The 144,179-nt window shown below is 34.0% G+C and overlaps 1 protein-coding gene and 1 pseudogene across 1 annotated transcript; both read right to left on the reverse strand.

Annotated features, from left to right (window-relative positions):
• Positions 1–5,339: 5,339 nt before the first annotated feature.
• LOC141562161 (zinc finger protein 800-like) lies at positions 5,340–6,681 on the reverse strand (annotated as a pseudogene).
• Positions 6,682–38,439: 31,758 nt separating this feature from the next.
• On the reverse strand, positions 38,440–118,289 carry DARS1 (aspartyl-tRNA synthetase 1). Its single transcript, XM_074301929.1, has 16 exons — positions 118,064–118,289; positions 116,000–116,057; positions 111,831–111,923; positions 90,369–90,471; positions 74,843–74,945; positions 69,701–69,781; positions 68,825–68,884; positions 56,664–56,775; positions 55,723–55,857; positions 52,253–52,400; positions 50,266–50,412; positions 43,977–44,019; positions 42,958–43,038; positions 41,623–41,734; positions 41,379–41,450; positions 38,440–39,094 (listed from the first exon to the last, which is right to left on the reverse strand). Exons 1-16 carry the CDS (start codon positions 118,121–118,123, stop codon positions 39,003–39,005), a joined length of 1,500 nt encoding a protein of 499 aa, XP_074158030.1. The 5' UTR covers positions 118,124–118,289; the 3' UTR covers positions 38,440–39,002.
• Positions 118,290–144,179: the final 25,890 nt, after the last annotated feature.

The following is a 144,179-nucleotide window of genomic DNA, read 5'->3' on the forward strand; positions in this document are numbered from 1 at the left end:
ACAAGTGGGTTTTGAACCTACATCTTACTCCAAATCCAGATTCTAGACACTATACTGAATTTTAGAATTTTTTATTTTCAGTTAGCTAGTATAGGACAGGATGATTCTAGGCAGTGCAGTTGTCCTTGGGGCTTCTGATATTATCAGGTGGGTGGTTACCTACTCAACCTAGTGTCCTTAGTCTTTTGTGGAGAACAAAGGTTTGAGTTTTACATAATTCATTCCCTCTTAATAGTAAATATCTACCAGGTAAACTGTTTCCACAGTGGTTTAGAGTCCAGTAATTACCCAATGTTTCACGGAGAGATAAAACCCATCTCCTTGACTTGAGATTGAAAAAGAATATTTCACACTCCATTTTCCAAGACATAAAAGAGATACTTATTCTTCATGTACAGTTGCATCAGGCTGTGCAGAAATCATAGGTTGACCATTGCATCTTTTATCCATCCTAGGGGACTCATTACAGGCTCAGCAGATTGGCATGTTGACAGTCATCTCAGAAAGAGATGCATTTATAAGCAATTCAGGTGGAACCAAGTGATGCATTTATTTCTGATTTGGATGCAAGACCACTAAGTTATCCTGAGGCAATTGGAGGAAAAAAAAGGAGAGAGAAAGAAAAGAAAGCCTTGCTGTTCTCAGCAGTTAGAAAGAGGATTGTCTGGATGACATTGAGCTGCCTTTAGAAAATAATTCTTTGTACAATATACATGGCAAAGGAGCCAAGGATAGGATGTTTCCAGCTTTTAGCCTGACATTTAGTCAAAGGAAGTGAAAAAAAAATTTAACAGAATAAAAGACTATAGTGTTCCACTCTGATTTTCGCTCATGACCTAATAAGTCTTAATATATAGATTAATTCTATCGTCAACAACACTTTTTTTTTTGTGGGTCCTAGGTACAGAGTCTAGGTATTTTCTAGTTCAAGGTATTTTGTGAATCCTTTCCAAACAAGAATTTATAAAACCCTTTCCCCTGCCTCCCCATTGATAAGTTTACTACTCAGTTTTAGTTAAAAGGAAAGGCACTTAATAAAATAATACAATTATAAAAATAGCAACCTCCTGCAAATTTGGAGCAGACTAGCAAACACATTCAGTGTGGTATGTACTTATTTAGGGATCACATGTGATGTATAGATATGTAGTCAAGTCACATGTTAAACACCTCAAAATTTATCCCAGAAATGCTGGGAGTGGTAGCACCCTCCTATGTCCTGTATACCACCCACCTTGCTTCAAACTTAATTTGAAGCAGTCCTCAATCCTCACAACTGTTATCCATGGAAGCAGACTAGTTGAATTATCACCAGCACCATTTGGATCATCATCTCTCCTAAGATCCTAATGGAGACAGCCTAGAATCCTGAATCCAAGAGCCTTGGGAATAGTGCCATTATTCCCCTCCCTTGTTATGTGCAAAAATGTTTACGGCAGCCCTTTTCGTAGTGGCAAGAAACTGGATGCCCATCAATTGGAGAATAGCTTAATAAATTGCGGTATTTGAATGTTATGGAATATTATTGTTTTATAAGAATTGCCTGCAAGATGATTTCAGAAAGGCCTGGAGAGACGTACATGAACTGATGCTGAGTGAAATGAGCAGAACCAGGAGATCATTGAACACAACAACAGCAAGACTGTACAGTGATCAATTCTGATGAACATGGCTTTCATCAATAGTGAGATAATTCAGGCCAGTTCCAATGATATTGTGATGAAGTGAGCCATCTACACTCAGAGAGAGGAGTGTGGAAACTGAGTGTGGATCACAACATAGTATTTTCACTTTTTTTGTTCTCTTGCATTTTGTTTTCTTTCTCATTTTTTTTCCTTTTTGATCTGATTTTTCTTGTGCAACATAATAATTGTGGAATATGTATAGAAGAATTGCACATATTTAACATAAATTGGATTACTTGCTATCCAAGAGTGGGGGGAAGGGAGGGAAAAAAATTTGGAACACAAGGTTTTGCAAGGGTGAATGTTAAAAATGTTGAAAATTATCCATGCATATGTTTTGAAAATAAAAAATTTTAATTAAAAAAAAACAGAAATAGAAAAAGTTAAACAGTTTAGGTACATAAGTTCTAGAAGCAAATGAAGATAGTAGCAGAATATTCAATAAACTGAAACACTCCAAAAAAATTAATTAATTCTTTTGGTTTTACTTACTTCACTAAGCATCATTTCATGTTTTCCCATATTTCTTTAAAATCACCAATTTTTTCATTTCTTAAGTCATAGTGGCATTTTGTCATATTTATATGCCACAACTTATTCAACTGTTTTTCAACTGGCATTTTCTTCAGTTTCTAGTTTTTTGCCACCACAAAATAAATAAATAAATATATAAATATATTTTATTTATTTATATATAAATATATATATATTTATAGTTAAGTCACTTCAATCATGTCCAACTCTGCTCTTTGTGACACCATTTGGAGTTTTCTTGGCAAAGATAATAAAGCGTTTGTTATTAAGATAAAACTGGATTAAATGACTTGCTCAGAATGTGTGTGCAGGTCTCCGTGTCCCCCAAAACAGAATCCTCCACATATCCTATGCCACAAGTAGGGGAGGGACCATGAGTAGTGAGGACTCCATGTAAAAGTGGGCTCAAAGTGACTATTAACTCCTAAGGATATATTTGCCTTTCTTTACTGTATTACATGCTATGGGTATCTTCTACTGATCTATCTTCACTCCTATGTTTCCATCTGTTGGTTTTTTAGTGAATTGCAATTTCATTCTTCACAGAGGAGGAAGCCCTGGTTTTTTTTTTTTTTTTTTTATCCTTTATCCTCAATAGCAATTTCAGCTCTGTTGTGAGTCAGACCCATATCCACATCCACCCATCTATCTAGTGAAAGCCCTAGGCTTAGTTTGTTTGCCTTTTGAATTTGTTTCTGCTTTAAGAGCCACTTCATGAATGGAATCTGCTATTTGATTTTGAGTCTGGGTTATTTTCATCATATAGATACCCTTTGTCCAAACAAAAGAATGTACATTTCTAACAATAATTAGACTTTCTATTTTCTTTTCACAGTATATATTAGTACAAAGCATTAGAAATATTAAATGCTTTTCTATCCAGATCTTGTGATCTTTAACATTTTTAGATTTTATACAAAAAGGAAATAGAAGCAAGGTCCCTCCTAAACAGATATGAACCTATTATAAAAACATGGTATGTTTTTTCTTGAACCTTTTTAAATTAGGATATTTTGACATAAATTTATTTTAAAAAATTGTTTTTCCTAAAAAGTACAAAATATTGGTACATGGAAACCTACCAAAAATTTTGTCAATAGGTTTATTGAACAATAATATTCCTTTACATTAATATACCATAACTTATTCAGCCATTACCCAACTGATGGGCATCCATTTAACTTCTAGTTCCTTACCACTAAAAAAAAAAAATGGCTGCTTAAGTAGCAATATTCAAAGAAATAAAAGTAATATAAGAAGTGATATGCATGTATTGTATGGTAAATATAAAATAACAGTAAGATATTTGTTACCTTTATATTAATATCAGTAAATGTGTTGCTCATTTAAAAAAAAATAGAAGCTGAAAAAAATCAAGTTGTATGTATTGATGGGGTACATGGAGTGCAGCTTCTAGGGGAAATAATAGGCATAAAACTGAGGTCCCCTGACTTTAGAATGCTATTGTTCTAACAATCTATCAATGATCCTAAGGTCTTCTGGCCTCAAGAATATAATAATATAGTTACATATTACTTCTCCTAGACTTTAGGAAAGATATAGCAGTAATCCTAAGGTTCTTTGACTTTAATATGCTATTGTTCCAACAATCTGTCAATGATTCTAAAATCTTCTGGCTTTAGGATAGTCCTACAAACATTGCTATTAATTAAATAATCTGCTGGTCAGTGATAACCAAGTTCCTGAGATAATAGTGAATAGAACACCCTTCAAATCTACCTGTAAGCCATAAAATTAGCAAATAAGTAACATGAAAAGTCTACTCTAACTTTATCCTATAAATTTATCTTCTTTTTCCTGGTTCTTTGCTAAATTCTTTTGGAATTTAGCCCACTTTAATTGACATTACAATTACAATAAACTTTGCCCCTTGACTTGGAGATAGGTTCAAGACTGTAACTTCAACCTTTTGGGGTCCCCTTTGAACTTCAACATTTATCTTTAAAGTTAAAATGGGAGGATGTTTGCTTTTCATAAAAATCATAGATATTTATAAATTAAAGATGTTATTATGAATCATGAATAAAAATGAACTGGAACCTTTTCTAATTATTTTTAGTACAATGAAACTCTAATTTCACTAGAAAATCAACTTGAGATGAGTTGATGTAAGGACAAGTTCAGCAGACTTAAGTTTTTCTGTTTTAATAGACCATTCTTAGCATATTGGAGTAAATTTTGTAACCATGCACACAATCTGGATGAAAATCTTGCTAAATAAAGTGGTAGAACTTTTGTCAAATAACTTTACCAGAAGAAATATTCCCTCAGGTTGTTAACTACCTAAAGCTTCTAGTCTTTAAAGGTTCTTCTAGAATAAATGCACAAGTAAAGACAAACTATGATGTAGGTAGAATAAGGTTAACATCATAGATGCTTGAAAGTGTTGGAAGTGGCAGTGGCCTTAGAAATGTGTAATGAAATGGTTATTAATTTAGAAAACAGCAGTAACAGTTGAGTATTTGTGAAAATATTTTTTCTTTGTAATACCATTTGGAGTTGTTAGTGGTTCTAACATGAATTTAAAAATTTTCCACACAGATTAACTCCAAACCTTCCTGCATATCACTTGAAGTTATCAGATAAGAGCCTTAAATTTTATATTTCAGTCTTTTATTTTATTTCCTTCTTTGAGTGAATTAGAAGTATTTGCCTTATAAGTTTTCTTCTGATGTTTGTTTGGGACAAGAAGACCTACCCAAATTGACTACTCAGAGATCACTCATATAAAGCAGAATTATTTATTAGAATCTCAAGAAGTGGACCCAATCCTGGTCTGTGAGCCAAATTCACAGCAGGATAAGGCCAGAGCCTTGAAAATGCTCACAGCTTTTATACATTTCAGACAAAGAATCTCCAAAATCCTACCCTCCATATGTTGTAATTGGTCACATAAGTCTACTGTACACCTAGTTGGTAGTAGACAAGGTGATTTACAGCTTCTTTGGCCATATTGGACAATGGAATGTTGTTTAGGCCTTATCTAAAACCACGTGATTCTGGAGAAGCCGAAACTGAGGCCTATAGACTTGGTCTACTTTAGTAAACAGTCTCTGATCAATATGTGCTGTAAGTTCTTCACCCTTTTCCCACACATGTTCAAGGTAAGACATTCTTTGCAAATGTCTTTTTACACTTATTGCATCTGTGAAAAGAAAAGATTTTTTGTGACTTTTATTTCAATGCCAATATCAGCTACCTCATGCTCTTTCTTGGGAGAATTGAGAGTTCTATCGTGGTTTGAATGCCTTTTTTTGCTTCATCCCTTGAAGAGCCTCTTTTTGCTATTTTATTTAGAACAAAATCAGTGGGCTTTTTTATGGCTTTGATCTATACACTGGCTGTGATTTTCCCAAGATAATGTGATGATTTTTTTTTTTTTTTTTTTTTTTTTTTGTGAAACACAGTTATGTGCCTTAACATATCACATTTCCAAAGCATTTCGTAAGTGCAAAGTGACACTTATAAAACTTAACATTAATGTTATTTCCATCTATGCGAAATTTAATGTATTTATCAAGTTTTGTTTGGAAGCAAATTGCATTTACAATGATTATAGTAAACCTGCTTGAAGCCAAAGTCATCTGAAAGTTTTGGTTTACTGAGTTTTTACTGATTACTCAGCAGAAAGACTAGTTGATTTAGGGCTGTCTGAATCTTGCTTAACTTTATTTTTCTGCTACCCATATGGCTCTTTTTCTCATCTGAATGATTTGTTCTTTTTAATTCATTTTGTAGAAAATGGTTAATAAAAAGGGGTAATAATTTTCCAGAGTGTGATTTTTGAACTTTTACCTTCATTTTAATGCTGCTAGCAATATTATTAGGACCTTCCTCCATTTTAGTTCTATAAAGAATGTCTTTTGAGCATTATTTGTAGTTTTTATTGTTATTATAACTTTTTATTTACAAAACATATGCATGGGTAATTTTTCAACATTGACTCTTGCAAAACCTTCTGTTCCAACTTTTCCCCTCCTTCCCCCCACTCCCTCCCCTAGATGGCAGGTAGTCCAAAACATGTTAAAGTAGTTAAAGTACATGTTAAATCCAATATATGTATACAACTTGCTTTGAGCATTATTTATAAACTATTTCCTCTTGAAAAGAAGACATTTGCATGTAGTTAAATTGTATTCAGCCTTTGAAAAAGGCTTTTGTTTCTGAGTCTTAAAGATTTTTTTTTTTTTTTTTTTAGGAGAAACAGTATCCAGGAACAAAGGCTTCTTCCACTTGGTAACTGTATCAGAAGTAACTGAATCCCTCCTCAATCCTCTATGAATTTTACAAAAATTCCTCCTCACATTCACTTTTGTAGCAAATGATTTATAACATGCTGGACAGCTCCTTACTTAATATTACTAGAACATTCTTATTACACCCTTTAGAAGAGAACTGGTTTGGATTTTCATGTTTCAATATACTTCTTTAGTTCTTCCATCTGTGTGTATGTGTGTGTGTGTGTGTGTACACATATATACTTTTCTAATGTGCTGACAAACATTTGTGTGGGACAATGGCAACCACAAAAACAATCAGACTCTCAGAATAAGAAAAAGCAAAAAGGAATTTATTATGATCTCCCAAAAAGGGCATCACATCTGATAAGGTGTTTGAAAACATCAAATAAAAACTGCAAAATACAAGATTAAATAGTCTGATTGCAGAAGCTCCCCCTCCCCCCTCCCCTGACCTTTTCTCACATTGTTTGGGGGAGTCTGGGTTTACATTCTAACCCTGGAAATACATCCCAGAAATAAAAAAGCAAATTGCCTTTAAAAGAGGTACTTAAATGCTAATTAAGAGATGGTGGGAAACAGGAGGGGAAGAACACCTGCAACTTTTTTTTGGCTCTAGCTATACTTATTATAATAAAACTTCAGGTCACAATTAAGGTATAGTTTAAGGCTATATTCCCATAAGAGAGTTTTCCCTCAATTTATTCCAACCATTCCCGGTATTAACTTTTGAAGGCCTCTCATATCATTCTTAACATATTCCCCAACCATCTTGTCTCAGTCTCCATCCCTCTGGACCTGGCTTGTCTTTTTTCTTTATTGAGGTTCATCCTAGTTTAATTGGGCTTCTCTCTCCAGGTTGCTGAATCTCTCTTTTGTGGAAATTCCAGGAAATTTTTCCCATAAAACTTATGGGTCATCCTATGGCCACTCTCCTCTGGGTCAGCCCATCACAGCATCCTGCCCTGTGGTGTCTTTTCCCTTCCTCCATAGCAAGTGGAATCTCTCCTAACTGCACTATACTTTTTGACTCCATTTCTCCTTATAACTAACTCTTTCAGGGTGCTCAGTCCTTTTCAGGATTTAGCCTGCCAGCATGCCCCACTTCATAGGTATTCCTTTTCTACTGGATAATTTTGAGTTCCATCAATAAACTTATAAAAGCCCTTTTCCTGCTAATTACATGCTCTCTCAATTTTATAACAAATCCAGTGCTTTTTTCATCTGGTTAATAATTATTTCTATCATGACCTGGAGTCTAATAATGAGCCTATTCAATACACAAATTAGGGTTCTGTACCCCTAACTTCCATCTGGGAAGTCATTTGTCCCCCCAGTAATTAGAATAGGTAACCTTTCACAAATAAAAATACCTATAACAACAAAATACTAAAAGAAGCAGATATATGCTCTAGCAACGGATAGATGAGTAGGCCAAATATTTAATGACCAGATATTTTCAGATAGGAAATTTTAAGATCTTACATCTACTAAACACTCACCCTGATTATAGGAATTTGGTATAAAAGAAAAAAGCATGGACATGATTATAATAAAAAACTAGTCCTTCAGGTCTTAGCCTGAGAGTACATACAGGACAGGATAAAGAATCCTTAGCTCACCTCATAGTCAACAATTCTACCTTATAGCCAGATTTGGGAATAATCAGGCAGGATTCTTACACCACTGGGAAACTGAGTTAGAAGAATCCCACCTTAAGCGGAGGCCAAGGCTATTCTCCCAACTCTTGCTCAGATATTAACTTCAATCTGTCCTTTGAGTAGCTTGTGGCATATTCCTTTCAGATGGTGTTGATGATTCATCAGATAATCATACCTGAATTTAAAGCTCCAAATAATACTAATAATAGTCCCAAGAGATTTGATCTCCAATAACAAGTCTCATTAATCAAAGCTTCTGGTGAATTTAGCTCTCAAGGATCACATATGCTAAATAAGTATTCATTATACTATTTACATTGATAACAGAAAGAAATTTATCCTAGAAAGTTCACAGCTTATTTTCATATCTAAGTAGATGGATTTTAAATTCAACATTATACAAATCAATTTAGCTTAAGATGCTCAATAAAACAATCTATATCAAAACATGCTATTAACCATGTTTGAAGGTACAAAGAACAAGACTGCTAAAAAAATGTTAATTCAGCTTCCTCCATTTGAGGAGCTCTTATAAAATATAAATAATATCAATATTGTTAAAGTTCCTCTCAGCACAAACATTCCCACCTCCCACCAAAACATTCCCAATTCCAAAGTCAATTTTAGAAGTTATAAATTGTTCTTAAGAGTCCATTCTAAAGGTTCTTCCATAGGTCTTTTAAGTTTGGTGTTCTCCATAGGATAGTTTACCTCTCAGATTTGTGGAGAAGGAAGGAATTTATGACCAAAGGAGAACTAGAGATCATTATTGATCACAAAATAGAACATTTTGATTACATCAAATTAAAAAGCTTTTGCACAAACAAAACTAATGCAAACAAGATTAGAAGGGAAGTAAGAAATTGGGAAAACATTTTTACAGTTAAAGGTTCTGATAAAGGCCTCATCTCCAAAATATACAGAGAATTGACTTTAATTTATAAGACATCAAGCCATTCTCCAATTGATAAATGGTCAAAGGATATGAACAGACAATTTTCAGATGATGAAATTGAAACTATTTCCACTCATATGAAAGAGAGTTCCAAATCACTATTGATCAGAGAAATGCAAATTAAGACAACTCTGAGATACCACTACATACCTGTCAGATTGGCTAAGATGACAGGAACAAATAATGATGAATGTTGGAGGGGATGTGGAAAAATTGGGACACTGATGCATTGTTGGTGGAGTTGTGAAAGAATCCAACCATTCTGGAGAGCAATCTGGAATTATGCCCCAAAAGTTATCAAACTGTGTATACCTTTTGATCCAGCAGTGCTACTACTGGGTTTATATCCCAAGGAAATACTAAAGAAGGGAAAGGGACATGTATGTGCCAAAATGTTCGTGGCAGCCCTTTTTATAGTGGCTTGAAACTGGAAAATGAATGGATGCCATCAATTGGAGAAGGGTTGGATAAATTATGGTATATGAATGTTATGGAATATTATTGTTCTGTAAGAAATGACCAGCAGGATAAATACAGAGAAGCTTGGAGAGACTTACATCAACTGATGCTGAGTGAAATGAGCAGAACCAGAAGATCACACTTCAACAACAATAATGTATGAAGATGTATTCTGATGGACGTGGATATCTTCAACATAGAGAAGAGCTAATCCAATTCCAATTTGATCAATGATGGACAGAATCAGCTATACCCAGAAAAGGAACACTGGGAAATGAGTGTAAACTGTTAGCATTTTTTTTTTCTCCCCAGGTTATTTTTACCTTCCGAATCCAATTCTTCCTTTGCAACAACAACAACAACAACAAAATTCGGTTCTGCACATATATATTGTACCTAGGATATACTATAACATATTTAATATGTATGGGAATGCCTGCCATCTAGGGGAGGGGGTGGAGGGAAGTAGGGGAAAATTCGGAACAGAAAGGAGTACAAGGAATAATGCTGTAAAAAAATGTTATAATTATAAAATTAATTAAAAAAAAAAAAGAATATCATAAAAAATTTTTTTTAAAAAAAAGCTTGGTATTCTCAGCCTCTAGACTGCAGTCTCATTCATTTGTAACATCTGGTAAGGTATTTTAACTCTTCTTCTTCCAGGACTTAGTAAATGCCCAATCTTCTATAAACTGCAAATTCAAAAGTTTTGTCTGGATCAGCAATCCTTGTTTCCTAGGGCTAAAAAGAGTTGAGGCTGGCCAGTATATAATTTCTTAAAAACTTATCATTTGTTTCAAAAAAGGAGCTCTCTTTTTCCGCCCCCCCTCCTAAATAAAAGTTAAACTAAACACCATCTCATATGGAGAAAGTCCTAGGTCACTTCTGGTAACAGTTCTGATTCTTTAACAAAGCAATAGACAAACATTTGGTTCAAGGCAATTTAGTCTCTAACATCAATTTAGTAATTCATTTGTTATGAATCTGATTCATTCTTTCCATTTTCTCTGATGAGGACAGATACCCAGGTATATGGAATTGCTACTCAGTTTGCAATCTTTCCCAATTATTTCTTATAAAATCTTAGAAATAAAATATGTTCCTGTATCAGAATCAATAGTCTCTATCAATCTATACTTAGGTACAATTTGTTCCAATATTATTCCACTAACCCTTCTTAAAGCAGCAAAGCCCAGGGGAAAACTTCCACCCATCCCCACTATATCTCAGTTTCCAGACTGGTATCATTTCATTAAAACTTAATCTAAATATTTTGGAGCTAGGCTCCTTCCCTCTGGAGTGCTGCCTCCTTAATACCTTCTTATTACTCTTTAGACATATTACACACCTTTCAGATACAATTTGTTCTGCAATTACACATATCCCCATATGCCAAATTTTTTTGCTTTCACATCTTTGTTAAAGGAATAAAGCAAGACAAACTTTTACTATAAATATTCTAAATAGCTTTGGACTAAATTTCACAAAATTTATTACCACATATCCTGCTTGGCTTAGTGAGGGAAAGGAAAGGGGGAAAGAGGGAACCCCATTTCTTGGTGCATAGATAATCGCATGAGGCACAGTGTCCCCTGTAAATGAATTTACAGGCCCCCAAACCTAGATTGATAAATAAAAGGTTTATTGTAGGAATTTAGAAATAAAGTTAAGTTAGAAAGATGCCAGGGCCAGAGATGGCCACTAGGTGGGCAGGAACCCTTACATGGTTGGTAGGATACCACATGTTGGCTGGGAGGGCTCCTGCCAAGAGGGAGTTCCGGCTCATCTCTTTTATACCCAAAAGATTGTGGACAGTTCCAAGTTCTTGGCAGGCTTTTCAGTTAGCTCAGATCAGGTGAGGGCTGTGGGAAGCTGAGCTGATGGTGGGGCTGGGCCTGGATATTCAAAGGATGCCTTTGACCAGGATTTGTGAATCAAAGTGAGCCATGGGTTGGGCAATTAGAAAGGAATCTTAAAGGGACCTCAACCCCTATCAGGCTGACAAAATGTTAAAGCACAGCTCATACAATTTTTACAAATTTCCCAATATACAATTTAGTAAGCAACAAAGTAACTTAAATATATTCCATCTAATTAGGAGATACAAACATGTAACCTCTTTAAGTAAGTTACCAGAGAACCAAAAAAACTATAACTTAAATACATATTTAAATTTCTAGTAACAATACTTCAATATCAATGTACACGTATATCTAAAATCTTATATCAGAATAAACAAGTTCACAATTTTAGCATGCATTAGTTAATAGTAATTATTTCATATAATTTCAGAATTAGAATTACAATTTAAATACACACAGCCCCAAATCTGAGGTAGCAGAACACTGCCCTTAAGAGATTGTTGGACTTTAGGACCCTGAGGGAAATGGATTGGAGAAATTTGGACCCAGGTATCTGGTTAAAGGTCTGTGGCCCAGTGACTACCCCTCCCCCATGCCAGAAATGCTGGGGAAGGGGTCCACGTCCAAGATGTTGAGGAACCAGCACAAACTCCAGAAGAATTCAGGCCAGCCAGGAACAGGATCCTAGCCAGGATAGATTCTTCAAATATGAGAAGCTTGGAAAAATTCCCAAGAGGGTGGGGTTTTTTTCCTTCTGTAGTTTTATCAGTTTAATAACAGTTGGTCTGTTGGTTTTTTTGTTTTTTTTGTTTGTTTTGATTTTTTGGTGTGTCAGTTAAAAACTTTCACTATTTCAGAACCAGTCCTTCCTCTCCCTAGCTAAAAGCAATTTACATAAGTTCAATTATGTACAAAACAAGAAGCACTTTTAAAATCCCAAACAACCAGATCTTTTCCTTTGTAATTCAGCTAACTGAAACTCAGAAGACAAAACACAGGCTTACACCACACACACAAAAACACAAACTGCTTTTCTAAATCAATCAAACTCCAGTTCTCAGCCCCACCTGGTAAGGGAATCTGAGGGGGTTCTGGAGCCTAGTATAGAAGGCTCCTTTGAATTTACACCCAGCCCTCTGGGAATGGATTGTTTCCCAGAGTGAGCTGAACATCTGCCCAAACAAATCAACAGTCTTAAATCCCTATATATTTTGATATTTCATCCCCCTTCTTCCTAAAGAGCTATCTTCCCAGGATACCAAATAAGTTTAGAACCAGATACTTTCCTTTCTTAAGGTTCACAGTATCTTATTGTCCTTTAATAGAAAGATTCATCTGATCTTACCAAAGGAAAATCGGAGAATCCTTACAGATTTGAATTGCCTAGGATTTTCCTGTTATCCAGATGGCTCAACAGTTGCTTGACAGAGAAGAGTTCTCTTTCAAATAGTCTCTCCCCTCTTCATCAGTTCTTCCCGTTCAAAGGGAAATAGGAACCTTTTACAGAGTCTAACTGCCTAAATTCTCCCAATCCCAATTCCAGTCACCCAGATGGCTCACCAGTTGCTTGGCAGTGTCTCTTCTCCCCTCACCAGTTCTTGCCTTCTGGGCTGTGCTGCACAACTTACCTGACTGGTTTCAAACATTTCTCAGCTGGCTTTTTTCTTGGGCTGAATTAATCCTCTATTTTTGCTAGCCTACTTCTGTTTTTCTTTCTCCAAGTGTCTCTTTTCGGGAGTTGTCAAGTCCAAAGATCACAAGGAACTCTGGAAGGTGCCTGCCCAATGATTTGGTACAGGAGAGATCCTCACAAAGAGCAAATATCCTGGAACGAACCCCCAAACTGTGTGGGACAGTATTGACCCCAAAAACAATCAGAGGCTCTCAGAGTAAGAAAAAAGCAAAAAAAAGGTTTATTTTTATCTCACAAGAAAAGGGCATCTCCCATTCAACAAGGTGTTTGTCAGTAAAAGGAGAACAGTTCAGTAAGAACTGCAAAACACAAGACGAATGCAGACTACCTACCCCCCAGCCTGGCCTTTTCTACAATTGTTTGGGAGAGTTTGAGTTTATATTCTAATCCTGGAAATCAATTCCAGAAATAAAAGAACAAATTGCCTTTAAAAGAGGTACTTAAATGCTAATTAAGAGATGGTGGGAAACAGAAGGGGAGGAATACAAATTTTTTTTTTTTTTTTTTTTTTTTTTGGCCATAGCTCTCTTATTATAGTCTCAGTTTACAATTAAGGTATATAGTTTAAGGCTATATTCCTGTGAGAGGGTCTTCACTAAGTTTATTTCATACACATTGGTTCTGGAGTTGAAGTCTGTTCTATAAAGACAATAAATCAAGAGGTGACCAAAATCAGAATTATTCCCAGTTAGCGTGTGATTCCTGAGGCTGTTCATCAGAAATTGGTGTTGCTTCAATTATAACTGGTTTTTTTTTTTTTTTTTTTTTTTAGTTTTTTATTTTTAAAAAAATGAGAAAAAAAGGAAAAGAAAGCAAAACAGAACATTGTTATGTGCCCAGCAGAACATCAAGGAAGATTCAAAATATATAACAATAAATTTCCAACTAAAAAAGGATATATAATAATAGAAGAAATTATATTCACCAGTTTTCATTCCTTCTTTGCTTCCTTGTAGGTTATTCTTTTGTTCTGTTGAGTATTTTTTACTTTCTTCTTTTTTTTCCCTTTATTCTCCCCACTTCCCTTAAGGAGGGAATGTTATACATACATATTTGTACATTTATATACACGCACACATATATACACACATACACATTCACATCCACTCACAGACCCACATACATATATTTATATACACTTACATATATATACATATATGCATTCACATATATATTTACATAGAACAACATGCATACATTCTACATATACTCAGATATATATGTAAATAATATGTGTATACACACACAATTTACCCATATGTAAACATGCATCTAATACAATATTAGTATGTGTGGGGGATAGTGACCCTTACCCAAATTAAAATCAGAAACTCTCAAGGTTTAAAAAAAAAAAAAGGCAAAAAAAAATTATTACAATCTCAGAAGAAAGGGCAATGCTCAACAAAAAAGGAGTCAGTAGAGAAGTGCAAAGCACAAGCTGCAAAAACACAAGATTAAACAGACCCTAAAAGCAGAAGCTCCCCCACCCCTGACCTTTCTCCCATTTTCTGGGGGAGTCCAGGCTTACACTCTAAGTGCAGAAATTTATCCCAGAAACAAAAGAATACAAATAAATAATAAACTCTTAATTCAAATTTCCCTAGAGAATTACTATACAAGCAGATATTCTTGGATGAGAGAATTCAGTTACCTGAATTCTCATCATGGCCTTTTAAATAAGTACTTAAATATTTGCTAATTAAAAGGTGGGGAAAACAGAAGGGGAAATGTTTATCCAATTGAACACCTGCAGCTTTTTAGCTAGAGTTCAACTTATTGCAAAGTCTCAAATCATAATTAGGGCATAGGTGGAAGCCACATACTGATGAGAGGTCTTCACTCAGTTTATCCCATTCATATGGCTCGTTTGATTGGATCTCTAAGTTTGACTTGTCTAAGATCAATGATTACTATGGTGGGGGTAGAGGTGGGAGAAGTCTACAATTTCTACTTCTGTGTCTGGAACTAGAGTTGTTTTGAACTATTTGATATTAGGTCTGAACTTGAATTTGAGAGAATTACTTGACTGTGACCTCAGCTGGATTGTTAGTCTTTGAAATATACCAAAATACTAAACTATAGATTCTTCTAATATATTCTTGCTTGTCCAAACTGGAATAAATGGCTGCTAGGAAATTATTTGTGGCTTAGCTTTGTTTATCATTTACCTTCAAAAGGTTGTCATCCATCTGGAGATTTGGAAGGGGTTAGAATTTTTTATGTGTAATTAATTTTGGTGACTCTCTGAAGAGAAAATTTACATTAAAAACTTGTGTCCACCTCTCTTACTAAAATTTACACTCAAAACTTGTGTCCACATCTTTTAATAAAATCTTTTAGCTGTTTAGTTCCTTAGTAGCAGGTTCTATTCTTTAAAGTGGATATTGAGCACCTGGAGTCAGGAAGGCGCTTCCCAGGCTATGCTGCAACCCCTGTGCTCCCAAAGAATCCCCATCATGTACAGGGCAGCGGCAGGTGCAGCTTACCTGGTCTCTCCGCAGGCTGGGGCAGCAACAGCCAGAATCTGCTATTTGAAATTGGGTGAGTTACAGGCCACATCTCTGGTCACTGTCCTGCATTCATGACAATTAGGATGAGATCTTCATTCAAACCAAAGGTACTGGGTAGAACAGATGACTTTTGTCTTACCTTCCTTCAGCCATAAAACCACTGTCCTGCTACATTAACAAATTTTCCTTTGTCCTAGATTCTTTCCTGCACATTCTTTTGATTTCATTCCCTTGAAATCTGGATCAACTTCACCACTTGACTAAAATGGTTCTCTCCAAGACAATAAATGACCCCTCAATTGTTAAATCTAATTTCAGATCTTATTCTCCTTGAACTTTCTGTAACTTTTGCATTGAAATATTTCTATTGAATATTCTCTTCTCCCTTGGTTCCAAGATATTACTATCTCCTGCTTTTCCACTTATTCTCAGTTTATTTTTTGTTTTGTTTTGTTTTGCTAGGTTATCATTCCTTTTTCAACCCTCTAAATATATGTGTTCCTGAAGGCTCTATCCTTTTTTTCTTCTTCATGCATTTTCCCTTTAGGATTCATTCAGTTCCCATGTGTTCAGTTACCATCTTTATGTAGATGACTCCCAAATCTGTATATTCAGCCTTAATATCTCTATTGAGCTCCAATGTCTTATCACCAACTGTCTGAAGGACATTTTCATCTGGATGTCCTATCAGTATTGAAAACTCAACATATTCAGAATGAACCCAAGAGTCTAAGGAATAGTAGTGTCCCCCAAACCACCAGACTTACTTCCAATCCAATCTGAAAGGATGAATCATTCTGGAGAAGGGACCTACCTTCCTCATAGCCACCCAATGCAACTGTTGACCAACTTCCACCACTAGGCACAAAAAACAAAAGACTTGGAAGTGATAGTATTCTCCACCCTACTCCAACCACCAGTCTTAATTCTCTCTCTCTCAGTCATCATCTAGGGAAGCAATTATTCTGCTATCCTAGGGAAGTAGCCATCCCCACCAGTTATCAACCAGCTGTTGGACACAGGACAGGCAGGTCAGCCAAGTACCTTTCAGCAAAACACCTGAAGGAAGAGATAGGAAGCAGTGTATGTTAGGCAATAATATTAACTAACATTTACATATCGCTTACTATAACCAGGCACTGTGCTGTGTGCTTTGCAAACATCTCATTTGATCTTCCCAGCAATCAAATTAGGTAGGTAGGTGCTGTCATTATCCCTATTTTACAGTTCAGGAAACTGAGGCAAATAGATTTCTTTGGATCTTTTCCCAAAAGATTTTTCATAACTAATGAGTGTCTGAGGCTGGATTTGAACAGGATTTGAATTCCTGATTCCAGACCCTGCATTACCTAGCTACTCCAATATCATTGCGACCACCATCTCCTCTCAGACCCCCATGGAGACAGACCAGAACCCCTGAATCTGAAAGCCTCCAAAATAGATATTTTTAACACATTCCCCATAGGTATCAACCTGGGGAACAATTCCTATGGAAATATAGGCTGGTAACTGCTCCTATAGGTGCCATAGCCACATCTACTAAGACCCCAAATAAGAAGTTCTTGCCACCAAAGTCTTGGAACTATTGATGAGAATTAGGTAAGGAGTTATCTAAATGAAATTAGGTTTAATTTGAGGTCTAGTGGCAGGTTCGTGGTACAGGGAGTCAAATAGAACTCCCCTGCAACCCCTTTGGATTTGGTGCAAAGATACAGTTAAATGAGTTCTAGTAGCGGCACAGAGCCCCCTGTAAAGGAATTTACAGACCTGAAAACCTAGACTGATAAAAGAGGTTTATTATGGGGTTTGGAAGTAAAGTTTAGTTAGTAAAGTTGAGGGTAGAGATAAGAGCGCACCAGAGCTACAGGTCCGGTGGGCAGAAACCCTTGACATGACTGGCGTAAGGATGCCATGTTTGGGACTCCTGCAAAGAGTGGACTCCAGCTTTCCCCCTTTTATAATAGGGAACTTTTGGTAATCTGGCAGGCTCTGAGTGGAGTCCCTGGCCTGAGCTTCAGCCAGGGTTAGAATTTGAATAGAATTCAATGGGTTTTTAGATAAGGAAGAAGCTGTTTGTGCTTGGGGTGGGGGTTGGGAAACTTGAGCAGATCATTAGAATGGGGGCTGGGACAGCCCAAGTTAGCTCTGATCTGATGGGGGCTGGGAGAGCCTGGATATCTCTCACTGGATTCTCCCACTGGGGGCTGGGAATTAGAAAGGAATCTTAACCCACATCACTATCAAGTGATTCAACACCAGAAATTGATATGATTTAATCAGTAGAAATGACATTTAAAAAAGAGGTATTGTCATCTGCTTTGCTACCATACCCTAAGGACTATGGGAACTTTCCATGTGATTTGTAGCTGAAAATTTTCCTGTGAGTTGTCTGACCCATTAGAACATGAGCTTCCAGAGAAAGCATCCAAATAACAAAGCACAGTCTTTTGTATATAATAAGTGCTTGATAAATATTTTTTTTCATTCATTCATGGAACTAAGTTTCTTCCTCTCTAAACTTTTCCTTCTTCCAAACTCCATTCCTTTCTCACTCAGTTTTACCAGCTTGCATCATTTTTCTTTCTACACTCCATCCCACCCCCTAAAAGAAAACCCAAACCAGATATAAAAGGAAACATTTGAATAGGAAAACCTAACAGGTTTGAGGTGATTCAGGCCAATTCCAATAGACTTGTGCTGGAGAGAGCCATCTGCACGCAGAGAGAGGACCATGGGGATCGTATATGGATCACAACATAGTATTTTCACCTTTTTTATTGTCTTTTTCTTTTTCATTTTCCCCCTCCCTTTGATCCAATTTTTCTTGTGCAGCATGATAAATATGGAAATGTATTTAGAAAATTGTACATGTTTGATCTACATTAGATTATTTGTTGTCTAGGGAAGAGGGGTAGAGGGAAAGGATAGAGAAAAAATTGCAACGCAAAATTTTGTAAGGATGAATGTAGAAAATTATCTTTGCATGTATTTTGAAAATTAAAAAGCTATTATTAAAATTTTTTTAGTTAATTAAAAAAAATCATATCCATTCTCTTAAAACAAAGAAAAGAAAATCTTCCCCAAATTGTGCTACCCTCCCCTACTTCCAAGCTGGATATCCTAGAGACCATTGTATCTCTCATATTCATTTGAGCATTATTTTGTATGACAATTATTTGTGTTTTTTATTTTGTCTTCTTAATACATCCATGAAGGTAGAGATGACAGATCAGACACAACCAAAATTTATTAATAGTCTTAGTCTTTGAGCAACGCTTTTACACACACAATAGACAATAATTTAACTCAACAAGGACATATTAAAAGTCTAAAAGCCTCTAAAACACCACAAAGAACTGATGCTATAAAGAAAAAAAAATTAAAATAGTCCCTACCTCCTTTGAATTTATATGCTTCAGGGTGGTCATGAAACATACAGAAATAAATAAAATCCAGATAGCTTGAGGAGAAAGATAATACTACCCACCAGGAGAAGCAGAAAAGCTGAGGAGTCAAGCTTTGAAGGAAGATGAGGATTTTGGGTGGGAGCCATGTAGAGGGATTACAGTACAGGAGATGGAAGATGTTTCTTATTTCTTCAAATGAATTGAATTATTACCTCAACATCTGTTAAGGCAAAGGCAAAGAAAAATCTACTACAGATCTCCTTTTATGATTCTCTAATACTACATGGGTTCTTTGAAATTCTCAAGAAATATTTCAATTTGACACTACCTAAATAAGAAATGTGCTCCACCATGATCAAAGCCCTCAAGCCTTTAAATGGCAACATCCCATTTTCTAACACTTAAGTCTGGTCCCACTCTGTGTTTGCTTACTTGGTTACATATGCAGGCTGTGGTAATAAGACAATCAAAGAACTTGAGCATTAGCATTTTTATGTTTCCCACAACTGGAAAATTCAATTAAGTCTGGAACTGGAAGAAGTAAATGACTGCAGATGTGGAGGCAATGACAAATGTGCCTTCAGAGCAACAGCAGCAACATTTTGTGTCAAAGGTTTTTCTGCCAATTGAAATGTTAGTGAGAAGGATTAAAAAGGCAATCAGTGACTGCCTGGGTTAATTAGTGTATAAAAGAACTTCTGCATCCCTCAGTTTAGGAAGTCAGACCAAGTCTCATTTCATTGACTACTAGGACATCTGTTTTGCTAAGAAACTCTGAATTTGAAATACTGTATAATTCATGACTCTCATTTGTTGAAATGGGTTTTCAGCAAAGACTTCTCCAGATGCATTATTGGCTAACTGCTAAGGAAAGGGTAGTCATTGAATTTGCTTAATTCCATGTCAAATTGATAAGTGATTATTTTGAAAATTGGATAAGTAGCAATGTTTATAATCTATTCTATTTGTTCTGTAATGCTGGAGAAACTGAGGCAAGATAGAGATTAGAGAGTTTTTAATATTTTATTAATTGGAGAGTTTAATTGACTGGACAGGACTCTTGTCTCAAAGTATCCAGTATCCATGTGAGTTCACAATGACACATATATATCCACATGGCTCAGCTACAGGGGTAGACCAAGGCAGGGGTGGAGTCAGAACATTGACAGTGGGAAGTTTCCCAGAACTTGGTTCTGTCAGGATGGGGGGGGGGCGCTATAAATTCTTACTAAAAGCCAGAGTCTGGATGTTTGAATAAACAGAAGTAAAGATGTCAATGAGGTATCCGAGATAGTCTTATCTTTTGGAATATTTCAGAGGGGCAGTGTCATAAATTCTTGAGGGCAGAATTAGTTAGGAGTCAGGAAGTTGATCTGCCCCTCATCTTGAGCCTCACATAATTTATAATCTTAGAGCAAATGATCCTCAGTCTTAATGGACTAGAGTGGGGTTTTACAACTAGGGGATTGAGACAGAACAGTTAAGGAAACTGAGGAAGCACAATTCAGGGAAACTCAGTCAGGGAAACTAGTGCAGGGAAACTGAGGTAGAACAGCTCAAGGAGACTGTGGCATAACAGTTCTTAATGGCAGGTAGTGAGAGATCTCTTCAAATAGTGTTTTATTTCCCTCGAGAGTTCCCTAAAAACAATAATCAACTTTCTAAGGACTTGAATAATACACATGGCTTTTAGCATTTTTAATACAGATACAAACGCCTGAGAAACAGTAGCAGAAAAAAAGATCAACTTTATGAGTAGCTATTACAGATGAAGTAGCTCATTTTATTTATTTATATATTATATATATAAAAAATATATATAATAAATAAATATGAATATAAAGTCTTATTGATGTCTTTTGTTTGTTGTATCACAGTCACTTTTTTCTGCCCTCTTATGCAATGAGCTTTCCTTAAAATAAAAGAAAAACAGTTAAGTAAAATCACTGAAATATCATGTCTGACAAAAGAAGCAGTATTATTCTACACATGTAATTCTCCCCTCCACTAGACACTCATATTCTTCCCATAAAAGAACAATGGTACATTTCTTTTTCTTTTTTCTGTGACCAGCATTGGGTATTAGAATAATAGAGTAGTAAGTTTCATTTTTACTTTAATATTTACATTGTTGTAGTCATTGTACAGATTGTTCTCCTGATTGTGCTTATTTCATTTTCATCAGTTTATATAAATTTTCCTAATTTTCTATGAATTACTATGAGTTACTCTTATAATGTAAGAATATTCTATTATTTTTAGATGTAACTATTTAATCCATAAATTCCCATTGTTCGCAGTTCTTTGGTTAGGTAGCTTAGCTTAATTAAGCAAAATTGTATATGTAGAAATAGGAGAAAGCAGTGAATTTGGCTGGGTGTGCTTTTAGTTGCCACTTTTAGCCAGAGGATTATTGTCACATCTCACTCAGAACTGTTGATTTGATTCCATGAAAACATTTTATAAGAAACGCTCAGTTATTTTCATAGAATAATGCTATAAATGAGCGATTAGACAAATGGTGAAGTGAGGTTCTAGAATTTTATGAGGCTAATGTTCATAGGATCAATGATGTAGAGCTTCTCCCAACTCCCTCATAAGAAAATATTGGAATCAAAGGTCAGTGCAGTGGAAAGAGCTGAATTTAGAGATAATACAGTAAAGGTGTTTACCTTTGCCAATATAGGTAAATTACTTTACCTATCTGAAATTAATTGTTTTTTGGATGTTTAATAGAATTAAGTTGTGAATTCCTCTGGTTCTGGATGATTATACCCTTGACAAATGAACCCAACTTGTTCAAGAATTCTGAAATCCCCTTATTCAATCATATTCTATTGACATTTTTCTTTCTCTGCCTTTTCTTACATAACCCTCCTCTTCATCCTCATCATGACCCCTCATTTTTTCCCAGGCCATCTCCTCTACACTGGAGACTATCTCCTGTTTTGTTCATCTTGACTCTTTGGTGTACTGTTATGTTGTCCTCCTGCTTTGAATCTTTAAGTCCCCTTTTTTCATCAGTTATATTCAGCCAAGCCTCAGTCTTGGGTCACTTTTTTTTTTTTTTGCCTTTGATCTCGTACTCAAGCTTCTGAAAGAAGGTGAAGAAAGTCATGTAACCATTCTGGCTGAATCTGCTATTCCATTCTTCACAGTAGGGAGCTCTTTCAAACCTTTTTAACTCTCCTCACACCTTTCTTGGTTCCTTGCCCCCCAGTCTCTTAGCTGAGAATCATGCTCATATTTATACACACACAAATTAAGGCCATTTGCTTTGAACTCCCTCTTCTCTCTTCCTAATCTATCATTTCAGCTTCTGCTATTTTCCCTTGCTTCACCCATTTCACATGATGAAATGAGCTTATTCCTTACTAAGTTATTTGTTCAAAGGATTTTATTCCATCCTATCTCCTCTAACAGACTGCCATTTTTGTCATTCCCTATTCTCTCACTTATTTCCAATCTCTTCCTTTCTATGCTAGTTTTTTATTGCCTACAAATATGCCTTTGTCTCTCCCTCTTTGGCAGGTTTTTAATGTCCAAAAACACATTTACATTCTAATGGATGGGGGGGGAAGCTTTTAGAATCCTAATGTCACATGGAGTCATGGAGGTAGTCAATTGAGAGAAATCTATATGTAGTTTTGTTATGTTTTGAAGATGTAAGAAAAAGGGAAGGGGAGGGTGGAGACAGAGAGGATATATTAGGAAAAAATTTAGAGGAATGTTTTAAGATACATAATCAGGTTGTGTAAATAGAATTGATGAGGTTTAGATTTGGGGTACCCAAATGAAAATGAGGGCTAGTGGTGGAGCAAGCAGTTTTCTGTAAAGTAATTCACAGACCTGAAAACCTAGATTGATAAAAGTTTATTATGGGGATTGGAAGTAAGGTTCAAGTCTAGTTAGTAAAAGGTGTTAGGTAAAGAGAAGAGGTCATAGGAAACAGTATTCCAATGGTCAGAGGCTCTTGGGGTGCTAAGCATGGTAGCTAGCATATTTGGAACCTTCTATAGTAGGGAGTTTTGGCTACGAGCTGAAGAGGGTTTGTGGGTGGAGTCCCAGATTGGCTCCTCCATTGGGTTTCAGCTAGTATTAGAATTTGAATTGAACAAATCTGGTCTCAGACATAACACTTCCTAGCTGTGTGACCCTGGGCAAGTCACTTAACCCCAGCCTCAGGGGGAAAAAAACCAAAAAAAACCCAAACACTTCCAAGCTGGGTGATCCTGGGCAAGTCACTTAACCCCAGCCTCAGGGGGAAAAAAAAAAACAAAAAAAAACCCAAACACTTCCAAGCTGGGTAACCCGGGGCAAGGAAAACAAACAAACAAACAAAAAAAACAAAAACACTTCCAAGCTGGGTGACCCTGGGCAAGTCACTTAACCCCAGCCTCAGGAAAAAAAAAAAAAAAAAGAATTTGAATTGAATTTAGTGGGTTTTGGGACTGAGCCGGCCCCACCCAGATAACAAAAATGAAGCTGTTTGTGCTTGGGGGGTAGAGTCCCCTCACTGTGGCAGAGTAGAAGAAGGTTTTCTCCTTTAAGGATTTTTCAGTTTTGGGGTTTTCTCTTCAGAATTATATCTCTCCTGCCCTGAAAAACCCTCACTTGATCTTGCTGTCCCTGCTATCATCTTATTTCTCTTTTACCTGTTGTAAGTAAACTTGAAACAGAAGAGGTGCCTCCATTTTCTCCCCTCTCATTCTCTTCTTAATCTTTTACAATCTGGCTTCCAACATAATCATCCACTAAGACTGCTCTTTATAGTTACCATTGACCTTTTCTCAAACCTCATTCGACTCTGCATCCATTGATGCTGTTGGTCACTCTTTCCTTGATATTTCCTTCTCCCTAACTTTTTAGGACAGCCCTTTCTTCCTATTTATCTGACCAGTTTTTCTTTACCTCTTCTTTCACTTTTGCAACATTTCTTAAATATGTCCCCTTCTCTCCTCTGATATTTATCCTCAGGCCCTTATCACCCCATTCTTGAAAATTCAGTAGTTTCCTTTCTGGTAGGTCTTCCTCACCATCTCTTCCCATGACAATCCATCCACTGAAGTGATTTTCCTAAAACACAAGTCAAGACATTTCACCCCTTCCTACCACATTCAATAAACTCCAGTGACTTCCTATTACTCTGGGATCAAATATAAAGTGTTCTCTTTGGCATTCATAACCTAGGTTCCTTCAATCTTTCCTGAGTGTTTTTTAATCCACTGACACTGTCTCCTGGCAGATCCACAAACAAGATACTCCATCTCTCAATTCTGGGTATCTTCTCTGCTTGCTTCCCTTGCCTGGAATGCCTTCTCTCCTCAGCTTTGACTACTGACCTTCTCTGAACCTTATGTCCCAAATAAAACCCCATCTTCTACAGGAAGCCTTGCCTAACCTCTTTTGATTTCTAGTGACTTCCTTCTTTTAATTATTTCTTATTTATCCGATATATTGTTCATTTTGTAGATATTTATTTTCATGTCATTTCCCCCATTCGATTGTAAGGTCTTTGAGGACAGAGAGGTAGAAATTTTTTTTTTTCCTTTTAAAAAAAATCTCCAGGACTTAGTATAGTGCTTGCCACATATATTTAATGTTTATTAAATTCATAGCACTTAACATTTAATAACTTACTATATAATATAGAAATATATTTATATTTATGTGTTTTATATGCAACATAAATATGTTTAAATTCACATGTTACATATAATATATAAATATGGTTGCATTATTGATCTTTTTACTTTGGAAGTTAATTTGTGACCTGTTCAATCTTCCTCTGAAATGGAATTATTTAATTCTCTATTTCTTGTTCTGTAATTTGATCATTTTATATTTTTGTAAATATTCATTTATTTTATAGGAATTGTTGATTTTGCCGACATATAATTGCACAAAATAGTTTTTAAGTAATCTTCATTCATTGTTGTAAATTCTCATTTCATTTTTGAAACTGGTAATCTGATTTTTTTCTGTTTAATCAACTTAACTAATAGTTTATCTATGTTATTAGTTTTTTCAAAGATTTAATTCATAGTTTTATTTCTTAATTTAATGTTGGGAATTTATCTTGTTTGTTTTCTTTAATATTCAAGATTTCTATTTTGGTGTTTTAATTGGAGTTTTCTCCTTTGTTGGAGTTCTAATATTTTTAGTGGCATTCCCAATTCATTGATCTTTTCTCCTTCCTCTAAGGACTTCCTTGACTGTACCTCAATATTTGGGAATTTGGTGAATTTACCTTCAAAATTATCTTTAATTTAATTACCCACTGTTTTTATTTTTTAAAAAAATCAATATTTCTTTAGGATTGTTTTCCAGTTTCAGTTGATTTTTAAAAATACTTTTCAGTGATTCTTTGATGTAATGTTATTGCATTGTGATCAGTAAAGAGCATATACAATATTTCTGCTTTACTGCTTCTATTTGTGAAGTTTTTATATCCAAAACATATTTACATTGTAATGGATGGTGGCGGGGAGCTTTTAGAATCCTAATGTCACATGGAGTCATGGAGGTAGTCAATTGAGAGAGAAGACCTATATGTAGTTTTGTTATGTTTTGAAGATGTAAGAAAAAGGGAAGGGGAGGGAGGAAGGAGGGGGAAAAGGCAGAGACAGAGAGAGGATATATTAGGAAAAAAGTTGGAAGAATGTTTTAAGACACATAATCAAGTTGTGTAAGTAGAATCATATCCAAACACAGAAGGAGTGCGGGAAAGCTGATGTCACCTGCACATTTATCTAAATTGGTCAAATGTGGAATGGAGAAAAGAAAAAGTATGAGAATAGAATATAAAGAAATAAAGAATTAACTATCATAACTATTATTGGGAACATAATGAATTTATACATAAAATGGAAGATGTTAGCAGGATGGATTAGCAAATAAAATCCAAAAATATATTTTTTAAAAACCAGAAACACACTTGAAACAGAGACTCATAAAAACCTAGCAAAATCTGTTATAACCTCAGATGAATACAAAAAAGCAGGCACAGAAATTATGGTTTCCGACAAGGCACCAACAAAAATAGATTTAAAAGAGATATATGAAGAAAATTACATTTTGCTGAAACATAACAAAAGACAACAAATTAACATATGTATGAAATAACATAGCTTCTAAATACTTGAAAGATAAATTTAAATTAATTATAAGGAAAAATAGACCACAATCTCATAATAACAGAGGACCTCAATTTACCTTTATCAGCCCTAGATCAATTTAATAAAACCATGAAACAAACAAGACAACTACCAAAAAAGCTAAAAAATTAAAGACCAGAACAGAAGTTTAGAAAAATTAGATATGATAGATTTCCCTCTGGTAATTATTGAATAGAAATAGAAATATTTCTCAGTTGTGCAGGGTATTTTACCAGTCTGGAACTCTTTCTTCATCTGTAAAATGAGGGCATTTGGAAGGACTTCTAAATTCCCTTCAAGGAATGAACTTATGGTCCCAAGTTATTTATTTAATCATATTGAATGAGATGAGGTGAGATCTTTCAAGACGGTTGTGAAAATCGAGTAAGGCTTCATCTACTTCAGAGTTTGAGTAGGCCTGAAGGACTTTGAGCATTGATTCAAGGGCATAATCGGGTCCCCTTCCAGCTATCCTCTCATGACACAATCTCCTCCCTATTTCAGTCAAATATGGGCAACTATGTACTTATTGGTCAAGTTCAATTTCATGGGCAGATCTCGAGTTTAGAATGTAAGACTCTCAGCCAATGAGGATGAGGGTCAGTGGTGGGAGGGGGTGTTTTGCGTTAGGGATTAAAGGTGCTGTCCTGCCCACAGGAGGTGCTTCTTCTCTTCCACTGTCTGGTCGAGGGGTGGGACGCCCTTATCCTGAGAATGTACAATAAACTTTGCTTTTCTCTAGAGATCTCTCCAGCTTTTTTTTATTAAATGGTGACTCCTCACCATTTCTGTACCACACAATATTTTATTTTTTCCAATTACATATAAAATATATATTTTTTAACATTCATTCACTTCTATAAGATTTTTAATTACATATTTTCCTTCTCCTTTCCTCCCTTTCCCCTTTCCAAGGCAATCTGATGCAAAATTACATTATGTTATATTACATGTATAATCATGTTAATTCTATTTCTACATTAAGCATATTGTGAAAGAAGAATCAGAACAAAGGGAAAAACCATGAGAAAGAAAAAAACCCAACAAAAAAGTGACAATAGTATTCTTCAATTTGCATTCAGATTCCATAATTCTTTCTATGGACTTGGATAGCATTTTCCATCATGAATCTTGGAATTGTCTTTTATCATTGCATTCTTGAGGAGAGCTAAACCTATCAAAGTTGTTCATAGTACAATGTTGATGCTATTTGTATGATGTTCTCCTGGTTCTGCTCACTTAGTATTAATTCACATAAGACTTTCCAGGTTTTTCTGAAATCTTCCCACTGGTCATTTCTTATAGCACAAGTATTCTATTACATTCATATACCACAACTTTTTCAGCCATTCCCCAATTGGTAGGCATCCCCTCATTTTCCAATTCTTTGCCCTCCAAACAGAGCTGCTATAATATTTTTGTATATGTGGATCCTCTCCCCTTTTTTATGCTCTCTTTGGGATACAGAGGAGTGATCCAATGTTATTGCAAAAAGTTGGATATGTGGAATATATTTCTTTTACAAGAGAGTTCATGCAATGGTCTTTCACTTAACAGTTCACAAAGGCAAATGCACTACACTTCATTATTATGATATACTATTAAATGGAATTTTTAAGTATTTTCGTGGCTTTAAAAAATTGTGTTGTTTTTGGGGTGGGGTAGAGTTGATTTGGACCTGCCAGAGATTTCAGTGGTATGGGGAATTTCTAGTGTGAAACACCTTCTACTAGTACAGTCTAAAATGTAAAGTTTAGTTACCTGAGGTCATTAAGTAGTTGTTTTGACTTGCCCAGAGTCATACAATAATAGTTCCAAAATCAGTTGAATTTAGATCTTTTTGACTTCAAGGTTGGCCTTCTATCTATTATGAGACACTATGTTCCTGTAACTATATAAATGTAACAAGAAAATTTTAATTCTAATTTTTTTCCCCTTTTCATTATGTTTACATTTTTGTTTTTATTGTATTTTATTTCTTAGTTAATTATAGTTGTGATGACCTATGTGTACTCTGATAACTTTTTTTCCCCCTGAGGCTGGGGTTAAGTGACTTGCCCAGGGTCACACAGCTAGGAAGTGTTAAGTGTCTGAGACCAGATTTGAACTTGGGTCCTCCTGAATTCAAGGCTGGTGCTCTATCCACCTCGTGCTACCCCCTTTTCATTATCAAAGTCCTCCTTGAACCCCTGAAAAACATGATAATAATCAAATATTTAAATCAGTATTTTATTATCACTTATTATGTGTACATTGCTATAAGTTTGAGGAACCAAGTAATTGAGCAATAAACTTTTATTATGCACCTATTGCATACTAGGTGCATAGGTGAGGCATTGGGAATATAAACAGAAATGTGAGCAGTTTCTTTTCTCAAGAAATTTACCCTGTACATGTATAGGTGTATGTAAAATCGACACAAGGTAATTATGTAGAAAAGATGCTAACAGCCTAGGGTATCAGGAAACAGGATCTCAAGACACAATCTCTGACCTTAGTCTTTATAGTCAAATTGGGGAGATATAGGTAGCTAACACAGATGGGAAATTAGGTGTTAATCATGGTGTGGTTTGACATTTCCTTCTGCAGGTCATTTTACAGATGAAGACACTGAGGCAAACAGGACAGTGACTTGACCAAGGTCACACAGCTGGTGTCTGTGGCTGGGTTTGAATTGAAGAATGACTCAAAGTCCAGCTCTCTAGCCACTTCCCCACCTAATGGTTCATAATCCTTGTGGTTTTGAAGTACAATACCTGAGAGAGATTCTCTCAAGAAAACCAATGTTAATGTAAAAGAAAAATTCTGGTTCTGGACAGGGCATGTAATGTCTCTTGATGCAGGGTGGAGAGGATCCATTGTCAGAATTGTTTGCTTTATGAGTAGGTTGTACTTAAATGTTATTCAGTTGACTGGGGAAAGCGTGCATTAGAAAACTACTGGGATATAAGAAACAAAAGCATCAACAAAAATGGGGTAGGGAAATTAAAGAATTCAGTGCAGGGACTGACACTTCTACAACTGACAGAACCTCACAGGATGTCTTTCTAAAGCACAGGCCTGACGATGTCATCTCCCTACTCAATAAACTACTGTAATAACCTCCCAGGTGGTCTTCCTGCCTCATCTCTCTGCACTCTGCTCCAGCTTCCATTCAGCCTTCAAAGTGGCATTTCCAAAACACAGGTTTGACCATATTGACCCATCCCTAGCCCCACTCAATAAACTTCGTGCCTCCATGTATCAACTACAGGATCAGATACAAAACCCAGTCTGGTATTCAACGTCCTTCAAAATATGGCTCCTCCACCTTTCCAACCTTATTACATGTTGCACTCATCCACAAATCCAGTGGCCTCCTTGCTATTTCTCAAAGGTTTCGCTTCATCTGCCCATTTTCACTGCTTGGGCCAGTCCCTTCCCTCTGTTGATTATTTCCAATGCATCCTGTAAAAAGTGTATTTGTACAGGGCTGTTTGCATTAGACTGAGAGCTCCTTGAGGTCAGGAACTGCCTATTACCTCTCTTTGTATTTCCAGTGCTTAGCACAATGCTTGGCACATAGTAGGTTCTTTTTATTTGACTGATTCAAGCAAAGTGCTTTAAAGAGCGATATCACATATGAATTATTATTTATTATCAGACATGGGAAAGCTTAAGGAGTTTGTAAGAAAACCAGCTTCATAGGTTGACTGAAAATCAGGAACATTTTAATACTGCAAATACTTACTAGGCATTTGGAAAAACAGATGTCTCATCCTAAAACAGCCAGATGGGAAATATACTGTATATGCTGATTCATTTAAATCTCATTTCAATTAATTAAAAAATGATTCTACACATTTTAATGGGCTTCAGCTTGAGGCATTGAACTTGTATTTCAAGGAAAAGCTCTAATCTATACAACCTTCCAGGGATGGAATGAAGTAGGGAAAGAAATCTGAAATCTATGGGAGTTATACAGAACTGCAGATGCTATATAAGGACAGCTTGAATCTAAATCATTAAGTTTCACCGTTAAGCAATTTGGCTCTGTCCTGCTAATTCTGTCATTTCATGTGATATTTGAAGAATGAATTCCTAGATCCTGCTGTCAATGACCACTTGCAATTCTGAATAGAGAATATACCCTGTATTATTCACTCAATTTTCTAATTTCACATTATGACATATTTGTTAAGCTCCTACTGTGTGCCACATACTGTTACTGTTACAAGGATACAAATCAGACAGTCCTTGCCCTCAAGGAACTTACAATCTAACAGAAGATAGTTTCCAAAAAAACCCCTGAAAAGTGAAGTGCATTGGGGATATGATGAAGTCAAAATCAGTCTAAAACAAGTGTAGAAGATGGTAAATCAGTCTAAAATGAGGGTAGAAGTCTCTACCATCTTCCTTAGAGATAGAGGAGTTCATGGCTTTACTCTCCAATCAGAGGGTAGTGGGCAGAGGATGAGGTATAAGTACCAAGGTTGTTGATTGGATCTTGCAAGATAATTCCCAATGATGAGTTTATGGTGAAGAAGCCAAGAAGTACAAAATGAGAGTTGTTAAGAGGGAATGGTTGTCTGAAGAGCAGTAAATGGGGTGCTTATGTAAATTCATCACCTTACAAATAATATGCTTTAAATAATTTGTCCAGATCTGTAATTTCATTGGTATGGGGGCAACTTTTAAGTGAAAACTCCTTGTAATTTATCTGCTAACTTATAGCTTCATAAAGTTGTTGAAGGCAATGAGAATTAAATGACATGCACTATTCTCTCTCTAAAATAATGTTATTTTAAGGTCTTGTGATCATGACAGTGGAAAGGCCAAGAATCAACACAGGATACAATATATAGGTCATGTCAATTTAGAATCATTCAAATATTTATGGACACTTATGGATAAGCTCTTATGGACAAACCATTCTGCTAGGCTATAGGGTAATGCTAAAACAAAGAACTAAGGAATCTGTAATACAGTTGAAGAGATGAATAATATTTTGAGGGTTTTTTTTTAGTTTTGAGTAAAAAAAAAAAAGACAATAATTGTTAGAAATTATTACTCAATTGTATGTAACTAAAATAAATACTTTTCTCCAAAAAATAAATATAAAGAATTTAAATAATTCTATTTGGTATCAGAATAAAAATTGAATAGGGCACCAGATCCAAACAGATTTTCAATTTTATAAATTAAAGAATAATTAATTCTGGTATTCAATTGTTTTCGAATATAGAAACTCCTTTAAACTTATTAAAGTTATAACTTCTAAACTTGCTAAACTCCTAAAAACAAGTATGATTTTCATACACAAATGAGGGGGGGAAAGAAAAAAACCATAGATCAGTATCTTTAATAACTATCGGTACAAAAAGACTGAATAGGATATTGACAGAGATCAAAGCAACATATTGAAAAATATCATTATGATTAAATTGTATTTAATTATACCATAAATATAGTACTACACCAAGTATTTCAACATCAAGCTATAAGCATAACAGACATTAATACAAATCATATTACATCCTGAATTAGGAAAAGCTTTTTAAAATGTTTTTTTGTGAAATATTTTCATAATAGTATAATAAAATATACTAAAATATAAAAATGATTATGAAAATGCAAATCTATATACTTGTTATTCCTTTTAAATATATAAAATTATCATGTAAATATTTTTTCTTCTTTTTCTCTCCTCTGCCATAGAATAGATGGCTGCCATTAGACACATAGGTATAGGTATGTAAAATTATTCTATACATATTTCTATTATCAGTTCTTTCTCTGCATGCAGAGTATCTTCATGTGTCTTTTTATTTTTAATTTGTGTATTTATAATGTTCAAAATGACTTATTCATTCAGTCTTTCTAAAAACATTAAGGGCAGCTAGTAACACTTCCTAGCTGTGAGACTCTAGACAAGTCACTTAATCTCAATTGTCTTGCCAAAAAACCAAAACCAAACATTTCTTATTGTATATTCTCTTGGTTCTGTTATTTCAATATTTTGCACAAATCTTTCTGTGTTTTCCTAAGAGCACTGAACTCATTTCTTACAGCACTATAGTATTCTATCACAATCATATGCCAGCCCTGCAATTTCCATTTTTGCCATCACATTCACATTCAAAATTATATTTGTGAATGCCCCTCTAATTTTAATGTACTATATTCCTTCTCAGTTTTTATCATATCCTTATGATCTTATTATCTTTTCTCCTTACTGTCCTATTCCTTATTTTACCTATCCCTCTAAGACTTTGACAAAGTATAACACTCATTTATATAAAATCTCCCCTAAGAAGCATAAATGGCTTAATATGATGGACTCCACCTAAAAACAAGAGGTAATATTATCTGTAATAGAGAAACATTAGAAGCTTTTATAAAAAGATCCATTGCTTTAAGAATGAAGCATTGTCATTATTATCTGATAGTTTCAGAAATGATAGCCATTGTAAAAATCATTAAGAAACAAGATCACTACTGTTAAGAGATGATGATTTAGAACAAGGCTTCTTAAACTTTTTCCAGTCACGAACCCTTCTTGCCTGGGCAATTTTTACATGACTCCAGGTATATAAAATAGGTATACAAATCAAACATTTGCCAATAATAAATCACAATTTTGTGATCCCCCAGTTCAGTTATAGCCCAGATAGGATCGAAAAGAAGTTTAAGAAACTTTGGTTTAAAGAACTCAACAGGTTTAATTAAAAAATTGAAATTACTTCAGTAAGGTAAAAAAACGTAAGACAAATACACAAAAATCATTACTCTTTCTGTATATTACTAACAGCTAAGATTTGAAAAAAAGGTAAATTCTGATGAAGATTTTATGTATTTTTAAAAATCTTAGCTGTTAGTATCTAAGTTGCAATTAGGATTTATAGGATCAAAACTATAAAATATTCTAAAGACAAATACTTGGAAAGAGATGAATTGGGTCTTGCTGATAAATATAATGGCCCAACTAATTTATAGATTTAGTGCTATATCAAACTGTAAAGGGTTACTTTTAAGAATTAAATTGGTTTTTTAGTTTTTAAAAAAGTTTCCTTTCACTGCCCTGACAACTGAAAAAAAAAAAAAAAAAAAAAAAAAAAGATAAAACCCTAGTTACAAATATGCAGTCAAGCAAAACAAATTCCCGTATTAGCTATTGCTAATTATATCTTATTTTGTACCTCAAATCCATCAGGTTTCTGTCAGGATATGGGTAGCAGGACTCAACAAATGGTCCTCTGGAATCATGGTTGGTTATTACATTGATCAGTTACTTTTACAACTATTGTATAAATTGTTCTGCTCACTTTACTTTGCATTTATTCAAACAAGACTTCTAGATTTCAACGAAACTATTCTTTTCATTTCTTATTACATAGTAGCATTCCTTTATAGTCACATTATAGTATACTTATAATCATATACTATAACTTGTTCACAGCCATCCTCTTAATTTGTGGGTAACTTTCTGGGTCTTTTAAGAATTCTATTTTTGCACACATGGATCCTTTCCCTCTTTACCTGAACTCTTTATGGGCCTAACTTGTAGTGGTATTGCCAGTTCAAAGAAAAAGTTTAATGACTTTTAAGGCTGATTCACATTTTACCAAAATTGCTGAACCGATTCTCAACTCCATGAAGGTATTCATGTGTCTTTTTTCTCTTAGTTTCTTCAACATGATTTTCCTTTTTTGTCAATGTTTCCAATTTGGTCAGGTATAAAATGAAACCTCTTAGCGACTTTTTAAAAGTGCTTGCTAATATCTTCTGCCCTTTTAATTAGAGAATGTTATCTTAAAATTTTGAATCAGTACTTTATATTCTCAGAAAAGAGACCAAAGGATTACTTTCCAGCACTAGATAAATTTTTTTTAAAATTTTTTTATTTAGAATTTTTTTTCACAGTATATATGCATGAGTAATTTCTTTTTTATATTATCACTTGTATTCATTTTTCCAAATTATCCCCCCCCCTCTCCATTCCCCCCCCCCATGACAGGCAATCCCATACATTTTACATGTGTTACAATAAAACCTAGATACAATATATGTGTGTAAATACCATTTTCTTGTTGCACATTAAGTATTAGCTTCCGAAGGTATAAGTAACCTGGGTAGATAGACAGTAGTGCTAACAATTTACATTCACTTCCCAGTGTTCCTTCTCTGGGTGTAGTTAGTTCTGTCCATCATTGATCAACTGGAAGTGAGTTGGATCTTCTTTATGTTGAAGATATCCACTTCCATCAGAATACATCTTCATACAGCATTGAAGTGTACAACGATCTTCTGGTTCTTTCTATTCATTTCACTCAGCATGAGTTGATGTAAGTCTCTCCAAGCCTCTCTGTATTCCTCCTGCTGGTCATTTCTTACAGAGCAATAATATTCCATAACCTTCATATACCACAATTTACCCAACCATTCTCCAATTGATGGGCATCCATTCAACTTCCAGTTTCTAGCTACAACAAATAGAGCTGCCACAAACAGGTCCCTTTCCGCTCTTTAGTATTTCTTTGGGACATAAGCCCAGTAGTAGTATGGCTGGGTCAAAGGGTATGCACAGTTTGATAACTTTTTGGGCATAGTTCCAAATTGCTCTCCAGAATGGTTGGATTCTTTCACAACTCCACCAACAATGTATCAGTGTCCCAGTTTTCCCACAGCCCCTCCAACATTCATCATTATTAGCCAATCTGACAGGTGTATAGTGGTATCTTAGAGTTGTCTTAATTTGCATTTCTCTAATCAGTAGTGATTTGGAACACTCTTTCATATGAGTGGATATAGTTTCAATTTCATCATCTGAGAATTGTCTGTTCATATCTTTTGACCATTTATCAATTGGAGAATGGCTTGGTTTCTTATAAATTAGGGTCAGTTCTCTATATATTTTGGAAATGAGACCTTTGTCAGAACCTTTAACTTTAAAAATATTTTCCCAATTTGTTACTTCCCTTCTAATCTTGTTTGCATTAGTATTGTTTGTACAGAAACTTTTTAGTTTGATGTAATCAAAATCTTCTATTTTGTGATCAATCAGCACTAGATAAATTAAGAAAATTCATTTTTTTGGGGGAAGGTCAGTAACATCAAGAATAAAAAAAGGAAAAAGGTAGGAAATAGACTAACTGGCAGTATCAGATCTCAAACTGTACCATCATAAATAGTAATCAAATGGGATGATAATGGTTAAAAAACAAATTCAGAAGAGTTGATCAATAATATAGATTACATGATCCAGAAACAAGTGAACATAGTAATAGTGTTGAATAACTTTAAGGAAAGCAACAATTGGGATTTAGAATGTTAACAAAAACTGCTTCAAAAACTAGAAAGCTGGGGGCAGCTAGGTGGCGCAGTGGATAGAGCACCAGCCTTGAATTCAGGAGGACCCCAGTTCAAATCTGGCCTCAGACACTTAAAACTTCCTAGCTGTATGACCCTGGGCAAGTCACTTAACCCCAGCCTCAGGAAAAAACAAAAACAAAAAAACTAGAAAGCTTCTTGGCCATAATTAGGTTTAAACCAACATATTATATCCTATCCTCCTATACATTCCAATTGGATATATGATCTAAACAAATGACAGGTCATGAACACATTAGAAGGAAAATATTTTAACCATGGACATAGGTGAATTTTTAACAAGAGATAAGTTGACAATAGGAGATAAAACTGGCAATTTCAAGTACATAAAATTGAAAAGCACAATTAATATTAATGCATTTAGTATTTGAAACTGGGTAAAAATCTTTTTGCACATTTCTTTGATAAAGTCTGAAACCAAGATAAGTAGGAAATTGATAAAATCTGTATGAGCAAGAGATCAAGTCGAAATTGGATATAAATTGGAAAGCAACAACCATATGAAAAATTCTCTACTAATAATAAGATCCTTAAGAGCAGGGATTATTTCATTCTTTGCTTTTGTAGTGCAGAGGATATTTCCTGGCATACATAGGTTCTTTATAAATACTTGTTAAGGGAAATGCAAATTCAAACATTTAAGTTCTTCAGATTGATAAAAAGATGAAAAAGAGAAAATTGGCAATTTTTAAAAGAACCTTTGGTGATTAAAGAGCCATTGGTAAGGCTGTGAATTAGTCTAGCCATTCTGGAAATAAATATGGAAACTATACTTCAAAGAGATACAAAAGTGGTCAAAAATAGAGGTAAAAGTAAAAACATTTATAGAATCTTTACTTTTTGCTGGCAAAGCATTGGAAATCAGGCGTTGCTCATCAATGGGGAATAGCTAAATGAATTATGGGATATGAAAATAATGGCATATTATTTACATTAAGAAATAAGTTAGATGCCACACTGATAAGAGCACCCATCAGCTCTGGAGTCAGGAGGATCTGAGAGTCACTTAACATTTACTAGCTTTGTGACTTAAATCACTTAACATTGCTCAAAAAACCCCAATTATCCAAAAAAAAAAAAAAAAAAAAAAAAAAAAAAAAAAAAAAGACAGTCTTGAGGAAACCTTAAATGACTTACACAAATTGCTATGGATTGAAGAGAAAGCTATAACAAAAATGTACACAATGACTATAATAACATAAATAACTCTTGAGACTCCAGAATTTTGATTAACACAGTGACCTATGAGGACTCCATCAGACTAAAAAACAAATAATTTGTCCCACCTTTTGAAAAAGAAGTAGATAGGAGTATAAAAAGACACATATCTTTAATCATGATCAGTATTTTGATTGCATTAATTTATTTATTATAAGGGTAGAGGTGTGAATTGGTGGCTAGACAGTAATGTAAAAAAAGCGCTTATCACAATGGAAAAGAACAAGTGACACAAACAAGGCAGTTTTGTTTTTATCATATTAAATTTAATATATCATATTTTTTGTTCTTTGTATATTGAAATGTTCATGATTATTGATGTTTTTAAACTCATAAATTTTACTTTTTCTAACACCTCATGTATACTTCCTTTTCTGTGGTACAGACCATCACCAACTCACACCTAAAAACAGAAGCAGGATCAAATCCAAAATACATTTCAAGTCTTTATATCCCCCAAAGCCAACTTTCTGATCTAGTGAACTGGCCTCCTGTCCAGCATTTTTTAATTTGTCCTCCATGCCAAAAATGCTCTCCCCTTCCTTAACTCTGTTTACTGAATTTTAAATCTCAAGTAAAATCCCATCTTAAAACAGAAAGCTTTTCCCAATTCCTCTTAATTTTAATCATCTTCCCTCTGTATATTATTTGTTCACTAGGTTCTGAGCATCTCCAAGTCAGGAGTATCTTCTAGGTCTTTCTGGTAGCCTGCAGTTTAGCATAGGTGCTTAATAAATGTGTACTGATGGTTAAAAATAACATTTAAAAAAGAGTGGGAGGTCTAATAAAAACAAAAACAAAAACAAAAACAAAAAAAAAAAAAACAAAACCCCCAAAAAAAACTTGGAATCCAAGTCTAAATCATGCTAATACCTGTGTGATCTTAATTAAAGTACTAAAACTTTTGGCCCTCAAGTTTAAAAATGAATGGATTGGATGAAATGATACTTAGAACCTTCCAGTTCTACCAGTCTATGAATTATCGAGCATTATGACAAAAGCAAAGAGAAGGCTTCTTAACTTCCTGCTGTTTCCTCTGCTACCTAAATACAGTACTGCCTTTATATTATGTTGTGATAAGTGAAAAATAGGTATTATCCAAATCTATTTCTATTTTTAAAAACTAGGAAAAAAGGATGATCTTTAACACATAAATCAGTTATATTAGAATATATTCTTCCAGTGAAAAGAAACTGACAACTGAGCAGTTACATTCAAATTCCCAAGTGTAGAGGGCTCAACCTCCAAAAAGATGTGCTTGAATCAGATAATGAATGGAGCACTTAAGGCTAATTACCTATGTGAGGTAAATGTGAGATAATGGCTCTATATACATATTTAGATGAGATAGTAATGTGATGGCTCTCCTCACCATTGGTGCTTGCAGAATGTTTGATGTAGAGATAATTGTAGGCAAGACTGGAGGTTGGAGGGAGAGAAATCAGAGTCACTTGATGACAGGATAAGGAGTAAAGAGGCTTCAGGCTTAGGACTCCAGAATCCAGGATACATCTTTGGCAAGCTGCATGGCAGCTTGTCTGCCTACTTCACTTCTCCCCCTAAAGACCAAGAACTTTGATTTATCCTGACTCTGTCTGACCCTGAGGCCCTCCAGGGAGCTAGCCTGTGCTTTATACCCAAAAAATTCCTAATAAAAAAGACATCTAACACCAGTTTTAGAATTTTATTGCAACTCAAGTTTTAGGATTTTAGCAACTCAGTACAATATTTCATTAAAACTTTGATTTGCAACCTGCATTTCCACCTGCTTTACATGATATCTGAGCATATTTCCTACTTTTCTCCATAATATTCCAGTTAGAAAGATGCCAATGTTCCACAATATTTTTCTAGGCTGTCTTTGACACAATTGTTAAAAATTGGCTGAAATACTGAATTTTAAGACATACAATTTTATGGCCCTTGTAAAATAGAAAAAAAAATATTGCACAATCATAAAATTTTAAAATGTTATCTGCCTAGAAATTTGTTAAAATTTGATGTAACGGAATATGAATTAACATAAATATGAAATCCTCATACAAAATATTTAAGCACTTCCTATCAGAGAATGTCCAAGACAGTTAAAATCATCTCTAAATTGCAGTTAATGAGCCAAAAAAAAATTTGTGGCACTTTAGAAGATAAGACATTAATTCTATTGCATATTTTGAGCATTCAAACAGCCTGAACAATAGCAGGTTACTGGACAGAATAAAAAAAGCAACTTTCCCTAAGGTGTTAATCTTTTGGGATCACGGGGGAACATGGATGTCTGACGAACATTGTGTAATCCCAGGTACAGCATAGTAACTCGCTCCAATCCTGCAAAAATAAGATATTTCATCAATCTTTTCTTTTTCAAAATCTTCTTAGGATCTTACTCAAGTAAACAGATCAATGCTAATGTATTTGTTCAATCATTCATTTGCATATTGGCACATGCTAATTGTCACTTCAGAAATGTAGATTATGCCAAGGAGCTAGATCAGATAATTTTTAAAATCCTCACCAATAGGTATTCTGTATTACTGTACAAAGATAGGTTCTCTTAACTAGTGTGACTCTTTTCAAAAAACGTCAGATATATGAATGAATTCTATTTTGATGTATACAGTTTTATAAAATTTCAAGTTATACCTGAATTCATTAGAGTACAGAATTCAATAATAATTATGTTACACCTTATGAGGTTCTTTCTTTTATAAGATTCAACTACAAGATGATTAGAATAATATATTTTTTTAAAAGTAAGATCTGCCTTTTTCCAACATAGTTGAATCAAATATGTCCTTCATAAAACATTGTTTATTAATCTTTGGCCTCTTCCCAATTATCTTTTTCTTGGTTCTCAAATGCACAAAATCTCCTTTTATGAATTTTATAATATGTGGTTAATATGTATATTACACCATAATCTTCTAACTACATTGTAAGGTACAAGGCATGAATTCAACATTTATTAATAAAAGATTTAAATTTTGTACTTTCTCTAGTAACTAGCAGTGTTATACATATAAAATATGCTTAATGAATATTTAGTAAATATATGAAGTATGACTGTAAAATAAAATTAATTTTTTCTGTGCAACTTAGGAAACCAGTTTCCTGTCTTTCTATCTACCAGAAATATCTGTAAGGATTAATGACCAAATATCAATGTCTAATTGAAAGAAATCAGTAAATTGCTTAATAATTCTCTTTGATTATATATCATAAACAATCCTTATAAATAAAACGAACTAATATGTAAAAAATATGCTTGAATTTCCCAAATCTTACATTTTATAGAACAATAGCAAAGGGACCTCAACTGTCATTCCAATCCATATCTATACAACATTTCTTAAAAAAACTTAAAAAAAAAAATCTGTTCCTGTAATTTTAATCAATGCTCCCCATGTTGATCAGTAGGAGCCAAGGAAAATAAGTTTAAAGCCCTCCAAATATTTGAAGACAGTTCTCTTATCCCTTCTAAAATGTTTCTCTCCCTTCCCCCCCATATCACTTCTTTCACTTGATCACAATGGGATCTAAATAATCCATAGAACTTTTCTATCCTGGTTGTGTGATTTTACAGGTATTCTAGGTTTGCCAAACAACTAAAGCCCACAACTGAATACAATAAAGACTATCATGTTAGAGGATTTGAACTTTCTTAATGAAGGGTTTTGGTTTTCAGCTTGCAGGTGACCAAAATGGTCAAATCTTTATATACAAACATTCCTGTAGTTGATTTTTTGAGTTTATGATGTAGGACTTTGGATTTATGTTTATTAAATTTTATCTAATTAGATAAAGGTTCCATCCATCTCTAAATTCATGACAATAAAATAAAATTAGTTTATCCCTTCCTTTTCTAAACAAAATAGACAAGACAGAGACAAAGATGAACAAGGGATCAGGGTGGGGGATAAGCATCTAACCTAAAAACACTTTCCCCAACTTTCTTCCAAATTATTATTGGGGTGGAAAGCAAACCTAAAAAAGCTAAAACAAAGTCAGAAACCCAATTATAGCTACAGCCATTTAATAAATTACATTAAAGATTTAAAATTCTGCAAGGGTAATAAAGCAAAAAGCTGTTCTTCCACATTCTGAAAGATGTCCTTAATTTCAATTCAAAATTTCAACTAAATCCTTTATCAATATCAGTTTTCTTTCTTTCTTTCTCTTTCTTTTTTTTTTTAAATAAGGCAAAAGGAAGGTCAAATTAGGCATCTTTAAGAACTGAGAAAGAAAACTGGATATTGCATTTATTAAGTACATCCAGTATTTTTGAACTTCATTATGAATAAAAATAAAATTCCACTCCTCATTTTAAAGGATTGAAAATATAATTTCAGAACACATCCAAAAAAACTATTGTGAATGAATTTTGTCTTGATAATCTTTTGTGTGATTTTACTCATTTCAAGATCACCTTCCAATTCAGTTTGTAGGATTTAAAAATATTTAAAATTGAGTATCACATGGCAATTTCTTTAAGCCTTATCAAAAACACCTTTTAAAATCCAGTTATGATGAAATTTAGTTAATATTGATCATTTCCTCAAATAAAATTCCAACTGTAACCACATATGATAAAGTAATACTAAGAAAATATTACCAATGCCACCACCGGCATGAGGAGGAGCTCCAAAACGGAAGGAATCGATATAAGCCTTTATTTTCTCCAGGTCTACAAAAAGGAAGGGAAAAAAAAAAACCCAAATAAGTATAATTTTGAACTCATTCAACAGATATAGGATCTTATATACATTTACTAATAATCCACTATAAAAATGTGTAAATCTGTTTATTTAAAATGAACTCTGACTTCTTTCTGCCCTTGAAACATTTAAGCGAGTTACCAATTCCATGATGTAATGCCCTTTCTGTTAGCAGCTGAGGATCATGAATTCTCTGTGCTCCAGATAGGATTTCTTCCCCTCTCATGAACATGTCATAAGAATTGGACTGTTTCTAGAAAAAGTAAAAATGGATTTATTTCACTATGAATTATTCATCTATTATTGTAATTATGCTCTCTATTATATGTATTTTTAAAATTAGTATTTACAGCTGTAGAGAAGGTTGGAGAGAAGTCTGCATTGGTTGATGAATCTCTTGACTTGGGTATTCCCTGTACTAAACACATCTTAGATACAAAAATAGTTCCTATTTATAGCCATGGGGCCTGTTAACACACACACAGTCTGGACCCTGTGGTCTGAATGACAAGGAAACTATCACACTAGAATGGGGAATATTCTATGACCCATGATTTTGGAGAGGTGACTAAAGTATTGAGAGTTAAATGATTTGTCCATGATCACAAAACCTGAGTGTATCAGACTCAGGACTTCAATTCAGATCTATTTGCATCAAGGGAAGTATCTCTAACCATTACATTGTGATTAAATTATTATTATTTTTTTTTTGGGGGGGGGGAAAGAAAAACCTACATCTTTACTTAAATAAATTGTGATTGAATACCACAGTTCCAAAACAAGGAGCATCTCTATTTCTTTAACAATCTGATGACAAAAACAGTTCCAAACAATAAATTAACTTTAAAAAAAAAAAAAAAAAAAAAAAAAGATCAATTGCTTTAATGAATGAACCCTAATCATATTACTATTAACCCCCTTCAACCCCACCCTTCACTAAGCATAATACAATAGTAGATTCTAGGGAGTAAGTGATTGTGATAATTATCTTCCTTAATTTATTTTATCATGAGATATTTTCCTCCTTGTTTGATTATGCTATCCTAATTTCAACAAGAATACTTTTAGGCTATTATACTTAAGCAAACTATCAATCTAATTCAAATATATTTTTTAAAATTATCAAATATAAGCAAAATAAACTGAATTTTGATGCAACTTGTTTTCTTTTAGATTAATTGGCAGTAATGGGATAATTTGTAAACTTCTAATTAGAAACTAATAATAGAGTACAAACTAAAATAAACATGATTATACTTATTTTATGCAGATTTAAAATATTATTAGACTTACTATTGTAGGCAGACATAGTAGCAATGATTTTACTTACACACACACACACACACACACACACACACACACACACACACACACAATATGGCTGCTATTCAAATAAAATAAAGTAATTTTCCCAAAAAGAACACAAACTCTGTCCCTACCCCAACAATAAATTGTTTTTAAAACTGAAGTACTTACAGGATTTCTTGGGTCAGGCATAGTATAGAAAGGTCTTACAGCCAAAGGATATTTGTCAAGAATATAAAAATCAGTATCATACTTTAAAGAGAAGAAATGTTTTTGACAGTGTTAATAATAATAAATATATTTAATAGCAACAAAATGAACTGTAAACACAATTTCCCCTTTAGAATAAAAAATTCACTAAAATAATTTATTCATTGTAGTACTTCCATTTAATTTGACATTGAAACAATTTTTTAAAAAACAATTTTATATTTTTACTTAAACTGAAAATGGAATGAAAATGTACATTAAAATTTTTTTTTCTGCGAAATGGCATTGTGAAAGATTTTTTTTAAAGTAGCAGAAACAAAATTAGTCAATTTTTAAAAACTTATTTATTTCAGTGTCTTGCTTCTAAGTTGTACTTATTAACAGCCAGAAGGAGGAGCTCATGTATTGCTTTTAATTTTATTACCATCTTCACCCCCCAAATTTGTATTTATATTAGGACAAAATTAAAAACTATTAACTTCTAGGTTTATACTTTCTTTCTCAAAACACCAAAGAATTAGGCAGACAAAAATGAATTGTTATTTATTCAAGTTTTTTCCTTTCAAAAGACACGTGAAAGAAGTCTCAAGACAGCTAAGGAAGAAATAGATCATTTCAAAATAATCAAGTAATTTTAAGACCCTTTTTTAATATAATGCCTAAAATTCTTTAGCTCTTAAATTGTTAACAGTAATATTAAAGGAGATAATATGTGGCAGGGCTATCATCTTTGGAAAATCATTAGTATATATCTGAAATACTAGTCAACTGCTTAACTCTAAAAGCTAATATTATCAGGCTTTGCTAAACATGAATTTTCTGAGAAATTTATTCTATTATTCTTATCTTGCTATTAGAGACATCTGGAGCAATGCTGTACTAGTGGTCTGTTTACCCCAGAATCTATCTTATTAGCGCTGGAATATAGACATACTCCAGTATTTTAGAAATTCCAAGAAATAAATAATAAACAATATTACCTTTTCTTTTACCAGACGACCCAAGAGTTTCTCATTTGGTGTACTGAAATAGAAAATTGAAATGATTTATTCAAGGGTGGAACAGTAAAGGAGAAAGTCTCTTTGAAAGTTTTTGCTGATTAATTTTTAAAATTACTTTTTTGAAGTTTCTATACCTAGATTAAAATTTAGAACAGAAAGGAACCTCAGACATCATCTAGTCCAACTTGTTCATTTTATAGTCAACAAGCACTTTGTTTTTATTTTTAAAAATTTGAGTTCCAAATTTTCTCTCCCACCAAGACCTTCTTCCCCCCACCCAGTGAGATGGTGAGTAATATGATATTTATTATAAGTGTGAAATCATGCAAAACATATTTTCATATCAGCCATGGGGAGGGGGGAGGAAAGGAAAGATAAAAAAAGTGAGACAATTATACTTTAATTTGTACACAGAATCTATCAGTTCTTTGAGGGTAGCCAACAATTTTCATTATTAGTCCTCTGGAACTGTCTTAGAACAATGCTAAGAGAAGTTTTTTCACAGTTGACCATTGTTACAATATTGCTCTTAAGGCATATAATGATCTAATTCTGCTCACATCATTTTGCATCAGTTCACACAGGTCTTCCCAAGATTTTTTAGAATAATGTCCTCATCATTTTTTTTTTTAGCACAATAGTGTTCCGTCACAATAATATACTATGACTTTTTCAGCTATTCCCTAACTGATGAACATCCCCCTCAATTTTCAATTCTTTGCCAACATAAAAAGAGCTGCTATAAATATTTTTTTTTGTACATATAGGTCCTTTTCCTTTGATCTCTCTGGGATACAGACTTAGTAGTAGCATTGCTAGGTATGCAGTCTTTAGGCACAGTTCCAAATTCTCTAGAAAGACTGGACCAATTTACAACTTCATCAACAGTTCATTAGTGTGTCTACTTTTCCATACCCTTTTCCAGCATTTGTCACTTCCAATAGGTGGGTATGAATTAGTTCCTCAGAGTTGTGTTAATTTTTATTTCTCTAATCAATAGTGATTTAGAGCACTTTTTCATGACTACAGGCAGCTTGGATTTTTTCTGACAATTGCCTGTTCACATCTCTTGAGCATTTATTTATCAATTGAGGAATGGCTTTTTGTATTTTGAATGTGATACTACAGGTAATAGCTACTGGATTAGACTAAAGCTTGTGTTAACATGGTCAGATCTATGCTTTAGGGAAGTTCAATTTGATAGCTGAATGGATAAGAATAAGGAGAAACTTGAGGCAATGGATTATTTCAATAGTCTAGTCATAAAGTGATGGGAGCTTATACTAGAGTGCTAGCAGTGGAAGAGGAAAAGAGGAATCTATAGATTTACAAAGGTAGCCCTGATTTTTAACAAATGACTGGGGCAGCTAGTTGGTGAAAAAGAACATTAGGCTTAGAATCAGGAAAACTTATTTTCATGAGTTCAAATCCAGGCTGAATATCTCTTAGGAAATGTTAAACTACTTAGTATCTTTGCCAAGAAAACCCCAAAATGGGGTCACAAAGAGTAGGGTACTACTGAAATGACTGAACAACAACAAAAGTAATTGTTTGGATATAGCAAGGAGGAGCCAAAGATAATACCTAGGATAATTTCCAAGGCAGGAAAAGAAAAATTAGGAAGAAGGAACAGTTTTGAGGAAAAAGATAATGATTTGAGTTTTGGACTCATTGAATCTGGAGTTCAAAGAACTTAGTAAGAAGCTAGAGATTGAGGTTGGAGAAGTAGACCTAAGAATAATCTGATTAGAGATGACAGCTGAATCTCCTGGAGCTGATGAGATCATCAAGTGAAATAGTATATAGAGAAAGAAAAGAAGACCAAGTACTGGGCCTTCTTAGCTATATGAATAGTTAGCAGGCAAGAAATGAATGAAGATCCATCAGATGACACTGGGAAGACAAACAGAAAGGAATTAGAAGAGAACAGACGAAGAAACTGATTTCTTTTCTTTCTTTCTTTCTTTTTTTTTTTTAAAGAAATTGAGCCAAGAGAAATCAAAGTCACACAGGTATTAAATAGCAGAAGCAGGATTTGAACTTGGATCATGAGTCCAAATCCAACACTTTGTTTTTTGACCCATATAGACAATAAATTCACATTTCCAATTTATCATTATTTATCTAATCCTTTAATAATATAGGATTACAAAGCGATTCCACTTATTTTTAAAAATGTTTCACAACTGATTATATTATGAAAACCTGAAAATTTACTGAAAATCTAATTTATGAATAAATGGAGAATTATACTGTACAAATGGAAATAAATGTTAAATTTTCATGGCAAAGATGGCATATTTTTAGCCTTAAAACAGAATCTTAGCAATAAAAATGACACTTAAGACTGAATAATATCTTGTGACTGAATAGAAACTTAAAACTGAAAAGAAAAAAAGGGCTTTTTTATTAGTCTTATTTCTAAGGAATTCTAAGGAATAAAGGGAATTAAAAAATAAAAGCTCCCTTTATGTTGGGTCACCTAACTGGGGCATGAAATGAATGCCTAAGAGAACTGACTGTAGTTTATTTCTTTTTCTTTATGGGCTATGGGTTGTCACTACTAGCTTGGAAAAAAGAGACTACCTACTAATGACTACTACTTTTCCTTCTCACACATAAGGGCAAAATTGGCTACTTATGTAACCATTTTAGGAAAATTATGCAGATAAAACACCTTATTGGGGCACTCTTTACAATTTGTATGACTAAAATTATAGAAATGCAAATTAAAGCAAATATGAGTTTCTTTCTTCCAAATATCAAAGATGACAAAAAAATAAAAGTAGCAATTGTTAGAGGCTCAATAAGAAAATGAGCACATATATAGGTGGAGCTGTAAACTGGTCTAGATATCCAGATATCCAGAAGGGTCCCAGAGGTACCATGGCAAGGCTGATGCCTTAAAGAGATCAAAATGAAAGGAAAAGGACACACATACACAAATACTGAAGCAGCTCTGTAGTTGCAATGTATTGGAAACTAAGGAAAGGTATCCATTTATTTAGGGTTGGTTAAACAACTTCTGGTATATAAATGTGATGGAGTATTACTGTGGTTTAAGAAATAAAGAAATGGGATAGTTCAGAAAAAGCTGAGGAAAACCTCTAAAAACTTATGAAGAAACAATAAGATAATTCAAACCAATTCCAATTGTTCAATGACGAAGAAAGCCATCTATACCCAGAGAAAGGACCATGGGAACTGAGTGTAGATCCAGTATGTTGGATTTAACATATATTTAAACATATTTAACATGTACTGGACTACTTGCCATCTAGGGAGGGGGTGAGGGGAAAGAGGGGAAAATTTGGAACAGAAGACTTTGCAAGGGTCAATGTTGAAAAATTAGCCATGCATATGTTTTGTAAATAAAAAGCTTTAACAAAAAAAGACAAATTAAACAAAATAAATGTAATTTTTATTGGAAAAACAAATTAAAAAAAAACTTATAAAGAATGAAGCTGAGGAGAATTAGAAGAAAAATGTATTCAATAACAACTTTCAAAGAAAAACAGTTTTTGAGAAGGAATAATATATACACTCAATTAGATGTAGGAATCTATCTCCCTTACAGAAGGGGAAGAGGACAAGACAAAAGGAGAGAGGGAAAGGAGCAGACAGAAGGGAATGCAGATTAGGAAAGGTAGTAGTCAGAATTAAAACCCTTTGGAGGATAGAGAGGGTGAAAGGAAGACAGAGGGGGGAAATAGGATGAAAGGAAATATACAATAATCATGACTGAAAAAAAAATTTTCAGCAAATTTCTCTGATAAAAGCCTCATTTTTCAAATGTATAGAGAAATACGTCAAATTTACAAGAAAACTAATTCCAATTGATAAATGGTCAAAGGATATGAATAGGCAGTTTTAAGAGAAATCAAAGCTATCTAGTCATATGAAAAAAAATGCTCTTGATCACAATTAAGTAGAGAAATACAGATTAAAACAGCTCTGAGATATCACTCAATTCTTCCCAGAATATTTAATATGACAGAAAAGAAAACTGATAAACATTGGAGGAGATATGGGGAAATTAGGACATTTATGCACTTTGGTGACAGAGTTGTGAACTGATCCAACCATTCTGGAGAGCAATTTGGAATTATGCCTCTAGGGCTAAAAAATTATGTATATTTTTTGATCCAGTAATCTCACTACTAGATCCGAATTCAAAGAAATAAAAACCAAATAGGAACAGGAACATGTACAAAAATATTGATCAGCTCTTTTTTGTGACAGAAAAAAATTGAGGAGATGCCCATCAATTAGGAATGATTGAATAAATTGTATATGATCATGATGGAATACTATTGTGCTATAAAGAAAGGATGAACAGGATGCTCTCAAAAAAACCTGGAAAGACTTATGTGAACTGATATAAAAGTGAAATAAGCAAAACCAAGAGAACATTGTACACAGTAACAGTAATAATGTATGATAATCAAAAGTGAATGACTTAGTTATTCTCAATAATACAATGTTCTAAGACACAATTCTGAAGGACTAATTATGAAAAATGCTATTTACATGTATAGATATATTGGATTTAACATATATTTTAACATGTATTGGAATGCCTGCTATCTGGGGGAGAGGGGAAAATTTGGAACAGAAGGTTTTGCAAGGGTCACAGTGTTGAAAAATTACCCATGCATATGTTTTGTAAGTAAAAAGCTATCATAATTTAAAAAAAAAAAAAAAAAAAAAGAAAGAAAAGAAAAGAAAAAAGGAAAATGCTATACACTTTCAGGGAAAGAACTGATGGAATCTAGAGTACAGATCGAAGGATAGTTTATTACATTTTGTTTTCCTTATTGGTTTGTCCTTTTGGTCTCTGATTTTTGATGACTGCACATGTATAATCCATATCAAACTGTATTGTGCTCTAAAGCAGGGGAGAGATGTAGGAAGAAAATTTGGAACTCAAAATTTTAAAAGAAGTTAAAAATTGTTTTTACATGTAATTGGGAAAGTATCAAATTTAAAAATTAAAATTATTATTAAAATTATAAAAAAAAAAAAAAAAAAAAAGACCTTTTGAACTCTAATCAATGCAATGATAAACCAGGATTCCAAAGGATTAAAGATGAAGCATCTGACCCATTTCTGATAGAGAAGTGATAAATGAAAGACATAAAAATGTAACATACATTTTTTGTATATGGCCAATACATGGATATGCTTTAACTATGCATATTTGATACAAGGGTTGTGTTTCTTTTTTTTTATGTAATGGGGAAAGGGAGATAGAAAAAAATTTAAAGCAAAATAAAAAAAACTTTAAAATTACGTAAAAGGGTACTGAATTATTTACCTATAAGGTGATATATCTAATATCTTAAAAATAAATAATTTTCAGCATTTACTTTGTTTTTAAAGACACATGCACGAACAAACACACGCACACACAGGGCAGAAAGTAGAAAAAGGAATTTGATTTGACTATCTTAATGTATGACAGAGAAAAGTGAAAAAGAGATGGAAGGGAAGGAAATTCTCTCAGCCTCTAAATGTTGAGGTGACAACTCAATAGATTTTTTCTTTCTTTCAGGGAAGGAAACCTGAGAAAAGACAAGAAGATATTGGGCAGAAACTTATATAAAGCTATATACTATGGTATGGTTAAGTTGTCAGAGAAATGCTAAATAGGATCCCATGACTTAAAAATCCAAGGAATTTGGGAGCTTAAGCTCCCAACATGAAATTCTTAACATATCAAGAAAAACAATTCCAATGAGGGAGAAAAGAAGCTGCTAGAGACAGACACAGATACACATAGAAAAACCTGATTGACACAGTTTTAAAATATATTTTTAGAAGATGATAGCAAAGGCAGTTATGGAGGATCAAAAGAAAAAAAAAAAAAGTGGCACGGTCTTATATGTGAGCAAGACTGACATTCAAAATAAACCAATATTGGTAATGAATGCTAAGGACAACCAAGAATATCTTTAGATTGGATAATTTGGAATAAAAATGATCAATAGGTGATATAGGACAAAAGTAACATATGAGTCAATACATTCATACTACAGCTAGTTTTCATAAAGTTCTTGCAAACTTTTAAACTTTATTAACTTGGTCAATAGGTAAAATAAAATGGTTACTATAAACTGTATTTTATGGCTAGCAGATGTGAAGTTCATGTCCACTAGTCAAAAAAGTCATGAGAAAGTATTTTGTCATACTGAGATGTAAAAAAGTTTATAGTTTTTAAAGCTGCATAGTATTAATGAAGACCATTCTCATTTTCCAAAGTACAAACCTCAAATCTTCTTCGTCTCCCATTTCCACTCCAGCTTCCCTGAGTAGAGCCAAAGCCTCACGATATTCTAGTCTCAAGGTTGGCTCCAAAAACTTGAAAGGCTCACAGGGAAACTGTTTGTTTACTGTCTGAATCTCAGTTTGAAACCTATAAGGAGAAAATATTTTTTGGGGTTCTTAAAAAAATGCTTATATGAACATTAATTTTCTCCCCACAAGATGCCACTGTTGCCATACACAAAATCTTAGTCTGAATCAGAATACAAAGAATGTTATGAACAGAAAATTATTTAACATAAAACATTTAAATACGTTACGTTAAATATTTAATGGCATTTCTCACAGTTAATCATTGGTTATCACCATTAGCAAAAACTTTATACAATTAAGATTTCTTTATAACCAACAGTGGTTCTTTTCAGAGAAAAAGAGAGTGTTTCATTCTACACAATAAAACTGGTACATCAACAATAAAGCAAATATTTTTTAAAAATCGGAAAGTTCTACTCTGTCATAGATATTACCAGCTGGAAAAAAATAATTAAGAAATATAAAACATGAATTTTTAAAAATACATCTATTATGGAGCATTATCTTTTCTTGAAAAGTATAAAACCTTACTTATTCTTTCATTATGAGCATCTACAAAAGATATATAAACATTATATCATCTCTTAACAGATTACTACAACTTTCACAGAAACACAGATTATTAGCCAAATGATTATCCTCAATAATAAAATTCTTTGATATTAAATTTAAAGTATGAATGCTATATTAAAAGTCAGGTATTGGCCACCAAAAATAAGTCAGCTGACTAATCTAGATTACCTGATCTTTCAATTTAAAATTCAGACACAGAAATCTAAAAATAACGTATGACAACCAAATCAGAATTTTATTTTAAATGTCCACTATAAGTCAAGGAATGTTTGCTAATTATTTTTAATTTGTAAAAGTGGCTCTTTAATTGTGGCCCGATTCAAACCTGGTTTATTAAGGAGAAAAAAAGATGATGGGCTGGAAAAGATACCAAAGCTAACTGCCCCCCATCCAAAAAAAATATAATAGCTCAAATGGATGAAGAACCAATTCTACAATTTCAGAATACAAATTTGTGACTTAAAAATAAAAATTTTAAAAGTCTGTTCAATAAAAGGTCTCTTAATTATAGCTGGAAAAAGGGATATTAATGGTAGTACTAAACTCTAAAAGACTTAAAAAGAGAATGTGTTGAGTATTTTGCCAGGGTGGAAGAAAAGCAGTAGGACATGCGATCATTTTACAATAAGGCAATGCAGAAGACTGCTGGAAATCTGTGCCTATGTTAAGGGAATACCTATCCCAGATCAATAATTCATTTCTGAGCCCTTGAAATTACTTGCTTGGCTCTCCTGAGAATAGAGACATAGAAACTCATTAACAATTTTGTTGCCCCCTCCCATTCTTACAAGTTCCTTGCACTTGGATATGAAGGAAAAGAAGGGGAAAGAATTAATTTAGAGATGAAGGATTTTGTAATGAGATAGCTATCCATAATCCATTTTGGATGCAGGTAGCCCCTTAGGGTGGGTAAATGAATTGGAATATACTTTCCTTGAAGCATCAGCACCAGGGCTTATCTGGCATAGTCTTCCTCACAATGAAAATCACTGCTGGCAATAATGCTGGAGGAGATGGAAGTGGGACGGACCAGCTATGCTTAAGCTCTGTCTAGCTAGGGTTAATGAGAGTATGATAATAAGACTTATTCAGAATTTTATATGAGAAAGATTTGGGGGCAAAAGTGAGGCTTATATTCAGATTAATATGGTATTTAGTATGGTATTCTTCACTGATTAAATCTAACTACTTATCTACCAAATCTTCATTTATGCTACTATTTGATAATGATAGCTTACCTATCTCTTATGCAATAGGCCTTCCTTTTTGAAGACACTTATAATGAGTAATTAAGGAGGTATAGAGAATTAAAAAATACTTCTTACCTTTCTTGAAGTCCTTTAAATATCTGTACCAATGTGTCAGCAATTTCATCTACTACTTCATGATAATGGTAATTAAAAGCCATTTCAATGTCCAAACCAACAAACTCTGTCAGATGCCTATGTGTATTAGAGTCTTCAGCTCTGAATACTGTAAAGTTAAATAAGGACAATACTATAAATGCTGCTCCAAAATTTGAGGAAAACAATAAACTTTTACAAATCTATTTTGTCCCATTTGTGCCACTAAAGTGAAGCTGTTTTCACAGAATTATAGTTGGAAGAGGTTATGACATGCTATCTACTTTGACTTCCCTTTGGAGTGTAAGTTTATTACAAACTTATAAGAAAACTAATCCAATAAAAGTTGATTTATCTAGCCTACCATAAGCTAGAAATCTGGATGTGATCAATGAACATTAGTACAAAGATAAATGATGTTCACAATGACTCAAAAACAGGGCAAGACCTTCAAGTGTCTTCTAAAGCATGAAAACATATTAAAGTTTGTTTGTTACAGTTTTAAACATATTTACAAAATTTTAATTTTTGTGTAAATTAATAATTTAAATATGGACTATAACATATAATAAACTGTAACCATGATGACTAATAGTAAATTATACCTGTAGAGAGATCTAGTTGCTTCCACCAAAGCTTTAATCTACTTAGGGGCTTAGCTCTGAAGCAATGATTTTACCTAACAGCAAAAACACAGGGCTTCCAGAGAAACATTTGGCCATATCTACTCAAAAGTGGGAGGCAACTGGAGTTCTTCTGGTCCTTCCTTCTTATCACTTAAACCTAAAACTCTATTGTACCAATTAGATTGAGGTCCTCTCTCTACACATGGATTGCAAGCTTGCCTGATCTTCAACATCAACAACAAATACCATCTTTACTTCCGAATGACTCTTGTCTATATTTTCTAACTTTTCTAACTTAAGCACCTCTCTCTGTACCTTACAACTTATAGTTATTATTTAGAGAAGTGATTCTCAAAGTTTAGCCTGATGAACCTTTTTAGGAATCTCTGAGGTCAATAGTATTTATTTAAGATGTTTTCATTTCTAATATGGTAAATATCAATATACATGACCCACACAAAATAAAAAAAGCTCTGAGGGCATCAATAATTTTTAAGAATGTGAAAGGAATTCTGTGACTTAAAAAACAACAACAACAACAACAACAAAAAAAAAACCTGAGAACTCTGATTACTGATGATCATTTAACTAGAGTTTAAGTTCCTCGATGATCAGGGATTAATATCTTAATTAAATATTTACTGATTGGTTCATTAATAAATTAAATAGTTTATAATAGTTCTATACTTTACAAATAACAAAATGCCTTTTTTTGGGGGGGTAGAAAATGGGGAGTTCTGGGAGATTTTTGCTACCCCCCATAATTAGCTAAGTTTTTTTTTTTTTTTTAGGAAAGCAATTTTTTAAAAAAAATTCACTTTATTTCTTTCCTTTTATTTTTCCCCGAGGCAATCGGAGTTAAGTGACTTGCCCAGGGTTCTATAGCTAGGAACTGTTAAATGTCTGAAGTCACATTTGAACCCAGGTCCTCATGACTTCAGGGCTGGTGCTCTATCCACTGCCTCAACTAGCTGCCCCAGAAAGCAAATATTTCTTTTCTTTTTTTATTTACCAGATATATGCATGGGTAATTTTACAACATTGATAATTGCCAAACCTTTTGTTCTAATTTTTCCCCTCCTTCTCTCCCCCTCCCCCCCAGATGGCAAGTTGACTAATACATGTTAAATATGTTAAAGCAGGGGTTCTCAAACTATGGCCCACAGGCCAGATGCGGCCCGCTGAGGACGTGTATGTGGTCCACTAGGTTATGGCAAATGGGCTGAGGGGCGGAGACAGAGTGCGAGTTTTTGTTTTTACTATAGTCCGGCCCTCCAACAGTCTGAGGGACAGTGAACTGGCCCCTACTTAAAAAGTTTGAGGACCACTGTGTTAAAGTATAAATTAAATACAATATATATATACATGTCCAAACACTGTTTTGCCGTACAAAAAGAATCGGACTTTGAAATAGTGTACAATTAGCCTGTAAAGGAAATCCAAAATGCAGGTGGACAAAAATAGAGGGATTGGGAATTCTATGTAGTCGTAGTCATCTCCCAGAGTTCTTTAGCTGGGTGTAGCTGATTCAGTTCATTATTACTCTATTGGAATTGATTTGGTTCATCTCATTGTTGAAAATGGCCACATCCATCAGAATTGATCATCATATAGTATTGTTGTTGAAGTATACAACGACCTCCTGGTCCTACACATTTCACTCAGCATTAGTTCATGGAAGTCTCTCCAGGCAAAAGCAAATATTTCTAAGCAATTAAAATTATAATCAAAGTCTATAATAATTCCTGAAGGACTATATAATCCAAGCTATATTTAAATAAGAGTTTTACCCTACAATGTAGCTGACAAATAGCCATCTAATTTTTGTCTAAAAACATCTAGTGAGGGGAAATCTTATTCTTCTGAGGTTACCTATTTTACTCAGCTCTAATTATGGGTTAGATTTACTCTTATATTATGCCTGTCCCTTTGTAATTTTCTAACTCTTTTTAGTAGTTTGCCTCTGGGGACAAAACATAACAAAGATAAATCTTTAAATATTTAAAAGAAAGCAAGGATATTTTCCTCATGTTTTCTTTTCTTTAGCTTAAACATCCCTGGTCTTTTTAACTGACTCTTGTAAATATAATACGGAGGCCTTGGACAATCTGATCTTTGGCTAGACATTCTCTAGTTTATTAACACTGTTCCTAGAGTGTAGTCATATTCTCCCAGTAGACTCTGAGCTGAGAGCAAAAGCACTCAATACTTACTGACCTATATTGGAACCTGGTAAACTGAAGTGGAGTAGCTTCCCAAAATGATATTTCAGCAAGATCTGGATTACCATTTCTAATGTAGTAGACAATTTATAGATAGGATTCACAGTTTGGGAAGAGGTTGAACTAAATTTCCTGTCTGTCTATCCCTTAGCCTATAAAACTTTTTGTTTAATATAGAGTCCTAATCAGTAAAAGGATTCTTCTAACACCCAAAGCACATTATTACTTTGGTTAAACACATCTCTAAATTATAAAGTTTTTGTTTTGTTTTTGGGGGGAGGGTAAGGAAGAAGAGAGCTTCCAGTCGTTTCAATTGTATCCAATTCTTTATGAGGCCATTTGAGATTTTCTTAGCAAAGATACGGGGGTAGTTTGACATTTCATTCTTCAGCTAATTTTACAGATGAAAAACTGAGGCCCACAGTTAAACTTGCCACAAAATTAGTAAGACAGAGTAAGTGTCTAAAGCCAGATTTGAATTTTGGAAGATGAGTATACATCACTCCAGGCTTGGTACTTTATACATTATGCCACATAACTGCCTCAAAACTATAAAAATACATACAGTGCTAACCAAGTAAAATCAAGTTGGTCAAAATTTTACCTGGTCCAATACAGAAGACCTTTTCAAAATCGGCACAAATGCACATCTGTTTATATAGCTGTGGAGACTGCGCCAGGTATGCATTGCTTTTAAAATATGACACAGTAAATACATTGGCTCCTCCTTCACTGGCAGCTGAAAAAGTACAATATTCATATAATAAATAATAAATTATTACAAAACTAAGAAATAGCACATATGTAGCCTCAAAAGAAAAACAATTAAATCTTTAATGATTAACCTTTAAAATGTAAAAAAAAAAATTTTACAGATCCATGTGAAAATCAGGACTTCTTTTTAATCTAAGGCAATCATTTAAGCAAACATCTAAAAAGCATGATTAAAGTATTAAAGCACAAGAATTTTATTGAAATTTCTGGTTTGCTATATTTAGTAAATTTATGAAATAGTATCTACTTAAACAAATAGGATGGATACAACACCAGTTTTGAAAGAAACCCAAGGAATGAAAATAGTTCTTGATGCAATTAACTTGTTGCTTTGTGGATCATACAGTATTGCTTCACTACTTTATATAAAGCCTCTTAAAATAAAGGGAATGAGTTGAATTTGGTGAAAACACATTGGTAGTTTGATGACAAAGAATATTATGGAGAATAGGTTTCACAAAAACATAACATAAAAATGAAATAATATTAAGTTTGCTTCAATATTAAGGCTTCAAATAATCTCACAAATATCATCTCATTTTTATCATCACAAGTGAACCTTGTGAGATAGGTGTTATTGTCCTCATTTTACAGATGAGGAAATAGAGGCAGTTAGATCATAAATGTTTGCCCAGGGTACCCATAGCTTATTAAATGTCTCAAGTTAAGATTTGAACTCAAGTATTCCTGACTCCAGGTCTAGCACTCTATCCACTAAACAACCTCAACATTGGGTACTGCGATTTTAATTTTGGAATTTTAGAGAAGTACCTGATATGATTTTGGGGGTTTGAATTTCTACAAACCCTTTGTGAATTAGAGTTTCACGGAAAAGGTGGCAGATACCAGACTGGAGACGGAAGATTGCCTGACTAGTTGATGTCTGTAAGAGAAGTAAATAATGAATTTTAAAACAATTTAATGGTTAAATTGTATTTTGTCTGTTAAATCGATAAAATAAGATTAAAGCTAAAAGAAATCATTACTGGGCAAAACAAAGTATAAGAGGTTTTAGGAAAGTAATAAAATTTTCAACAATTAATAAAAGATCCACGGGCATGTAGTTAGTGTGCTGAATTTAGAAGCACACAATGGCTTCTATTTTAAGGAAAGGGAGAAAATGTTAACTCAATAAGTAAGATGTACTATTTACCTATGCATTACCTAGTAAAAAGCTAGCACAAGAGTGGATTTTTAGAATTTTTTTTTTTTAAAGAAATAAAAACTTATACTTTGGAAAAATTACATTTTCTTCCTTCATTTAAAAATTTTCATATGTATATGTTAAAAACAAAATCACCAGAATATTATCATACCATCTATTACAAGCATAGCTACTCATAATTTTGCAGTCAAGGCAAAAGGGAAACTGTTTTGCTTCCAAGTAGTTTTGTATACTTAAAGAAAAAAAAAAAAGTGAAGATGATCTCACATAAAAAAGTGGTAATTATTAGCTATACTCTATCAAACTTTAAAAAAAAAAAAAAAGAACAAAAACATTTAATCCTCCTCACCTTTTTGCTCTTCTTTTCTTATTTATGTCTCTATGCTGAAATGGACATTAATTCACTCAGTTGATGTAATCAGGGTGAAATAGGTCAATGCTTTCTAGATTACAACTTCTGTTATGTTTTTGGCTGTATGAGTTTCACAACAAAAAAACATGCCAGGACTAATGAGACTGAATTTTCTTAGTCTACTTTAAGGGTTTAGCCACACATTTGACTGTAAAGTTCTGATCGTCTCTCAGTTGTGATCCTTCTTTGGGAGGAGGTTTCTTTTCTGTATAATCTTTTCCTATATGAGCAGATTTCTTGGGAGGCTCTTGGAGCCTCCAGCCAGCCTCTTCTTCTTCCTGAATCCTGGCTCTGAATCTCCTCCAGCTCTTGTCCTTCCCCAGTCCAGACTGCTCACCACGCTCAATGTTGCCTCTTTTTATCCTCCCAGAGAATGGGCGTGGGATAATGCAAGGGCTTCTGGGAAGAACCACTTCAACCAAGGAGCTTGCTCCTCCTAGAATTCCTAAGGTGTAAACTCCCTTTAAAGGCCTGAACCAAAGGTCTGAGCCAGAGAACTGTCAAGTCAACCTGAATTCTCACCTTGTCACTGTTCAAGACAACCTGAGTTCTCACCTAGTAATCCTAACATTTGACTATCAATCCAACTGGGCCACTTAGACTGTGAATGGGATGTGGCAGCAAACCTGGAAAGACTTTAATTCTCTGTGATCTCATTAGAAAGAATTCAAAAATTGCCTCATTTACAACACTAAACATATCTTCCAAATGCTTTTCAAACACTGTTAATGAAGAAGGGCTATACTGCAGTTTTCCTACCTTCCAACAGAAATATGCTACTAATGCTACAAATTTTTGTAACTATTTAAAATTGAATGTACATGTGTTAATTCACATTCTAAAGATATGCTTAAAATGCACTTATTAATAATTTTCACACAAATGAGGAACAATTTGAAAAGATTTGCGTCATTCATGACAGTGTTTACTTGTTCATTTTGAAGGTATATGCATTTTCAGTTTGAGACAAGAGACTTGTGGTTTTCACTTTATATGTGGTTTTGTGACATTCTTTCCATCCAATCAAAACAAACTGCATAACCTTGAATTCAAAAAGCCCAGTAACCCATTTAAAAGGCTGGTTTCACCTTCACTGAAAAAGAAACATTTTTACCAAAACTTAGATACAAACCATGAAAAATTTGTGGGAATTTTACTGCCACACTTTCTTCTATTTAATTAACATACATAAATTCATTTTGGCTTTTTGCCAAATAGAAGATGAACTAAGGAGATGCAGCATGGTATAATGGAAATCACACCGTATTTGGAGGCAGAAGATTTGGGGATTGGAGTCATCCCACCAGCTGTATAATCTTGGACAAGCCGTTTCATTTTTGTGGGATTAAGTTTCCTTATCTGAATAGTAAACTTTAAAGTCCCCTTTTACCTATCCTGTGATTCTAGTAAGTTAGTTATGATTCCTCTTAGTATTGAAATTTTATTAATTGTGTTTCCATAAAACCAATAGTCTTGTATTTAAATGTATTTTTTAAAAATTATGAGTTAAAAAGAAAAATGGGGATGTCAGAGAAACTTCTTCCTTTTTCCTTTAGTTATATAGTGGTTAAGCTATTCTACTTTCTTTCAGATATTTAAAAGATGGAAGAAAATCCTGTGACAGATTTTGGGGAATTTTCATTGCTTTCCTAGATGCCATGGGCTAAAGTGACAACTATTTTTATTCTCCATGACTTGGGTCCCATTGCCATTTAGAAATTACTATCTTCTTTAAACTGCTTGGATTCTCCAGCCCCTTCATGTCAAGATTGATGGTTGCTCCCATGAAGGAGGAAAGAGAAGGTACTTCAACTACTGTCACCAACTCTACTTCCCTGGCTTGGGGAATTCACTGGAATTATGGGATAGAAGAATAACCAAATCTAGTGGAACATGAGACCCCTTCATCAAACAGCACACCAAGCTGTCATTGTTGTTAATTGTCCCCATGCTTGAAAGCAGTCCATCTTAAGCACTGTATTGGAAATGGATAGAAAAGTGAGAAGGTAGTCCCAGATGCAATTTGTTGAGGATTAGTGACCTCCTTCAAAGTGGATCTCCCTAAATGTCATCACCATTGACCTGGCTCTCTGTTCTAGTGACTTCCAAATATAACTGATCCTAAAGCTAGCAAATTCCCCCTCCTACTTTTTAATCCTTGAAATTCAGAGTTATTGCTTATTCCTAATACTTTCTTTTTCAGCTCACCTTCACCAAAACCATGGTCCCTATTCTCTAGCATCATTGTCTCATTGTTAATAAGATCCTTTCCTTCTTAAATATCTTTGTCTCATATACTTTCTATTTTCCTGTACTCAGGAAAACCTGGCTTTTCCCCAGAAGATATATTATCCTTTGCCAATTTCTCTAGTATCTATGGAGAAGAGACAGCATATTTTTTTAAAAGTACTATAGGGCTAAGCATCTTTATTTCTTTTTTTGATTTTCATTTGTATTTTTTCCCCAGTTACATGTAAAAAACAATGATCAACATTCATCTTTAACACTTTGAATTCCAAATTCTATCCTTTCTTCCCTCCCAAGTACCACTCATTGAAAAGGCAAGCAATTATATAGGTTATACATGTGTGGCAGTCATATAAAACATTTCCATAATAGTCATGTTGTGAAAAAAAAAAAAAACACAGACCCCACCCCTCAATACCCACTCAAAAACAATAAAGGGGGGGGGGAGGAGTGAGGGAGAATGAGAGAGTGAAGGAGGGGGAAGGGGAGAAGAGAAACAGAAAGAGATAAAGCAAAGAAGGAGGAAGAGAGAATAAATACATGAATATATTTCAATCTCTATTCAGATACTATGAATTACTTCCCTGGTGATGGACAGCATCTTTCATCATAAGACCTTCAGAATTGTCTTGGATCATTATATTGCTAATACTTTGTTCACAATACATTTCATCTTATATTAGCTTATGCAAGTTTTCCCAGGTTTTTCTGAGAGCATCTTCCTCATCATTTCTTATATCACAATTGTATTCTATCATAATCACATACCCCAATTTGTTTAGCTATTCCTCAAATGATGGATATCCCCTCAATGTCCAATTCTTTGCCATTAGAAAAAAGCTACTTACAAATATTTTTATACATATAGATCCTTTACCCTTTTGTTTTTAATCTCTTCTGGGATACAGATCTAACAGTGGTATTGATAGACCAAAGGATATATGCATGGTTTTACAGCCCTTACATAGTTCCAAATTGCTCTACGGAATGACTCAATCAGTTCAGTATTCTACCAACAATGCATTAATGTCTGATTTCCCCTCACATCTCCTTCTTCATTTTCTTTTCTGTTCTATAAACCAATCTTATAGATACCTCAATATTGTTTTATTTTGTATTTCTCTAATCAAGTGTGACAGCATTTTTTCAAATGGCTATAGTTTTGATTACTTCATCTGAAAACTTCATATCTTTTGATCATTTATTAATTGGGGAAATGACTTTTTTTTTTTTTTTTTTTTTTTTTAGAAACTTGACTCATTTCTTTATATGTTTAAGAACAGAGGCCTTTATCAGAGAAACTTATTGCTTAACTATTACTAAGTGAATGAGTATCCTTTTTATTAAGCCACTTCCAAACCTTACCCTTTGTCACTATCAATCAGCAGCTTCTTCCTTCAAAGGCTACTCTCCTCTCTATATAACACTCTCAGAATCAGGTCTACTGGCCTTCAAGTCATTATTTTCCTCCTTTTTCTTTTTTTATATTATAGCTTTTTATTTACCAGATATATGAATGGGTAATTTTTCAGCATTGACATTGCCAGACTTTTGTTCTATTTTTCCCCCTCCTTCCCCCAGATGGCAGGTTGACCAATACATGTTAAATATGTTAAAGTATAAATTAAATACAACATATGTATACATGTCCAAACAGTTGTTTTGCATACAAAAAGAATCAGACTTTGTGTACAATTAGCCTGTGAAGGAAATCCAAAATGCAGGCAGACAAAAATAGGGGGATTGGGAATTCTATGTAGTGGTTCATAGTTATCTCCCAGAGTTCTTTCACTGGGTGTAGCTGGTTCAATTAATTACTGCTCTATTGGAACTGATTTGGTTCATCTCATTGTTAAAGAGGGCCACGTCCATCAGAATTGATCATCATATAATATTGTTGTTGAAGTATATAATGATGTCCTGGCTCATTTCACTCAGCATTACTTCATGTAAGTCTCTCCAGGCCTTTCTGAAATCATCCTGTTGGTCATTTCTTACAGAACAATAATATTCCATAATATTAATATACCACAATTTATTCAGCCATTCTCCAATTGATGGGCTACCATTCAGTTTCCAATTTCTGGCCACTACAAAGAGTGCTGTCACAAACATTCTTTTCCTTCTTTAAAATCTCTTTGGGATATAAGCCCAGTAGTAACACTGCTGGGTCAAAGGGTATGCACAGTTTGATAACTTTTTGAGCATAGTTCCAAATTGTTCTCCAGAATAACTAGATGTATTCACAATTCCACTAACAATGTATCAGTGTCCCTGTTTTCCCACATCCCCTCCAACATTGCATATTATCTTTCCCTGTCATTCTAGCCAATCTGACAGGTATGTAGTGGTATCTCAGAGTTATCTTAATTTGCATTTCTCTGATTAATAATGACTCGGAGCATCTTTTCATATGGCTAGAAATAGTTTCACTTTCTTCATCTGAGAATTGTTTGTTCATATCCTTTGACTATTTATCAATTGGAGAATGGCTTGATTTCTTATAAATTAGAGTCAGTTCTCTATATATTTTATTTTCCTGCTTTTTTCAAGAAGTTCATACTTAGCTTAAAGTTTTCCTATTTATCTTACCTTCACTTTCATATTTAGGAAACTTAATATATCATATATTGAGTTTCTGAACACTATGGTCTTTCCATCAACTTTTTCATTTTATGTAGTCTACAACTTTGCTCTACATCAAACACTAATAGTGACATACCAGATATCACCATTACCTACAATTCTATTTCCCAGCTCCTAAATTCTGAAAATTTCCCATCTTATCATAATTTCCTATATTTTCATATTTCTATTGGCCTCAATGCTATTTTTAAAAATCCTTCCTTTAGTCTCTTCTTATCCAGGTTAATTTCCCCTGCCTTACATTTACGTTTCTCTCTGTAGTTTTGTCCCTGTATTACAGTTTAATAAACTGTTGCCCAGTTTGTTCTTCCCCCTGTTGATATTCATCAATCCCCAATACTGAGTCTCACCACCCACTGCTTTCTAGGATCTTACTGCAGAGCTGAATGCTATAAGATGTAATAACAGAATGCCAAATAAGTCTACTGCAAATTCATTATTTAGTACTACAAGGCAATTTTCTTATTCTTTTTTGCTTTGGTTCTTTATCATGTTTTTCACAGTAGACCCATCAAACCTTATTAATCTTCACTACTGTTGGAACACAGTCCCCTTCAAATAATACTGTATGTCATTATGTAACTGTTATATTCTCCTAGCATGATGTGAAGTACTGGATGGCAAGAGTGCTTTCATTTTTTGTCTTTGCATACCCAAGGGTATAATAGTATCTAGCTACATGTAAATATTAATTGAATTGAATTCCTCTTAAAAAATTAGATATTAAAAAAAAAAAAGAAAAAAATTAGATATTCAAAATATTATGAACTCTGAAAAGAGAAATGTTAGTCAAAAAAAGTTCAAAGGAAGAGTAAAGAAAAGTGTACAGAGAGGAATGAAAGTGGGGCTTAGGAATGGAGGAATAGAAAAACAGAACTATTCACTCACTATGGATAAAGTAGATAACATCACGACATTCCACTAAGTTAGTTATGTTTGGTTGCTCACCCTAGTTGCTTAAAGAAAGCGTCAGGGAAATTTAGTATCATGAGATAATTAATATTACAGAGAAAAAAGTTTGCCTTTACATTTCACCTAAAGCAAAGTCATATTCTTTATATAAAAGGACTGATGGGAAACACACAGGTCAGGTACAAGTTATATGTACAATGGTAGGTTGGTGGCATGACCTTTGCTTAAAAATATTGTATCTTTAAAATACTTTTTAATGTTTCACATAGAAAATCTCAAATTCCAGAGAATAAAAATATGATTCTTTTTGCAGAAGTATTTTTCCCATTATAAGTGATTAATAATTGATTCTTTTCCACGCAATAGTTGGAGAATGTAACAGTTAAAATAACAAATAATGCAATTTCATACTATAGTTATTTAGAGACTCAATAATTTCATGCATCTACATAAAGTTCAACTTTTTACTAAACAAAGGCTTACAAAAAAAGGATACTAATCCATTTCAAGGAAAGTATCATGTTTTAAAAAAGACTTTAGGAAATGAATTTCCATCACAAAATAGAAAATAAAATTTGATATTTTAACAAGATTTAAAAATTTCTAAATGTTATAAGGTTAAAAAAATGTACCCTTAATTTAACTAAATTACAATTACATATATACATACATTGTATTTAATTTATACTTTAACATATTTAACATGTATTGGTTAACCTGCTATGGGAGGGATGGGGGAAAGAGGGAGGAGGGAAAAAATTAGAACAAAAGGTTTTGCAGTTGTCAATGTTATGAAATTACCTATGCATATATCTGGTAAATAAAAACTATTAAAAAAAAAAAAAAAGAAAAAGAAAAGAAAAGAAATATATTCCTTAAAGCTTAAAGGGAAGATTTTTATATTAAGCACTGAATATGTTTTGAAGGTGCAAAATATAAGGGGAAGCAGGGAATTAGTTTTCTCTACTTTTTAGGAGGTTAGGCAGGTTGTTTTTTTACTTTAAATATCCCCTTTCTCTGAATTTGGCTCTGTAAAATACCTGCCATTGCTTATAGACAAGAAACAATTTTTTCTATTTTACAACAAATTTTCTAAAATACGAGTCTTTCTTTTGCTAGCAATTTATTAAAATAATATTAATGATATTGATATTCTGAATGAATCACAGACAAATCTGAAGAAAAATGGAGGTAAGTATTTGATATTCAGTATAATGCATTTCCTCCAAGGATCTCTGAAAGAATTTGAAAATGTAAAAAAAGAGTAAATCAGAAGATTTTACAAAAGCTCTAAAAGAAGACAGGAAAATGAAAATAATTTCAATCCTTATTACCCAGACTCTATTTCTACTAAAATCACTATACTTCCTATAACCCTTTATTTTTATGTTGAGTGAAGCTTGTTGCTTGAAAAAATATTTATAGTTTGCCATCTTAACTATATCCATTAAAGCTTTTGCTTGGTAAGGTCACACAAGACTTCCTGTCAGTTTAGAGCTAAATACTGAATTAGATGCTACATTGTTTGAAGTTATAATCATAAATAAAGGAAGTGGAAGAGGAGCAAGAAAAGCAGTCTTGAATTAATATCTGAACTGTGTTACAAGATTCTATTAAAGATCAAAGTAAAAGGGAAATCCTTTTTGGATATCAAGGTACCAAGAACCTGAGATATTTTTATAAACTAAGGCTATCTTATCAGGAAAGTGTTTCAAGTGTTTTTTGATTTTGTTTTTGCTATTATGTAATTGTAAAAGAGATGTAACATAAAATAATCCAGGTAGGTATATGCTACAACATTCCAACAAATGCCTAATTCTAAAGAATGAAAGGAAAACAGTAGATTATATAGATAGAAGTATAGGACCATTATGTAAATGTATGCTGATACACAAGTTTTTTTCTGGCATCATTAAATAGAATTTCTATTGGTTGGTTTGGTTTCATCACCTGTTTCATCAATTTTTCCTCAACTACTCTAGCTCGTAACTATCTTTCCATTTCCTCTTAATATCTGTAACACTTCTCCATGCAATAAAATTTACCACTTGATTACATGCTGCCTTACATTTTATGTACTCCACAAAGCCACAAGTTTTTTGAAAGTGGGGACACTATCTTTTGTATCTTCTTTAAATGTTTAGAATATTATGAGGCATATTTCTAAAATATATAGATAACGGACTCAAATTTAAAAGAATTCAAACCATTCTCCAACTGATAAATGGTCAAAGGATATAAACAGATCATTTTCATATGAAGATACTGAAACCATCTCTAGTCATATAAAAAGATGGTCTAAATCTCTATTGATCAGAGAAATGAAAATTAAGACAATTCTAAGGTACCACTACATACCTCTCAGATTGGCTAAGATGACAGGAAGAGATAATGATGAATGTTGGAAAACTGGGACCCTAATTAATAAATGTGAATTGATCCAAGAATATTGTGAGGCATATAATAATCATTCTATACAAACACATGTTAACTAAATAAGACTGCTCCCAGAATGTGAAAACCTATTTCTTTTTTCATATGGGTCACATGGTCCCATGCCATTCTGCAATGGTTCCAGTTCTGAGGTTATTTAAGAAGGTATATTCAATTTATTTTGCCTTAGTTTCAACACTTCTTCCTTTTTCCTCTCTCCATTTCTACATACTGGGAGGAAGAAAAGTATATCAAACTGGAATTTTCTAAGCAGAAACGTCCCATGGTAGCTTTGGACACATGAACTAGATGTGTCCTGTGAAATTTGCAGAGCAAAAGATAAACACAGTGGCACAAAATCTATCTTAAGATTTTCCCCAGATAATCTTATGTCAGTGTACTGAAGATGAGAGCCAAGAAGGAAAGAAAAGTTAGGGATAGAGGAAACAGATAATATCAAAAATTTCCAGCTGAGGAAGACCTTCAATCAGAATCATATACTTCCTAGATTTCCCAGAATTTCAAGATTCTAGAAAATAGTGTTACTCAAGTAAAAAATAGCCTTACTAGTTAATTACAAAATATTCAACTTTCATAGTCAATGCTTATAAAGACTAGTTGAATGTGATGTTTAACTCATCAGTGGTTTAATGATATGTACTGAAAAGATAATAATATATAAAAATAATGCTTACCTCAAAGAAGTAAATTACATAATATGTAGAGCCTTTAAGTATAAATGAAGAAAAGAATGAACAAAGCACAGTATATGGTTCCCAAATACATGAAAGCTGGGCTTGGGGTTTTTTCAAAGTCACATGATTAATCTTTTTTCATAAATGGGAAAAAGACAGAGCAAGAGACAAAAGCCAAATAGGAGCAAAATCTAAGTATAAGGGCAGATATGAAGGAAAGGTAAATAATTTTTAAAGATTAAAAAAAAAAACCAACAGGTAGAATAAATGATGAAACACATTAACAAATTCAAAAAAGAGGAAGATGTGGTTAGGATATTAAGAAAGAAAGATGACACTGGTTTTACTGTAGTGATGAAACCACTGAACTTTTCACTTGCAAACCAAAGCACAATCTAAAGGGGAAAAGAATACCAATGAGACTACTGCAAAAAACCACTCAACTCAACTACCTTTATACCACATTAAATTACTGAGTCCATTATTTCATGGTTTAGTCAATATCAAAATAATTTTTAGCATTAACTTAGAATTTGCCCACTTTAAAACCGGGACACAATTTCCTTTATAAATATTAATTCAATTCTCAATTCATCTTAATATTTATTAATCTTACTATGTTGGAAGGTACTAGTGATACAAGTTAAACTAAGACAGTTTCTGACCTTAAGGGAACTTACAATCTATACACAAATATTATATATATGTGGAAGTGAAAAAAAAAAAAAGTGTTCCAAACAAAATACTAAGAGATTTGGTGAGGGAAGAAAGGTTTCATAGAGGGACACCTTAGCAAGGTCACTACAAAAAGAAGGATTCTGACAAAGAGATGATAAGGTTTGCTGAATTGAATTTAACTGAGATGGGGGTAGGAATGTAGGGAGGAGAATCTATCCTAGGTATGAATGGTATGAACTTAGGCAAAAGGTTATATGAAGTTATCAAGCATGAGTAAACTAATTTGATGGAAATGTAGAGCATGCTAAAGAAATCACTTAAAGATAAATCTGGAAAAGTAGATTAGCATTAAATTACAGAAAAACTTGAATGCCAAACCATAAGAGTTTTACCTTATTTTGTAGAGAACAGGAAGATAACAAAAGGGTTTTTGAGTGGGGAAGAGAAGTAATCATTACAATGTATTAGAAAGACTTTTATGGAACTAGGACACACTAGAAGGGAGAGATCATGAATCAAAAAATCCAGTTAGGACTATATAAAAACAGTTTAATTAATAACTAGGTAATTAAAGCCTTAACTAGGATAGTGGGCAGACAGAATGAAAGATACATTTTTAAAAGACAGAAGAAGTAGAATTAACAAGATATGATAACTGACTGAATGTGAAGGTGAAAGAGAGGGAAAAATCAAATGAAAACAAATTTCCAGGCCTGAAAGATATTCAGACCAAACCAACATTAGTCTGGAAGGAAAGACAGCAATGCCATCAGAAGCAAAAGGAGAAGAAAGGGACAAGAAAGGAGCTTAGTTTTAGATTAGATTAGATGATCTTCCTCCCAATTCTAAGGTGTCATGCCTGAGAGTACAAGCTTGGTTTGATCTGAACATCTGACATTGAAGTGTTGATGAGATATAAAGTGAAAATGTGTAGGAAGTAGGTGAAAATGAGAAACTAAGAATGTACATTTGGGATTGGAAGCCACCAACATAAAAATGATCCCTGAAATCAGGAGTAGATAAGATCGCTGAGGAAAGAGTATATTAAAATTTTTTTTATTTTAGACGTTCAAGAACAGGAGTGTCATATTTATAATTTAGGAAAAGAAATATATGAGACAGCTGAATCGGGGAAGCCAAAAGAAGAGAAATGAAAAAGTAGGGCAAAGAGTGAAGGAAGAAAAAGCCACTGAATTTGGAGACTGTTTCAGTAGTTTGATAAAAGGGAAGTCACACTAGAAGGTTCTAAAGAATGAATGAATAAGTGGTGAAGAAGAGTTAAGTTTAAATCAATCTTTCTTGAGGTCTGGCAGTAAAAGAAGAAAAGTAGATAGTTTGCAGATGGTCAAGGGAAAGTCCTTTTAGCATCAGAGAGACATTCCTTATCAGTTATGTTCATTAGAAAATATCTGATGATTGCTTGATTTTTCCAGAACAGGTACCAACCAAAAAGAAGTGTGTACATTGCTTAGTTCTATCTAGTTTCATGTACCTTGGCCAAAAAACAAGAAAGGTACAAAAGCTATATCTGCAAATCCTATATTTCTATATTTGGGATACCACTGCTGCATTACCTTATCTATTTATAATTAAATGTTTCATCAGCTATTATCATAAAATATTTGTGCTTTTATCTACCTTTTATGTACTTCCCAGTGGATGGGGGTCACCAATCTTGACTCTCTCATGGCTTTGCCTAGTTAAAAGTTCACAATATGAAGAAAGAAAAGAGAATGAATCTTACCCTAAGATCGATGACTCGGTTATCTAGTCTTGTATCCTGATTAACAGTAGCTCTTCCTTCCTAAAAGTAAGCCAATAAAAATTTTCTTAAAAAATTAAAAAAAAAAAAATTAAGTAGAATTATTAAAATTTTTTTATGTTATGTAAAAAATTAGAATAGAATGGCAAACATGTTTTAATGTAAGCTATTTGAACATAACAATAGCAATAATGATGATTTTCTAAGACGACTGAGATCATGCCATATCAAATGTCAAATGGAATGATAATCAATTTTTTGGGGGGAGGCACAATGATAGCAAAAGAACTTCTTTCTTCAGTATAGAGCTGGAGCCAGAAAAAGGGAGTATGATGACACTGTTATTTCTAGACTCCTAAGTTATAATTATTTCCTTTTTTATTCAACATATTGGACCCCCCTAACCAAAAGGATGGCAATATCTGGGAAGGAGGACCAGAAAAAGACTAGTGATGAAGAGGGATACGACAGGAAGAAAAATGAGAATGGAAAAAATTCAAGAGATATTAGAAAGGAGAAATGACATTGAACATGGAATTACTGTTTCTTTCTTAAAGGCCCTTTTCTGTTTCATCAAGTTATTTGCCATTCATAATGAATTTCCCTTTCTTCAATGTAGATTTTCTCCAGTGAAAACTGGGTTCCAAAGACTACACTGATCTCAATAATCCTGGTAGCATCAGGAAATTAAGAAAAGGTAGCATATGACATGAAAAAAGTTTAATTGAGATAAATACAAAATGATTTCAATGTTATATTAAAGTACTATGCTTTCAAATGCTATGCAAATCAAACGAGCTTTAATTGCTAACTAAAAATACAAGACAAGGTCAGTTATTTCAAAGACAAATTTTTCACCTCTTCACCCTCTACTTCAGGTCGAACTGCATCCTCCAGCTGTAAGGGCAGGCGGGGTTCAGCCAAACTAATCACATAAATCTGAAATTGAGAAAACACCAGAAATACAGTGAAGAAAAGAGTAATATAGCACATCATGCAGAAAACAGTCCACAGATGGTAAAATAGAAAGCACTATTTGCACAGACCTTTAACTGAAATGGGAGAAATCAAACGAAAAGTATACCAACTTTAAACTAAACACCATCATTTTTAAGGACCGATTTAGCTCAACAACAGTATTACTTTTATTCTTATTTCTATTCTTGCTTCATTTGCTTTTCCCAAGTCACCTTTTAATACATTATTTTACTATTACTACATCTTATGTTCTACACAAGGTAATAGCTATTGTCCTTTTTTCTTTTGAACCAGTCTCTGCCCTGTTCTCAATTTTTTTTTTTAAAATACTTTACTGTTGACCCACTTTTTGAAAAACAAAAACTAATCCCAAATATTTCTGGGTTGTTTTTTGTTTTTTTTAAACACACATGGTGAAACAAAAGTTCTTCTGATTAATTCAAAGAAGTATATTGTTCCAAACTTGGAATCATCAGCTTTGACACTTCAATAATAGGAATAAACAGAACACTGACAAAAGATTTCTTCTACTGTTCAGACTGGTCTAAGTATCTTACTTCAAAATGTCTGGGATTCTATAACTGGTATGCTTATGGAGTACTACTGTCCAATCTACACACAAGAATTAGGAAGTTACAGTTTTAATTTAAAAATAAACCTAACTTGGGAATCACAGAATATCAAGTCCAATGTTCCCCCAAATAAGAATGCTTTCAATCTCTTTATGTTCCTAAAAGAAAGTTATAAAGGCTTTACCTTAAGGCAAATGGGGAGAGGGAGAATAGGGAAAAATTTACCACCTCCTAAGGCAGTCCACTTTACTTTTGGATTGATAATTCTTAGGAAGTATTTTATTATATCAGGCCTAAATGCATTTCTTTGCAATTTTCCTATTGCTTTTAGTTCTGTCCTCTGAGTCAAACAGAACAAGTCTAATTCTTCGCCAAGAAATCAGTCCCCCAATAAAATTCCAAGTCCTCCCTTCTCTGTTTCTTTCAACTGATCTAATATCATATGATTTATAAGGTAATTCATCCTAGTAGTTCTCTTCTGGATCTTTCCAGGTTGTCAATGTCTTTCCTAAAAAGTGAATCTCAGAACTGAACCATAATAGTCTAGATGTGGTATGAACAGAGCAGAGTGTGAGACCAACATCTCTCTCTCTCTTTTTTTCCCTGAGGTAATTGGGGTTAAATGACTTGCCCAGGGTCATATGGCCAGAAAGTGTTATGACTGAGGCCTCCTGACTTCAGGGCTGGTGCTCTATCCACTGTGCCATCTAGATGCCCCAGACCAGACAATAATGCCTCTTTTAATACACTATAAAAGGTATTTACTTTTTTGGTAGAGTCATAATGAACCTGAATTACACAAAGCTTCAGAGTTTTTCAAGTGAAATGGTACATTAATCAAGCCACCCATAATTTAGACTTGTGAGATTGAATGAGATTTTATATCTATTAAATTTCACCAGATTAGTTTCAGCCCAACACTACTGTCAAGATATTTTTGGATTTTAACTGTCATCTAATGTGTCAGCTAATTCTTTTACCTTTGTGTCACTTATAAATTTGATGATAAGCATGTTAACTATACATTTATCTAAATAAATTGGCCAACATGTTAAATAGCACAGGGTACAGCACAAGTCCTTGGGCCATTTTACCAAGAAGTTGACATTAAACATAATTATGAGTATTCTTTGAATATGTTCATTAAACCAGTTCTGATTCAATTCTTTCAGAACAGAATGAGAGTTTGTAATTTATCTAGTAACATGATGAGGAAAAAAAAAAAAAAAAAAGGAAATAAGGTTGATCTGAGATGATTCATTCTTGCTCTTGGTGATCTGTATTTTCTTCTCTCCTGACCAAACTTTTAATAATATTCTAGAATTTTATCAGGAATGGTCTGTTTTGTCTGTCTCACAGTTTTTCAATTATCACTGACTGGCTAAGCAATCAAATCTGTCACTTCTTTCAGTACTCCTTAATGCAGCGCACCTAAGCCAGGTATTCTTCTTACTATTTTCCCTAAGGATCTTGTTTCAACTCTCCATTAGACATGCATTTTTTTCTGTCCTTTACTGTTCAAAGACCATTCTCCTTGGCAGACTGAATGGGAAAAAAATCCAGCAGTTCTGTTATTTTATCTTTCATCGTAATAACCACTGTAACATGACTTAAGAAAATTTTCTTGCAGTCCTTAGCTTTTCTTATCATTTTAATGTTCTTAATACTACTCTTAAAGTTATGCCATGATTTTATTTTCAATCTCTCTCAGTCATTCCATTCCTAGTGATTCTCTCTCAATCTCTCTTTTTTTTTGGCTGAGGCAATTGGGGTTAAATGACTTGCTTAGGAAGTGTTAAAGTCTGAGATCAAATTTCAACTCAGGACCTCCTGACTTCAGGGCTGGTGCTCTGTCCACTGAGCCACCTAGCTGCCCTGTGATTTTCTTTTAAACTGGTGGATTAATTCTTTTGAGTGCGTCCACATCAGTCTGTGTGCCAATTTCCTTTTCCTCCTCTCTGAAACAGCTTTTTTTGTGTCTTCATAACTGCATCCTGAGTTTCCCTAAAGCTCCTAAACAGAATTATTCCTGTTGAATTTTAATCTTTGAGATCTTATCCATCTCCATTTTCTGAATCCTTTCAAATCTGTTTTTCCAAAGAATAATAGCTGGCTTTTCTCTCCTCTAAGAGAAAAGGGAAGGGTCATTCTCCCCCAAGGTTAAAATCACTTTCTCTTTGTTGGTAAAGACTTAATTCATATTAGAATTGCCGCTTGTTGGTTTTGGTACCTTTGGAAGGATGAAATTATCATCAAAGTTATGGAATGATTAGCACCTATACTTTTCATAGAGGATTCCAGCACGTCTAGAGTAACTGAAGTCTTTCATCACTACTATACCATTATCCTGTGCCAGGTTTTGATACATTTTTCAAATTCCTTATTGATTTTTTTGTAGTATATTTTCATAACAATTTTGCTTCTGTTTTTAAATTCAAATATCCTAGTTCTCCTCAGTGCCTTTATTTCCACAACCATGTTATTATTCAATGTTACTCTCTCCCATCCTTTTATCTATCTTGTTCCTTCTGAATGATAAAATCTTCTAAAAAGATATTTCAATCAAGATTCTATCCCACAATATTTCAGTAACACCAAATGGTATTAATTCTCCCCCTGTAGTTCAGTTTCTTGATATTTTGCTCATTTGTGTATAGATTTCTTATGCTATAGGTTTTATTATTTAGTTTAGGTTTTGGATTTTTTTTTTTTGGTATCCTAGTGGATAGAAATACTTTCACTGAATTTCCAGCAATAGAAATAATTTATTTCAAATGCCTAATATATAGAAATTCATGTTTTATAAGTGCTTTGCAATAACTTTACAAGGCATTCTTTTATCACTTTTTAATGTCTTGTTATGGTACATCACTAATGTTAAAGTAATCTGATTTTCTTCAAGATCATATCAACTCAGTGTAAACCTTGATAAAGTTCAATACCTAGAGAGCTAAAAAGTTTTCTAAGTGTATAACTGATGATATTCTGGGTAATTGTATAAGGATTAAGCCAAGCTAACTTCAGAAAGGCTTATTATCAAGTGCATGATTATGGTCATAGAAACCAAATCATCTCTTCTGCAACTGTGTTCTGTATAATAGAGTGTGTATCAAATGGATGAAATCCTACACCATGAAATTCTGTATGTTAGGTAAACCTACATTTTTATAGAAATATAAATGTTACAACATGAAAATATACTATATTTTTTGTAATTGTTTTATAAAAGCACTATAGAAAACAAAAAGCTTATTTTCTAAGCTTATGTTTTGAAAACATTAAATATGACAAATATATTGTTTTGGGAAGGTGGGATATCTTGGACTAGATATGTAGACATGCATTAGATCCCTTCTTTATCTCAATGATTAATTTACAATTTATTCAATTATAAATTTAGAAAATGAAATGAGATTTAAATAAATAAAAGGAGATAACTGATGAGCTAATTCTAAGTTCATACAAGCATTTAGTAGAGCAATGTATTATAATAAATTCTGATCATAGAGCCCATTCCACTGTCAAATCACCATAAATAAATGAAATTGTGTTTTGGGGATCATTAGGAGGTGAGGGAAGGATTAATTAACAAGTATTTTATTTCTAAAATGATTTTCATCTGAAAGACTCCCTACTTTAATTTTGTAGTCTTCTTGTCCATTTAATGATCCAAAAACATTGTTGTTCTTATCCAGTCATTTTTCAATTATGTCCAACTCTGTGATTCCATTTGGGGTTTGGGTTTTCATGGCAAAGATAACTCGAATGGTTTGTCATTCCCTTCTCCAAATCATTTACAGATGAGAAAAATCAGGCAAATTGGGTTAAGTAATTTATTTAGAGTCACATAGGCTAGTTAGTATCTGAGGCTAGACTTGAACTCAGTAACATGAGTTTTCCTGATTCCGGGTTCAGCATTCTATTCATTGAGCCATTTATGTGCCCCTCGAAAAAAATTAGATGACAATTAAATAATAAATTGAACTAAACTTCATCTAATAGTACAAATCATTAATCCAGAAAACCATATCACTTCTTGGGAAAGCAAAAAAACAAAAAAACTAGACTTTTCCTTTTTTTTTTTCTGTAATAAGGAAAAACTGTAGATTCATATCATTATACATTGACTCTACTAAAAACATATACTATTAATAATTTACTTAAATTTATTTCAGCGTATGACCTTATTTTTGTTTCATTAATAGCATTTTATTTTACTGGCTATTAATTTATTTTTTAGTGCACATTGCTTTATGAATCAAATTGGGAGAGAAAAATCAGAGCAAAAGGGAAAAACCAGAGGAGAGAGAAAAATATATATCCAATTACATATAAAGATAATTTTCAACATTTATTTTTCTAAGATTCTAAATTCCAATTTTTTTCTCCCTCTCTCTCAAAACATTCCCTCCCCTACAACCTTATTAAAAACAAAACCAAAAACCATTACCCTTTGAACGTGAAGCTCAACATCTTGCTGTGTACAGCTTCCAATTTTCTGATTCACTTTCCTCACAACACCTTCTACATCCACGATGCTCTCTTTGTTGATGCTGTTAATAAAATAGTTAACTTTAAATTTTTATCAGGTGTCAGTACTCATTTGGAAGCCTACTATTAAAAAAAAAAGTATTTAAAAGGATGTAGTATTATACAGAATATTTCAGATAGTCTATTAACCTACTTAAAATAAGTCATTACATAGTTCGTTGGACAGATAATTTCACAGATATCATAATTTAATGACTAAGATATCATTAATCATTTTAATAACTTAATTGATTGATTAGTTAAATTAACAATTTAAGTTTATTGACTGCAAGATAAGAACACCAGGGAAAAAACCCTAAAAAAATTTTTTAATCAAGATCTTATCCCGTAATATCTCAGTAGTACCAAATAGCATCAATTTTCCCTCTTTAATTCACCTTATTGACACTTTGCTCATCTGTGTATAGATTTCTTATGCCATAGATTTTATTACTGGAATTTTTTTTTTTTGTCTCCTCTGAATTTTTCATTTAGATTTTGTTTTTTTTTAAATCCTAGGTGGATAGAAATACTTTCACTGGTACTTCCAGTTTAAAGAATGGCTATGCTGGTGCTACATGGTTAATTTTCTATAGTTTTCACTTCTTGAGGTTCTGGAAGAAGAAAAAAGTAAGAGTGTAGGAAGCTCTATTTTTAAGTCCAGCTGTGTGTCCTGTCTTGCCTTTTTTTTCTGATTCTGTTTTCTCCTGTAGCAATCTTCTGTAATACAGAATGCTGTCCACAGCAGCATGGATCTTAATAGCACTGGGGATGGTGGTAGTGAAGAACCGTGTTGGATTTTGTTGCAAAAGCCCATGTGTTGAGTCCTTAATCAACTTGAGTTGAACTTCTTTAGTCACAGTTGTTCTATCAACTCCTATACTCATTCTAAGAATCTAAAACATACATGGTGAAGTTCCCTCATATTTATTTTCTCTTCCTCAAAGCATTCAATTTCTATGATATACTTTTGTACTCCAGCTATATGCTACACAAAGGGATAGTCATATCACTCTTGCCACTATCTATGAGTATTCTACTTCCTACTTTTTGGCCTTATTATACTCTCCAATCCTCTAGTACTTTTCAGCAATGACAATTGCAAAACCTTTTGTTTCAACTTTTCCCCTCCTTTCTCCCACCTCTTCCCCCAGATGGCAGGTTGACCAATACATGTTAAATATGTTAAAAGTAGAAGTTAAATACAATATATGTATACATGTCCAAACAGTTATTTTGCTGTACAAAAAGAATTGGACTTTGAAACAGTATACAATTAGCCTGTGAAGGAAATCAAAAATGTATAGCCTTCCTTCTTTGTAGAGGATACCTGGGAATTCTCAGGATGGAATACTACATATGCTAAAAGATGTGGCAGTTATTTTGCTATTCTATACCACCCTTCCTGCTAACCCTTGCTCCTCCCCCTTAACTCTTTGTTGTAAGTAATGGAATGCATGACAGGGGAAGAGTGAGGGATAATGTGTTTATGTATGCACACACACATGCATACATGAAAAGATAAATAATATTAAAAACAAAAACTAGCAATAAAAAATTAACTATTACATTAAGATGAAATTAGTAATCTAAGAGATACCATATTTAAAAGTCAATCTTAAGATTTTGAAATGAACACAACTTTAAGAATACCAAAGGACCAAGAGCTCTATCAAATGACCCAGAACATTTTTTCCTTTATAAGGCAAAGAATATAAAGATAGTGGGATGGAAATTTTTATTTCAAGTAAAATTATGTCAATTATTTTTTAGTGTTAAGATGGCCAACTAATAGAATATTGAATTTAAAAGGATAGATTTAGAGACAAAGGAAAACAACAAAAAAAGTAATATAAGCAATCATTCATTACACATAAGTGAGAAATACTTGTGACTTCAGTTTTTAAAACTAACCCTATTTTAATCACTGACTACAGCAATTAATACAAAAAAGATAAAGAAACCCAAACTAAGGGGAAAATGACTAGTAAATTCTGACTGTCAGAACCAAAAAAAGTCTCTTTATTTTAGAGAATTATTCTGGAAAAAACCCCAAACCAAAACAAAGATATTTGAAACTTTTTGACAAAGAAAAATAAAATAGAACTTTGATACTTCAACAAGAACTGTCAAAAAATGTTGATGTAAGATAATAACAGAAACAGAAATTTGGAAAGAGAATTCTGTTTCTTATTCTCACACAACTTTCACCTAAATATCCAAACCATTTTTTGGAAAATGTGGATAAGCATTCTATTCTTTAAAGATTCCACCTGAATCATATTATTTCTACTCAGTAATCTAATTAGTTGCTTCATATTTATATGCTTACTCTAATTACGTAAAAGTAGACCTTTCAAAAAATTTGATCAAATAAAGTGAAAAGAGGAGTAGAAGTGTCCAAGGAATATACTTAAATATAATTACTGAAGTATACTTTCTTATTAACATATTGTTCAATTAGATTAAGAATCATTTGGAAAAAAAATAGTTAAAAGTTGACTTTATATTGAGATTTAATGAGACTATGGAGAAATTCTCAAATACTTGAAGTTCTAAAATGATATTCTTTCTATTTGACATCAATCACGTCAATAAGGTATGCTATCCACAAATAAAAAAATACACTTAAGTCAGTGTAACCTACTTAGTATATTAAAATAATTTTACCTTTTAGATGATTTAGGAACTCTGGCTGAGAATATACACCTTAATAGTGGTTATAGTGCATGAATACAGATAGGGCCCAATAGCTTAACATATAAATGTTTTTCCCTATATTTTGATGTTTTAAATATGAAATTTATTTTTTTTTAATTTTATAATTATAATATGCATGAGTAATTTAAAAAATAACATTATCCCTTGTATTCATTTTTCCAAATTTTCCCCTCCCTACTTCCCTCCCCTAGATGACAGGTAATCCCATACTAAATATGAAATTTATATTAGCAACTGTATTTACAATGAAAGCTCTTTCAAGGTAGAAATGTTGCTATGTATACGTATTTAAAATTAACCAATACTACATATTATTGGCACTTAAAATGTTTATAACCATAACAGACCTAAGATGGAATGGAAATTTAACAGGAGCTAGAAATGGAAAATTTTCTATGATCTATTAGATCTTTCATATGAACATATTTCTAGGCTTGCTATTTTCTAAACTACAAGCCCTAACAGACTGATTAGTTGGGCCACTAAGTTGTTTCCCAAATGGCAGGTTGTTAAATATTCATCTAAAAAAGTTTATATTGGTTTAATATTTGAATCAATGAAATATACCAAAAGCAACCTTTAAGTCAAGAAAAGAGCTTCACATTGTAGAAGAAACTAGTTACCCCTTCTACATTGTGAGAGTTTAAGGGCATGGAGACCCCCCTCATCTGGAAAATCTGTGTAAAACTTTCTGGCCTTCCCTTTTTAACAGAGAAGTCTGAATTTTGTTCTTTTTCTTTTACAAGATCTTTAGAATATCTTATTATAAAATCTGGGTGAAGCATTCTCTCATAAGCTCTGTATTGTCTATTGGGCTTCATGTATCATCTGTAGCTTCCATAAATTCCTATTTCATTTCTTACAGTGACTTGTGATAAAACGAGATGGGGAAAGTCATGATATGGAAGTAATAACTGTACTATCTCCTAGAAATACTTTCCCTTCCTAATAGAGAAGCACTGGGGAGAACAGAATTTAATATATATGAATGTAATGCTTCTTATTCTTTTCATTCATATCTGTATTTATTTGTCTTACCATAGAGTAGGATTACCAGTATTTTAACTCTGCCAGGTTATTTTGCATCATTATTTTAGACAACAATTTTTAAGACTGTATTTGATCTTTGTGTATATTTATAGATGTAAATGACTACCATTATAAAGGACTTAATTTGATTATTCAGAGACAGAAAAACTTCTTTTTGATCTCTAAATTTTTAACCTTTCCCATCCAGAAACCAAACAGTTTGGGATCATTTTTGCTTGCCTAACAAGCTAGATGCTTCAGAATGATTTCCTTGGGTTTATGCTCAAGAAAGAAGACTCTAAGAATGTTAAAACTTTAAGTCCCCAATCCCAATGGTCTGTTTTTAAGTAGTCCTCAATGAAGTCTCTAACAATTACTATAATTTATTTCTACTCTGCTCTATATAGCTGTGACTTTGAGATCTATTTTCTTCATAATTATTTTAAAGTTCCCATGGATTCAACTATCATCTTTATGCAGATAACTTCTAGACTTATCAATTAAATATCACAGCAGGCCACTACAGTCAATAAGCAAATTCATTACAAAAGAAGAGTTCTAAACAAAACAGCTTTTTCTAAGTCCTGGTGAAGCTATTTTGTCACCGAGGTAACAGCAAATCCTCTATAAAAAATAAGATTACATATTTAGAACTATTAAGCAATTTCAGAGTTTCTAAATCCTTTATTTTGTAGATATGAGAATGTAGAGAAAAAGGGGAAAAGATAGATAATTTACTATGCAGATAATTATATTTCCACTTTCTGTCCATTATCTTTCATGTTCCCTTCAGCCTCATCCCTCTAAAATATACGAACTGTCTAAATTAACACGAGTTAAGGTGCTTCAATGAAGATTCCTGAAATTAAATTTAATTCAATACAGAAAACATTCATTAAGTACTTACTATCAAGTTTGGAGGATGACAAGATAAAGGTAATGATATATACATAAAACTGTAATCCACTAGCAAGTATAATCAAAACACCAGAGTTTCTAGTTTTGTCACTTCCTAGCCACTATGACTATAACTTCTCCTAATCTTATTTTGCTCATCTGTAAAACGAAAACTGGATTAAAAAATTTTCAAGGAACCTTCCAGGAACATATTCTATTATTCTATAGTCTTCTTTTCATTTACAAGTCCATTACAAAAGCCTGGTATAATAAGACTATTCTTGCTCATTGAGAAGAGAAATATTAAAGTGGTTATTTAATCAAAATTTATCATAAAATACTTTGGACATCGTAGGAGATTTGCTTTACAAGTAAAATTCCTTTAAATATAAATTTAAAAATCACATTCCTAGCATTCAGAAGAATGGAATTAATAAGATCTGTACACAGACAGCAAATACACTTTTGGTGTTGCTTTGGCATTCCATGCAAAGGAACCAGTAAGATCAAAGTAGAAGACCAAAGTCATATCTATTTGGGGTAATAATGAAGCATACAATTTGACAGAAGCACTGTATACAGTATGTGAAGGGAGAAAATATGAATATCAGACTGGAAGACCTTCAAAGGTTAGAGTTTGAATGTTATTTATCAGAGAGCTGAAAGTCACTTAAATGTTGAAGAATTTGTACCAAGAACAATTCTGGGTATATGGAAGAAAAACATGTCAAAAATTACCTGCTCTCATCAGACTCATCTAGGGCAATGGTTGCAGCTTGTATAGTGACTTAGAAAAGTGCAAATTAATACTATGTCTATATTGCATTTTTATTTATTTGGTTAAATATTTCCCAGGAGTAATGCAGCTGTATGACCCTAACTCATATCATAGTTTAAGAAGAACATTAGTAAGTTGGAAAGTGCCCAGAAATAAGGGTTAAGCAAGATGATAAAAACCTTTAGTTTATGATCAATTGAAGGAACTATGCATCTTCAGCCTACAGAAGAGAACATTGAAAATTATCTTTAAGAATCTAAAGGGCTATCTTATGTGGAGGAGAGATCATTCCTGCTTTGTATGGTCCTACAGGAGAGAACCAAGTAAAATGAAAGGAGGATAGGTTGGAGCCAGACTGTGAAGAGCTTTACTAATTAATCACAAAATCCTATTCTTGTCGGAGGGAGATAGACAGTGTTTAGAGCTGACCAATTGATTCCTCTTCTCCATCAACTCCAACCATAGAGTACCTATTGACTCTAGGATAAAGTATCAACTTTTGTGATTAGTTAGTAATGCTCTTCACAATCTGGCTCCAACCTATCTTTGCAGCCTCACTGAACATTACTCCCCTTCATATCCAAAAATAGGTTCTGAATAACTGCTTAGTGAATGGATATAATTTGCCCTTCAGGTTATGGTAAAAAGAGAGATGGACAAGATATATAAAAAAGGAAATTGCGAATACCACCATTCAAGTACTTTTATTATAATAAAAAATTCAGCAAAGAAAAGCAAGGCCAAAGATCACAACAAAATTGCTATGTTCTGCATTATTATTTAATTTAAAATGAAGCTTAAAAACAAATTTATCTAATAGTTTAGTCTGAAAAACCTTCTAAAAGTTAAGTTGTATTACTGGTTTTTGACAACTGAATTATAGATGAAGACTTGTCATACCAAGCCTTGGATAGTAAGTTTATAAAACACACAATAACTATTTCTAAAATAATGGGAAGGAGGGGGAATTTTACAAAATATTCACACTAAAGTGTAAGTGGTAGTGGCAATGGATATATTCCTTAAAAAAAAAATCCTTTTAGGAATATTCAGGACTAACAGAAATTAATAACATTAACTTTTTACATAATGTACTTGTTAGGAGCTTGGGGAGTATGTGCAATAGATATACAAAGATGTAGAAGCAGGAACTCAAATAGGAACAAAGAAAACTGATGGGAGAATATTTGTTGTTACTGATCCTATGTGGGCTAATTAATTGTCATATGAAGGAAAACAAAGCTGATCTATCATAAAACTTGATCAACTATCTTAAAAATGACATTAAATGTATACTACAAAACAATGGGTGGAGAATCACCAATGCTGGGAGAAAAAAAAAAAACCCAATTCATGGTGAATATGACTATTATTATGATAGTAATATTCTCTTAAGGACATTTTTAAAAAATTTAAACTCCATTATATGTAATGGACTATATGTGGATTTAAGGACTTCATTTTATATTATATAATAACATTATATATGAGCTTAAGTACTTTAAAATGTTTTTCTAATCATACTCATTTTTTGGGGGGGGAAGGGGGAGACAGTAAGGAAATTGGAGTTAAGTGACTTGCCCAGGAAGTGTTAAATGTCTAAGGCTAGATTTGAACTCATAATCTCCTGACTCTAAGACTGACTCTACCCATGGTACCATCTAGCTGACCCTTCAATAAATTTTTAAATCCATATAAAGACAATATTATTATTTTTACTGATGGCATCCCACAAATGTTTGTTATTAATGCTGGTAAAGGGGTGGGAGTCTGAAACTAAAATATTTTTTGGATTCCATTAATATTTTCCATAATTGTTCCTATATCCAATTATTGCAGAAGACAGAGTCATAGTAGTGTTTTTTTTTTCTGTCATACATGTAGCTACATTTACTAAAACAAAAATAGATGCTAAAATTATTGCTTAACATTAACAAAATGGTTAGCAAATTAAATGGAATTTGGCAATGGACTTTTAAATCTAATCTATGCACTCTCATGTTTTTTCAGGAAAAAAAAAGCAAATCTGTCAAACAGATTTTTGTTCTTGTAAAAACATACAAATATATTCTATTAAACATTAGTGGTTCAGAACCAAAATATTAAAAATATTAATTTATCTGTAATAATCCACTTTCAAATAAAAGAATTCTTTAAAAAGAACTGACAAGAGGCAGCTAGATGGCCCAGTGGAATCAGGAACACCTGAATTCAAATTAGGCTTCAGACACTTAATACATCTTAGTTGTGTGATCCTGGGTAAGTCCCTTAATGCCAATTGTCATAAAAAAGAAAAAAAAAAAAAAGAAAGAAAGAAAAAGAGAGAGAGAGAGAGAGAGAGAGAGAGAGAGAGAGAGAGAGAGAGAGAGAGAGAGAGAGAGAGAGAGAGAGAGAGAAAGAGAAAGAAAGGGAGGGAGGGAGGGAGGAAGGAAGGAAGGAAGGAAGGAAGGAAGGAAGGAAGGAAGGAAGGAAGGAAGGAAGGAAGGAAGGAAGGAAGGAAGGAAGGAAGGAAGGAAGGAAGGAAGGAAGGAAGGAAGAAAGGGCAAAGCTGTAGGGGTTAGAAATGGATTTGACTTAAGGTAACCGAGATACCACTACACATCTGTCAGATTGGCTAAGATGACAGGAAAAGATAATGGCGAATGTTAGAGATGTGGGAAAACTAGGACACTGATGCCTTGTTAGGGGAACTGTGAACAGATCCAACCATTCTGGAGAGCAATTTGGAACTATGCTCAAAAATGTGCATACCCTTTGATCCAGCAGTGTTTCTATCGCGCTTATATGCCAAAGAGATCTTAAAGGAGGGAAGAAAGTGGCAAGAAACTGGAAACTGAATGGATGCCCATCAATTGGAGAATGGCTAAATAAATTATGGCGTATGAATGTTATGGAATATTATTGTTCTGTAAGAAATGACTGGATGATTTCAGAGAGGCCTGGAGAGACTTACATGAACTGATACTAAGTGAAATGAGAAGAACCAGGAGATCATTATACATGGTAACAGCCATACAATGATCAATTCTGATGGAGGTGGCTCTCTTCAACAATGAGATGATTGAGGCCAGTTCCAATTATTATTAGAAAGGAAAGGAAAATTTGGAACAGAAGGCTTTGCAAAGGGTCTATGCTGGAAAATTACCCATGCATGTTTTGTAAATAAAAAGCTTTATTAAAAAAAGGGGGGAAAAACAAAAACAACAACAAAAGAAATGGATTTGATTCACAAAGATGCTGTAAATGACTGATTTGCCAAATCAACAAAAGTACTTCAATAAATGAAGATTTTATGAACAATCCAGTAAATCAAAAGCTCAGTGGTTTGAATTAAAACATCAGATTCTGTGTTCTTTCTCATTAGAAGCTAAGAAATAGTGAAAAAACCTGTATGCTAATACATTTAGACCACAATAAGTTATGAAAGTTCTTGTTTTTTGTGTGTTAATGCTAAAAAGAGGAACTTCTACCAATACTATGTAAATACAATACAGGCTGCCCCAAAGCTCTTATTTAAATTTTTTAAGCTTTTATAGTATAAAACTGTACTATATATTCAGACAGACAGACAGACAGACAGACAGACACACACACACACACACACACACAGAAAATTCTCTATATATGAACAAAAATTATTAATTGTACCTAGTTGCAAAACACTGTGCCAGGCACTGGAAACACAAAGAGAAAAATAAGAGTCCTTGCTGTCAAGGAGTTCATATTGTAAGAGGGGTAAAGGTTTCAGTTATAAGTCATATGGAAAGGTCCCATGGTCCCTAAGGTACAGGGGCAAAGCAGATGGTAATGCATCTTTGTTAAATGTTATTTACATTGAAAAGACCATATCAAATTTCAATGCTGAATCATTTGACAGTGCCAAGGACTTCAGTGGAAAGACCTTTCCTTTCTTCAGCAGTTGTTTCTGGTGAGAAGGCAGGGGCTCCAACACCTGCTGAAGTAGTTATCAAGTCAAGTTTCTACAAGAGTTTATTTGTAGGATATTGGCTTAGAAGAGCTAAGCTGAAAGTAGGGCTAGTGGTTAGTATTAAATTCAAATCGGGATTCAGGTCTGTCCAAATAATCCTTATGAACAAGATTTATATAGAACCAGTTCTTCAAAGATGGAGTGATCTTAGAGATGAGCAAATCCAACTACTAATCTTTACAGAAAACAACAAGACCCAGGAAAGCTACATGATTACTTTCTATGACACAGCAAAGACATAATAAAACTTGGGGGAATAGAACACAATTGTAAATCAATTTAGTGATTTTTCTGCTTTTTTTGCACATTCTTCTCTCTGCATGAACTACTTTAACACACCTGCGGTAAAGGCAGAGCTTCTCAGGAATACTACTACTTCACTAACACCAATTAAGGAGTCAGGGGACAAATCTGACCTTACTTTACCCTATAAAAAATGTTGTTTTGCTCTAAGCCAATGTCATGAAGCTACAGGTTTTGAGTTATGTTTCTAAGAAGCCTAAGGATTTGTAGTATTCCACATGTCTCTGATCTCTTCCTCTGCCCCCTCTGACCAATAACAAACATTTATTAGCTGTTTGCCCTGGGAGAGAGAAGTAATTGGTCTAGATAAAGACTTTAACTTATCACAATTTTCTAAAATTACAGACAGCGTATATCAGGTGAATTTCCCTTTAAAGTGTCAAAAAAAAATTTTTTTTTAACATGCTTAATAACTGGAACCAATAGTCACAGAGAATTAGTAAGCATTTATTAAGTGCCTATTATGGAATGGACACTATGCAGGCAGCAGTGGTAAAAACATAAAAATGAACCTGACTCTTCACCAAAGGAGTTGAAGAACTAAACAACTAGCTCAAATGCTACATTAAACTTGTCACACAAAATGACTCTACAGAGCTCTGTGTAACATTCAAATCTTCATTACTTTGCCACAGTTTTGCTAGGAGCTTCCTTTCTCTCACATACTCAAATTGCCCTGTGATTTTACCTCAAAAGTTCTTTCTAATGACACAGATCACAGCTCACTTATTTGTCCCCATCTTGTCCATGTCCTTTCAAAAGATCAATGCAAAAAGTCATCTAATATGCAAGGAGGTTTTTGTTTTTGTTTTGTTTTTTTGGCTCATGCTGAGGGTACTGGTAGAGTGGGCAGGCAAATAGGCAAGTGAATAGACTGTCAGGCTCGGAGTCAGGAAGACTCACCTTCCTGAGTTCAAATGTGGTCTCAGACACTAGCTGTGTGACCCTAAGTAAGTAATTTAATCCTATTTATTTTAGTTTCCTATTTGTACAATCAGCTGGAGAAGGAAATAGTAAACCACTCATATCTCTGCCAAGAAAATTCCTAATGGAGTCATGAAGACACAATTAAAACAAGTGAACAAAATGGTAGAGCACCCTAACTTTCCATCTGTTACTCTTTATTCTTGTCGAGTGACCATCTTCTCTTTCTTTACTATTTTTCTTCATACTATGTGTCTTTCCACTGTCCTGTGATATTCATCAGAGTGGTGTTCCAGGGCTTACTGCTATACAGCAACACAAGGCCTGAAAAAGATGGGCCTTTACTGTTCCCCCCCCTTTTTTTTTCTTTAATTTGAAACCAGCTTATTATCTATCTGAATCTATCTGTTCTGTACATACTTTATTGATCAAGTGCTGTATCAGATGTCCACATAGACAGATAAATGTTGAAATATGAACAACCTACAGTCCATTTTTTCTTTCCTGTGTGACTGGACAGACCCACCTTTAACTAATTACAGATCTCTTTCTGGAGATTCTGTAATATCATGGGGGATGGTGCAATTAATACTATGTTATCTGCAAATGGGAGCATTTAAAGGATCAATCAAAGAGAATCTCTCCTTAACCTGGACTCTGCATTGGATCTCCTCACAGTTACAAATGGTGCTGGAAAGCATACAACTCTGTTTCAGGCTTTGCTCAATGTTTATTATCAGAGGGTGAACAGTTAGTTTTATTTCTGTTGTTACACATTCCAAAGAATCCTGAATACTTGTAGTAATGTAAGACACCTTGTACTCCAATTTATAAAAGGGAATTTAACTATACTGAATGCTTTTTTCCAAATCGATCAATTAGCACAATGATGTTTCAAATTCTCTACACATTTCAGCCAATTGTGAGATGGAAAAGATGCAATACTATTATTGAATACCATTTGCTAAAGCCTACTTGTTCTTCATTGAGGATGCCCTTAATTCATGAATAAGGCAACTATCAAAAAAAATCTATTATAGTTGAAAAAAGTAAGTGTGTAAGTTGGTAGTGATTAATATTGGTTTCCTTTTTTGGTACTGAAAGCACAAGATTATTTTCCTTCTAGCTACTGCTGTCTTCTTCTCCTTATAGCTTATAAATTGGTCCCTCAATGCTTTCATAATTCTCTATCACCTCTAAACAAAAACTACTTTTCTATAATTGAAGCAATTTGGCTGCCTTTTCCAATTCTTTTTTTTTTTTTAAAGTGTGATTTCTAGTTCCTTTTTAAGCACCTTAGACACTGTCATGTTGGGATATATAATAAAGTTACTATCCTTTATGGAGAAAAAAATTTCTTTTAATAGTTTTTGCACTACTTTCCATTTTTCTTCAGTTTGTAATTACTGTCTTTCCATTATTATCCTTGAATGCCCTTTTGCTCTTTTTTGCCTTGACCCACCAAAACTATTTTTAACTACTTTGTATTTATTCTCTTTATGCTTATTCTCTGTATTTATATACATGCTTGTTGTTTTCCATTAGAATGTTAAGCTTCCTTTAAATTGCCATCATTTCACAACTTGTACTGCATACCTGGTGCCTAAATGCCTGTTCACATAAGTCTAAAATACCCTCCAATATGTTATTGTATAAAACAAATACAAAATTACTAAAAAACTATTTTAAAAGGTTTATCCTTAAACATAAAAATCAAGCTGCAAATGCACTATTAAGGTTATACTATCTACAGTCTACATTTAAGACAAAGAATCATGGAATCCTGGACATGAAGGAACTTAAAAGATTATCTAGTTCATCTCTTGACCTTAAAACACTAACATATTTAAAACATACCAAAAAGATAATAAAAGTCTATTGAATTTGTGGGAAATACTGAAAAGTTAGGTTTCCACAGCTTATTGTAAGCTTCAAGGTAATATAAGATAATAAGTACCATGGATCAATAAGTTTTCATAAGAAACTAACTTAGTTATAAAATTCTGATAATAAGAGTCTAGGCTAGAAATTGGCTTAAACTTGTTAGGATCAATTTGCCCTTGGTCTTCATTGTGTTTGCTTAATAAACCTCATATGCATAGAAGCTGACACATCCCCCCATAAAATTAGGATCTTATTAACAGAACATGGGATGTATGACTAGAGAAGGAGAACATGCATAGGAGCAACATATAAGGGATGATGTAACCCAAAAGGGAATGAACCAATCCATTCTCTGGGGGGGAGAGGGGAAATGCGTTGAATTAACTATATAAGGCTTCTCTTGATTCTATACTCAGTGTTCCCTTTTCTTAGAAAAGAGTAGAGCTTGCTTTTGGCCAGAAATACCCAATTCCTCTGGACTCCCTATAATAAACTTTCCTTGACATTTGAATTTCAGTGTCAAATGTGTGTCTAACAAATTGTGAAAGACCACTAGAGAAACAACTACTGTAGTCTAATAGGTCATGCCAATGTTTAATAATAAAAATCATTCTTAGAAAATTTTTTTCTATATATAAATTCCTTATGCTACAATTTAGAATAATTTTTAATAAGGGTTTTAATAACATTTTAAATGATTTTTACATCTTGAACTAAGCATTTAAAAAACTATCAGGCTATATGCTAAAACTTTTCTAAATGGCTCAAATTCATTGTAGATGCTTAATCAAATCCCTTGTAGAGTTAATGAACATTTTATTAAATTAGCTTTGTATATGTGAACACATACATTTTAATGAATTTAAAAAGTATCATGTGGCATGACTACCTAATTTATATTTCACAAACAGTAAAATGACTTTCAAAGTAATGTTAAGATTTTTGAATGTATTTTCTTAATTCATCTTCAAACCACAATGTTTTCTGTGGGAATGAATTACTAAAATTAATGATCTGCATCATTTCACATATTTAACTGATATCATATTGCTTGCTTTTCAAAGGGTGAGAGGACTGGAAGGGAGAAAGAGAATTTGGAATTCAAGATTTTAAAAAAATGAACACTAAAAATAAATTAAAAAAAATTTTTTTTGGGGGGGGGAGAATGAAAATCAAGGGAACAGCTTGTTTTTTTGTTTTTTTTGGTTTTGTTTTGTTTAAAAAAGATCTTTTGGGAAACATTTCTTTTTCACCACTTTTGCAACAGATAAGAAGACTAACCCAAGTTCTGTGCTATTTCAAATATAGATAAATTAATTAATTGGTTCCTTTCCCCATTATTTTTCTAAGTAATGAATTCAAGTTAAGAAAAAGACATACATGCATGTATATACACATATGCACACAATAAAATATATTCATGCATATAAGCGCTTATATATATATTTTTTTTTTTGCTTTGTTTTTTGTATATAGACTTGTGATTTTTCTGAACATACAGAATTAATGGGTGAAGAACTTCATCCCAAAGTGGATCAATATCTTTGCAACTTTGGCGTAGATTTACTGTGTCACTATGAGATTTAAATAACATCCCCAGATTCACACATCGAGTTTTTATCAGACCATACTTGAATCCAGGTCTTTCCTTATTTCTTGACTCCTGACCAGCTTTTATCTACTACTTCACACTGCTTCTTGTATGTATATTTTATATGTGTGCATCTGTGTATAAAAATGTTTATATACACATATACACAGATTTTGCTTATATAATAATTCTCCTTTTTTTAGGTGTGCTATAAATGTACAAACAATTCTACAGGATTCAAAGTATATCTATACCACACTAGTCTGTTAAGAGTGTCAAAAATCTTTTTTTTGGGGGGGTAGAATATCCAATCTAATTAAAAGATCTTTGAGTACAGAACTTTGTTCTGAGATTTAACAACAAAAACCACAATGCACAGTAAGTGCTTAATAAATGTTTGTTGTATTGAACCCATCCTCATAAGCACAAACTAGCTACAGATTAAAAAGGATACTTTCACGTGAAAAGAAAAGCATGCTGCCTGGGAGAGGGAAAAACTAAGAAAAACCCATCCACCAATATACACAAATTCTCCAACTCACCATAATGCACGGAACACATACATATGCAAGACAATGTATCTATGGTTCATAATTTACAAAAGAAATCTTTTCTTACTTGTAATCACAATTAAACAAAGCAATGAAATATGCTTCTAAATGAACTGTAGGTTAGAGGTCCTAAGTCTATAGTATGTGTGTATAAAAACGAAGGAAACTATTTCTCCACTTAAAAAAAAAAAGTGTGTGTGTACACACACACACACACATACACTCTCTCTCTCTCTCAGTTTTTTCTTCCTTTTAAAATTCTTTAGTCTTCCATGAGCTGGCAAAAGGAAATACAAACTATGATGGCAAAGATAAAACTAATGAGATCTGTAGTAGCATTTTTACTTTCTTCTAACTCAAGAAACTGACTGAAATATTTCTTCCTTTCAAAAATTTTTTTTTAAAAATTAATTTAGTTTGAAAAACCTGTTGCTCAATCACAAAGACTCAAGCTCAAAAAAAAAAAAAAAAAGCCAAATCTAAGAAAATAAAGTTATCCTGTGATGCTGAAGCTGCCAGGCTTTTTGTTAGTCTGAAAGTCAGTGTGGACTGTCTCGGGAAAGACTGCTACTTCAGCACTTCCAAATGAATTTCAAGTCTATGTTGCATTTTATCTTTTGTAAGTTTAATGTATTCAGCAATAGTGAACTGACAATTTAAATAACTACATTTTAAAACAAACGATGCATTGATGTTAATGTGTGAAAATGGTCCCAACCCCTGGGAGTCTTGGTTCCCACCATTGTTTACTCTGACAACAGGATATAATTGCTTACTTACTTGGCAGCAAATTTTACCATCTGCTTGCTTGCATGGTCTCCCACAGCCACCAGAGCCTGGACATTAAACTGCTGCTGACGTAGTACTAAGAAGCACTGCTTTCCTGAATAAAGAAATAGAAACAATGCAGGTATATTAAGATCAAACTATTTAGTCTTCTTTTTAAAATAAGGCTAAGCATAAAGAAACCTCTTCTTTACTTTTTAAAAAAGCTTTTCACTACACCATTAATAAGTAATTCAAAATATGCAAGTTATTAAAAGGAAATCTAAGAATATTCCTTGATAAAAGAAAGCAGAAGCATTAGTATCAAACACCATGTACTTTCTATATGTTTTTCCTAATTCTCCTGAGCTGTCAATACTCTCTCTCTCCAAACTACCTTGTATTTCCTGTAAATATTTTATTTGAATGGTTTACATAAGTTTAAATATATACTTATTTTCTCCTCCCAGAAAGTGTAAGCTCCTTGGGGACATGGATTATGTAATTTTTATCCCTGTATTCCTATTATCTTGCACAAAGTAGATTCTAAATACTTAGTTGATTATAGTTAGCATATCAAAATGTTATTTCTTGAATCTTCCAAAAGGATGGCAATCTTCAATTAAATATAAAAAGGCTAAAAATAGAGTCTCATTTACAGACATAATCTACTTAAATTGTTGACCACACCTGGTTAACTGGAATATTTGTACCAATTCATTACCCCAAAGGCACATTCTATGTTTTCTTATCTATACACTAAAATAATAATTTAAAAAAAAATAATTAATTGAAAAAAAAAATCATAAAATGGGAAAACACTTTGTGGCATGGACTCAAGATTAGCTCATTAACTCAAAGCCTCATTATTATCATGTGAGAAACTTTAGATACATAAAAACAATGATCATTCTTAAGAATTGCCTTGATCAAAAAGGGTACATCTATAGCAATCTAATCTTTGACAAACCCAAAGATTCCAACATTAGGGATAAAAATTCATTATTCGGAAAAAACTGTTGGGAAAACTGGAAATTAGTATGGCAGAAATTAGATATGGATCCACACTTAACACCATATACCAAGATAAGATCAAAATGGATCCATGATTTAGGCATAAAGAGGGAGATAATAAATAGATTAGAGGAACAGAGGATAATCTACCTCTCAGACTTGTGGAGGAGGAAGGAATTTATGACCAAAGGAGAACTAGAGATCATTATTGATCACAAAATAGAAGATTTTGATTACATCAAACTAAAAAGTTTCTGTACAAATAATACTAATGCAAACAAGATTAGAAGGGAAGTAACAAATTGGGAAAATATTTTTAAAAACAAAGGTTCTGACAAAGGTCTCATTTCCAAAATATATAGAGAACTGACCCTAATTTATAAGAAACCGAACCATTCTCCAATTGATAAATGGTCAAAGGATATGAACAGACAATTCTCAGAGGAAGAAATTGAAACTATATCCACTCACATGAAAGAGTGTTCCAAATCACTACTGATCAGAGAAATGCAAATTAAGACCACTCTGAGATACCACTACACACCTGTCAGATTGGCTAAGATGACAGGAACAAATAATGATAAATGTTGGAGGGGATGTGGGGAAATTGGGACACTAATACATTGCTGGTGGAGTTGTGAAAGAATCCAGCCATTCTGGAGAGCAATCTAGAATTATGCCCAAAAAGTTATCAAACTGTGCATACCCTTTGACCCAGCAGCGCTACTACTGGGATTATATCCCAAAGAAATACTAAAGAGCGGAAAGAGACATATATGTGCCAAAATGTTTGTGGCAGCTCTTTTTGTTGTAGCTAGAAACTGGAAGATGAATGGATGTCCATCAGTTGGAGAATGGTTGGGTAAATTGTGGTATATGAAGGTTATGGAATATTATTGCTCTGTAAGAAATGACCAGCAGGAGGAATACAGAGAGGCCTGGAGAGACTTAAATCAACTGATGCTGAGTGAAATGAGCAGAACCAGAAGATCACTGTACACTTCAACAACAATACTGTATGAGGATGTATTCTGATGGAGGTGGAAATCTTCAACATAAAGAAGATCCAACTCACTTCCAGTTGATCAATGATGGACAGAGGTAGCTACACCCAGAGAAGAAACACTGGGAAGTGAATGTAAATTGTTAGCACTAATATCTGTCTGCCCAGGTTGCATGTACCTTCGGATTCTAATGTTTATTGTGCAACAAGAAAATGATATTCACACACATGTATTGTACCTAGACTATATTGTAACACATGTAAAATGTATGGGATTGCCTGTCATCGGGGGGAGGGAATAGAGGGAGGGGGGGTAATTTGGAAAAATGAATACAAGGGATAATATTATAAAAAAATATATATATATAAAATTAAAAAAATTTAAAAAAAAAAAAAAAAAAAAAGAATTGCCTTGATCTCCAGACTTTAAAAAAAAAAAAAAAAAGGCAAGAAATGAAAAGAGACAGGTAAGAAGATACATTTACCCTCACCTTAATCTAATGGTTTGTGTTGAAAAACTAATACATTCCATAATCAAAGATAAAATGTTATTTATCTGGAGACCAGACTCCTGGAATTTTCAACTGTCAAGAGAATTCAGAAATGCAATCCCAAACTCTAAGACTCTGGCAACAGAATGAGATGGAGTAACAAATTACAATGATAAATTCCAAGAAGAGCTAAGGTTATTCCCATTGTGTGATTTCTTATCATGTTACTAACCAGAGGGATAGGACCATCTGGACTGGCTGACAATGTCCATAAAAGGTCAGAAGTTTCTCTATAAAGATGCATAGGAGAAGTAACATGATTCAGAAAAGATAAAAAAGAAAAGCAGAGAATAGATTGACAGAGATTAGAATTGGGAGCAGCTGGAATAGAGTACTAGGAATAACATACTGATATTAACATAGAAGTGGGGGAAAAAAAACAGAGAGAGGAAAGAACAGTGTTATCATTGGGGTGGAAAGGAGCAACGTCCCGTATTTACTCAAAAATTTTAAAATCATTACTGATATCTTGGTTTTATATGAGCTTCATTTTTGAATATAACCTTCTCTATTCAGCAGGCCATCTATTATTTTTATTTTTTAATTAAAGCTTTTTATTTGCAAAACATATACACGGGTAATTTTTCAATATTGACCCGTGCAAAACCTTCTGTTCCAAATTTTCCCCTCCTTCCTCCATCCCATCCCCTAGATGGCAAGTAGTCCTTCACATGTTAAAAATGCTAATATATGTTAAATCCAATATATGCATACATATTTATATAGTTATCTTGTTGCACAAGAAAAATCAGATCAAGAAGGGGAAAAAAAAAAAGCCTGAGAAAGAAAACAAAATGCAAGCAAACAACAACAGAGAGAGTGTGAGAATGCTATGTTGTGGTCTACACTCAGTTCCCACAGTCCTGTCTTTCTGGATGTAGATAGTTTTCTTCATCACTGAACAATTGGAACTGGTTTGAATCATCTCATTGTGGAAGAGAGCCACGTTCCTGAGAATCGATCATTGTATAATATTGATATTGTCAATGTTGTTATGGTTGTCTCCTGGTTGTGCTCATTTCACTTAGCATCAGTTCATATGAATCTCTCCATGCCTCTCTGAAATCATCCTGCTGTAATTTCTTTTCTTTTAAAAATTTTTTTTTTTTTGACAGTACATATGCATGGGTAATTTTTTACATTATCCCTTGTACTCACTTCTGTTCCGAATTTTCCCCTCCTTGTTTCCATCCCTTCCCCTAGATGGCAGGCAGTCTTATATATGTTAGATATGTTATAGTATATCCTAGATACAATATATGTGTGCAGAACCGAATTTCTTGTTGCACAGGAAGAATTGGATTTAGAAGGTAAAAATAACCTGGTCAGAAAAACAAAAATGCAAACAGTTTACACTCATTTCCCAGTGTTCCTTCTCTGGGTGTAGCTGATTCTGTCCATGATTGATCAATTGGAACTGAATTAGAGCTTGTCTTTGTCGAAGATATCCACTTCCATCAGGATACATCCTCATCCTCATACAGTATTGTTGTTGAAATATATAATTTCTTGGTTCTGCTCATTTCACTCAGCATCAGTTCATATAAGTCTCTCCAAGCCTCTCTGTATTCATCCTGTTGGTCATTTCTTACAGAATATTAATATTCCATAACACTCGTATACCATAATTTACCCAACCATTCTCCAATTGATGGACATCCATTCATTTTCCAGTTTCTAGCCACTACAAAAAGGGCTGTCACAAACATTTTGGCACATATAGGTCTCTTTCCCTTCTTTAGTGTTTCTTTGGGATATAAGCCCAGTAGTAGCACTGCTGGATCAAAGGGTATGCACAGTTTGATAACTTTTGGAGCATAATTCCAGATTGCTCTCCAGAATGGTTGGATTCATTCACAACTCCACCAACAATGCATCAGTGTCCCAGTTTTCCCACATCCCGTCCAACATTCATCATTATTTTTTCCTGTCATCTTAGCCTATCTGACAGGTGTGTAGTGGTATCTCAGAGTTGTCTTAACTTGCATTTCTCTGATCAATAGTGATTTGGAATGCTCTTTTATATGAGTGGAAATAGTTTCAATTTCATCATCTGAAAATTGTTTATTCATATCCTTTGACCATTTATCAATTGGAGAATGGCTTTATTTCTTATAAATTAGAATCAGTTCTCTATATATTTTGGAAATGAGGCCTTTATCAGAACTTTTAACTGTAAAATGTTTTCCCAGTTTATTACTTCCCTTCTAATCTTGTTTGCATTAGTTTTGTTTGTACAAAAGCTTTTTAATTTGATGTAATCAAAATTTTCTATTTTGTGATCAATAATAATCTCTAGTTCTTCTTTGGTCACAAATTCCTTCCTCCTCCACAAGTCTGATAGATAAACTAATTCATGTTTCTCTAATTTATTTATGAGCTCGTTCTTTATGCCTAAATCACGGACCTATTTTGATCTTATCTTGATATGTGGTGTTAAGTGTGGGTCCATGCCTAATTTCTGCCATCCTAATTTCCAGTTTTCCCAGCAGTTTTTGTCAAATAATGAATTCTTATCCCAAAATTTGGGATTTTGGGGTTTGTCAAACCCTAGATTGCTATAGTTATTGACTATTTTGTCTTGTGAACCTAACCTATTCCACTGATCAACTAATCTATTTCTTAGCCAATACCAAATGGTTCTGGTGACTGCTGCTTTATAAATAATATAGTTTTAGATCAGGTACAGTTAGGCCACCTTCATTTGATTTTTTTTTCCCATTAATTCCCTTGAAATTCTCGACCTTTTGTTCTTCCATATGAATTTTGTTGTTATTTTGTCTAGGTCATTTATTTCTTGGGAGTCTGATTGTTATGGGACTAAATAAATAGATTAGGGAGTATTGTCATCTTTATTATATTCGCTCAGCCTATCCAAGAACACTTAATATTTTTCCAATTATTTAAATCTGACTTTATTTTTGTGGCAAGTGTTTTATAATTTTGCTCATATAATTTCTGACTTTCCTCTGGTAGATAAATTCCCAAATATTGTATACCATCGACAGTTATTTTGAATGGAATTTCTTTTTGTATCTTGCTGTTGGATTTTGTTGGTGATGTATAAAAATGCTGAGGATTTATGTGAATTTATTTTGTATCCTACAACTTTGTTAAAAGTTGTAAATTATTTCTAATAGCTTTTTAGTAGAATCTCTGGGGTTCTCATACCATCATATCATCTGCTAAGAGTGATAGTTTGGTTTCCTCATTACCTACTCTAATTCCTGTAATCTCTTTCTCAACTCTTACTGATGAGGCTAGTGTTTCTAATACAATATTGAATAGTAATGGCGATAGTGGGCAACCTTGTTTCACTATTGATCTTACTGGGAAAGGTTCCAGTTTATCTCCATTACATATGATGCTTACTGACGGTTTTAAATATATGCTCCTGACTATTTTAAGGAATAGTCCATTTATTTCTATCCTCTCAAGTGTTTTTATTAGGAATGGATGTTGGATTTTGTCATATGTTTTTTCTGCATCTATTGAGATGATCATATGGTTTTTGTTAATTTGGTTATTGATATAGTCGATTATACTAATAGCTTTCCTAATATTGAACCAGCCCTGCATTCCTGGTACAAATCCTACTTGGTCATAATATATTATCCTGGGGATGATTTTCTGTAATCTTTTTGCTAATATTTTATTTAAGATTTTTGCATCAATTAAAAAAAAAAAGATTTTTGCATCAATATTCATTAGGGAGATTGGTCTATAATTTTCTTTCTGTTTTCAACCTACCTGGTTTAGGTATTAGTATCATGTCTGTGTCATAAAAGGAATTTGGTAGAACTTCAATGTCTAATTATCTTTTCCTGTCAGCTTAGCCAATCTGACAAGTGTAGAGTGGCATCTCAGAGTTGTCTTAATTTGCATTTCTCTGATCAAGAGTGATTTAGAACACCTTTTCATATGACTAGACATAGTTTCAATTTATTCATTTGAAAATTGTTCATATCCTTTGACCATTTATCAATTGAATGGCTTGATTTCTTATAAATTTGTGTCAATTCTCTATATATTTTAGAAATGAAGGCCATCTCTTATAAAAAAGATTTAAAAAAAGAAAAAAGCTATTCAGCAAAACAAATACTGGTTTGACGATATTTTGCACCAATAACCCCCTGAATTCAGACTCCTCTTAAAGAACCCTCTTCTCTGACCTGAGCTTTGTCATTATAATTACACAGGGTTCAAGTTTTGCAACATTCAGTTCCATCTCAGTAACCTTTGAACATAGGTTGGTGAGAGAGAGGGAAGGATAGAGGGACACAGACCATAACATACACAAAACTTAGAATCAAGAAGACCTGTTCTGTAAACTAATCAGCTTTGGACAAGTCACTTGACCTCTCCAATTCTTAATTTCTTCAGTAAATGTGAAGTGAAAATGTGAACTACTTGATTCTTAAGGTTTCTTTTAACTCTGTGAATATGACTTTGTGACAATAAATACAATTTAAGAGGCATTAAGTGAACAAAGGTGTAGCAAGATAAGAGGCATTAAGTGAACAAAGGTGTAGCAAGATAATTCTAATATACTTATTGTTTTCCTGAATACAACCAACAGAACAAACCAAAGTATTTTTACCTGGATTATAAATTTCCTCTAGTGAAAAGCACAAAGCAGAATTAAATTTTTTCTACCCTAATCTCAAGGAGAAAACAATAATCTGCATATAACCTGGAAAAGCAACAGCTCTAGAAAACACTGCTATCTGGGAGCAGAACAACAGTCTGGATCTTCCCCAGTATCTGCTAGGATTTTACTACTAGACAAAAATATTAACACTGCTAATGAACAGTAAGTGCAATATTACTTCATAAGTGCATCAGAGTATCTAACATGTGCCAGGCACTGCAAAGGACCCTAACATATAGCAGGATGGTACAAAGACAGGAGTACTATAGAGTTATCTGCATGTCCTTAGGCAAGTCCCACTACACAAGATAGGGGAAATAAGTACACTACAAATGAATATTGGGTACTTATTTCCCTGAAGGAAGAAGCTTGTAGGTTGAATTTTGAAAAGGAATTAAGTATTATAAAAGGAAGGAATGAAGGTGGGATGGTGGGTTATGACTATGGAGACCATGGCTAGTTGACAGTGACTGTCTTCCTAAGACTGAACCTTACATTTTGGTCTAATCTAATTTGGTCATGGTTAATAATTTTTGGATGAATTGCTTTAGTTTGTTTGATAGGATTTTGGTCTACCGAACAGTATTATTTCTGAGTATGAATCCAAAATTTAAAAATAAGATCCAATCAAACAGATGCTCAACGTATATCCTCATACTACAGGACTTTGACATACATACTAATTCTCACCCGAACCTCTCAGCACTCAGTTCAACTAGTTTACTTCCCATGACCTACTTCTCTTCTACACTTTAGCCACATAGCAAAGGTCATACTCTCAATCTTGCAACCATACACAAATATATCTTTCATGTTCAAGAATTCCTAAATCCTCTTTTCTGATCACATCTACTAGATTTTCATCCCTTCCTCTGCCTCCCCTTACCAAATCCTACCATTCACCTGCATCATAAAATCCTCAACCAACCTTCCCTAACCTCTCTTGCACTTTTCCCCATTTTCACCTTTCATAAACCAACACTACAATGTCCTTTTGAATCCCTAACTCCCAAATCATATTACTAATTATGCCCAATCAAGCTGCTTTGGATCACTTCTATCATTTGTCATCTTTGCTCCTATACACATGCTGTTGAATGAAGATGAAGAAGATGACAATCAATCTATCTGGTTCCTACTACAAATTTTATTATACAACCTCAATTGGAGCTTCTCTGTGACTACTACTAAGTCTCCCTTACCAACTCACTATACTATTCTGCATGATGGCTCTTCCAAACCTTTTCATTCCTCCTCAAACTTCCCATCTCCCTTCCATGTCACCCTTGGGGCATTTTTTCAGCTGAAAACTGCCTATTTTACTGAGAATATTGGGTCCTCTTCTCTTTTCCCTCTATTTCATTCGAAGACTTCATATCTTTGCCAACAATTTAAAAATGTCCCCATCTTGCTTCAAATTCTCTGTTGATCTCAAATCTCCACCTGCCTTTAGACACTTTATACTGGATCTTCATCAGGTCTCTTTAACTAAACATGTCCAAATACCTTCTATATTAGTGCAGAGGACACCTCTATTTTCTCAGCTATCCAGGTTTGTAACCTGGGTGATATCTTCAATTCTTCACCATCTCTCCTTCCTTCTTCCCCCTATTTAATCTGTTGTCAAGGCTTATTGATTTTTTTCTGTTGCAACATCTCATGAATACATCCCCTTCTCTGACACAACCATCCTTCTGTTCCAGGCCCCATCACCTCATACCTGAACTGCTGTTAATAGTTTTGCTAATGGATCTGCATGACTCAAGTGCCCCCATTGTCCCCTCCCATCCCCTCCCCCAACCTGAATCCTTGATTCAGTAGCCAAATGACTTTCCCAAAGCATGGGTCTGATTATGTTATCCCTCATTCAGTGAATTCCAAAGTTCTTCACAACTTAACCTCCTACTTTTCCAATCTTTTTACATCTTATTCCCTGTCATATATACTCAGTGGCTTTCTGGATGTTCCGTGAACAAGACACCCCATCTCTCAACTCCAGGTATTTTCTCTGGCTATCTTCCATGCTTGGAATGCTTTCCTTCTTCACCTCTGCCTAATGACTTCCATTTTCTACAGGAAGACTTTCCCACCTCCTTCTTAATTTTAGTACCTTCCCTCTCTTAATCATTTCCTATTTGTTCTATATCAGGAATACCTGAGTTCAAGTCTTACTTCAGATACTTACACTCTATGTGACTCTGAACACCTTAAGGTCTCAATTTTTCCAACTGTAAAATGGGAGATAACAACAAAACCTGTTCCACAATTATTGTTATAAAACTCAAATGAGATAATTTACATAAAACATTTAGAAAGTGTTACCTCTCATTAGTTATTCTAATTTTTGGCTGTAATCATGAAATGTTGCTATCCCTAAAGAATCAAGATTGTGTATGATTTAGAGCAACAAAGAAAGATATAGTGTGTAAAATTATGCCTCAACTTATTATCAATTACAACTTATATCTAAAAATATCTTACCCAGAAGGTAGATGATCAGAAAATTAGGCAGACTGGTAATTCTGTGAGAATGGAAGATACAGATGTTGTGTGTTGTACTAGTATGTATATGTTAAAAACAAAAAACAACCCAAACTTGGGAATGACCTTCCTTCTCCCCCTTCCCTCCCAATAGGTTAAGTAGACTCCTGTGGAGAATTTTTTCAAGATCACAGACAAAAAGTACACATGGTAAAAAATATGTAAGTGGCTTGACATCAATAACTTTATGAAGAGGTACTAACACTAATGATATCACAAAATTAGTAAAAACAAAAACAGAACAACAAAAACCCAACTAAATAATGGCAGCTTAAAAAAAGAAGCACAATTACTAGACAAAGGCCCATCTTTATCATCAGGAAGACCTGAATTCATGTCTTACATTTGACAGATACTATTTTACTTGTGTGATCCAGTACAAGTCACTTAATTGCTCAATTCTTAAACCATTCATTAAAACTACTAGATAAAGTTGATCTATTTTGGTAGAGGACATTTCCTACACTGGTGAGGTTTAATGAAAGAGAAAAAAGCCAGCCGTTTACTATAGCACTTTATGATTATAAGGTTCTTTCATGTACGTAGCTAAATGATCTTTACAACATTCTTACATAACAATAACTTTAGTCAGAAAAATGCTTTATTTGATCTCTACAACAGCTCTTTTGAAGTTGTGAAGGCATCTGTTACTCTCCATTTTTCAAATCTGAAGCTCTGAGAAGTTCCAGAGCTTTTAGGAGCCAAGGGTAAATTTATGTTAATCATATGAAACGGCTGCACACTGAAGTCCTAGAGTTCTCTTATTCCCAGGCTCTTTTACTACAGATGACCACTGAACAACTTCTATGTATGGCATTAATTTGAAACTTGGAAAATTGGAGTGAGCAATCATGTTTGAATGAATAACTGAGAAACCAATAAACCCTGAGCTTTAGGATGGACAGCCATGAACTCACAGATACCTTTTGGGGAATACAGAGATCTTGTTTACACTTTTCCCCACATATTTTTTTTGATTCTTAAGCAATTTGCTAAACAAATTCACTTAATACATAATTATATAAAGTGAATTTGTTTAGGAAATTGCTTAAGGAAAAAAAAATATATTTCACTTTCAAATTTTAGTGAAGAATTCTCATTCCTCTATCTTTAAAGGTAACATTCAGATCTTATTCTGTGTACAAAAGAGGACTAGGAAAAACATATTTTTCAAAATCCAAATATAATAGCTGAAAAATACCAATCTGTGGAAAAATGTCAAAGGACTCAAAGCCTTGAGGATACGCATATCAAAAGAACTCACAGTTTAGTACAAGTGAGCAAATTCAGAAGATATTACTCATTTTGGAAATATATACAGGAAGAGCTACCAACATAATTTCAAAATAACATATTTCTAGTTGTCATTTCCCCTGAAATGGTCTTCTTTATTTGAATGATGTAGACTTAAGTTGTGTTCTAACTTTCAGCATAAGAGTCCTAAATAAATTGCCTATGAAAAGTTACAGGGAAAGGGAAAGGGGAGGGTGTTTGAGGGCAGCAAGAAAAGATAAGAAGAAAAAAGCAATCTGAGGAGCAAATTATTGCACCAACTTGAACAAAAGCTGAAAAGTTCATACTTTACCCCTCGGGCCATGGCAACCACTGGAGAATTCTGAGCAAATGATAAAGAGTATTTAATATGAACAATCTGGTGTGATTGCATAAGAAATTACTGCAGCATAAAAAACCATTAGGAGGCTAAGAACAGTTTAGGAAGGAGTTGGTTAGGAAAGAGCCTAGGCTTTTTTTGTGTGATCTCATCAATTCAAGGAATTCCCTGATGAGGAAACTCCAGTCAATAACAAAGGTTGGCACCCTTTACATAACTTAGAATTTGAGAGAACTAATACTATTAATAGATAACATTTACATAGGTCTTACATAGTGCCTTACAGGCACTGTGCTAAGTGCAATACAAATATCTCCTTTAATTCTCAAGAGTAATCTAGTCTCTCTACTCCAAGATATCTTGTGAGGTTTCAGGGGTCAAAATTTAGATTCCTTTGGGCAGAATACCCACCTGTGGGCAAGGTTATGAAACCCTATGTGGACAGAAGAAGCTCAGAGGAAAGAAGTGAGGAGAAGTGGGAAGGAAGGAGAGAGGAAGGAAGAAAAAAGGAGTTGCATTATCCAACTGTAACTGGCCAGTTGGGATCCCAATGTAGCAGCTCCTACTACTCACAAGTTGTTGTTTATCCTTCATTCTGGAAGAGGACCATGACATTAGGAAGGAGATATCATGACTTGGACCTCAAATCACTCTATCTCTCATTGACTGATCCAGTCCAAGTTTTATTTGGTTATTTTTTAGGCCCTAAGTGTAGAGAGCAAGTGTTTTAGTTTTGGCCAGAAACCCAGATTGATTTTTTCCCTCCCTAATCGATTTTTAAAAAACTAGGTAAAAGACGCCATTCTTTATCTTAATTTCTTACCTAGCCTAAATCACAGAATGGACATTGTCTCAATCTCCAGAGACCTGGGAAAAACTTTAACTTAAAAAGGCCAAAGACTCCCACTACATAGTCATCTTGATTCAGATTTTGCCATTGGAACCAGATGGTTCCAGAGAAGAGACTGAGTCTGTGACTGCAAAGCCTTTCCTTACTTAAATACAATTCGTGTCCAAGTCATGGCATGTCCTAACTGATGTGACTGTCCCCTTCAAGATCAAAGGACACACAACAACAATCTTTAATCATCACAACAACATGGTCTTTTGCTATCTCCTTGTACTAGATGAGTAAACTGATACAAGCAGAAGTTAAGTAATCTACCCAGAATTGTATAGCTAATAAGTATCTAAAGTCCTAGTGACTCCAAGTACAGTGCTTCATCCAATGCGCTGCCTCTCTCAACTACTCACATCGATGCAAAGCTCAATGATTTGCTCAAGATTATGCCATTAGTATGTGTTAGACGTGGGATTTGAACCCAGGTCTTTCTAACTCCAATTGCAGCTTTCTGTCCACTAGCTTCTTCCTTCTAGGAAAAAAGAAAAAGGATCTAACCCAGAGTAGAGAGAAAGGTAAAACAACCAACAAAAGGAGTGAAAGATTTGAAGCACTGTGAAGGAAAATTCGCTCAGACTGAGTGACTAGGAGAATAATTGTTAGGATTACTAAGTGAGAACTGAGGTTGTCTGGATAGTTACAAGGTGAGAACTCAGGTTGACTTGATAGAGGGGGCAAGCTCATTGGCTGGGGTGGTTCTTCCCAGAAGCCCTTGCATTATCCCACGCCCATTCTCTGGGAGGATAAAAAGAGACAGCAATGGGCGCAGAGGGCAGATCGGCCTGGAGAAGGATAAGAGCTGGAGGAGATTCAGAGCCAGGATTCAAGAGAAGGACTCTCTGCATTACATCAGGCCTGACGGGGCTCTCTGCAGGAAGGGAAGTCACTTCTTTGGACAAGAGTTAACAGCAACTGCCTGGAGACAACGGTTCGTTACAAGAAGAAGAATCTGTCTGAGAGATTTGAGTAGAAGACACAGCAGATCTCTTCCCAGAGAGCGATCCAGCAGCTTCTGGAGACGATAGCTCGCTACAATTGGCGCCCAACGTGGGGCAAGGACTTTTGCTTATCCTGACAAGAGGAGCTAGACCAGACCTTCGCAATTTGGCACCCGAACAGGGACAGACACAGTCCTGATTCCAGTGGAAAAGCTTCCGATCTAGATCTCAGTCTCTCTGACCCAGAACCGTGAGTAACGAGGAAACTTTTTTAAAGATCAAGTGAGCGTGCTAATAGATAAATAAGGAACTTAACTTGTTAAGGGCTAAACCAGGAATCTCTTATAGTGAAATGGGGCAAACACCTTCTGTTCAAGGAAAATGTTTAGAGAGCATCATCAAGGTTATGAAAAGCCAAGGATTGATTATAATTTTAGAGGAGATTACTGAACTTTTAAGAACTGTGAAGGTCATATGTCCTTCTTTTTCTCTGGAAGAAGAATTGGATCCAGATGAGTGGAAATTAGTAGGAGAGCAATTAGGTGAACAGTACAATTACCTTTGTGACATTTTACCCTTTGGTTCCAGACCAAACTCAGTTTCCAAAGATACAATTCATACCTACAATTTAATCCAAATGGCTTTAAAAAATGTTATTCTAAAGGAAGAGATGAAGGAGCAAAATGGGGAGGTGTCAACTAAACTAGGTGAAAAGGATGAATCAGATAACAATGAAGTTAAGTACAATTCTGAGCAACAGCAACAGGAGCACCTCCCATCTCCTCCCTCAATTAACCCTTCAGAGGTGGAGGAAGAAGGAGGAGGGGAAGAGACAGAAACTCAAACAGAATCTCCTGTGAAGCAACACACTTTTGTGCACAGTATAAGATTTTACATACCACGGGCATACCCTTTAATCCTCAAGGGCAGGCAATAGTAGAGAGAAGAAACAGAGATATTAAGACACTCCTCCAAAAACAAAAGAAAGGGGGAGCCACAGGTAGCCCTAGGGAACTTCTAAATTTAGTTCTCTATACCATTAATTTTCTAATTTTTGACAAAGATGCGCTGGCTCCAGCAGACAGGTTTTATAACCCACCAGAAGGGCAGTGTCCAGTGAGAGCATCTCCACTGTCCTTAGATAATCGCCAGGTGATGTGGAGAGATCCAGAAAGTGGTGAATGGAAGGGACCAGATAGGTTAACTGCCTGGGGGAGAGGGTTTGCTTGTATTTCTTCAGCAGGAGAAGGAATCAGATGGGTGCCAACGAGTCATATTCGCCTTGTCCATCAGAGAGAGACAGAAAAAGAGAAAGACCTCAAAATAAAGGAGAAGATCTAAGAAACATCTGACACTGAAAGAGCATGGATAATAAGAAGACTGTTAAAGAACTTAAAAACCAGCAGGAATCATTGGACTTCCTCACACAAGATGAGAATAATGGACAATGGACTTATGGACATTTATAAATTTTCAATTTATGATTATGATTATGTTATATACTCCTAGCATGTGTTATGTTACTATGTTACTATGTGCTTATGTAATTTATGTAATTATCTGTAATACTTCCCATATTGATGGATTTATGTTTCAAGGTCATTTATGTAATTATCTGTAATACTTCTCATATTGATGGATTTATGTTTCAAGGTCATGATTGTCCTATGTTCTAAATCAAAAGAAAGGGGGAGATGTTAGGATTACTAAGTGAGAACTGAGGTTGTCTGGATAGTTACAAGGTGAGAACTCAGGTTGACTTGATAGAGGGGGCAAGCTCATTGGCTGGGGTGGTTCTTCCCAGAAGCCCTTGCATTATCCCACGCCCATTCTCTGGGAGGATAAAAAGAGACAGCAATGGGCGCAGAGGGCAGATCGGCCTGGAGAAGGATAAGAGCTGGAGGAGATTCAGAGCCAGGATTCAAGAGAAGGACTCTGAATTGCATCAGGCTTGACGGGGCTCTCTGCAGGAAGGGAAGTCACTTCTTTGGACAAGAGTTAACAGCAACTGCCTGGAGACAACGGTTCATTACAGGAAGAAGAATCTGTTGGAGAGATTTGAGTAGAAGACACAGCAGATCTCTTCCCAGAGAGCGATCCAGCAGCTTCTGGAGACGACAGCACGCAACAAATAATGGTTACATAAAAAGAAATAGGGTATCAAAAGAATTTGTTTTAAGAAACTGAAATTCAGTATTGCTATCCAATTCTCCCTAAATTACTTACTTTATGTTAGAATAGAGGCTCTTAACTGTTTTTATCTCATTGATACTCTGGTAAAGACTTTTCAATATAAGCTCCCTCATTTGTGGATCCCTTCTCAAAATGTTTGCTGCTTGTATTCATAATTGCAGATTAATTAAAATATACATATTTTTTTCTCTAAGTTCATGCACTCTGAAATCTTCCCAAGGACTTCATGTTAAGAACTTCTGCTTTAGAAGGATTAGAAAAGTTGGTAACCACATTTCATAATAGTACTGAAGTAGCAATGGAATCATTTAAGTAATACTTTTTTATTTTCTTCTTTCTACCCTTATTATGGTGTCAATGACTGAATATATGATTGGATGTTGAGCTTTGCAAATAGATAATATAAGTCATTCCTACATGACAGTATTGTGTACATGTATAATACAGGGTATAAGATGTTCAATTAAATATTAATTCAATTTAATATGGGTGCAGTTTCAATAACAGAAAAATATGAGGTATGCTGCCTTACCACTAATAAGTGAATGTCATAATATGCAATGGAAAATTTGCATGACTTTTATTAGGTACATAGGCAAAAGAAATGGTAATTATCAGGGAAGCGCTGCGATTTTAATAAATCTCCAAAATGTTTAGAAGTTTTAAAACATCTACAACTTAATATTTGTCTAGATACTTTTTAATCACTGATGCTTCAAATTCTTTAACTTTTTTGGGCCCAATCTGGTGTGGGAGGTAGGAATGGGGGGTGAGGGGGTTGGTGACAAATGCTACTATTTTTTCAACTTGCAGAGAACTGTAGTAACTCAGAAAAACTTCTGGTTTTCTTAGACCTAAACTTTCTGGCCCTGCTCTGTCTCTTTTAGAGTCTTGTAGGAACCTACTTCGTCAGAAACTTTCAAAATTTCACAGCTAACTGGCATCAACTTGTCTACTGAACCAAGGGAGAAAACTAATTTGATATCACTGAATAAGATTCAGATTCTATAAAGACTCTTGGTCATCTTCTGCATGAAAGGACAACTCTGGACTGTGGGAAAGTCTTGATGTCCCATCAAAGAAATGAGACAAGGTTGGAATGGCACTTCTGACCTGGAACACTGACCACCTCTTAATGATCATTATATCTGAGGTAAGATTACTATGTATCATGTCCGTTCTAGAGATCTTGGTTGAATCCTAGTGATCCGGATATATCCTCCTCCTCCTTTCTTCCATTGTCCTCTTATTCGCTCCCTTCCAGGTATCTCAAGTTAAGAAACTTTTTTCCTTTTTGTGAAAATAAACTTGGACACAATAAGAAGCCTATTGTTTTGTTTCTTCTTTGGAAATCTATAATATACCCAGATATATTCGAATATGCTTCATGAGAATGGGAATTTTGTATCCTCATCATTTGGCACATAGTAGATATGAAATAAAGGCTTGCTCGTTGTGGTTTATTACAGTAATGCAAATTGTGACCCATCTTAGGGAATTCTTTCTACCTAACCTTTCTCTTCATACCTTGTAGATATGAATGTAATCCTTGGACTGTCCATCTTTTCCTATCATACATTTTCCATAAATCTACTCCTGATTTTCTCAAAAGATCTTCACTGGTCAGATAATGCAACCTGCTCATATGCGTCATATACCTTTCAGTTTGCCCTCTGTACAAGTGACATTTTCAAGATTGTATAAAACCAGCTGTGCATGGCTTAGTGATTCTTGGCAAAACAATGATTTAAGGCATTTCCCAAGGACTCATGATAAAAAATGCTATCTAACTCCAGAGAACGAATTGATAAAGAGTCTGGCCTCAGACATCTAGTTATTAGTAGATGATTTTGGACAAGTCACTTAACCCTGTTTAGCCCTATTCCTCATCTACAAAATGAGCTGGAGAAGAAAATGGCAAACTATTCTAGGTTCTTTACCAAGAAAATCCCAAATGGGACCAGAAAGAATAGGACATGACTGAGCAACAACAAAAATCAAGACTAGATTGTTTATAATGTAGATAAGGCAATTAAGTGATGCAGTTAATAGAGTGCCAGATCTGGTGTCAGGAAGACTCAATCTTCCTAAGTTCCAATATAGTCTCAGTTACTTACTTTGTGACCCTAGATAAGTCACTTAATTTTTGCCTTAATCCACTGGAAAAGGAAATGGTAGGAAAACCCTACATACAACATGTTGCATGGCATCACAAAGAGTCAGATTTGACTGAAGCATCAATCACCAACATCTACATAAAGTTACTATAATGAAAATCTCCAGGTTCCAAAAATGCAATTGCAAAACTGTGGGGAAGAGGCCAAAGAAAGAAGTATAGAGTTATTATGGAAGCAGATTTACAGGACATGGTAATAATGTACTGTAATCAGTTATTGAAGGAAGAAATCAAAGAATTACAACTTAGATTTACAATATGGGTTGCTAAAAGGATAGTAACATTAAGAAAAAAAAAAGAAATTGGGGAAAAAGCTGGTTTTTGAAAAAGAAAAATGATGATGTTATGTATAATGTAAATAATCAATGTTATCTGAAAGAAAGAATATATTAAGAAATAAAACAAAACAAAACCTCCTAATAATATCAAAAGCAAAATTCCCTATATATATACACATGTCACTGTACAAAATTTCAAAGTATTTTGTAGACTATAAAATAAGATCAAAGAATGGCAGTAAACGCTGTTAAAAAGTTTTTCAAAGCTTTCCCAGTCCTACAAACCAGTAAGAAAAGGTATTGTTATAATTGGTCTACAAAAAGTAAATTTTCTGCTACCACTCAACACTCTCTTCCTCTAAGTTCACTTGATTTAAAACTTGTTGACTTATTTCAGACCATGGTAGCTATTGTATATCAAACCTCACAGGTTATCCTCCTCACTCTTCTTAAAACAGATCAGCACTAAGCTCACTACCTTCCTCTTCTTGATCTCACAGCTTCCCATTTTCTCTTCTCTCACTTCCATCTTTAATCTCTCCTTATTTACTGGGTTTTTTCTATAATCTCTTAAAAATGCCAGGTCTCCCTTATAATTAAAAAAAACCTTCACTAGACTCTACCACTGTTTCTTCTCATTCCTTCTCAACTCTTTGCAATGGGGCTTTCAATTTCATTACAATATGAGATTGCTCTCTCTAGAGTTATTGAAAATCTCCTAACAGCCTAAGGAGGTCTTATCTTAGCCATCATCCTTCTCAATCTTTCTGATGTATTTGGAACTGATGACCACTCTCCTCTTGGAGTTTTCATGACTACTCTTTACTGGCTGTCTTCCCATATCTCTTAAGGCCTCTTTTCTTTTCAAGGCTGTGTTTTCGGCCCTCTTTTTTTCTCTACATAAGGGTTCTAAGTCTTTTGTACACCACAGGCTCCTTTGGAAGTCTATGGAGCCCTTCACAGAATAATGTTTTTAAATTTACAAAATATGTATTATTAGAATGGAAACTAATTATATAATTATCTGATATCTTTTTTCCCTTGAGGCAATTAGGGTTAAGTGACTTGCCCAGGGTCACACAGCTAGGAAGTGTTAAGTGTCTGAGGCCAGACTTCAGAGCTGGTGTTCTATCCACTGCACCACCTAGTTGCCCCTCAATTATATAATCATCAAAAAAATATTTTACGTTGGCCAATGTTTAAAAAAACAACAAATGGATGTCAGGTTAAGAATCCTTGCTCTACACAGACACTCTCTAATTGACATCCTTAGCTCCCATGGAAATCATTATCAATAAGATTCTTGAGAATAGGAATTGTCATTTGTGTTTGTATCCTGAATGTCTAGCAAAGTGCCTGGCACGTTTTTCCAGTCTTCCAGATTTTTACTATGGTATTATCCTTTTTTTCTGCCCTCTGTCTCGAACTACATATCTAATTTACTATCAAATTATTTCATTTCTATTTCTATAACACTTCCCGCATCTGATTCCTACTCTCTCTATATATACACAGCTTCCACCTTAGTTCAGGACCCATTGCTTCTTCCCTACATTATTTTCTAAGTCTCCTAATTGTTCCCACTACTTTAAGCCTCTCATCACTTTAGTGTATATCCTATATTGCAGTTCACATTGACTTTCCTCAAATGCAAATTTGACCAAATCATTCCCCTCCTTAATTCCAATGGCTCCCTATTGCCCTGAGGGTAAAATATAAGCTTTTCAATATGTTTAGCTTTTAAATTTCTTCACAACGTGGCAGCAACCATCTTTTCCAATTTTAAAATTCGACAGTCTTCCCCTTTGCATTTTGCAAAGTAGATAACTGGCCTTTTCTGTATCTCTCATATGACACTTCATCGCCAACCTCTAAGCCTTTGCATTGGCTCTCCCTGCTCATAGAATATGCTCCTTACCTCACCTCTGCCTCATAGAATCCCTTTCTTCCTTCAAGATTTAGATGAAACAGGAGGGTTGTTTTATTTTTGTATTAATATCCTCTGTCTGATATGTTTATTGTTGTTATTACTATTACTATTGCAGAGACCAATAATATGCACCAGGACTTTTCTGATAAATAAAAAAAAAAACAAAAAACAAAAAAACCAAAAAAAACACCTCACACATAAAAGAGAGCAAATAAACATAAAAGGGTAAAAAAAAAATCTTGTAAAAATAGCATCTGGAATACTCAAGAGGGAGCTGTATATGAAGAACAAAATACTTTTCAGTTAATTAAAGGCCACAGGGAAGATCAGATTAAAGATTAGACTGATACTTGTGGACAGACAAGACAGCAGACCACAGAGATAAGGTCAAACTAACCAACTCTAATACTGCTAGTTTTTCTTGCAAAGGAGAATGAGCTTTCAATTAGGAAGGGAAAAAAGAGCAGAAATCTAAATAATAAAGAGCACCTATCCATCCTCAAGGAGTTCAAGTCACCCAGCCTAGATAAAAAATACTCTAGGGTACTGGAAAAATTGACAAATGTGATTATTAGATCTGTCAGTGATACTGGAGGCATACTGAAATAACTCGACCAGCAAATGCTTATTAATCCACTCTTTTTCAAAATGCAGCTCCACACTTAACTTTTACATGCAGTCCTTCCTGACCCACAAGTGCTAATACACTTCCTCCCTAACCTTGTCTTATATTTATCTCTTGATATATCTATGTATCTTTAATTCCACATATATTTCTCTATGTACCTTTTGTCTCTCTCTTTAGACCATAAGCAACTATTTCATTTTTTTATTTCATTTCCAGGACTTAGCAGTATCTGACACATTGTAGGCATTTAATAAACAACTGACTAGTTTACTATAGGCACTCTTTATATTTAATCATATAGCTATACACAAAATTAATAAAAGTAGTTTTGGCAGGAGGTGCACTAGCAGCTGCGTAAGTAAGAAAGACTTCATATAGAAGGTGAAGTCTTGGGAAATCAGCTTTGTGTGAAGCTGAATTTGAAGGAAATTCCTTTACAAAGAATTCTAAAGGCAGGGATGAAACAGGAAAGCCTGGAAAGACAATACAAAAACAGAGATGGAGATGGAATGCATGTTAAAAGAGTAGAGGGCAGTACAGTTAGAATGGAAAGAATGAGGGGGAAAGTAAAGTAGGAGGGGGACAGGTTGTAAAAAAAGATTTCAATGTCAAAAACAAGAGTGCCCATGGGCATTGGTATCTATGTTTGTGTGTTATGATCAGACCTGCATTGTAGGAAAATCAACTTAGCTGCTGTATGGAAAATGGATTGGAGTGTGGACAGGCTTGAGGCAAGGAGATGAAATAGGAGTATTGTAGCAGACCAAGCAAAAGCTATGAGACTCTGAGAGGTTGTTTCATTTCTTGTATTTGTATCCTTACCACCTCAAACAGTACTTGGCATGTAGAAGTTCATTAATAAATGTCTGACTGATTAAGGTCTAGCCCTTAGGTTATTACAGTCCTTTAGAAAAAGACAAAATATCTTATGGAATTAGTCATGGACAAATATTTTAAATTAAATACCACAAGTAAAATGTTCATTAATTTTTATGAGAAACTAGAAAAATAAATTCAAAGAAGACATTCATAAATAATTAAAACCACACCAACAATCTTACCTTTAGCTCTGCTTGTATGAATTCTGGCACGAACCCAAACTACTTCATCAGCTTTTTGTACTGTCAGTTCTTTAACTCGAACCAAAATTCGATCTGCATGAAACAAGTTAAGCAAGTTAAGTTTGAACAAATTAATGTGGTATCAATTAGGTCAATCTAAATCAAACATCCCTCACCATCCAATTTCAGTGTAACTATTAGCTTCAGTAATTAGCATACAACCAGGTGAATAGTTTTATCTTATCATCATTTGATATCTTCTAAGATTTCCTATTTCTTATATCACTACTCTACCCAAACCCAAGCATAATAAGATTTCAATGATGGTAAATAAGGGGAAAATGATTATATCTTTTTTTTCTATTGAAAAAGTGTCAAAAGTTTACAGTTGAAATTAGGAGAGGAAAAGCAGGACCACAAGGAAATGTACTGTGTAATAATTAAGGGTGAGGCTGGGTATGATGAGGAGCAAAAATGGTTAGAAAAAGAAGAATGGTGTTTATATATTGAAAAATAAAAAGGGTTGGCTAATGATCTGAATTTAAGATCCTGGTCAATGTTTTGTAAAATTTTTTGCTGACTTGTATTTAAATACAAAATTTCCCCTTGTAATCCTATATATTTTATTTTATTTACTTAAAAATCTAAGTCTAAAGCTAAAGGCTTCACAAGACTGCCAAAGGATTCTATGACACAAAAAAGATCACACCAAGCCAATAAAATTGTGAAAAAAAGATAGTGGCAACTGGATCAATTCACTTAGCTTAAATAAGTAGAATTATTATAAAATAATGGCTTTTTTTATCTGCTGACTTTGCAATAATATGTAGATATGTACACACAATTATATGTCATCAAATCTCTACCAGACTACCAATAAATTACCAGATCTAAGACTCTACCAGACACAATAAAGGTCAGAACCCCTTATATTAGACAACAATAACAGTTTTGGATGAAGAATCATTGATTTATTCTACATTAGTAGTTTGTAAATCGACTAACCTGAGCATGATGAAAATATACCATCTATTACATGTATTAGGAAACCTAATCTAGACCAGAAAATCTATCTGGTCTGAACTAAAGGACTCTTACTATTAGTGCAGAGGGAATTGCATTTATATAGTAATATATATATATATATATATATACACACACACATACATATACACATAAATTCATACAAACATGTACATCAATCTATATAAATGAATGATCAGATATCTCAAGCCTATGTTGATTTTTTGGTCTGGTTCTGTTACTTCATCAACATAAGGAGCTCTTTCTAAGCAATGCAAATTTTTACACTGTCTAGAGCTAGTTTTTCTTATGGAAAAACTACATCAATAATTTGGATGCTTGTTTAATTGCTAAAACTTCAAATACAAAATTATTTCAATTTATATATGATTTTAAAAAAAAATCTAAATGCACTAAGGCAGTTGAGTTAATGAGAATATATCAATCATTTTATAAAATAAAAATGCTTTTGGGAAGTAACAAGGGGATCCTGACCTGCCTTTTAAGGGAAACTTTGTCTATCATTTTTTTTTTTTTTAAATCAGGGTCCAACCATCTATCCCACTTCATTTTCAACTTTTATGAAATTTCTTTTTCTAAATATGCTTGCAGAGAAAACGACTCACACTACTTTCGAATTCAAAAAACAAGCAGGAAGACAGGGATAAAATAAACTTTGACTCAATCAAATCATACTTAAGAGGCTCCTTATTCTCAAAAGTCTATTATATTGCTAAAGAGAAGCAAAGCAGTCAATGTCATGTGCCACACTGAAACTGTAATTACAATACTATATCCTAATACAGAGTGCATATCAATAAGAACAAATTTCATCTTTTAGTGCAAAAATACTTCTTTGCAATTTCTTTTCTCTTTCTCTCTCTTTTTTTTTTTTTTTTGGCCGAGGCAATTGGAGTTAAGTGACTTGCCTAGGGTCACACATCTAGGAAGTGTTAAGTGTCTGAGGCCAGATTTTTATTTTATCCCTCTTTTATTTTTTATTTTTTTTAATTAATTTTATAATTATAACATTTTTTACAACAACATCCCTTGTACTCCCTTCTGTTCCGAATTTTCCCCTACTTCCCTCCATCCCCTCTCCTAGATGGCAGGCATTCCCATACATATTAAATATGTTATAGTATATCCTAGGTACAATATGTATATGCAGAACCTAATTTTGTTGTTGTTGTTGCAAAGGAAGAATTGGATTCGGAAGGTAAAAAATAACCTGGGACGAAAAACAAAAAAATGCTAACAGTTTACACACATTTCCCAGTGTTCCTTTTCTGGGTATAGCTGATTCTGTCCATCATTGATCAACTGTAATTGGATTAGCTCTTCTCTATTTTGAAGATATCCATTTCCATCAGAATACATCTGAGGCCAGATTTGAACTCAGGTCCTCCAGACTTCAGGGCTGGTACTCTATCCACTGTGCCACTTAGCTGCCCCTCTTTTCTCTTTTGATCATAAACAGCTCTGGATTTGGAATTGGTGGAATTGTGTTTCAATATGGTCTCTGCCACTTAGTTTCTTGTGATTCTGAATAAATCACTTAATCTTTCTGGGCCTCAGTTTCTTTATATGCAAAATATAAGAGCTGAACTAGTTACCTATCTTCTATGATCCCTTTAAGCTACAAGTATGATCTGTGATTCTCCTTCATGAAGCATATTCACTCAAACAAGAGTCAGAAAAGAGGTAATTTTTTTAGAGCTCAAAAAAGGACATTGATGAGTCAAAATACTATTTTTCTTTGTAACTAGAACTTCCTAGACTTGAGATCAAATCACTGAGATCTATTTCCAAATCAAGTGGACCAAATCATTATTTCTCCTTTGTCATAGGTTCAGTCAATAGGAGACATGAAAGAAAGGCAAAACAATATATATAATCTCTTACTAAAAAATTTATGTAACTCAAAAGAAAAAGTGGCAAAGAGTAATAAATAGACAGCCAGAAAGATAAAGTGTAAGCCAAAGCAACACAGAATGAATTCACTAAGAGAGAATTTTGAATAACATTGATAGTTCTGGAGATTGCAAATTCTCAGATTTTGGTGGGCTGTAGAGACAGGCGAAATGACACTTTCTTCTCATAAAATTCTACCTACATTAAGTTTACAAATTTGGAAAAACTATATTAGCAAGCATTACAAAACCATACCTGAGATGGTATTAAAAATCTCTTCCATTTAATAATGCTTTCTAAGCTGTCATTTAAAATACCAATTGTTTCTGCAAGTGGATCCTCATTTTATTTTAAATCCCAAAAACCTAATAGGATTATTAATACATTTGAATTTTTTTAAAATAAACTAAAATACAATGTGATTTGTACTTTCCAATTAGACCTTTTATAGCTTAGGATGACAGACTTGTGCACCTCCCACTAAAACAGGGATAGGGAACCTTTTCTCTGCCAAGGGCTATTTGGAGATTTTTTTTTAAACATCATTAGAGGGCCATATAAAATTGTCAACTTATAGAACTCAAGCAGTGGAAGGTTGCTATACCTAGCTTTCAGCTCATCATCAACTGTGGGTTGTCTAAGCAAATGACTTCTTAGGCCTTATATGGCTTAAGAGATGGACATTCCCTCATCACTGCACTAAAAGAAAGCTTCTAAGAGATTACCTATTTCAGAAGTGTCAAATCCACATTTCTGAGTGCTGCCCAAATCAGACTAAAAATTAACTGAGAAATGTTTAGCAAAATAAAGAAAATTATAATGAAACATATATGTTTTCCTATATCAACATGTGCCTCACAGGGATCCTTAGATTTAGTCTAGTAGTTTGGATTCTAGTTCAATTTCTTTTTTTCCCTTAAAAAAAGGTGAAGTAGGGGCAGATATGTGGCTCAGGGAATACAGCACCAGCCCTGAACTCAGGAGGACACTTAACACTTCCTAACAGGGTGAACCTGGGCAAGTCACTTAAGCCCAATTGCTTCAGTTAAAAAAAAAAAAAAAAAGGTGAAGAAATTGAGGTCCAGAGCCCAGATCACATAACTAGCAACAGAGCAAGGAAATGAACTTGGGTTTGATAAGAAATTCAGAAATTCACTGAATAACAAAATTTTAATATTTTCTTGCCATTGGGCAGAAAAAAGTTTAATCTTTACAAAAAAATAGTAACTAACCTGGTTTCTCTTGTGATTGTATCATTGAAGATATTCCATATCTTTCTTTAGCATAATCCTAAATGTAAAAAAAAAAAAATTTTTATATTGATAACAGCATATGAATCGAAAATAGATTTAACACCTAGAGACATTTTGATTCAGATATTCAGACTCCCAAGGGAACTGAGATGTGTAATTTTTAAAAAGGCTGTTTATATGTGCCCTATTTAAATATAGGCATGGAAGGTCTAGCATTGGAACCTAAATATCATCTACTACTATAAACGTGTTTATTATTAATAGCTATTAATATTTGTATGTTTTAAGGTTTGCAAACTGTGATTTGCAAACTACTTTATATGTTCTTTAATCCGAACAACAATCCTGTGAGATAGTTGTTACTCTTATCCTCATTGTAAAACTCAATTTTCTCAGTTGAGGCCAAGAGATTAAATGCCTTGCTCAGTCATACTGTTTGTTGAGGCAGAATTTGAAATCAAGTCTTGATTCTAAGTCCAATTCTTGATCTATTATGCCAAGTATAAATTGACATACTTTATTTCCTCCAAAATGTGTTACACTGTGTCAAAGTAAAATAAATTCCTATGTTAGGAGGAAGACAAATAGCACAGATTAGACTGGCCAGGTTACTTTATTAGCTTCTTTTTATTTGAATAAGTATTTGTAGACTTAGAGCCAATTTTGGAGGAAATTCTTTTACGTTCCAGATTTTTATACATGCTTGAGATATGACATGTTTAACAATACTTAAGATTTCCCTTTACACATCAACAAATGTCATCCCCCCTAATTTTTATTTAAAATGGCCTTTTCACAGAAAACAAGTGATTGCACCCTTTGTGTTACTAAACTTCATGAACTTAATCTTATGCCTAGATTTGCTGTATTTGTAAGGCTATATCATTAATTCAAAGACAGGGTCATCATATTTCAAAAATCAAAAGGACATTTTCCTTAGTTTTGTGACAGTGTAGAGTATTTCTAATGTAATTTGTTGATTTCTAACAAGTCATTCTCTTGCTATTAGATAAAACATGGTGTATTATAAAAAAAGAAAATTTCCTTCCTTTGCATCTACATTTAACCTTGAATTTTAAGTCAAGAAATTAATCTGGTCCATATGCATATATGCAACCACGATGCTTAAAAAAAATTTCATTTTCACAAGCATCAAAACTACATCCATGCTCAATACATGTTAGGCAGCTATAGATCCAATGCAGGCTTCTGGGAACATATATGAACTGGATTATTAGATCAAGAAATTACCATCTTTTTATGGGGTATATATGACACACTCCTCTCACACTTATGTGAGGTAGGTTGTGCAAATAGTCATTTTATAGATGAACAACGTGCAGATGAAGTGACTTGGTTAGGGTTACCCAAGCATCTAAGCCAAAAAACTAAGGTCCAGCTTTTTTTATAGGGTCTTCCTTAACTTTTTTTTTTAAAGAACCAATAACTTACAGCTCTTAGGACCGACTTTAAAGTGCACTTGGGGTACAGAAGCTGTTATCTCCTCAACAATGCACACACTTTTTAAAGTCGGAGGTGTGGGTGCTAAGCGCTGGAAGTGACGGATCAGCAGAGCTGTAGATGCCTACGAAGTTGTTTTTTGAGGGTACAGATGAACGCGGGACAAGACCCTCGTGCGTTTGTAGGGCAAGGACCCCGTATGTGTGCCGGGGAGCAGGCAGAGAGCCCCGCGTGTGTGTTTAGGGCATTAAGGAACCCGACGTGTGTGGGAGTAAGGACGCCCCAGGACGGGGGTCACTGCACGGAGCACGAACACGCATATGCGCGCACGCACACACACACACACATACACTCGCGCCCACGTGGGTATAAAGCCTCCGAGTACTGGGCTCCAGAGACCTTGTGGAGAGAAGAGGGGTCAACTGAGATACAAACAGCGAGCAGGCCTCGAGGCCTGCCCTGGCCTGGGCTTCACCGCGACCCTCTAGAGCGGGGCCGCGGCTCACCCTTCTCCCCCACCCCTCAGAGCAGGGCCGCCCAGATGACCTACTCCTCCCGGCCCCAGGGAAGAAGGAAACCCACTTCCGCCGCCTCCATGATCTCCCGCGGCTTCTCCTGATTCTGACGACTGGCGCTGGGCATCGGGACCGACTGGACTGTGGCAAAGTGGCCACGCTTCCTCACCGGCTTCCGTAATTCCTGGACTAAGGACTTTTCCCTCCCCTTGATCCTTCTCCCGCCCACAAGGCTCCTCAGACACGCAGCACACGCACTCACGTCTGCCCCGCCGCCACTGCGCGTGTCCGTCTGGAATTCTCGCGAGATGGACCCCTATTCCCTCACTCTCTCGAGATCTCGGAGGAACCGAGAACGGGAGGGAGGCAGGGTTAGGAGCTCTTCCAGCTGTTCCGCAACCCGCTGAGGTTGCTGGAGGAAAGTGCGCGTGATTTGAGGGTTTTCTTGTGGGATTTGCTTGGAACGGGAATGGAAGTAACGACATTATCTGAAGTGGCTCAAGTGTTCTGGGTCTTTGGGTCTGAGAACCTGAAATTGTTTTCCCCACATATCTCCCCATTGATTCCTTATTAGTGAAATACAGTAGTTTTTATCGAATCTTTTTTTTTTTTTTAAATTATTATTTTTTTTAATCAGCAGTTTTGGATACTGTGAAGAGGATCCTTTTTGCGGGAGGTGGGGGAGGGGAACAATCCCCGCCCGCCCCATTTTCTCTGTGCAATTTCCTAGCTCTCCGACCTTCTAATGCTACTAGTCCTTGAATGTTTTGTCCTGAATATTCCAAGGCTTTAATCATTATGTAGATGTTCCCTCCTAGGTCTATATATCCCACCCTTACCTCTCTCCTGAGCCCCATTCCTATGTAATTCATCCAACAAATATTATAGAAGGGCCAGGCTCTCAGTCACAGCGACATCCGGCCCTCTTTTCTCATTTTCTATGGGCGATCATTTTCCAAATCCTGTGAATTTCACCTCCATATCTCAATCATTATTGACTCAGTCAATAAATGTTAAGCACTTACTATGTGCCAGGCACTGTGCTAAGTTCCGGGGATATAAAAAGAAACAAGTCCCTTCAGTCCCTTTCTCCGCTCACACTGCCTCTGCTACTTGAAGCTCTCGTCCCCTTTTATTTGGACTGTTTTAATAGCTTTCTAATTGGTTGCTTTGCCTCGAGTTTTTCCTGCATTTTGTTTCCCAAAGGGCTTCCAAAGTGATGTTCCACAGGTATAAAACGATGTCACTTTAGAAATTCCAGAAGTTTCCTGTTGGCTCCAGGACGAAATTCAAACTCCTTTGGTAGAGTCCTTCACAAGCAGGCTCCAAACGTCCTTTATTACACAGTATACCAAAACAATCCTCCAAAACCCCATCTATTCAGTATCTACTATGTTCAAGACAGAGCTAAGCCCTGGCGGTACAATTGATGGAGGCAGAACAAAAGTAGGCAGGAAAGTAGGGAGGAAAGGGATGTTAGGGAGTAACAGGTTGAGGGAGGGGATCTTGCTCCAGGAAATGGAAAGCAGGACTCCCTTCCATATATTTTGTACCAGGTAAACTGACATTGCTTCTCAACAAGTTATTTAATTGTTCATTAATCGACTCTTCAACATCATCTTCTGTTAGTATTTTATTTTCATATGTGTTGCATCAACATGTGAGGAGGCATGTTGAAAGGGAGCAGAGACAAAGAAGGTGTCAGTCCTTAGGAAAGTCTGATGATTGAAAAATAGCAAATCTATTACAAGAATTAGCAATAAGGTAGAATCATAAAGGCAAAAGGTTGCAGAACCAAAAAAAAAAAAAAGATGCTTTTATGTTTACGACATATTTGGATTTTGGGGGAACAAAATGTGAAAAAAATGGATAGGAATTCCAAGCAAGTGTTTATAGAAGGTTTTGTAAGTGCCATCAGCTGATCTGTACTGTTGTAACACTGAGTAACATTGTGTGGAATGGTTATGAAAAGGAGGCTGAAGTCAGGCGAGAGAATCAGTAGGACCTTCAAATTTGGCCTCAGATACACCCCTGAACAATTCACCTAACTCATATTGCCTCAATTAAAAAAAAAAAAAAAAAAAAGATGTCAGAAGACCCCAATTTAATTCTTGAGACATATCATCCAAATTGACCTTAGGAACGGATTTAATGGAAGTTTCTAGGACTTTGGTTCCATGTAACCATGCTTATTACAAAAATAGTTGATTAGTATCTGGAGTGAGACAAAGAGGAAGAAGTGGAAGCTGAATCACAGGGCAGAAATAGTAAGAGTCCCGAGTCTCAGAGTCAATCAGCAGTAAAGCCTTGGATGGCTGGTCAAATTATGAATAGGCAAACTCAAATCAGTGCAAACTGCAAGGACTCCCCATGCCATGAAGAGACTTTGGAGAAAATAAACAGAGGAGGCAAACCATTTACTGAAAGCTGTGAAGATTCAATGCTCTTGAATGCCATACTTTTCCTGTTGTAGTTTGTAGATGGAACTCTGGAGGAATACTTCCTATTTTATGTTAACAAAAAAGAGGGGTAGGGTACTTCTCTGAGGAATAGGAATAATTGTCTTAGGTTTCTATTTTTGATTTCTTATATTTCCATTTCTATTTAATAATATTTAAGATTTTAAGCAAAAGAAAAAGTGAGATAAAGCAAATTCAGCAAAACTGAGCAATATTTAAAAAAAAATAATCTGATTCTCTCCTTCTTTCCTTTCTCTTTTCAAAGCTTTCTTTTAGGACCAAGTTTCTTCTTTGTAATTATGCAATGTTCATTTTTTTTTTTGGTGATATTAATTCTTTCCATTTATATTGCTTTAGTCATTATAAATGTTGTTTTTCTTGACTTTGCTTACTTCACTTTGTATCAGATCGTATTGCTCTTTCCATGTTTCTCTAAATAAGTATTTATTATAGGATAGTAATATTGCTACAGTCACCACAATTTATTTAGCCATTTCTAATTGGTGTGAATCTACTTTGTTTCCAGTTTCCTGAAGCCATGAGTATTGCTATAAATATTTTTGTGTATAGAGAGTTTTGTTTTGTTTTGGTAAATGACCTTCTTGGGGTAATACACAGCAGTAGAATTTCTGCGTTAAAAAGTAAATACACTCAATTATTTTATTTGCAATATTCCAACTTGATTTCCAGAATGATTGCAATTAATTTCTAGTTTCACCAATGTTGCTTTACCATTTCTTTTTCCTACAACTTCTCCAACATTGATTTTTTGCTATCTTATGTCATCTTTGCCAATTTGCTATTGATAAAATGCCTAGGTTGTTTTGATTTGCATTTGTCTTATTTTTAATGATTTGGAGCATTCTTTCATATGCTTGTTAATAGTTTGCAATTCTTCTTTTGAAAACTTCTTTGACCACTTCTCTATTGAGGAATGACTTTTGGTCTTATATTTTTTTGTTTTCTATGTATTTTCAATATCAAGCACTTATCCTATAAATTTAATAATTTTTCCCCAATTGGCTATTTTACTTATTATAAATGCATTAATTTTCTTCATGGAAAGTTTTTCAATTTTATATAATTAAAATTATCTATTTTATCTTTTGAAATTGCCTTTATCCCTCATTTAAGAACACACTCCCCACCAGTTAATGAGAAAAACATTTGATCAGCTTCTCTTCATTTTTTTAATAGAATTGTTGTTAATATGCAGGTTCTTATCAATTTTGAATTTGTAGTGGGAATATAACAAAAGATATTAGACTAAACTTAATCCTGTCAGTCTCCTTCCAGGATTCATAGTAGTACCTACAACAAAGAGTTCTTTCTTAGGTAATTTATGTTTTCAAGTTTATTGAACACTGTGTTATTTTCTAGTATTTCTGATAGAAATACTTAGTTTGAGGTCTGGAAGCATTGTTTGGAGTCATATTTCTAATAATATTACTTCAAGTATCTGTTCTAGAATATTAATCACCAGTAGTTCTTAGCTTTGTATTGTTTGATCAATTAGCTATTACAAAAGGAATGTTTGTTGAAAAGATTCTTGGTTGGTTGTTGTCCTTTGTCCTGGAAGAGGCCCAAAATAGTAGAAGACCACTATGCTAGAAGTGAGTTGCAGTGGGTCCAAATGATCAGTATGAGCAAAGTGTGCTCTGCCACAGATTGTTCACAGATAGTCCCTATGAACATTAAGGATGGACTCTCTTAATTTTGTGGATCTTGAGTTTCTTCTGGGGGCTAATTCAAGTCTGCTTTGCTCAAAGACCATAGCACCTTCTCTGATGAAGGCACGCCATAGTGGGCAGTCCTATGCCAGTGTCTGGCACATCATACAATCAGTTCTAAAATTCTTAAGACAGGCCTTGAGAGTGCCCTTGTATCTCTTTTTCTGACTACTTGTAAGCCTATGTGAGTTCTCCATAAAATAATACATTTTTTGGCAAGCGTATATTTGGCATTTGAACAATGTGGCCAGCCCAATGGAGTTGTGATCTCTGCTATAGAATTGGAATGCTTGGCAGCTTAGCTGGAGAAAGAACCTCATTACAACTGAGATTCTGTCATTTATTTTTTTTTCTGACTCCATATCATGTGTCACCCAGTCATTTTGATGCCTTCTGTAATAACTTGATAAACAATGTGATGTAGTGGTTGGAGCTAGGAAGACCTGGTTTCAAATCGCCTCTCAGACATTGTCTGGCCAATTCTTAATTTTCTAGGCAACACTTTTCCAGAGCAGATATTAATCTACACTGGTAAAAGGAATTTTCATAGCTAGGAGTTCCCTATATTCATAAAATCATTAGTCTATCCACTACACCTTTACTGACAACGAAAGGAAAAGTCTTGCTTAAAGATATCACATATTTCCTAACTTTTTAAAAATAAATTTCATGCTTCCCTAATTTATTTATGATGTCATTATGTCTAAATCATGTACCTATTTTGACCTCATCTTGGTATACTTTGTGAGATTTCTCTTTGCTAAACTGCTTTCCAATTTTCCCAGAATTTTTGGCAAATAGTTATTTTTAACCTCAAAAATTTAGATTTTGGGGTTTATCAGACATTAGATTATTATTGTGCATTGTATACTTAATCTATTTCACTATGTACCATTGTATTTCTTAGCTAATACCAGATTATTTTATTGATTAGTATTTAATAATGCAGTTTGAAATTGGTCTAGCACATCAAATTCTTTTATTCTTGATCTTTTATTCTTCCAGGTGAATCTTGTTATTATTTCTTCTAGATCTTTAAAATAATACTTTGGTAGTTTGATGGGTATAGAACTGAGTAAGTAATTAATTTAGGTAGAATTGTCATTTTTATTATATTCCTGTATATTCTTTCCCCCCTCCTTTTTCTTTAAGATCAAGACATAACTGAATAAGTAGATCTTATAGAATTTAATTCCCTCTGTGAAATCTGTTGATGACAAAGTTCAGAGGAGACTCATATCATATCTCCTCAGATTTGAATATGAACAATTTATTCTTGTTTAGTCCTTTATCATTGTTCACTTATACTTACCTTTTTATATTTCTATTGAGTTCTGTGTTTGTACTTCAAAATTGCTCTGTTGCTCAATTGCTCATTTCATCAAGAATATATGGAATATATTTCATTAAAAATCCATTTTTTTCCTCTATAAAACTATACTCAGTTTTACTTGATAAATTAGTCTTCCATATAAGTCTATATCCTTTGCTTTTTGTATCCATATTCTAGGCTTTCTTCTCCTTTAGAGTAGTGGTTCTTAAATCTTAAATCTTAAGACTGTGATTTCTTGGTACTTATATTCTTTTTTCTGGCTACTTTTGGTATTTTTTTCTTTGACTTGAAAGTTCTGGATTTTGACTATAATGTTCCTGAGAGTTTTCATTTTGGGGTTTCTTTTATGAGGTGATTAGTGGATTTTTTTGATTTCTATTTTATTCTCTTATTCTAAAAGGTTTTTGTTTTTAAGATTTTTTTGAATTATGTCTAGTGCCTATTTTTCGGGCCATGGTCCAATTCAATAGTCCAAGGATTCTTACATTTCTTTCAAATAATCCAATGATTCTTACTTTTTTTTCTCAATATTTTCTAAGTTGGTTTTTGCTCTGAGATATTTTATATTTTCTTGTATTGTTTTTAGCTTTTAACTTTATTTTTATCTTTCTTGTTTCCTCATGAAGTCTTTAATTTTTCTTTGATTCATTCTAATGGATATGATGTTTGGGCAAGGTTTTGCACTTCTTGTGCCAATCTGTTAATTCCCTTTCCAATTTCTTCTGTATCTCTCATTTCTTTTTTAACCTTTTCCTCACGTGCTCTCATTTAATTCATTTTTTAAAAACTCCTTTGCTTAATTTCTTCCAGGAATTTTATATATGCCTAGGATGTGTTTGTCTGATTGTTTGTTTGTCCCTCCCCCACCCCTTCCCTATCCCAAGGTACTACTTGTAGATGTTTTGGAGTCATATCCTTTTGCATTTGTGTCATGCCCATTCCTGCTACCATAACATCTTGGTATGGTGTGGTACTCTTTTGCTCATTCTTCCAACCCACTTTCTGTTTTGAACTTGAAATTAGGGCTGGACTCTGCCACACACCTGGAGAGAAGAAAGATCCTTTTGCTGTTTTGGGGGGATATTGAGGGTCTTACTGACAAGTTGGGGATTTGCAACATTACCATACTCCCCAAGTGATCTGATCCAGGGCAAAGTCTGATTGCTGCCCTCCCTGGATTAGATAAGTAGTCTCCTGCTAGATTCCTAAATCAGTCAGTTAGAAATCTCTGTCATTTCAAAGTGTCAGAATTATAAACTGCCCTTTGGTCTGGATTCCTGCTCAAATGATTTCTCTGAAAGCTAGACTAGATGATAGAAGTGAGACCCTACTCTGATCTTTGGGCCTGAACTACTACTGCTAGGACTGGCTTCTGAAACTTCTTTTTTTCCCCATATAAAGTCCTGCATGTATAAGATGCCAGTCCCTTATGCAAGAACCCTTCTCACTTCACTCAGGAAGTGTGACATTGACCTGGGTATTAAGTGATAAAGCTGCCAGTTAACACCTGTGCCAGTTGTGGTATTCCATACTTTTCTAGGACTTCTTACACAGGCTTCCAGAGTGCTTCAATATTTTATATGCAGTGTGCTTCTACCTTGACCCTTCTCCACTGTCCAAATACCTCTTTGTCTTTTTCTTTATGCTGAATTGGTTTGGACAAATGGCTCCTCATGGCTTTTTCTTGATGTTTCCATCAAGATTCTGCGTTAAGCATTTTCTAAATATGTTTGGAAGATTCTTCAGGGGAGGGAATTCACAGCCTTGGTTTTAAAAATTCCATTTTTGGCACCTATTCCTATTCTGTGACTTTTACTAGGATGTCCTTTTTTTTTCTGTAATGCTGTACTTTTCTCTCTATTCTTTTCTCATTAGATTCTTATTTTTAAAATTTGGGTAACTTCTTGGTCCCTGATTGATCATTTAGAAAAAGCTTTTTTTCTCCCAAAAAGCCTTCTAAAGCAGCCTTAAAGATAGCTCATTTCTCATGTTTTTCCCATCACCTAAAAGGATGATACACTTTCCGCCCGCCTTCTAACCCTAGACTTTCCCATGGTTTTACAGTGTGCAGCTGCTACTAGATACCAACTACATTTGTGAATGTGAATTGCCTTCCCTTGTCTTGTTTCTGTATAGTTGATTGTCTTCAGTATTTTATGTGAGTTGTTAACATACTGGGCAGAAACTGTATTCAATGAATGACAAACAGTAAAATGAATAATAAAACTGTACTACCTCATAAAGTAAAAATGAGTAGGGCTTTTCTATCCTAAAGAAATGCAAGAAAAATATATCATACATTATGAAAATAACAGTTGCTTCTTTTTCTCAAAACTCCAAAATCTTTGGCTTTTTTATCCTTTTTCATTCTTTCCCACCAACAATGTTTTTTTTCTTCTTACCTACTTTCATAGTTTCTATAGGAAGTACTATGTAATTATGTGGTTAAAAAGTGTAATCATGATGGAAATGACTGGATTTTTTTTTCTTCAGTGTGCTGAATTTAGAGGGCTTTTAGAAGACATATTTCTTCAGCTTAGCTAGCAAAAATAATTATTTAAAAGATACAAGGCCAACGTGATTTTGGTTAATCAGAGAATGCAAGAAGGAACCAGAGCTGAGTAATGAGTCTGGATGAGTTACCAACTCCCCCCCCACCCTGCCAAAACAACAAAAAAACATCTAGCCAGCTTTAGGGTTGACACATACTATCCTCCTTATGACACACAATATCTGTGTGATCATGAATAAATTCAAGAAACTTCCCAAAATAATTATAGGAAAGTTCCTGGTCTGCATTGGTAGAGGGAGTCACCATGCCAGGAGTTGCTTTCAATACTCTAATAGCCAATGGTTCTATTAATTCACAACAGTGAACCCTCTAACAATGCAAATCATAACTCATCCATGCCATTTATCTTATTTTAGGTTTATTGGGCCTTCCTTGTATTCTGCATCTTTAAAGGAAATCTCCATATTGAATGTTCCCTGCAGAGATGAAATTATAGATTTAGATTCCAAAAAAAGGAAAGCTGCCAGATGTCTGACTAGGGTGAGCTCTTCCCTGACTCCTTGCTCTTACTGTGGTGAGCTCCCAAATAGAGGCCAATATCCCGTGGTCTTTGTCTTCTCCCCCAGTGTGCCATGGTGCCTGCCTTCTTCCTATTCAACCCTGTTCAGCTAAGGTTGTCTATTATGCTACAATCACCAAGCAAAGTTTGTATTATCTGCCTAGGCTTACCATTTTTTCCTCCACAACATTATTTAGACTTTCCATTTTGTAAAAAATAGTTGTTATTTTTACCATATTTAGAAGGGAGCAAAGAACCACACAGGATTCAACTCAGGTGCTATAATTCTCTAGTAGAATTGTATACTTCTTGGCAGAAGGCACTTTTATTTTTATCACCTATGCTGCTTTACTTGAGTAGGTGCTTATAAACTGTTGTTTGTGAATTTTTGACTTCCATATAATATAGTAGGTACTTAACTAATATTTTTTTGTTTGAGTAATTGAACTAGTAGGGTTCAAAAACAGGAATCATTGATCAAGCATATAATCTTCTATTTAAATATATGAGAAATAGAATAGCAATAGAAGGTAAACAATTGGACTTGTAGCCAGGAAGACCTAGATTCAAATCTTTCCTGTGTTACTTATTAGCTGTTATGTGATCAAGGGCAAATAACTTAACCTTTCTCAGTCTTGCTTTGTTCATCTGTAACATAGGGAGAACTATGTCTGTAGTGCCTATGTAACACAGTTTTTATAGATATCCAATAATATAATGTATGTAAAGTGCTTTAGAAATATATAAATGTCAGTCATATTTTGTAAGTGATTACCAGCCTTATTTTGGTTTAATGTCTTTTTTATAGCTTTTTATTTACAAGATATATGCATAGGTAATTTTTCAGCACTGACAATTGCAAAACCTTTTTTTCCAATTTTTCCCCTCCTTTCCCCTACTGCCTTCCCCAGATGGCAGGTAGACCAATACATGTTAAATATATTAAAGTATATGTTAAATACAATACAGGTATGCATGTCCATACAGTTATTTTGCTGCACAAGAAGAATCGGACTTTGAAATAATGTACCATTAACCTGTGAAGGAAATAAAAAATGCAGGCTGTCAAAAATAGAGGAAATGGGAATTCTATGTAGTGATTCACACTCATTTCCCAGAGTTCTTTCTCTGGGTGAAGCTGGTTCAATTCATTACTGTTCAATTGGAACTGACTTGGCTCATCTCATTGTTGAAGAGGGCCACTTACATCAGAATTGATCATCATACAGTATTGTTGTTGAAATATACAACGATCTCCTGGTCCTGATCATTTCACTTAGCATCAGTTCACATAAGTCTCTTCAAGTCTTAATTTGCATTTCTCTGATTAATAATGACTTGGAGCATCTTTTCATATGGCTAGAAATAGTTTCAATTTCCTCATCTGAAAATTGTCTATTCATATCCTTTGACCATTTATCAATTGGAGAATGGCTTGAACTATTATAAATTTGAGTCAGTTCTATATATATTTTAGATTATTAGATCCTTTGGATCCAGTTAATTGTGTCTTTTCTAATCTTGTCTGCATTAGTTTTGTTTGTACAAAAACTTTTTAACTTAATATAATCAAAATTATCTATTTTGTGATCAATAATGATTTCTAATTCTTCTTTGGTCATGAATTCTTTCCTCCTCCACAAATCTGAGAGGTAAACTATCCTATGTTCTTCTAATTTGTTTATAATGTCATTCTCTATGACTAGATCATGACCCCATATCAACCTCATCTTGATATACGGTGTTAGATGTGAGTCTATGTCTACTATTTGCCATACTAATTTCCAATTTTCCCAGCAGTTTTTGTCAAATAGTAAATTCTTATCTCAAAAGCTGGGGTCTTTGGGTTTGTTGAATACTAGATTGCTATAATCATTGACTAATTTTTTTTCTGTGAACCTAATCTATTCCACTGATCAACTTCTCTATTTCTTAGCTAGTATCAAGTGATTTTGATGACTGCTGCTTTATAATATAGTTTTAGATCTGGTACAGCTAGGCCACCTTCATTCACTTTTCTCTTTATTAATTCCTTTGAAAATCTTGACCTTTTGTTCTTCCAGATGAATTTTGTTGTTATTTTTTTCTAGGTCAGTAAACTAGTTTCTTGGGAGTTTGATTGGTATAGCACTAAATAAATAGATTAGTTTACATAGTATTGTCAATAATCTTTATTATATTCACTCGGCCTATCCAAGAGCACTTGATATTTGTCCAGTTGCTTAGATCTGACTTTATTTGTGTGGAAAGTATTTTGTAGTTTTACTTATATAGTTCCTAAATTTCCCTTGGCAGATAGATTCTCAAACATTTTATACTATCAACAGTTATTTTAAATGGAATTTCTCTTTGTATCTCTTGCTGTTGAATTTTATAGTGATGTATAAGAATGCTGATGATTTATGTGGATTTATTTTGTATCCTGCAACTTTGCTAAAATTGTGTATTGCTTCTAAATAGTTTTTTAGTTAATTTTCTAGGGTTCTCTTAGTGTATCATCATATCATTTGCAAAAAAGTGATAATTTGGTTTCCTCATTACCTACTCTAATTCCTTTAATCATGAGACTTATTTTCGTGAGAAATAGAACATATATATAAATATAAATTGGAATGCATAAATATATATAAAATTGTGAGGGAAGCTATATACTAACATCCTACTCAAGGTAGGTTAGGTTAGCTTTTCCTTAAAAGAATTCAATCATCCAAAGCATTTAGACATGGGTTATTGGTATAGCTTCTGGTTACCTGAGTACAAAAGTAGTCAAGATCTGATGGAACTCTTTTCTCAAATTTTTGACTGCATGACCATTAGATGTGAGAGATGAAGTACTAGGTTCTGGGAAAGTGGTTTAGAACATGAAAAGCTGACAAACGTCATTATCATAACCACAAGGAAGCCCTTTCCTGTTGTAAAAATGACAAAATGGGCTGAACAAGTGAGTAAAGAGACATTATTTAAAGATCAGAGGGGAGGAGGAGAGAAGTAAGGGCAGAGTCTTAAAAAAATTAGGAAGGAGTTAAGGAGAAAAAACTTGCATGCACATTATATCTACTTCAACTGTACAGAAATCATTCAGAATGACTAAAATAAAAGGATTTTTTTTGGTTGTTTAAAGTAGTGAACATGTAGCAGTCCAGAAAATTTGTAGAATTTTAATGTTGAAAGAGATCTTTTCAGAGGTGATCTAGTTCAACTCCTGTTGAAATAAAAGCTTTTGTAACTTTCTCAACAAATGGTCATCTAGCTTCTGCTTAAAGACATTGAATGATGGGGAATTCACTAAATCCAGAGGTAACTTATTCCATTTTTGGATCACTCATAATTTGGAAGTGTGACAAATTATTTCTCTCTTATATTTAATAATTAATTACTGTATCAGGGCCAAGATTTTTCTCCTTTTTCTATTTTCTCATTCAGATACCAACCAGTGTGGGAAATGTCTCTTAAAGCTGTATTCAGGCCAAGATCTAATTAGATAGTAAAAGAAATTCTAAATTCCTCCTCATTGTATTTGCTCTCTGAAGAGGTGTTGATTTTCCCTTTTGTCAAGGTGTTACAAAAATTGATGTCTCTTAGAATAAGATTTGGGCGATCCATGTCTCATACCCTAAGACCTTCATTTTAATATAACCCTCTTACCACTGTGTTAACTAATCAGAATTGATGGCTATTCTTCCGGAATACCTACTCTCCCCAAACCTATAAACTCATGAGCCCATTGCCTTTAGGAGTTTTTGGTCTAAGAGAGATGGCCAACTGAACATCCTTTTATTGATAATTTTAATAAAATAATTAAATTTTCCAGAAACTACGTCTCTCAGAATTTTTTAATCGTTACAGAAGATTTTCTTATATTGATGTGAATCTATCAATCCATTCATCATAGTTCTTACTTCTTTGGAGTAAACCAAACAGAACAAATTCTTTTACTTGGTAATACAGAATAATTAATTTTCTGAGGTTTGCTATCATTTGGGAATAAAAACAATATGTCTTTGTATTTTTATATTTATATTTTATTATACTTGTGCTCCAAGCACAGAAATTACTGATCTTGAACTTCTAGCTTTCTATTCAACAAATAACTTTCCTCTCATCACTTTTTAAAGCCCTTTGTGCTTTAAACACAAGTAATCTCATTTAATCACTTTCTCTTTCCATATGTCTAAGAAAGAAGTTAAAAATCCATCACAAATAAAATGTGTCATACCTTCTTATATTTAATTTGCTAGATAATAAAAGTTATGATTGTGTTTTTTGAATCCTGCCTATCATCAGGAAAAAATAAATTAGTTGTCATTTATCTTGGAGAGAGATGATTCTTTCTCTACAAGAAAGCTCTGTGCTAGGTAGTATAATAGGCAGCTAGATGGTGCCAGTGGATAAAGTGCTGGGACTGGAATCAGAAAGACCTGATTTTAAATCTGATTTCAGATGGGAAAGTTACTTCACCTCAATTTATTCACCTGTAAGATGGGGTACTTGCACTGCTGTTGGAAGGATTTGATCAAGATAATATTTGTGAAGTGCTTAGGGCTGGCACATAATAGAAACTCTACAAATAATTATTTCTCCTCTCTTCCCCTTTAAAAAATTAACACCATATATTTTTGCATTGTCTTATTTTCTGATTCTATGCATTCCCCTTTCTTCTATTTTGGAAGTCCATATAACAAAGAATAATAAAAGAAGGATAAAAAAGGCAGCAAAATCAACCAAGATATATATTAAAAAGCTGACATTACATACAATAGCTCCCACTCATTAATTTCCCACATCTGCAAAGTATAGATAGATATATTTTTTCTCAAATTTTCTCTGGGCCCAAACTTAGGCATTAAAACTCTAAAACAATCAGCTTCATTTATTTTGTTCTTTCCATGTATACCTTTGTAATCATTATAGTTTTGCTAGTTTCACTCACTTCACTCAGCCATCTCTGAATTCTTAATATTCAATCATTTCTTATAGTGTAATAATAACCATAACTTATTTATCACTATTTGTGGGTGTGAATTTTGTTTCTAGTTTTTTATCACTACAAAATGTGCTATGAATGTTTTGATATATAGGGGATGTTTCTGACTTTGAGCTCTTTGGTATATATCTTGCCACTAGAATCTTTGGTTCAAAAGACCAATCCCTTAAATTTTTTTCTTTTTTTAGTGTTACATAGGACACTAAATCCTGTTTCCTTTTTATATAAGATAATATATTTTGCAGTTATATAGGAAGTTTAGAAACAGCTAGATGGTGCAGTGTAGAGTGTTGTGCTTGAGTTTAGGAGTTCTAATGCTGTCTCACTTATTTTCTAGCTCTGTGACACTGAGCAAGTCACTTACTTCTGTCAGCTTCAGTTTTCTCAACTGTATCATGGAGAAAAGAATAAATCTTCCCAGGGTTTGTATGAGGATCAAATGAAATATTTGTGCTCTTAGCACAGTGCCTGGTACACAGAGGGCACTTTAATAAATGTTTATTCCATTTCTCTAATTAGGTACTATGATATAAAAATATTATCTATATAAATCTAAAGTTTTTCCCCCACTTTTCTTTTTAAATTCTTTTCCATCTAAAGTAATTAGGAGAATTTTTTTTCTGAATTAGAATTAAGCAAATTTAGGTTTGAAAGGGAAGGGAAATCGATTCCATCTTTTCACTGATGACTATTTTATTCTTCTCACTATGTGATTTAATAAAAGTTGGTAGGCTGGTTGTTCCCATTTACCTACCTGGATAAAGAGCACTTTCATTTACTCTAATTATTGTTAACAAACAAAAAAACCAAACTTCACTGCCCTTTCTGTTACAGAAAGGTCATTTATGGATGCAGACACTTAATTGACAATTGCTACATAAGGAAGATACCCAAATGATGAATATCTGAAATGTATATCCTGACATATACCTGGAGAAAAAATCCATAAGAGAGAGTAACCATAACAAGGATGATTAGTCTTTGTTCATTCATCAGGGATTAATGAATGAGGATGATATCACCAAGAAGCCACCCGTGAGGCAGATGTTCAAGAACTACATTTTGCCCACCAAGTGGGACCTAATAGATTTCCATGATGTTAAATAATTTATGCCTAGGGCATATTGTCAAGTATAGAGCAGAGAGGTGAAAACCATGACATGTCAGCATCTGGAGATCTAAAATTGGCTTTTTCCATCCCTTAAAAAGAAATTGTGGATGAAAATATAATTTCATTAAAAAAATGTGTGCATAGTAGTGAAGTGCTTGGAAATACAGTTCTAGAAAGTAACTTTATTTTATAATAGCATTCCCTGATTCCAATATATGCAATATATGGTTAGTGGCATTGCAGAGAATTGAGGTATAAGAATCCCTTCTGGTCAGTGCAGGTCCTTTGTGAAAGAATTCATGAATCTGAACGGTTTAAATGGCAAAAAGGGAAGTTTTTGTAGGATGAGAAGTCAGCTTTGGTAGGAGACTGACTTTCTCAGTGGCAGAGAAATAACAAAAGGTTTTTCACTGAGAAGAGAATGTCTTCACAGCATACAGGAGTCCTGGCAGGGAGCTATGCCCCATTCCAGACTTCTGCACGGATCAGTTTAGAAATATCCTTTAATAGGAAATGTGAGGCTCAGGTTTCAGGTTGAAAAAAAGAAAGCCAATGCCCCCAGGCCTAGATGTTTATCAGTATGGGGGGGGGCCCAGATCTTCAATCGAATGGAAATCACTTTTAAGGCTTCCTGAATGAGGATCTGGCTACCAATGAGGGGATGAGGGTGATTTGCCTTAGAAAAGTCCAGTCAGGAGGATATGCTCTGTCTCATAGATTCTCTGGAGTCTGGGAGGTTAGGAATCAAAGGGAATAGAATTTCAGAGATTTAATTTTACAGATCAAAAGGGGACAGTTTTTTTTTTTTTTAAACAGAGTTGACCCGCATCACAAGGATAGCTTTCAACATTCATTCTTGCAAAACCTTGTGTTCCGAATTTTTTCCTGTCCCTCCTCTCCTTCTTCCCCTAGATAGCAAGTTATCCAATATAGGTTAAAAATGTGCAATTCTTCTAAACATATTTCCACATTTATCATGCTGCACAAGAAAAATCAAATCAAAAAGGAAAAAAGTGAAAAAATAAAAAATAAGCAAGCAAACAACAAAAAAAGATGAAAATACTATGCTGTGATCCACATTCAGTCCCCATGGATCTCTCTCTGGACACAGATGGTTCTCTCCATAACAAGTCTATTAAAATTGGCCTAAATCACCTCATTGTTGAATAGAGTCAACAGTTGATCTTCACATAATCTTATTGTTGCTGTGTACAATGTTCTCTCTTGGTTCTACTCACTTCACTCAGCATCAGTTCTTATAAATCTCTCCAGGCCTTTCTGAAATCAGCCTGCTGATTGTTTCTTATAGAACAATGTTCCATTATATTCATTTGACATAACTTATTCAGCCAATCACCAAATGATGGGCATCTACTCAGCTTCCAGTCAGTAGGTAACTTTAAAAGAATTCATTATATATTTTAATGGTCTGTAGAATTTTTTCCTCCATGATGAATGCTGATAATTATCCTATATTTACTGATATTTGACCTGGTTTACATTTCTATTGTTCATCAAAAGCTAAATTAAATCTACTTAAATAAATATATTTTTAAATACATATAAGATAAATACATGTTTAAAGATGTTATGAGTCCACCTGTTCCTACTCATATCTCTGGAACATTTGAAATCATGCACAGGATGAACGTCTGTGAATGTCTGTGTAACAATAACAAAACAAAATTGTCATCTGGATTTCGGAAGTTTTTGGTGGGCAGGGAGCCAAAGTTTACAAGCCCATCCACACACTGTTGTATATTCTGATGCCCATTGACCAGGAAAGCAATTCTAAGGTTTTAAAAATGACTTTTTTTTTCCTTCACAAAAGCTGTTGTAAAATAAAATACAAATCCTTCCTGAATTTTCCCAGCTCTACTTCCTTTAGGAAGTTTTAAGTCAGTGGAAAACAAAGCCTTATTCAGAGGATTAAAGTCATAGTCATTTTCTTTGTTTTAAAACTTCAATAATATCATTTTCTTCCTACAAACAGAAATTTCAATTCACAAATCTTCCGGAAAACAGGAAATTTGGGAAAGCACGAGTTTAGATGATAACAAACAAGGGATATGCCACTTGCTACAAAAAGTTTACATGAAAAAAAGATGCATTCTTTGCCATTTAAGAAGGGCATTCTGAATGATTATCTTTTAGAAGACATCACACCTCATGGTTTGTAACAAAACTACGTTAAACAGTGGTTTTGCTTTTTTAAGGATGAAATAACTATAATTGTATTCTAATATGTCATCTTTCTTTGCACCCTTAGTTCATCACTTCATCTCCATAATTATAATAATAGCATTTATATAGCATTTTAATGTTGGCAAAGCACTTTATATATGCTATCTCATTTGTTCAGTGAAATAACCCTGTAAGATAGAATCTATTGTTATCCCCATTTTGTAGATAAGAGAATAAAAGATGAAAGAGATTAAGTGACACACGTAGGAAGTGTCTGAGGCAAGATTCAAATTTAGTGCAAGTCAATTTGAATTGACTACAAATCCCATATTTTATAAATCTGATTTCTCCATCCCATCTCATTCCATCAACTTAGTCTATTCCTTATTCTTCACCTATGGGATGGGGAAGAGCAAGAGATTCACAGTGAGAACATATAAAAAGGTGGTAGGAATAACCAGGAAGATTGCAGCAATCACAGGGGAACAGCAAAATTGACAAGGATGTGATAATACCTGGGAACCAGTATGTAGCAATGAGCAAGTAGCATAAGTACAAGTATCTATGTTAATGATCTTACTTTTGGGGCCTCACGGACTTTGGTAATAAATTGCATTAGAGCATATTCACTTTGGAAAATTAGCCAGGCCCATTCTAAATTAAATGTTGCTGACATGAGGCAGTATGTTAGAGTAAACAGAAGACTTAGAGTAGACTAGAAGCCATACTTTTGGGCAAAAGATGCACTAGATTTGTCCAAAGCAGTAAGATCAGTCATGGCAACTTTTTTCCTGCTTGGCATTGTGTTCTAAATCCTAGCCTCCTGGGTATTGTGTGCAGTGATAAATGAAACCCAAACTTGTTCTAGAAGAGATTCCATACCTTCAGAATACCTTTTATATCCTCTTATTTGATCTTCAGAGAATAAAGAATAGCAGGTTAGATTTCATTATTTCCAATTTGTAGAAAAGGAAACTAAGCCTCAGAGAGATTATGTAACATGCTCAGAGTCACACAAGTAAATAAAAGAATTGTAATTAAAATCTACATCTTATGACTTACTGTGTTTTTAAGGACAAAAGTAACCTCCTGATTTTATAGATGAGAAAACTAAGTCCCATAGAGAAAGGACTTGCTCAAGGTCACATAGGCAAAGATGGACTTTAAATCCAGGTTGTTTGCCTCCATACTACTGCCTTGTCTATATTGCTGATTAGTTGGAAAAGATATTTCTTTTTTTTTTTTTATTGAAAACAAAGTCACTTTATTATAAAAGTTTTTGGACAGTATATATGCATGATTAATTTTTTTTATAACATTATCCCTTGTAATCATTTTTCCAAATTATCCCCCCTCTCTCTACTCCCTCCCCTAGATGACAGGCAATCCCATACATTTTACATGTGTTACAATATAACCTAGATAGAATATATGTGTGTAAATACCATTTTCTTGTTGTACGTTAAGTATTGGATTCCAAAGGTATAAGTAACCTGGGTAGATAGACAGTAGTGCTAACAATTTACATTCACTTCCCAGTATTCCTTCTCTGGGTGTAGTTGTTTCTGTCCATCATTGATCAATTGGAAGTGAGTTGGATCTTCTTTATGTTGAAGATATCCACTTCCATCAGAATACATCTTCATACAGCATTGAAGTGTACAGTGATCTTCTGGTTCTATTCATTTCACTCAGCATCAGTTGATGTAAGTCTCTCCAAGCCTCTCTGTATTCCTCCTGCTGGTCATTTCTTACAGAGCAATAATATTCCATAACCTTCATATACCATAATTTACCCAACCATTCTCCAATTGATGGACATCCATTCATCTTCCAGTTTCTAGCCACTATGAAAAGAGCTGCCACAAACATTTTGGCACATACAGGTCCCTTTCCGCTCTTTAGTATTTCTTTGGGATATAAGCCCAGTAGTAGCACTGCTGGGTCAAAGGGTATGCACAGTTTGATAACTTTTTGGGCATAGTTCCAAATTGCTCTCCAGAATGGCTGGATTCTTTCACAACTCCACAAACAATGTATCAGTGTCCCAGTTTTCCCACAGCCCCTCCAACATTCATCGTTATTTGTTCCTGTCATCTTAGCCAATCTGACAGGTGTGTAATGGTATCTCAGAGTTGTCTTAATTTGCATTTATCTGATCAGTAGTGATTTGGAACACTTTTTCATATGAGTGGATATAATTTCAATTTCATCATCTGAGAATTGTCTGTTCATATCCTTTGACCATTTATCAATTGGAGAATGGTTTGATTTCTTATAAATTAGGGTCAGTTCTCTATATATTTTGGAAATGAGACCTTTATCAGAACCTTTAACTTTAAAAATATTTTCCCAATTTGTTATTTCCCTTCTAATCTTGTTTGCATTAGTATTGTTTGTACAGAAACTTTTTAGTTTGATGTAATCAAAATCTTCTATTTTGCGATCAATAATGATCTCTAGTTCTCCTCTGGTCATAAATTCCTTCCTCCTCCACAGGTCTGAGAGGTAGACTATTCTCTGTTCCTCTAATCTATTTATGATCTCATTCTTTATGCCTAAATCATGAACCCATTTTGATCTTATCTTGGTATATGGTGTTAAGTGTGGATCCATATCTAATTTCTGCCATACTAATTTCCAGTTTTCCCAACAGTTTTTTTCAAATAATGAATTTTTATCCCTAATGTTGGTATCTTTGGGCTTGTCAAAGACTAGATTGCTATAGATGTACCTTTTTTTGTCCTTTGTACCTAATCTGTTCCACTGATAGACTGGTCTAGGAAAAGATATTTCTTCAGGGAATACTCAAAGAGATAGAGATGACCATAGATAGTAATGATTCTTAGGGAAATTAGAGAAACTGAATGTCTAATTTTACAGCATCATAAGATTTAGGGTTAGAAAAGGATCTGAGAGATCATTCAGTCCAACCCTTTCTTTATTAAAAATATGAGGAAGGGCCAGCTAGATGGTTCAGTGTATAGAGCACACTGGTCCTGGAGTTAGGAGGACTGAGTTCAAATTTGAACACAGATATTTGATACCTTTTGAGGGACTCTGGACAAGTCACTTAACTCCAATTGCTTCATCAAAAAAAATAAACAAAAAAGTATGAGGAAATGCTCCCTGTACAATTCCCATTCTCTTCCCCCCTTAAATGACTTGCCCAAGATCATCCAAGTGTTAAGTCTCAGAATTAGGATTTGATTCAAGCATAATCTTTTCCTCTAATATGAACCTAGGACTCTTTCCATTGTAGCATACTGCTACCCAATTGCCTCCTTACCACCCCAGAAAGTAATGGATAATAATAGGCTAATAGTAATATAGGATAATAATAGCCAATATTTATATAGTACTTACTGTGAGCCAGACCCTGTGCTAAGCACTTTATAATTATTATCTCATTTGGTCTTCACAACAACCCCGAGGGTTTTATAGATAAGGAAACTGAGACAAACAGAACTTAAGTGACATAATCAGGATCACATAGCTAGTGTTTGAAGTTGGATTTGAACTCAATTCTTCCTGACATTAGGCTTAGTGTTCTATCAGGCCACCAAACTGCCTAAAGGATAATCTCCTGACTCTTCCTCCATCTGTAGATATGTATAAGTGATGCTATCTAGAAAAGAAAATTAGAATTGGTATCAGAAGACTTGGATTTGAATCCCAGAAAATCCCAAGATAACTTCTTGAGTTTGTTTTTTTACCTGTAAAATTCAGATAATACTTTAATTACTTACCTCATTGAACTGTTGTCAGGAAAATGTTTTATAAATTTTTTTTTTTAAACTAGACTTATGATTTCATAGGCATAAGAAATTTTCTTTACAGTAGCACCTCTGCTCTGCTGCTTAAAGTGTTAGAAAGTTGCCCTGATGCATTTGAAAGGATTTGCCCTTAAGTATCAAAGGCACTACTTGAAATGAGATCATGCTGACTCTGGGGGCAATCCTCCATCTACTGATTATCCATGATGCCTCTTGAGTTATCATTGCTCTTGGAAAATTCTATGATGATTAATTCCAAGAATTGTTCTGAATTGTTTTCTGAAATAGGTGACCCACTAGCTGAGGACTTAAAGATCTATTTGTGTGATAAATAGAAATTTGTCTGTGCTCACATGCCTACATGTTTGGCCCTGTTTAAACAGGAAGGTTTAGCTGGCAATCATTTTCAGAGTTAGCAGCTGCAACTGCTTAAGCAATCACTATAACTTTTGCCATTAATACTATCTGGTTAATCAGGAGAACACAGATTTTTGAAATATTTGTCCAGATTCTTGATGAAAAAGAGTGTATTCTGATCTGTTTGGATAAATATGGAATGATTGGCAGCCCATTTAATACCCAACCTTCAGTAGTAGATGACTCTTTGATTTCTTGTTTCCCAAATACTAAAAAACAAATTGCTTACAATATTTTACTTTGGGGAAAAGAACCTGATCTTCAGAAGCACAACAAAGTACTTCAAATCTGTCTTTGTCTCTGTCTCTCTCTCCTTCCTCCTCCCCACATTGTTAAAGTGAGGAAATTGTGGAAGGAATTATAAGAGCACAGGAAAGTCTCTTCCAGCCCTAAATGTAAGCCCTTATGATTCTTTTGCAATTTCAGAGAAAAGTGAATGGAGTCTGTGAAGTCTTTGTCTAGCAAGTTCTTATTTGAAATAAACTTTTTTTTTTTTTTTTTTTTTTTTTTTTTTTTTTTAAAGTAATAGAACGAATCTACTTTTTATTTTACAATTGTGGTATTGTTAAAATGTTTTTTTTTTTCAATTAGATAATAGTGTTTCTTTTTTTTTTTTTTTTTTTTTTTTTTTTTTTTGCCATTGTTCAACAATTTTTATTTTTTTATTTTTTTTTTTTTTCTCTTTTTTTTTTTTATTTTTTATTATATATATATATATATTTTATAATATTATCCCTTGTATTCATTTTTCCAAATTACCCCCCCTCCCTTATTCCCTCCCCCCGACGACAGGCAATACCATACATTTTACATGTGTTACAATATAGTCTAAGTACAATACATGTGTGTGAATATCATTTTCTTGTTGCACAACAAACATTAGAATCCGAAGGTACATGCAACCTGGGCAGACAGATATTAGTGCTAACAATTTACATTCCCCTCCCAGTGTTTCCTCTCTGGGTGTATCTACCTCTGTCCATCATTGATCAACTGGAAGTGAGTTGGATCTTCTTTATGTTGAAGATTTCCACTTCCATCAGAATACATCCTCATACAGTATCGTTGTTGAAGTATACAGTGATCTTCTGGTTCTGCTCATTTCACTCAGCATCAGTTGATTTAAGTCTCTCCAACCCTCTCTGTATTCCTCCTGCTGGTCATTTCTTACAGAGCAATAATATTCCATAACTTTCATATACCACAATTTACCCAACCATTCTCCAACTGATGGACATCCATTCATCTTCCAGTTTCTAGCTACCACAAAAAGAGCTGCCACAAACATTTTGGCACATATATGTCTCTTTCCGCTCTTTAGTATTTCTTTGGGATATAATCCCAGTAGAATCGCTGCTGGGTCAAAGGGTATGCACAGTTTGATAACTTTTTGGGCATAATTCCAGATTGCTCTCCAGAATGGCTGGATTCTTTCACAACTCCACCAGCAATGTATTAGTGTCCCAATTTCCCCACATCCCCTCCAACATTTGTCATTATTTGTTCCTGTCATCTTAGCCAATCTGACAGGTGTGTAGTGGTATCTCAGAGTGGTCTTAATTTGCATTTCTCTGATCAGTAGTGATTTGGAACACTCTTTCATGTGAGTGGATATAGTTTCAATTTCTTCCTCTGAGAATTGTCTGTTCATATCCTTTGCCCATTTATCAATTGGAGAATGGTTTGGTTTCTTATAAATTATGGTCAGTTCTCTATATATTTTGGAAATGAGACCTTTGTCAGAACCTTTGTTTTTAAAAATATTTTCCCAATTTGTTACTTCCCTTCTAATCTTGTTTGCATTAGTATTATTTGTACAGAAACTTTTTAGTTTGATGTAATCAAAATCTTCTATTTTGTGATCAATAATGATCTCTAGTTCTCCTCTGGTCATAAATTCCTTCCTCCTCCACAAGTCTGAGAGGTAGATTATCCTCTGTTCCTCTAATCTATTTATTATCTCCCTCTTTATGCCTAAATCATGGACCCATTTTGATCTTATCTTGGTATATGGTGTTAAGTGTGGATCCATATCTAATTTCTGCCATACTAATTTCCAGTTTTCCCAACAGTTTTTTCCGAATAATGAATTTTTATCCCTAATGTTGGAATCTTTGGGTTTGTCAAAGATTAGATTGCTATAGATGTACCCTTTTTTGTCCTTTGTATCTAATCTGTTCCACTGATCTACCGGTCTATTTCTTAGCCAATACCAAATGGTTTTGGTGACTGCTGCTATATAATATAGCTTTAGATCAGGTACACTTAGACCACCTTCCTCTGAGTTTTTTTTCATTAGTTCCCTTGCAATTCTTGACCTTTTATTCTTCCATATGAATTTTGTTGTTATTTTTTCTAGGTCATTAAAATAGTTTCTTGGGAGTCTGATTGGTATAGCACTAAATAAATAGATTAGTTTGGGGAGTATTGTCATCTTTATTATATTCGCTCGGCCTATCCAAGAGCACTGAATGTCTTTCCAATTATTTAAATCTGATTTTATTTTTGTGGCAAGTGTTTTGTAATTTTTCTCATATAATTCCTGACTTTTCTTTGGTAGATGGATTCCCAAATATTTTATACTATCAACATTTGTTTGGAATGGAATTTCTCTTTGTATCTCTTGCTGTTGCATTTTGTTAGTGATATATAAAAATGCCGAGGATTTATGTGGATTTATTTTGTATCCTGCCACTTTGCTGAAATTTTGAATTATTTCTAGTAGCTTTTTAGCAGAGTCTTTGGGGTTCTCTAAGTATACCATCATGTCATCTGCAAAAAGTGATAGTTTAATTTCCTCATTTCCTACTCTAATTCCTTGAATCTCTTTCTCGGCTCTTATTGCCGAGGCTAGCGTTTCTAGTACTATATTGAATAGTAATGGTGATAGTGGGCAACCTTGTTTCACTCCTGATCTTACTGGGAAAGGTTGCAGTTTATTTCTATTGCATATTATGCTTACTGACGGTCTTAAATATATACTCCTGATTATTCTAAGGAATAATCCATTTATTCCTATACTCTCAAGAGTTTTTAGTAGGAATGGATGTTGGATTTTGTCAAATGCTTTTTCTGCATCTATTGAGATGATCATATGGTTCTTATTAATTTGATTATTAATATGGTCAATTATATTAATAGTTTTCCTAATATTAAACCAGCCCTGCATTCCTGGAATAAATCCTACTTGATCATAGTGTATTATCTTGGAGATGATTTTCTGAAGTCTTTTTGCTAATATCTTATTTAAGATTTTAGCATCAATATTCATTAAGGAGATTGGTCTATAATTTTCTTTCTCAGTTTTCGATCTACCAGGTTTAGGTATCAGTACCATGTCTGTGTCATAAAAGGAATTTGGTAAGACTCCTTCATCCCCTATTTTTTCAAATAATTTATATAACATTGGGGCTAATTGTTCTTTAAATGTTTGGTAGAATTCACATGTGAATCCATCTGGCCCTGGGGATTTTTTCCTGGGGAGTTGATTAATAGCTTGTTCTATTTCTTTTTCTGAAATGGGACTATTTAAGCAATTTATCTCCTCCTCTGTTAATCTAGGGAGCCTATATTTTTGGAGGAAGTCATCCATTTCATTTAAGTTATCAAATTTATTGGCATAAAGTTGGGCAAAGTAACTCCTTATTATTTCTCTAATTTCCTCTTCATTGGTGGAAAGATCCCCCTTTTCATTTGTAAGACTATCAATTTGATTTTCCTCTTTCTTTTTTTTGATCAAATTTACCAAAGGTTTATCTATTTTATTGGCTTTTTCATAAAACCAACTCTTGGTTTTATTTATTAATTCAATAGTTTTTTTACTTTCAATTTTATTGATTTCTCCTTTTAATTTTTGTATTTCGAGTTTAATTTTTGGTTGGGGGTGAAATAAACTTTTACAGAATCACGGATTTTTAAGTGGAGTCAGGATTCCTAGTAGAAATGCTGACTCAATGTAGAATACAAATGGCAAGAACAGAGCTGCTCTGTTATTTGCAAAAACTGAGTTAGGAATCTGCACCAAAGCTGTTCTTTAGCAACTTCCCTTTGTCCCCCAGGCAGAATTCAGATAAATGATGATCTGTAACAAAAGACTTGAAACGTATTTCTTACTTTCTTCTGTAGAAAGTCCAAGACTTCTTTGTCTACAGAATCTACTGCTGATTTCAGGACTCTGGAGAGATGATTCAGATAGATATCTGTTGAATCAGCCTCCAGACGATCTTTACGCATACATGTTAAGTTTAGTGCAAGCGTACTGGTTGATTCCTGGAGGAAATAAACGTTAGCCTGAGAACAACAGCTGAACCAAAATCCCATAAGCCAGGAAAAACAGCTACACAATTACAGTAACAGGTGGCTGGTTTCAAAACAAATTTCAAGGTCTGACTGGTCTTTGCACCTGCTTTAGACTGATTTCTTTTAAGGGGCTAGAGCTTGACAAGGACCATAGATAAAGAATTTAATTCTTTGTGACAGAGTCAAGTCATCTTTACTATGGCATGAGGAAGATAAACTACCTTCATTTGTGGAATAAGTATTGCACTAGGCTACAGCTTGTCTCTCATCAAATGTTAGTCTTCTGTATGAAAGGTTGTCAAATAAGGGACCTTATCTTTTCCTTCAAAAGGGAAAAATCTTGTCAATGTTTCCTGAAACAATAAAAATGTAGAAATAGCTCTATCTTGGCCGTTAGGAAATCTGAATTCCCGTCCCAGGTCTGCTACTAATTAAATATGTAAAAATGGACAAATGAGGGGAGACTACCTTAAAAAATCGGAAGAGCATTCTTTCCTTTCAGTTTCACTGTTGTGGGACATAGTGGTTATCTTGATTTTTTAAAATGTAGGGCAAATAGTTTTTTAAAGTTAAGCTATTGGTTGAATAATATAACTACCTTTGATTCTATAGTTAGTAGAAATTAAGTCAAAGAAGGATAAATGCTCTGCCAAAGCAATAATGATGAGTACTTTTCTTGGTTAGCAGGACATGTACTAGAGAGAGGTTGAACTTTGGAGAATTGAGTTTGATTTTTATTAGCTGTGTATTTCTGAGCAAATCATTTTCCCTATGTCTCTGTTTATTCATTTGCCAGATTTCTGTGAGTTTTTGTAAGGA

The sequence above is a fragment of the Sminthopsis crassicaudata genome, chromosome 3 (genome assembly GCF_048593235.1).
Source record: "Sminthopsis crassicaudata isolate SCR6 chromosome 3, ASM4859323v1, whole genome shotgun sequence".
NCBI classification, from domain to species: Eukaryota; Metazoa; Chordata; class Mammalia; order Dasyuromorphia; family Dasyuridae; genus Sminthopsis; species Sminthopsis crassicaudata.

Excerpts from the sequence above, each read along its gene's own strand:
- DARS1 (XM_074301929.1), bottom strand. The coding sequence starts at position 118,123 with ATGCCCAGCGCCAGTCGTCAGAATCAGGAGAAGCCGCGGGAGATCATG. Across the intron at positions 55,858-56,663 it reads AACCCCCAAAATCATATCAG|CTGCCAGTGAAGGAGGAGCC; the intron begins GTACTTCTCTAA and ends GTACTTTTTCAG. Across the intron at positions 41,451-41,622 it reads GGCATTACATCATGGAATTG|ACCTGGAGAAAATAAAGGCT; the intron begins GTAACTCGCTTA and ends TCCTTTTTGTAG.